At 39.5% G+C, this 121,896-nt stretch overlaps 2 protein-coding genes across 3 annotated transcripts; one reads left to right on the forward strand and one right to left on the reverse strand.

Moving 5' to 3' along the window:
• Positions 1 to 1,047: 1,047 nt before the first annotated feature.
• Positions 1,048 to 71,863, reverse strand: LOC126467941 (coiled-coil domain-containing protein 149). 2 transcript variants are annotated; one of them, XM_050096507.1, is made up of 12 exons: positions 71,789 to 71,843; positions 71,356 to 71,612; positions 69,141 to 69,299; positions 59,816 to 59,980; positions 52,134 to 52,250; positions 51,326 to 51,498; positions 48,417 to 48,489; positions 47,529 to 47,613; positions 45,116 to 45,260; positions 35,013 to 35,191; positions 29,473 to 29,604; positions 1,048 to 1,351 (listed from the first exon to the last, which is right to left on the reverse strand). In XM_050096507.1, exons 2-12 carry the CDS (start codon positions 71,410 to 71,412, stop codon positions 1,236 to 1,238), a joined length of 1,401 nt encoding a protein of 466 aa, XP_049952464.1. In that variant the 5' UTR covers positions 71,413 to 71,612; positions 71,789 to 71,843; the 3' UTR covers positions 1,048 to 1,235. The 2 variants fall into 2 exon arrangements, with proteins under 2 accessions (XP_049952464.1, XP_049952465.1); XM_050096508.1 differs by lacking the exons at positions 1,048 to 1,351; positions 29,473 to 29,604; positions 35,013 to 35,191 and adding an exon at positions 36,022 to 37,369 and having other exon boundaries at positions 71,789 to 71,863.
• Positions 71,864 to 73,136: 1,273 nt separating this feature from the next.
• LOC126467968 (transmembrane protein 192) lies at positions 73,137 to 107,424 on the forward strand. The gene is made up of 7 exons (XM_050096509.1): positions 73,137 to 73,289; positions 73,361 to 73,498; positions 73,577 to 73,693; positions 86,206 to 86,320; positions 87,364 to 87,525; positions 93,920 to 94,031; positions 101,477 to 107,424. The coding sequence occupies exons 1-7, from the start codon at positions 73,251 to 73,253 to the stop codon at positions 101,607 to 101,609; spliced, it is 816 nt and encodes a 271-aa protein (XP_049952466.1). The 5' UTR covers positions 73,137 to 73,250; the 3' UTR covers positions 101,610 to 107,424.
• Positions 107,425 to 121,896: the final 14,472 nt, after the last annotated feature.

Raw genomic sequence — 121,896 nt, forward strand, 5'->3', positions numbered from 1 at the left:
AGAATCTAGAGAAGGAACTACAGTGCAGTCTTTCTCTGTGAAACAGCTTTGGAAAAAGACATTTAATATTTCGGCCTTTAGTCTGTCATCCTCTGTTTCAGTACCATTTTGGTCACAGAGTGTCTGGCTTTAGGCAGGAAGAATCATATCTTGTATAGTCTGAGGACCTACAAGTTTGTGACCATAGATATGAAGTAAAAGAAATTTATTCTGAATTTTGGGAAGATGTGGTTCATCAGAAAAGGAAAATGAATACAGGATACTAGTGCGACTTACTCTTGTGTACTGTTCCAGTGTATAATATGCACCAGATCAGATTAAAGAAAGACATCAAAGCATTTCAAAGATGGCCTGCTACAGTTGTTACCAGCAGGGTCAAATAACACGTCTTACGGAGGTACTTCAGGAGCTCAAATGGGAATCCCTGGAAGGAAGGTGACACTCTTTTCAAGAAATTATTGAGAAAATTTGGAGAGCCAGCATTTGAAACTGACTGCACAATGATTCTACAGCTGGCAACGCACATTTCATTTAAGGGTCATGAAGATAAGATATAAGAAATCAGGGGTCACACGGAGGCATATAGACAGTCATTTTCCTTAACTCTATTTGCAAGTGGAACAGGAAAGGAAATGACTAGTAGTGACAAAGTGTACCCTTCACTGCACACCATGCATTGGCTTGTGGAGTATGTTGATTAAGATGTAGAATGTCAGGGCCAGGTTTGCTTGCTCCCTTCACTCCCCCATCAGAAATCTGCCAATTTACAATTAATACCCTGTGGTTCTGCAAATACACACATATAAAAGTAAAATGTGACACACCACCTAGCTTTTGGAACTAAGTGTTCCTACATTAGGACTGCAAAATTGTACTGACCCAAAGAAAGCCTCTCTAGTTACAGATAGTTATGCCCCATCCTCAACCTATACAATATCTGCAGCACCATGTTACAGCAAGAGGATAATGTAGCCAGCTAGGGCATTGGAGACACATGAGTGTATAAAATTCTGACAACATAAATTTAAAACATTACACCTGATTGCAAAAGAAAAACATTTATTGTACATACATAAATATTAACATTTATATAATATATGATTAAATACAATACATATAAACAAAAAAGGGAATCACAGCTGTTTCAGCAGATGCTGGCTTTAGGCAGGAAGAATCATATCTTGTATAGCTTATGGGAATCCATATACAACTGGCAGGTGCAAACTGAAAGAAAGTTATGCACTAGTTTTTGACTGTTGTCTAATGTCTTCAAGAGCTTTCTGTACCAGCAGCTGGAGCTGTGGAGGCAGGCAGTCTTCCAAAGATCCTGAGGTATTTTCATCCATCGAACCTGAGGAAAAACATTACTATGGATAATTATCATTGTATTGTTAAGACCAAGTACAAATGAATGATCCAAAGCAATACACAAATCAACGGTTTTCAGATAATGGTGCAGCAACTGATCAATGTTCTTACATATCATCATTTGGCTTAGTTGACTGTACAGTGTCGGTTAGACCGTCAGTGAGAGAGCACTTCGATTTCCTGCTGCTAATAAGGCGAGTACACCGTTCGCTTGTTACACATTTTTACGAGCTTCAAACAGGTACAACTTATTTTCAGTTATCTGGGTAGTTACTATTTTATTTTTGTAATTTCTTGCGTGTTTGAGTGCCTACTAGACACAACCTTTTATTTTAATAACAGTGTAGTGTACAGTATCGCCGTTGCTATCGACCCTCGTATCGTACAGGCTTTTGTTTGTTTGGTTAGAACAGCTCAGTGTCGGTTAGACCGTCAGTGAGAGAGCACTTCGATTTCCTGCTGCTAATAAGGCGAGTACACCGTTCGCTTGTAGGGTAAACATAGTCATGTGTAGGGACTGTGGTTGTTGTGAGCGGACGCAAGGAGAATTGGCCACTCTTCGGGGGCAGGTGGAGGCTTTGTCTGTTAGGCTCATCGAGCTCGAGGCGCAGGCGTCGGCTCGTAGTGGCGTTGGGGCAACTGTGGTGAGACCTATGCCTACTTCGGTGGCCTTGGAATCGCATGGAACCCCTGATGTCGCTGCGTCTTCCGGCAGTGAGCATCTTACCGGTCAGCCATCACTCCAGGGTGAATGGCGGACAGTGGTGGGCTCGCGCGTGCCTGGCCGAAAGGCGAAGGTGGGATCTGGCCGCGTGGCAGCTGCCTTACCCCTTTCCAACAGGTACGGGGTGCTTCCTAGTGGTGATGACATCGTTTCCGAGCCACCACAGGATGCCTCGCCTGTTGGGCCAGTGGCCGATTCTCCGGCAAGGTCCTGACAGTCACAGAGGGCGGGCCTATTAGTTATAGGGAGCTCCAACGTTAGGCGGGTTATGGAGCCCCTTAGGAAAATAGCGGGTAGGTCGGGGAAGAATGCCAGTGTGCACTCGGTGTGCTTGCCGGGGGGTCTCGTCCGTAATGTGGAGGAGGCCCTTCCGGCAGCTATTGAACGCACTGGGTGTGACCGGCTGCAGATAGTAGCACATGTCGGAACGAATGACGCCTGCCGCTTGGGTTCTGAGGCCATCCTTGGTTCCTTCCGGCGGCTGGCTGATTTGGTGAAGACAACCAGCATCGCACGCGGAGTGCAAGCTGAGCTTAATATCTGCAGCATAGTGCCCAGAGTCGATCGCGGTCCTCTGGTTTGGAGCCGTGTGGAGGGTCTAAACCAGAGGCTCAGACGACTCTGCGACTATAAAGGTTGCAAATTCATCGACCTCCGTTATTGGGTGGAGAACTGTAGGGCCCCCCTAGACAGGTCAGGCGTGCACTACACACCGGAAGCAGCTACTAGGGTAGCAGAGTACGTGTGGCGTGCACACGGGGGTTTTTTAGGTTAGAGGGACCCCCCCTTGGGCGAAACGATAAAATACCTGACGGCTTACCAGATAGGACATTATCATCGTTGATAAAGAACGTCCGTCCTCAGAGACCAAAAACAGGAAAAGTCAACGTAATATTGGTAAACTGCAGGAGTATCCAGGGCAAGGTTCCTGAATTAGTATCTCTTATTGAAGGAAATAGTGCGCATATAGTATTAGGAACGGAAAGTTGGTTAAAACCGGAAGTGAACAGTAACGAAATCCTAGACACAGAATGGAATATATACCGCAAGGATAGGATAAACGCCAATGGTGGAGGAGTATTTATAGCAGTAAAGAATTCAATAATATCCAGTGAAGTTATTAGCGAATGCGAATGTGAAATAATCTGGGTTAAGTTAAGTATCAAAGGTGGGTCAGATATTATAGTCGGATGCTTCTATAGACCACCTGCATCAGCAACCGTAGTAGTTGAGCGCCTCAGAGAGAACCTGCAGAACGTCGTGAAGAAGTTTCGTGATCATACTATTGTAATAGGGGGAGACTTCAATCTACCAGGTATAGAATGGGATAGTCACACAATCAGAACTGGAGCCAGGGACAGAGACTCTTGTGACATTATCCTGACTGCCTTGTCCGAGAATTACTTCGAGCAGATAGTTAGAGAACCAACTCGTGAAGCTAACGTTTTAGACCTCATAGCAACAAATAGACCGGAACTTTTCGACTCCGTGAATGTAGAAGAGGGTATCAGTGATCATAAGTCAGTGGTTGCATCAATGACTACAAGTGTAATAAGAAATGCCAAGAAAGGAAGGAAAATATATTTGCTTACCAAGAGTGATAGGGCACAAATCGCAGAATATCTGAGTGACCACCATCAAACGTTCATCTCTGAGGAAGAGGATGTGGAACAAAAATGGAAAAAATTCAGAAACATCGTCCAGTACGCCTTAGATAAGTTCATACCGACTAAGGTCCAAAGCGAGGGGAAAGATCCACCGTGGTATAACAATCATGTACGAAAGGTACTACGGAAACAAAGAAAGCTTCATCATAGGTTTAAGAGTAGTCGAATCATAGCTAATAAGGAAAAGCTGAACGAAGCGAAAAAGAGCGTAAAGAGAGCAATGAGAGAAGCATTCAACGAATTCGAACATAAAACATTGGCAAACAATCTAAACAAGAACCCTAAAAAGTTTTGGTCATATGTAAAATCGGTAAGCGGATCTAAATCCCCTATTCAGTCACTCGTTGACCACGATGGCACCGAAACAGAGGACGACCGAAGAAAGGCAGAAATACTGAATTCAGTGTTCCGAAACTGTTTCACTGCGGAAAATCGTAACACGGTCCCTGACTTCAGCCGTCGCACGGACGCCAAAATGGAAAATATTGAAATAAACGATATCGGAATTGAAAAACAACTGCTATCACTCAGTAGCGGAAAAGCATTCGGACCAGACGAGATACCCTTAAGATTCTACAGTGATTATGCCAAAGAACTTGCCCCCTTTCTATCAGCAATTTATCGTAGATCGCTGGAAGAACGTAAAGTACCTAGCGACTGGAAGAAAGCGCAGGTCGTTCCCATTTTCAAGAAGGGTCATAAATCAGATGCGAATAATTATAGGCCTATTTCGCTTACGTCAATCTGTTGTAGAATAATGGAACATGTTTTGTGTTCTCGTATTATGACGTTCTTAGATAATACAAATCTCCTTCATCATAACCAACATGGATTCCGCAAACAGAGATCATGAGTAACTCAGCTCGCCCTATTTGCCCAAGAAATTCACAGTGCCGTAGACACTGGCGAGCAGATTGATGCCGTATTCCTGGACTTCAGGAAGGCATTTGATACGGTTCCGCACTTACGTTTAGTGAAAAAAATACGAGCTTACGGAATATCGGACCAGGTTTGTGATTGGATTCAGGATTTCCTAGAAGAAAGAACACAACATGTCATTCTTAACGGTTCAAAATCTGCAGATGTAGAGGTAATTTCGGGAGTACCGCAGGGAAGCGTGATAGGACCTTTATTGTTTACAATATACATAAATGACTTAGTTGACAACATTGGTAGCTCCGTGAGGCTATTTGCAGATGACACGGTTGTCTACAAGAAAGTAGCAACATCAGAAGACTCGTACGTACTCCAGGAGGACCTGCAGAGGATTAATGCATGGTGCGACAGCTGGCAGCTTTCCCTAAACGTAGATAAATGTAATATAATGCGCATACATAGGGGCAGAAATCCATTCCAGTACGATTATGCCATAGGTGGTAAATCATTGGAAGCGGTAACGACCGTAAAATACTTAGGAGTTACTATCCGGAGCGATCTGAAGTGGAATGATCACATAAAACAAATAGTGGGAAAAGCAGGCACCAGGTTGAGATTCATAGGAAGAATTCTAAGAAAATGTGACTCATCGACGAAAGAAGTAGCTTACAAAATGCTTGTTCGTCCGATTCTTGAGTATTGCTCATCAGTATGGGACCCTTACCAGGTTGGATTAATAGAAGAGATAGACATGATCCAGCGAAAAGCAGCGCGATTCGTCATGGGGACATTTAGTCAGCGCGAGAGCGTTACGGAGATGCTGAACAAGCTCCAGTGGCGGACACTTCAAGAAAGGCGTTACGCAATACGGAGAGGTTTATTATCGAAATTACGAGAGAGCACATTCCGGGAAGAGATGGGCAACATATTACTACCGCCCACATATATCTCGCGTAATGATCACAACGAAAAGATCCGAGAAATTAGAGCAAATACGGAGACTTACAAGCAGTCGTTCTTCCCACGCACAATTCGTGAATGGAACAGGGAAGGGGGGATCAGATAGTGGTACAATAAGTACCCTCCGCCACACACTGTAAGGTGGCTCGCGGAGTATAGATGTAGATGTAATAAAGCATGTGTGTTCATCTACATCTACATGGATACTCTGCAAATCACATTTAAGTGCCTGGCAGAGGGTTCCATTATCTACACAATGCTGTGGACTGATCCTCAGTTTTCTTCTATAGCTGTTCCCAAAAAACAGTTACTGAACCCAGCGTTCACAGTTTGTACAGGAAATAAGACCAATCAAAATTAGAAAAATAACCAATCAAAATTTGCCTGGAAACAAATACTTGTTAGGAGATGACCCATTCTGTCCTGTGGCAACCAGTCATCTGCTGACACTAGAAATGATGCTCAATATGGCACTCAGTATGGTGTCCACTCTTCCATATAGCTCCCTCCTCATTTAATCACAAAACTGTGCAAACACACCTGGCTGCTCTCAAATTTGGTAACATACACAGTACACACACTACTGTAGAATATATCCAGTGTTGATTGGTGTGGAACACATTAATGCCTTTAAATGTCCGCACAGCCAGAAATCCAAGGGATAAAGGCAAATAATGGGAAGTTCATACTACCACACCATCTCTATCAATTCACTGTTCAGTAATTTTTGTGTTAGGTACTGTAATAAAAGATGAAGAAAGAGGGGTGGGGTGTTGTCCCACTGTGCATAAGTCACATCCATTGACTTATTGCGAGGGTAAAGTTCCCCAATAGCATGGGTAATTTATCACATAGAAACTTGAAATAAACGGCATCTGCTAATCTGGCCGGTAAAGTGTATGATCCTACAGATCTACCACCCTCAGTTCCTATCCAAACTGATACTAAAGGTTATACAATGCCTTACTTCCATCTGCCCACATGTGATTATTGCAGTAATTTATTGACCCACTTTGTGGTGGATCCTACTTCACCCATAAATAAAATGAAATCCACTGGTAGAACTGTAATTTGGCATGGCGATCCTGAGATCCGAGATCTGGTACAGCCTGTAAACGACGTGATAAAGAACTACTCATGAAGAGTTGGTCATGCAAGATTGTGATTTATGCCTTCAGCAACTCTAAATCTTTGCATACTTTCTACAATATCATCTCTACTCATTGCACCAATCATTTCTCCACATCAAGCATGCTAACTGAACAAGGCCTTGTCTTCGTTGTGATGATCTTCCATGTCCATCTCCAGATGGAGTGCGGCATTGAGGATGTCTTTTGGTGTGACTAATTGATACTGTTGCCTAAACTGTGGTACTACATGTGCTTGTACTGCTATCACAAATGCGGAGTACATATTTGGCACCACCAGTGAGACACCAAAATAACAGTGCCTATTTCACTTGCTGCTAGGGCTGCCAATGTCTGCATGCCACCAGTATGGACCTGCTCTCTCTTGCATCATTCACACTCCATGAAGATTCAACCTGCTGATTAGGGCAGTTCCGAGATGCGATTTCGCTACAACAAACTTTGCCTGTTACCATACTCAGCTTGGACTGTTAACATTAGAGTGCATGTGTAACACTAGTGCAAAGTCACTGCAGTTGTGTTTTCCCGTGTACTTGGTTGTTGTAATAAAAACTGTAGATACTGCGTAAATCATAGCCACATACCACATTTGCATAATTAGGACTCCATTTCACTGTTTAGTAGTTCACAGCCCACAGAATCATTAACGGGGACTTTTTCCTTCTATTTTTAACAAGCACTGCACAAGTATGGGACATTTTTTTCTAAAACACCCAAAACAAATATGCAAAAGTGGGCTGTCTAGATTCTATCATAAATATGATGCTTTGACATGTAGTTCAAAAAACGGTAATAACTATAATGAGGATGCATCTATTTCAGCAAACCATCAATGAATGGCAAAGGAATTTCAAAAGAAGATACAGTTAGTCACTTTCATACCTTGCACATATGATGGCAAGTATCACACTACACCCAGCAGCAAACAGTGCAACCTTAACTCTAACAACAGTCATTCTGCCACCAAAATCCCATAACAGGCATTCAAGACATTCTTAAAGCAAGAATCCTTTCTCATGACTGACAAAAATCTGCACAACTACTACTGAACCGCATACGAAATACACTCCTGGAAATGGAAAAAAGAACACATTGACACCGGTGTGTCAGACCCACCATACTTGCTCCGGACACTGCGAGAGGGCTGTACAAGCAATGATCACACGCACGGCACAGCGGACACACCAGGAACCGCGGTGTTGGCCGTCGAATGGCGCTAGCTGCGCAGCATTTGTGCACCGCCGCCGTCAGTGTCAGCCAGTTTGCCGTGGCATACGGAGCTCCATCGCAGTCTTTAACACTGATACCATGCCGCGACAGCGTGGACGTGAACCGTATGTGCAGTTGACGGACTTTGAACGAGGGCGTATAGTGGGCATGCGGGAGGCCGGGTGGACGTACCGCCGAATTGCTCAACACGTGGGGCGTGAGGTGTCCACAGTACATCGATGTTGTCGCCAGTGGTCGGCGGAAGGTGCACGTGCCCGTCGACCTGGGACCGGACCGCAGCGACGCACGGATGCACGCCAAGACCGTAGGATCCTACGCAGTGCCGTAGGGGACCGCACCGCCACTTCCCAGCAAATTAGGGACACTGTTGCTCCTGGGGTATCGGCGAGGACCATTCGCAACCGTCTCCATGAAGCTGGGCTACGGTCCCGCACACCGTTAGGCCGTCTTCCGCTCACGCCCCAACATCGTGCAGCCCGCCTCCAGTGGTGTCGCGACAGGCGTGAATGGAGGGACGAATGGAGACGTGTCGTCTTCAGCGATGAGAGTCGCTTCTGCCTTGGTGCCAATGATGGTCGTATGTGTGTTTGGCGCCGTGCAGGTGAGCGCCACAATCAGGACTGCGTACGACCGAGGCACACAGGGCCAAAACCCGGCATCATGGTTTGGGGAGCGATCTCCTACACTGGCCGTACACCACTGGTGATCGTCGAGGGGACACTGAATAGTGCACGGTACATCCAAACCGTCATCGAACCCATCGTTCTAACATTCCTAGACCGGCAAGGGAACTTGCTGTTCCAACAGGACAATGCACGTCCGCATGTATCCCGTGCCACCCAACGTGCTCTAGAAGGTGTAAGTCAACTACCCTGGCCAGCAAGATCTCCGGATCTGACCCCATTGAGCATGTTTGGGACTGGATGAAGCGTCGTCTCATGCGGTCTGCACGTCCAGCACGAACGCTGGTCCAACTGAGGCGCCAGGTGGAAATGGCATGGCAAGCCGTTCCACAGGACTACATCCAGCATCTCTACGATCGTCTCCATGGGAGAATAGCAGCCTGCATTGCTGCGAAAGGTGGATATACACTGTACTAGTGCCGACATTGTGCATGCTCTGTTGCCTGTGTCTATGTGACTGTGGTTCTGTCAGTGTGATCATGTGATGTATCTGACCCCAGGAATGTGTCAATAAAGTTTCCCCTTCCTGGGACAATGAATACACGGTGTTCTTATTTCAATTTCCAGGAGTGTACTTCATTGTTCTGCAAGTGATTTTTAGACAGGAGTGATTATTAGACAGATTTTTAATTTCCATCCCAATTACATCCTAGGCCTAACATCTGCCATTGCCCTGCAACACCTATTGAGACTTGCACTTTCATAGTTAAAATTCTACTGCTATTTAAAATATTATTGTTGTCCCATATACTGTGCATTCTCCTTAGTCTCGAGATATGATTGTCTCTTGTCCTTCTAGTAATGCAGTCAATTCCATATAACTTTTTCTTTATCCTACTTGCAATCAATCTCTAAGAACAGGAGCAGTTAAATGTTATTTTTGGTTCTGTTGCAGGCTCAGTGATTAGTAAGCTGATCTGTTAGGTATCAATTCTATACCACATAGTGTCCTTTAAGCAGGCAGGCAGGTTAGAAAATTTAAAAAGGGAAATGGATAGGTAAAAGTTAGATATAGTGGGAATTATTGAAGTTCAGTGGCAGGAGGAACAAGACTTTTGGTCAGGTGAATACAGGGTTATAAATACAAAATCAAATAGCGGTAATGCCGGAGTAGGTTTAATAACGAATAAAAAAAATAGGAGTGCAGGTACACTACTACAAACAGCATAGTGAACGTATTATTGTGGCCAAGATAGACAAGAAGCCCACACCTACTACAGTAGTATAAGTTTATATGCCAACTAGCTTTGCAGATGACGAAGAAATTGATGAAATGTATGATGAGATAAAAGAAATTACTCAGGTAGTGAAGGGAGACGAAAATTTAATAGTCATGGGTGAATGGAATTCAATAGTAAGAAAAGGAAGAGAAGGAAACATAGTAGGTGAATATGGATTGGGGATTAGAAATGAAAGAGGAAGCTGCCTGGTAGAATTTTGCACAGAGCACAACTTAATCATAGCCAACACTTGGTTCAAGAATCATGAAAAAAGAGTGTATACATGGAAGAAGCCTGTAGATACTAGAAGGTATCAGATGGATTATATAATGGTAAGACAGAGATTTAGGAACCAGGTTTTAAATTTTAAGACATTTCCAGGGGCAGATGTGGACTCTGACCACAATCTGTTGGTTATGAACTGTAGATTAAAACTGAAGAAACTGCAAAAAGGTAGGATTTTAAGGAGATGGGACCTGGATAAACTGACTAAACCAGAGGTTGTAGAGAGTTTCATGGAGAGCATAAGGAAACAATTGACAGGAATGGGCGAAAGAAATACAGTGGAAGAAGAATGGGTAGCTTTGAGAGATAAAGTAGTGAAGCCAGCAAAGGATCAAGTAGGTAAAAAGATGAGGGCTAGTAGAAATCATTGGGTAACAGAAGAAATATTGAATTTAATTGATAAAAGGAGAAAATATAAAAATGCAGTAAATGAAGCAGGCAAAAAGGAATACAAATGTCTCAAAAATGAGATCAACAGGAAGTGCAAAATGGCTAAGCAGGGATGTCTAGAGGACAAATGTAAGAATGTAGAGGTTTATCTCACTAGGCGTAAGATAGATACTGCCTACAGGAAAATTAAAGAGACCTTTGGAGAAAAGAGAACCACTTGTATGAATATCAAGAGCTCAGTTGGAAACCCAATTCTTACCAAAGAAGGGAAAGCAGAAAGGTGGAAGGAGTATATAGAGGGTCTATACAAGGGCGATGTACTTGAGGACAATATTATGGAAATGGAAGAGGATGTAGATGAAGATGAAATGGGAGACACGATACTGCGTGAAGAGTTTGACAGAGCACTGAAAGATCCAAGTTGAAACAAGGCCCCGGGAGTAGACAACATTCCATTAGAACTACTGACAGCCTTGGGAGAGTCAGCTCAACAAAACTCTACCATTTGGTGAGAAAGATGCACAAGACAGGTGAAATACCCTCAGACTTCAAGAAGAACGTAATAATTCTAAACCCAAAGAAAGCAGGTATTGACAGATGTGAAAATTACCAAACAATCAGTTTAATAAGTCACAGACGCAAAATACTAACGCGAATTCTTTATAGACGAATGTAAAAACTGGTAGAAGCCGACCTCGGGGAAGATCAATATGGATTCCGTAGAAATATTGGAACATGTGAGGCTACTACTTATCTTAGAAAATAGATTGAGGAAAGGCAAACATACGTTTCTAGCATTTGTAGACTTAGAGAAAGCTTTTGACAATGTTGACTGGAATACTCTATTTCAAATTCTAAAGGTGGCAGGGGTAACATACAGGGAGCGAAAGGCTATTTACAATTTGTACAGAAACCAGATGGCAGTCATAAGAGTCAAGGGACATGAAAGGGAAGCAGTGGTTGGGAAGGGAGTGAGACAGGGTTGTAGCCTCTCCCCAAAGTTATTTAATCTGCATATTGGGCAAGCAGTAAAGGAAACAAAATAAAAATTCAGAGTAGGTATTAAAATCCATGGAGAAGAAATAGAAACTTTGAGGTTCGCCGATGATATTGTAATTCTGTCAGAGACAGCAAATGACTTGGAAGAGCAGTTGAACGGAATGGGCAGTGTCTTGAAAGGAGGATATAAGATGAACATCAACAAAAGCAAAACAAGGATAATGGAATGTAGTCGAATTAAGTCTGGTGATGCTGAGGGAATTAGATTAGGAAATGAGACACTTAAAGCAGCAAAGGAGTTTTGCTATTTGGGAAGCAAAATAACTGACGATGGTCGAAGTAGAGAGGATATAAAATGTAGACTGGCAATGGCAAGGATAGTGTTTCTGAAGAAGAGAAATTTGTTAACATCGAGTATAGATTTAAGTGTCAGGAAGTCATTTCTGAAAGTATTTGTATGGAGTGTAGCCATGTATGGAAGTGGGCAATTGATGATAAATAGTTTGGACAAGAAGAGAATAGAAGCTTTCGAAATGTGGTGCTACAGAAAATGCTGTAGATTAGATGGGTACATCACATATCTAATGAGGAGGTATTGAATAGAATTGGGGAGAAGAAGAGTTTGTGGCACAATTTGACTAGAAGAAGGGATCGGTTGGAAGGACATGTTTTGAGTCATCAAGGGATCACCAATTTAGTATTGGAGGGCAGCGTGGAGGCTAAAAATCGTAGATGGAGACCAAGAGATGAATACACTAAGCAGATTCAGAAGGATTTAGGTTGCAGTAGGTACTGGGAGGTGAAGAAGCTTGCACAGGATAGAGTAGCATGGAGAGCTGCATCTAACCGGTCTCAGGACTGAAGATGATAACAACAACAACAACAGTGTCCTGTACTTCAATTAAAATAATTCTGATGTTTTATCAGCTTGACTGGTAGGGACAAGTCACCAATCAATTATAGTCTTTCTTGAGTGCTGTCTATTCAATGTGTTGCTCATTTTGGAGGTTTGCTGATTGCATTCCTGAAATACTGACCCTTTTCACAACCACCACCACCATTTAACCACAAAGTTATTTTATTAAATCTAGATACACAGTGTATCAGAAATATTTTTACAAGTTATAGGGGCAGACTCCTCACACTAAAAATATGAAATAAGTCCAAAAACGGGTTTGATTCTGATATCCACACTATACTCTGTTTAAAATTACTTTAGGACTGATAGCCAAGAAGACAGTAATGGAGTAAGGCTCATGCAGAAGCCATAGTGCGCATTCATTCAATCCCATAAGATCTACAGTTGCAGTAACCACCCACAGTTGCCACGTCTTCACCGTTTCCACAACACTTGGTTCTTTCACTATGCTTGACAGCCAGCTTGCTGTCTTATGACATCATTCATTGCACTCTGATTTTATTTTGTTTTCGTTTCCTACAGTTTTGAGGTTAAATACATTAGATAACTGTTGTGTCTAGACAAGACAGCCTAGACACAATGAGAGGAAGCCGAAAGGCACGCGCTAAGCTAAAGCTGGATGGCGTGAGGTTTGAAACAGGATACGTAATGAATGCTATAAAGAAAAGTACGTAGCTGCTGGAATACTTAACTTTAATCCATCCTTGTGGTACATCTGGAGATTGTGGCGATACAAGTGAGACTCTGTAGATACAAGCTATGTAAGGCTAATGGCGCCTTGCTAGGTCATAGCCATGGACTTAGCTGAAGGCTATTCTAACTATCTGCTCGGCAAAGGAGCGAGGCTTCGTCAGTGTAGTCGCTAGCTATGTCGTCCGTACAACTGGGGCGAGTGCTAGTCCGTATCTCGAGACCTGCCTTGTGGTGGCACTCGGTCTGCGATCACACAGTGGCGACACGCAGGTCCGACATGTACTAATGGACCGCGGCCGATTTAAAGCTACCACCTAGCAAGTGTGGTGTCTGGCGGTGACACCACAATAACGAAACACACACACACACACACACAGCCATAGGATGCAAGTGAAAGAACTTCATGCACCCAGACCCGATCTAATGATCAATCAAGAACAAAAATAGTGCAAATCCAGGCAAGGACACAAACGCAGTTTTAATAGAGCAATGTACGATGCAGCTGAGTGGTTGCGTGGTTGTTAAGTGAAAAATGCATTTTTCTGTTTCACCTGTCTTCGTACAAATAGTACTGATAGTGCCTGGACTGAAACTGGTATCACCGACTTAAAGAATTTTTACGCAAAGTTGAAAAAACACAATTCCAGCGAAAAACATTTAACTTCGAGCTTTGGAGGTAAACTACAATAAACGCCTTAAATTTAGAACTGAAAACACCAAAAATATTAAGCAGCCGAAAAGTTAACATTCATTGCATTAAAGATCTCTCCGAAACGCGCCTTTTCATATGATTTGCTGCAAAGTGTCAGAAAATGTAATGATGACATATAAAAACACTAACCAAAGATTTTAACTCAAAGTTAGCTTCTAATGATATTTAATACATGATTATAGAAGACACAGTACGTAAAATTATGGGTAGAGAGTGATCTGCCCACCCCCCTCCCCCTGAATTCTTAGTTGTTTATGTCAGACTAATCTGTAGCGTAACCAGAGGTCTATATTGGCTCCGATTGATAAATGCCGCAGCCTTCCCCAGTATAGAAACCACGAGCCGCGCCTGCTCTGGAGGGAAAAATAATGTTGGGGCAGCCAGTGGCACATAAAAAATTATTACTATCAAGTCAGATTAGACACTTTTCAAGTTAAAACTAAAATCTGTTTACCTTTGCTGAGATAATTCAGCACTGATGATAAGTTTGATGATTTTGGTTAGTACAACACACACACTGCACTTTGTGTATCTCATCAAACAAGTAATAGAAAATGTAAGTGATTTATTATAGTGGCATTCAGTGATCATCATTTGGCACCTGTAAGCTCAACAACAGTGGAATTTAAGGTTCTCAGAAAACCATCATTTTAACCAGCAATGATCATACTGGCTGCCAGGGTGTATCAGATCCCAGCTCCTTTAAAAAGTGGTATCTGGTAAGTAACATATAACTATTTACAGATCTGCACAACCTGGATTTTCACTACAAACATTTCTGTGACTGTAAGCTGCTGGCCAAGAGAAGCTACCACTGGGGATGATGCCAATTTTAAAGGCAGATCTGTAAATTGAATACTGATGGTGATGGGTACGTTGATGAGAAGTGGGTTAATTCTGACAGAATCCAGAAGCAGGACTGAGCAGACACCACAACTAGAACAACAATGACAATGCTTTCCAGCATGGGAGTTGGACTTCTTGTTCCGCATACAGTCATCTCGCACAATTTTCTTCCAAACTGTCTCCTGCCTTTTAAATCAAATAACAGGGGTTTATCACAAAGAAATGAATCATACGAGGTCTGTTCAAAAAAACTCCAGAACATTCGTAATTTCGTGCCAAAGGTGTGTTGGAGATAAATGTGATTGGCATCCCTGCACATGCCTATGTTTAATGTGTAACTGTTGTATGTTTGTTAGTTATTGTTCAGTGCTGCATTGAGTAGAACACTGGTGTCACACAGTTTGAGAACTTTGAGATGGCAGAGTTAGAGGAACAATGTGTCTGCCTAAAATTTTGCATGAAAATCAAGAAGACCTTAACAGAGACACATCAAATGATGCAGGAAGCCTACGGTCATAGGTGTTTAAGCAGTAATCAAGGTTACAAATGGTTCACATGGTTCAAAAATGGCCTGATGGAAGTTAAAGGTGACCCTCATTCAAGATGCCCTTCGATGTCTACAGACGCTGCATGTGTCAGGAATGTCAACGAAATTGTGCATGCCAGTCAAAGACTGATTGTCCAAGAAACTGCAGAAGAATGTAACATTTCAATTGGATTATGCCATGAAATCCAGACACAGCATCTTGGAATGCATCGGGTCGCTGCCAAGTTCGTCCCACGACTCATGAGTCAAGACCGAAAAGACCTTCACCTCCCAATCTGTGATAAGCTTTTGAATTGCTCAAAAGAGAGCGAGATGTTCCTTAATAGAATCATAACTGCTGATGAGACATGGGTCTACAGTTATGATGTTGAGACCAAAGTTCAGTCTTCACAATGGGTCAAGAAAGGTTCTCAAAGACAAAAAAAGTTTGTTAGGTCAAATGTCAAAGCCATGTTGATACTTTTCTTTGACTTTGAAAGATTAGTTCATCAAAAATTTGTAACACAGGGAAAAATTGTTAATTGACGGTACTATCACGACGTTTGTGATACCTGCAAGAAAATACACTCCTGGAAATGGAAAAAAGAACACATTGACACCGGTGTGTCAGACCCACCATACTTGCTCCGGACACTGCGAGAGGGCTGTACAAGCAATGATCACACGCACGGCACAGCGGACACACCAGGAATCGCGGTGTTGGCCGTCGAATGGCGCTAGCTGCGCAGCATTTGTGCACCGCCGCCGTCAGTGTCAGCCAGTTTGCCGTGGCATACGGAGCTCCATCGCAGTCTTTAACACTGGTAGCATGCCGCGACAGCGTGGACGTGAACCGTATGTGCAGTTGACGGACTTTGAGCGAGGGCGTATAGTGGGCATGCGGGAGGCCGGGTGGACGTACCGCCGAATTGTTCAACACGTGGGGCGTGAGGTCTCCACAGTACATCGATGTTGTCGCCAGTGGTCGGCGGAAGGTGCACGTGCCCGTCGACCTGGGACCGGACCGCAGCGATGCACGGATGCACGCCAAGACCGTAGGATCCTACGCAGTGCCGTAGGGGACCGCACCGCCACTTCCCAGCAAATTAGGGACACTGTTGCTCCTGGGGTATCGGCGAGGACCATTCGCAACCGTCTCCATGAAGCTGGGCTACGGTCCCGCACACCGTTAGGCCGTCTTCCGCTCACGCCCCAAAATCGTGCAGCCCGCCTCCAGTGGTGTCGCGACAGGCGTGAATGGAGGGACGAATGGAGACGTGTCGTCTTCAGCGATGAGAGTCGCTTCTGCCTTGGTGCCAATGATGGTCGTATGTGTGTTTGGCGCCGTGCAGGTGAGCGCCACAATCAGGACTGCGTACGACCGAGGCACACAGGGCCAAAACCCGGCATCATGGTTTGGGGAGCGATCTCCTACACTGGCCGTACACCACTGGTGATCGTCGAGGGGACACTGAATAGTGCACGGTACATCCAAACCGTCATCGAACCCATCGTTCTACCATTCCTAGACCGGCAAGGGAACTTGCTGTTCCAACAGGACAATGCACGTCCGCATGTATCCCGTGCCACCCAACGTGCTCTAGAAGGTGTAAGTCAACTACCCTGGCCAGCAAGATCTCCGGATCTGTCCCCCATTGAGCATGTTTGGGACTGGATGAAGCGTCGTCTCACGCGGTCTGCACGTCCAGCACGAACGCTGGTCCAACTGAGGCGCCAGGTGGAAATGGCATGGCAAGCCGTTCCACAGGACTACATCCAGCATCTCCACGATCGTCTCCATGGGAGAATAGCAGCCTGCATTGCTGCGAAAGGTGGATATACACTGTACTAGTGCCGACATTGTGCATGCTCTGTTGCCTGTGTCTATGTGCCTGTGGTTCTGTCAGTGTGATCATGTGATGTATCTGACCCCAGGAATGTGTCAATAAAGTTTCCCCTTCCTGGGACAATGAATTCACGGTGTTCTTATTTCAATTTCCAGGAGTGTATAAGAAGGAAACAGCCTGAAATATGGCAAGACAATTCATGGCTCTTGCTTCATGATAATGCATGCAGAAATTTATCCCTATTGGTAATTGTCTATTGCACAAAAAAAGAAATCACTGTCCTGCTTCATTCTCTGTACTGTATAGACCTGCCCTCTGCAGATTTTCTTTTATTTGCATAGTTGAAAACCTTGTTGTAAGGACAAAGATTCACAACAATAGACGAGATAAAAGAAAATTCGCAGAGGACACTTCAAGCGATCCAGCAAAAGGTGTGCCAAGACTGCTTCCGGAAGTGGAAATGGCACTGGGAGTGGTGTACTAATTGTGAAGGTGAGTGAAAAGGACACCTTGCACATTAAGCAAAAGGTAAATGTAGAAAAATTTTGTGGACAAAGTTCTGGAACTGTTTGAACAGACCCCGTATGTGTACTAAGCACTTCTTAGACTTGCTAAGATGAAATATGCGAACATTAACACCACAGAATGGAGGTAGGAAACATTGAAAGTGCAAAAAAGAAAACAGGAAAAAACCACAAAGATTCACAGTACAAATCATTTTATTCGAAGGAATGAAAGTTAGAACAGTTTCACTTCATTTGTAAAGTGACACAAAAAAGTTGCAAAAGTGTGATAAGTTTAGAATTAAAAAGATATGTAAAAATGAAAATTTAAGTAAACATTTAAGTGCCATGCTTCATTTCATAGGAATCACTGACTGTGCACAGCATCACATCATTTATTTCTGAGCATTAACAAATAATACAATATTGACATCACTGACAATGAGAAATAATTTTCCCTGTATTTCAATTATAGAAAATCAACCATGGCCAATAGGTCCTATTTTTCAGCACTTAAATTGTTGGTTAATGGATCATCAGTAATATTCCTAAGATGAGAAAATCATGCAGTTTGAACACAGAAATTAAACGATATTTGGGTTTATTTCATTACACTACACAATCTGCAGTTAAATTCTCATGATTTATGCTTACATCATGTTGCATTGGTTCTTTCTGAACAACAGATGTCCATTTGTTTATTACATATGGCTTTTCCTGAATTCTTAGCTCAGTATTCTTCTTCAAGTTTCTAATCTTGCCTTTCCTTTGCTTCATAAAGCACTAGACACAAAAGATTAATGTTTGAAATAACTTAAATGAAGTAAAATGTACTGTTTCTTGCTGGTAGTAGGAAAGTGAGCAAGAAACATGTTGTAACATGATTACCACTGCAGTCAGGTATGCTTGGCACATTCAGCATTCCTCATGTCACAAACAAAGGTACTTACATACTGCTGAATCTAGTGAAGCTACTGTAAAGCACAAGGTGGCTTCTCTGGCACTTCCAACTTATCTCAACTTATTGGCCATGGTATATTTAGCATTTTACAGGAAAAAAGAAAATACCCTAATCTGGCAGTTTCAGTGTTTCCCATTTCCAGTCTTTAATTGTTATCGATAAAGCCAGCGTGGTATTGCTGTTAAGGAGAAAATAAATGCTTGTCTTCAGTATCACAATGTTGAAGAATGACATATATATATATATATATATATATATATATATATATATATATATATTATATAAATATGTCTGCTTGTGTCTGTATGTGTAGATGGATATGTGCGTGTGTGCGAGTGTATACCTGTCCTTTTTTCCCCCTAAGGTAAGTCTTTCCGCTCCCGGGATTGGAATGACTCCTTACCCTCTCCCTTAAAACCCACTTCCTTTCGTCTTCCCCTCTCCTTCCCTCTTTCCTGATGAGGCAACAGTTTGTTGCGAAAGCTTGAATTTTGTGTGTATGTTTGTGTGTCTATCGACCTGCCAGCGCTTTTGTTCGGTAAGTCACCTCATCTTTGTTTTATATATATATATATATATTTTTTTTTTTTTTTTTTTTTTTTTTTTTTTTTTTTTTTTTTAAACCAGGATTTCCAAATGCAAAACTGAAGAGCTGGCATACATAAGTCTAAAAAGATGGAGCTTATGGAATTAATATATTTTTAGGAACCATGATTCCCCAGGTGTGAAACTGAAGAGCTTGGCATACACTTATCACCTGCCACTTTATCACAGAACAGAATTGATACGGGTCAAAGTTAAAGATAACATTGGGGGAAAAAAAAAAATTCTGTCCCCAGTCAAGGCACTCACTACTGATGCTGACAGAAATACATCTCTGAAAATAAGGTTAAAGCCATAAATTACACATCACGGAAGAAAAATGGCACAATTAAGCAATTTTGAAAAATTCTGTACAGGAAATGATAACACCATTAAACTATGAAACTGGCAATGTTGGTGATAGCAACAACAGTAATGTCAGGAGAGTTTTTCCACTGACAGCACAAAGTAGGTGGACAGGCAGATTCAGCAGAGCATTTGGAGCATGTGGTTTAAATGCCTGCAGGGCAAAAGTATATTTTCACAAGGTTTGACTAATAAGAAAGTTATTCTCAGCAACTGAGTCTGAATGAGATCATATCAGGAACTCAGTTTGTACCACACACAAGAAATCGCTCTCACTGTTTTCAGTATAAATAAGGGGACCTATTTTGTATTGCCATTCTTCTTTATTCTGAATCAATATGATAAGTTTTCTCACCTCATTTAACAAGAATAACTAGGTTTTACTTCTTATTTTTTATTTTGCTACATTACGAATAAGTAGAAAGTGTGATCAAAAACCATAATAATAGGTCATTTATAAACCTAGCAAACAGCTTCTCATAATGAAACCACATGGACAATAATTTAATTACTGATGTGTAGGTGTGAAGAATAATTAATCTCATGTTGGAGATGTTTGACATAGTTCTGGTTTAGAGCAGATGAAAATACAATGTATTTGTAAGCTTTTGTTCACATCACGTATTCACACGTAAAGATGCTTCTTGCATGCCAAAAATTTTGCAGTGCCATCACAAAATGCATTTTTGTAAACTTTCAGTAATGGTAATCATATTAAAAATTGTTTGGATAAATAAAACTAAAATGAAAACATAGTGAAGCTCTTTCAGCACACACTGACGCCAGTTCCATCTTTGTATGCTGAACAGTTTCCGGGTTTGAGTGAGTTGAATGAAATGTGCGATCGTGCATGTATTTCATGCAGGACAGGGCCACTCTGCTCCTTCCCTGCATGTGCTTCTGCCAAAGTATCAACACTGAAAAATTCTGAACAGAGTATGGTCTAAAACCTGCAAACAACTTTATTTCTGCCTAGGTACTGCAACCAACATATATTTCAACCAAATTACTGTACCCAAGTCTTGGTCTACCTCTACAATTTTTATCACCACACTTCCCTCCATTACCAATTTAACTACTCCTTGATACTTCAGAATGTTCCCTATCAACTGAATCCTCCTTTAGTCAATGTTGTGCAATAAACTTTTCTCCCCGATTTGATTCAATACTTCTTCATTAGTTATCTGACCTACCCGTCTAATCTTCAGAATTTTTCTGTAAAATCACTTTTCAATAGCTTCTCTCGTCGTCTTCTTCTTGTCTCACTTTTCATTTTTCAGATCCATATGAGGGTAGTCTAGACAAACATTTTCAGAAAAAACTTCCTAATACTTAAATTTATATTTGACGTTAACAAAGTTCTCTTTTCAGAAAAGCTCTTATAACTACTGCAATACTGCATTAAATATTCTCTCCACTTCCGGTATTGTAAGTTACTGCGATCTCCATACAGTAAAACTTTTCTTCTGCTTTAGCATGTAATTTCCTAATCTACTTCCAACAGCATTATCTGATTTAATTCAACTACACTCCATTACCCTGACTTTATTTCTGTTGCTCTTAGTCTTACAATCTCTTTCCACAGCACCATCTATTCCAATCAACTGATGTTCCAAGTCCTTTGCCAATTCACACAGAATCACAAAGTCGTCTGCAAACTTCAAAGATTTTATTTATTCTGAAGTGCAATTCTTTTTCCAAACTTTTCCTTGCTTTGCCTTATTGCTTGCTCAATGCGCAGATTCAATAACATAGGGACTGGCTGCAAACCTGTTCACAACCTTCTCATTCACTGCCTCACTTTCACGTCCTTTGACTCTTACAACCGGTTTCAGTGCAAGTTGAAGATAGCCTTTCATAGTGTCTTGTAATTAACACTATGGAAAACTTTCTCTAAATCTATAAATGTGAGTTTGCCTTTTTTTCAACATATCTTCTAAGACAAATCGTAAGGTCAGTATAGGCTCAAGTGTTCCTATATTTCTCCAGAACACAAACTGATCATTCTCCAGATAGGCTTCTACCAAACATTCCATTCTTCTGACGTAATTAGTGTTATTATTTCATGATGACTTATGAAACTTATAGTTCAATGATAGTAACACCTGGCAGCAACTGCCTTCTTTGGTACTGGGATTCGGATGATCTTCTTAGTCTCAGGCTATTGCACCTGTCTCATATATCCTCCATACAAAATGGGATGATAATATCATAATTGAGTCTCCCTCTTCTGAGGGAATGTTGTCTACTCCAGGTGCCTTCTTCAGACTTAGGTGTTTCAGTGTTCTGTCAAACTGTCCTCACAGTATACATCACTCATGTCATCTTCACAAATTTTCTCTTCACTTTTCATAATAGTGCCTTCAAAGTTTGTTTTCCTTTAATAGTCCTTCCATATATTATTTCCATCTACCAGCCTTCCCTTATTTGCTTAGTTCTGGCTTGCCATCTGAGCTCTTGAGTTTCATACAGCTGTTTCTCTGTTCTCCAATGGTTTATTGAATTTTCCTATACACAACATAAATCTTTCTCACACTCATAAATATATAAACACAAGTTCTTCATTTTGTAATTACTGAAGAAAGAACATTTTACAATATCAATTTAGAAATTCACAACTCATGGTCACAATGTCCTCTGCTTGCTTCTACACATTTCCACTCATCAGATTGTGGACTGCCACATCATTTCATATATGCCTAGATGTATCAAGAAGCCACAATGATGTAGAGCAGGGCTAGAATGCCAAACTTCACGTGTGAAGCTTGTGTGGGTCACAGACAGGCCACAGGTGGGCCAAAGCCCAGCCTGTCACTCAGTTTTGCTCTGCCCTTCTTGAAAGTAGCCAAAGCGGCATGATGATTCATTTAGGGTTGCAGTGCGGCATTCTTCAGTCAGCACAACTACCCCGAGTTCAGCAGAATCGTGGTGTCAGTGCTGTTTACTCTTCGCTATTTGTTTGTGGTATGAATGTCGTTCACAGGTCCTGTGACTGTTTGCCAAAAAAAGAGGCAGTCTAGCAATCTATCAAATCCTTTAAAATGAATGGGAATAACAGAAGAAGAGATGAATACAAATTGTCATTACCTATAAGCAATGGGTACTGCATACCTGCTACAAAACAACATTATAGTACCACACAGAAAGAATTTAAAGATTTAATTGACAATAAAAGAGCAAAAAATAACAACAATTGCCAGACGGGATTCATTGTTACGTACATCAAGAAATAGTTTGTGCTAAATTTGCAGGCATAGAGCATGTGCAGAAATTGAGGATATAAATAGTAAAATTTCTGAATTTACACACATTATTCCATTGTCAGTTGCAACAATTTTCATGAAACGGAACAAAGAGTATGGAGACTTCATAAGTTACTGCAAAGTACATTGGTTAGGTCAAGGGGCATGCCTGGTATTATTTTTCAATTTAAAACTCACTATTGCTGAATTTATGAAGGAAAAAGGAGTGCAGGAATGAAAATTAGCACATATGAAATAGATTGCAGACTTCACATTTTACATGGACTTTACTGCACAGAGCCCACAAAAAGACACTGCATGGTACCTTCTTTCTGATTAGATAGGGTACATTTAACAAGAAAATCATGTTGTTAAAGTGAAACATTCTGATAAAGACAGTCCAGCTGCCTAAGCTCACACGCATTAAAGAAAATGTGAGATTTGAAGAATCCATTATGGTCTTGAACAAATTACAAGGATAGCTTTATAAAGGTTTTGGGGACACTGTCAATCTCACATCTGTCTGCAAGTTGTTTTTGAGACCTTTTGCCATTTCAGTTGAAAGTGCCTCCATGCAGGTGCAGATGTAACTGACCGACCTGCAAGGTAAATCCAGTTATGATGACAAATCTCTTTACTTTAAAACTGTACAGAACATTTACACTGCTTTCCTCAGGCAAAGTTTCCAAGTCTCCATTATGAGGTCACAAAAGTGCTACATATATCTATCAACATATTTATGTCAAAGACCTTTTTTCCAAAATGAAACTAAATAAGCTATGATTGTGAGACAACTTTGTGAAACTTAATGAAACTGTCTGTCTCTGTCCATATGCTGACAGTTTGCAGCAGATAAAAATAGTAATAAGTATTTAGTGTAGCAAAATTAATTAAATCATATTGAAAACTTGTTTTATACATCTAAAAACAAAGATGATGTGACTTACCAAACGAAAGCAATGGCAGGTTGATAGGCACACAAACATACACACAAAACTCAAGCTTTCGCAATCAACGGTTGCTTCATCAGGAAAGAGGGAAGGAGAGGGAAAGACGAAAGGATGTGGGTTTTACGGGAGAGGCTTGTGTCTGTGTATTTGCGGATGGATATGTGTGTGTGTGTGTGTGTGTGTGTGTGTGTGTGTGTGTGTGTGTGTGTGTGTGTGTGTGTGTGCGCGCGCGTGCGGGCGAGTGTATAACTGTCCTTTTTTCCCCCTAAGTTAAGTCTTTCCGCTCCCGGGATTGGAATGACTCCTTACCCTCTCCCGTAAAACCCACATCCTTTCGTCTTTCCCTCTCCTTCCCTCTTTCCTGATGAAGCAACCGTTGGTTGCGAAAGCTTGAATTTTGTGTGAATGTTTAAGTTTGTTTGTGTGTCGATCAACCTGCCAGCACTTTCGTTTGGTAAGTCACATCATCTTTGTTTTTAGATATATTTTTCCCATGTGGAATGTTTCCCTCTATTATATTCATATCATTAATTTGAAAACTTGTTTTGTTTGTCAGCTATGTTGTTGACAACTGTTAAATATAAAATCAAGTTGTATGCGACTGCATTGCCATTTAAATGTGGCACGTTCACTTTTTTCCCCTCTTCCCCCTCCTTCCACTCACACAGTGTGGCAAGGCAACTAGGGGAAATGTATGGTGAGGCCGAGCGCTTTGGCACTCGGGAGCAGGCACAAGCCGAAATCTTGGCCACCCCTGATGTAGAGCCTATGGATCTGGAAATTTCTGCTGATAAAATCAATTGTTTTAGTTCCCTACCCTACCCCTAATTAATAATACAAAGGGTCGAGATCTAGGGAATGTACAGGCCAGAGAATTGATCCAACCTTGCCTATTTGTCTGACATGATAGGAATCATCCAGAGGATCTTGAACAACATGAATGTAATTTGCAGGATACTCATCAAGAATAACCAGACACTTCCTCTTTATTTGTAGGGACATATCCCGTATAAAGTTTGGAAGAGTGTTCTTAATTGAGTCATTCTAGCAAGATGTGCTAAGTTTTAGAGCTCTCAAGTTCCACCCACGTCAAGTCATTAAGTTCTCCATGATATTTTGGCAAACAGCCTCATTGGCATCTTCGTGTGGCTCCTGATGACTACTGCTCTGTTCATGTCAATGTCCCAAATATGTTAGTGATTACCCTACCCATCACTCTGTTCCTTGTCACTATCCATGCTGCAGCCACAGTGGGTGGTGGCAGTGATGTGGTTTCAACACCTGGCAGCAGACTGTGGTCTTCAGCAACAGCATTATCACCACTGGGTGCACACCTCACCGTACACTTAACGCTTTTCTTTTTCTTGGCTCTGTGAAGGGTTTCTTGCCTAATTCAGTTGTAGGCCACTATCTTTGTTAATTAGACTGTCTTGGATCCTAATTTCAGTGGCCTCTCATCACACATTCCAAGCAGGAGGAAGACTGACTAAGTATCTTGGTTTTATTGTAATCTGTAATATGGCGACTTCTTATATTATTGTCAGCCACAGCTGATATGGTGGTCTGGCATAATTCACTGTGGTGTTTATATTCATAGCGCCTTTATTCCACAGTTTGTACAGTTTCCCAAATATGTATGTCGCAAAATTAGCAGGGGATTTGGTTGACCTCTGGTTTGAAAAATCCTAGATCATACTGTACAGAGTCTTAAGGATGGGGAAAATACACTGTGTTGCTCCAAGATTCTGTTGACTTTTCTGATGTATTGCTACAAATGTGTTGCACACTAGAAATTTATCTCTCTTTTTCTTCCTGCTGTTGCACAGCTAGAATCTGTCCAAGCGTACACTTTATCTGCTTGCTGTTATATCCATTTCTTAGTAATGTTGTCTCCAGGTGGGTCAGCTTGGTTGGAAGGCTGTTTTGGTTGCACACGGATGGTACCCTGTGAACATGTGTGAACATGTACATACAAATCAGTGTGTGCAGGCTTCCAATTAGTTTTCATTTCACCAGGACATCAAGAAACAGGACAGCACCAATCTGTTCCACCTCCATGGTTAACTGTATGTTGGGTGAAGCAAGTTGAGGTAATGGAGAAACTCACCTAAGCTGTGTCATGCATGTGGCCACACAACAAACATATCATCCAAGTAATGGAAGAAATAGGTTGGTTTTAGTTGGGCTTGCTCCAGAGCCTACTGTTACATGAACAACATGTTTGTCATTTGGCCACAGGGACAGCTTAAGTGAATTTCTCCATAGTGTCAACTCACTTCACCCCATCCAACAATTTACTGTGGAGGTGGAACAAGATGCAACACTCCCATTCCTGACATCCTGATGAAATGGAAACCAGATGGAAAGCTTGGACATGGTGTGCACAGCATGCCTACACACACTGTTATGTACTCTTGCACAGTAGAACAGTAAGTAAGGACAAGAATAAAATTTTGTTAAGAACCAATGGAGACTGCTAAGTGGAGTGCATCTGCCAGCTATGAAACGGTGTCCTAACCGAGTGCAAATATGGGGACCTAAAGCACAAACAAGCTTTCAGCACATCAGTCTATGTGAGAGGGAAGCTACGAACAACTGAATCAACACACTGACAACAGTGCAGAACAGATGAAATATGCATCCATAGCAAGATTAAATGCAGTAACTTCACTTAGAGATGTCATCAGGAAACACAATTCAGGATGCATAAATGAACGCTCTGAAACTCTGAAGTTAAACACTAGAGCAGCCAAGAGCACAGACAGATTCTGAAAATGAGAGCACAGTTAATCACCAGTGTGGGGGGCACCACATCATCGTCTACTATAAGACCTCTGCCCTCCTCAATCTCATTCTGAGCTAGGCCATTCAACCTCCATTGCAGATATCAATGGAAACCAGGATGTTCTGGTGAATCAATTAGCACCTACAAGCTGCTGCCAATTTGGAAGTCCACTGCTTAAAATCCACAACAATTCAGCTGTGGAGGGGACTTCTGATCTGCAGGTCACATTGGTGACTGAGGAGGGGAGCTGGGCCGATCCTCTTTGGATGAAGAACCAACCTACCTGTTTGCATGCTATTCAAACATAGGTGCTTGGGTGCCTATGCCGTTGCTACTGGGGCAGTACAAGTACCCTCATACCGGCTGTACGCTGGTACCATGACCTGGGCCGTCCTTCGTGTTGCTCCTGGGACTTTCCCTATACGCCAGTTTGACAACCGACAACAGGGGAATGCAGATTTCCAGAGCTGAGCCTAAGTGCAGCTTCACTCATCGAGAGCACTGAGGCTCTGGTGGACAGCCACAGCCAAGTCAGGCTGCAAAGATGCACAGCCTTCTGTCACGATGCTGCAGCACTGACCATGGGCAATGCAGGATCTGAGCTTGGAAAGTTACATGCTTTCAAACACCATGGAATCCCCAGCTGCTGCTAGGCAGCACCAGGAATAAGGTGGAATGACTGTAAAACTCTTGCCATTAGCACCCCCGCACTCTACAGGATCACTCACCCCTGCTCTCTGCTCGACCTCTTGATAACAAAAATGACCCCAGCTTGGATCATATCAGTATGAACATGCCTCCATCAGATACCACAACTCCTCATATGAAGGTGTTTTGCACACACTTTTTCACAGGTGTGATCCATCAGCGACCAAGACATCCTTACAGTTGAGTTGAAGCACCTGGAGACAACATTCCAAGGAAATGGGGATAGCAGCAAGCAGATACAGCGTGTGCTTACACAGGTTGTACCTACACAAACACAGGAAGAAAAAGAGGAGCACAAATCATTAGTGTGCATCTCACTTGTTAGCAGTAGCTGCAAAAACACAATGTTAAAAGCGTATTTTGCCAATCCCCTAACATTACTAGGATCAGTCAAGGATGATTTAAGCCTTTGCCAACCAGGGGTTTACCAAATCCCCTAACACAGCAAAGCATCATTGGGGGAACTATACAAATGGTAGAAGAAGGGCTGCTGTGAACATGTATGCCATAATGAATTATGCCAAAGCACCAAAGCAGCTCTCTAGCCAACCATAGTGTAAAAAGTGGCCATAGTACAGATTACAACAAAACCAAGATACTTAGGTAGTCTTCCTCTTCTGTGGTTGTGTTATTAAAGAGGCTGTTGAAATTAGGGTCCAAGAAGATATAATTAACAAAGGTAGTGGTCTACTAAGCCAAGAAAAAGAAAAGGATCCCTAAAAAAGTGAGGTCCACAGCTGACACTGATAGCACAACAATGGAGACCATAGTTCGCAGCCGGGCACCACCACCTGCACCACTGCCTCCACCAACAACCGCTGTTGCTGCTTGGATAGCAAGAGGAGTTGAGTGATGGAGGTGATAATGGGTAACGTATACAGGACACTAACACAGTAGTTTTCAGGAACCACCTGAAGATGATAACACAAGTGTTTCCGAAATATGATGTAGAACGTACGACATGACCTGGGCAGACACCCAAATATATTACATCAGATCACACATAAAATGTGCTGGGATCTACAAGGCAGTAGCCTACAACTGCACTCCACACGTTGAACTTCAAATGTTACTGGTGTTGAACTTGACTTGTACAGTAAGGTTTTCATCAGCCAGCAAAGATTTGTTGTAAGAATTTGTATTCTACCTCTTCCAAATTTTGCCTCATCTGTAAACAAGACTGAAGATATAAACAGTGGATTAGCAGTTGTGCTGACATGTTATTGGCAAAGAAGATTGGAGTTTGACATACTGCTTATTACAGTGTCACTTCAGACAGAGCACAAACTCAGATATGTGCCATGTTCTTTCTAAAGGCATTTGCCGTTAGTAATTTAGGGGAACCACGAAATAACTAAATCTGGATGGCAGATGTTGATTTAACTGCCTTCCACTGAAATGTGTGTCTAAACCACTGCACCATCTTGCTTGAAAATTGGCAAAAGTTATCACATGGTTGGTGATTTGTGGTTGAAATGTTAAAGAGGATACATATAATGGAGTCACCATGAGATACCATCTGTGCAGTGCTACAAGATGTATCAAATGCTATGGTGACATGAATGCAGATACTTCAATTTCTTTAACAGCCAGCAGAAAGCACTCTTCCTGGTTAATTACGTGCATGATAATTGGCCAGCCCCTAAATGCTATTTGTGATACATGCAATCAATCCTTTCTTAGCAAGGCAGCAATAAACTGCACAAATCTTTAGATGACTCCATTGTTGTTACCTGATAACACATTTTGATACACCAATGCAAACTCTTGTCCCTTACAATGTGTACTCACAAATCAAATATCCAGTTATTGTTAAGCAGAAAACTACTACTATGCATGTGAACAAGTTCAAGATCAATTAACCTAAAATGTACACCAATTTCGAATGAAAATATGTCTTCACAGTAACATAACCCCATAGGGGACACAATAAGTGCATCGTCAGATTAACTTCTAGCAATAACATTTCTTGATGATCCAAGAAAATGATTGAACTATTGGTTCACTATCTAAGAAAATTATTGAACTGTTGGTTCAGCTGCCAGATTTCCTGTCAACACACACTGAAAGCAAAACTATGAAATTTTGGATGAACGATTATATATACAAGACTGTGTTTCCTTGTTTTGGCATTAGGAAGTCACACCAAAAGATGGTAAAAGTATTTCTAATGTACACTCTACATTGTCCTGCTACAGCAATAGAACCAGAGATGCAGTTTTAAACAGTTACCTAAAATGGTAATTCTGCTTTTACATTTGCTTTCCATTACAGTAACTTACCAGTTCTGCATCCACTGCCAAACGATAGATGTCCAATAGCTGAAAGATTACACGTATCACCTGGCATCTTGCTACACTGTTCCATCTGATGACTTGGTTCCATGCTATCATCAACACATTCTTCTTGAACTTCTGGAACATTCAAATGCACTGGTGAGTTTAACAGTACTAGAATGGAGCAGTCAAAATAGGATACCTGCAAGCAATAAAATTAAATTCTTTGGAAAATAATTGATACTTTCTTTTCATGTCTCATGCAGAGATGCTCTGCACACAAAAATTCACTGAAATTCGCAGGAACAAAATCAAATTTTGTTAATATTTTCAAGAATTTATAAATTACATAAACTGTTAGCAAAGTAACGAAGCCAAAATTTGCTTTTCAATAAAAACAATGATTCTATTCACTGTCACCTAATCATTGTCAACAGGATTATGAATCTGATAGAATTTCTATTAGCTGTAATGAATAGCAGGTTGCTCTAGATCTGGGAGAAGCAAAGTAAGAAAACTATCCTGAAGTGTCCAAATACAGTATTAGTGGTGTAACTGATTGACAGTCACGTCACTTAAATATCTACCTGTAACATTCCAAAGTAATATAAAATGTAACAAATATGTAAGGTGAGTTGTAGAAAAGGTGAATGGTTGATGTCAGTTTATTGGGAGCATTCTCGAAAGTGCAGCTCATCGATAAACGAGCCCACATAAAGAACACTTGTGCAGCCCATTTTCGAGTTATGCTCGAGTGTTTGGGATCCCCATCACGTTGGATTAATGGAAGACATTGAAGCAGTTCAGATCTGTGCTGCTAGATTTGTTACCAGTAGGTCCAGTCAGCAAGTGAGGATTATGGAAATGCTCCACGAACTAAAAAGGGAATCCCTGGAGGGATGAAGATGTTCTTTTTGCAAAATAGTTGAGAAAGTTTAGAGAACCAGCACTTGCAACAGACTGCAATGATTTTACTGCCACCAACATACATTTTGTGTAAGGAAATGAAGACCAAATGAGAGACATCAGGTCTTTTACAGAAACATACAGACAGTCCTTTTTCTCTCACTCCATTTGCGAGTGGGACAGGAAAGGGAATGACTAACAGTGGTATGGGGCACCCTCTGCTATCAAACTGTGTAGTGGCTTGCGGAGAATTTGTATTGTTGTAGATGTAGATTAACTGCACAATTCATACAGCCTCCAACATGGTTTATCATATTCTTAATTTTCTACCACCATTCACCACTGCATTTATGTCTGTTGCACGTTGTATTTAAAATGAGATTCTATATAACAGAAAAAATATGATGACAACAAAACCAAACTACAGAGCAGAAATTAAAAGCACTCTAACAAAATTAGGGAGGAATTTGGTGCACAAGTCAGTTAAAAAGTAGAAATATCACACAAAGTAATAAAGCTAGTTACTGATTTCCCACAAGTGAAAAAAAAAACAGGTGTATGGAAACAAATGGAAATTATAAGATTCACACAATTTTTGGAACATGCACATAAAAATATGCCAGTACATATTGTCCCGCAAGTAGGCTCGATCACACAGATCATTAGTTTCAATAGTATTTCTAAATATTGTATCCTGAAATTATTAAGCATTATATTCATAAAAATAAATTCTAATTAGTTTTAAAAATGTTTCAATTTCATAAAGCATATCTGGAAAGCATTTGTTACAAATATTAATCACCACTGATCTGGAGCATATGAAACACATAATCTTGCTTAAATTTATTATTTTACTGCAAACATAACAATTTACTATCTCACTCCAACTTATTTCCATAGTATTTCTTACATAGTGTGGGCAAACTAAAACTGTCCGGGAAAATATCCATAATGCTGACGCAGGATTGGGCCTCGTTATTGAATAAGAGAACTGCTCATCACAGAAAATTCTGGGACCCATGATTTCTACACATCAATCAGTTGCTGTCAAGTGTCCACACTCCTGCATCTCCGACATGCTCTGCCCAAGTACTTCACTGTGTCATTATTTGAATGCAGTCTTAAGAATCAAACAGTGTGTATATGCAGACAAGACAAACAAATTCCCCGAGATTTCCCAGTTAAAAACACACTTTTTCTCGGGTGAAAATACACTCTGTCCCTGGTGAACACACATTTTTTGCTTGTTAAGTGACAATATGCTTTCCCTCACAGCTGTAAAACTTATCTTTCCTTTGAATGGTGAAGGTTTCATTCACCAGTAGAGACCTTCCCTGCACTTCAGGGAATGAAAGCCAGTAAAAATCAACACTATTTGGAAAGATCTTTGATGTGCAGTAACATTTGCACTGCATATTTTGGTATTACGAAAGTATAAACGAGAATTCCACCAGATACAGCATGGTAGCTTCCAAAGCATTGAAATCAAGATTGTGATATGCTTTTGTCAGCCAATGATAGCTGATGTCATGTGATCTCCCCAGCCAACGATAGCAGATATTCACTTGATGTAATCAGCCAACAGCAACATCGCTGCTAAGTAGCATGAACACACAAACAGGAATAGTTAAGTAATAAAAATACAGTACAGCTACAAGAAAAGCTAAGCTTTGACCTACAATATCATTCATCAAATACTTTCTGCCTTTTTTCCCCCAAGGTGGTGGGTCATAAGAGCACAGCTTAAATTGCGGCAGCTGAATATTTCTGACAAGCATGATTATAAATTTCACTGTTATGCACCGAACATTTCGTGGGTTACCTGGCTGAATACGTGTTCTGTTGGGCACTTAGACTTTTCAATAGAAAAAAGTTAATAAGTGTCAAACTGCTCAAGCACTAATTTCGCACTTTTTTTGGAGGATCATTACACTTTATGGTCATTGTTACCGCATAATTTGTAATCTATTAAACAACTAAAATAAATATGGAAAACTAACCCTGAAACTTGGTCTTCTTTAGTGCGTGTTACCCTTTGAGATAAATCAAACACAAATGTGCCAATGGCATAAAGGGTTGGTCTTCCGAGCCTGAAATTTTTCTAAGTGTCTGGTCCCCAGAGTTAAGTTTTGAATGAGAGTCTTAACACACTGTGATTTGAGAAATTCATAACACATTCTCACACACATTTCATGTTGCGTAAAAGGAAAATTACTTAAAAGTACTGCTTCTCAAGCCACTATTCACAATATTTTCCTGCAACGTGTTGGAAATGTAAACAGTTGTGACGTCATGCTCATCAAAACAAGGCCCACAACAAAGACATGTCAAATGCAATTTGTTACAAGGTATTACACAGTCTTTGACACATTTTGTTCTTGGCAGATTCTTGTGTGTGCACTGTGTTTTGTTGTTGTAAATGGCACACTTTCTTTGCAACTAAAATTTTATTTTGCTTCTATTCTCTTGTCTGTGTTTTATTGCTGCAGTATTGTTCTGCAGTAGCAGGCTGAAGTAAAATTCTTTGTTAAAGCATCAGTTCTTACCAGTCAAAATTGACAAAAAATTTAAATAAAGACAAAAATTCCCAGAATACTTAAAAATTCCCAGGTTTTTCTAAGCTTTCTCCCAGGTAAGAAAATTCCCAGGCTTTCTGTGGATTTCCCAGGTTATATATTCCCTGACCAAAGGACATGAAAGGGAAGCAGTAGTTGACACCAGAGACAATATTGTAACATACTCCTCATGTTATTCAACTGCACATAAATCAAGCAAGAAAGGATACCTAGATGAAATCTGGAAAAGAAATTAGACCTCAGGAAAGAGAAATAAAAACTATGATAAACCTTAATGACATTATAATTTTTTCAAAGATGAGAAATGACTTGCAAGATCAGCTGAATGGAATGAACAGTGCCTTAAAAAGATGTTGAGAGATGAAAACAAATAAAAGCAAAACATGAGTAATGGAGTGCAGTTGTAATAAGTTAGGGAACTATGGAGAAGAAAGATTAGGAAATGAGATGCCAAATATAATAGGCTCGTTTTGATATTTGAGGAGCATAACAACTGATGGCAACAGCAGTAAAGAGAATTCATGTGAAGACAGCAACAGAAGGAAAAGCTTTTCTGGAAAAAAATTGCAACAACAAATATAAATTTAAGTGTTCAGTAGTCTCTTTGGAAAGTATTTGTCTAGAATGTAACCTTAAATGGAAGCAAAACTTGGATGACAGAGCAGATAAATAATGAAGTGACACTAAATAACATTGGGGAGAAGAGAGATCTGTGGCACAACTTGATACAATGATAAGTTGATAGAACACATCTTTTGGTATCAAAGAATAGTTAATTTGGTAATGAGAGAGCAAAGAATTTAGAAGATGACTAAGTTTTGAATGTAGTAAATACATTCCAATATATGTAGGTAGCAGTAAATACACAGAGGGAAAAAAGAAAGATTTGCACAGAACAGATTAGCATGATGTGCTGTATTAAACTTATCTTCAGACTGAAAGCTAAACGACAACAACAACAACAACAACAACAACAACAACACTTTGTAATTATGACTAAATTCTATTAGATACCTACAAAAGATCCTGCTAATGGGATTAATGTCAATATAAAAAAAAACTATGAACTTGAAGCGGAATAAGACACTGTTAATTCTGCGCAGATGACTCCTGTTTTTGCCACTGGAGGGCAGCACCAGATGACTAAGTAAAACGATTGGCCACTGACTATCAAGAGGTCAGACTATTGAGAGAGGAGAAGAGAAAGTGGGAGTTGTTGACTTAAACTACAAGGGAATGCTGGTGAAGAATGATAACATGATCTGTTGTTTTATTCATAATTTGACTCCACATGTGGCTATTTGTTTTTATTTTTAAGGCAGTAAACTTTAAGTAAAATTAACTTCTGCACATTAAATATTTTGCTGCATGCAGCAACATCTAGTGGTAAAATTTTTGTTAATCTTTTTTGTTTCCATAACATTTCCCCCTTACTCTACAATATTCTGTTCAAATTTGATGTCATTCTGAGTGGGGTTTTGTTTTTACAGCGTTTTGAAACTGGAACTTTAATTATAGGCATCCTGTACATGCATGGTGCAATAAAGGTCATCTTGCATAATAGAATTTGACAGTCCATGGTGTTTTTTAGTTTTTCATCATTTGGTAAAGAAAAAATAAGCATTCAGAGATGGGGGGAGGGAGAGGGAGAGCAGTGCTGTATTATCATGGCCCTATTGCAAGAAGTATACTCTTGCATTTCTCTAACTCCTGAAGTGAATTACTTAGAGCGATACCCAGTCAAATGTGAAATTGAAACCACTGAGCAGCTTGGCATTTCTCATACCTAGAAAGCAGATTTCAAATGTGAAACAAACACCACGTGACAGAAAAGAAGTGAGGCCAACTGGAGATCAAAGCTTTCATTTTTGTGGTTCCAGTCCACCATCCACTTAGCTACAGATATAATGTGATAAAGAGAGCAGTAAAGTACAGCCAATTTTTTTTCTTTTTTTTTTTTTTCTAAGAGCCTGAAAGTAGTTTTAAATGTAATATAGTTTGCAAGGGAACCCAATAATTATTTTTAAGTGAAGGATTTAAAAAAAGCAAGAAACTGGGAATTACCTTTGAGACTGCTATCTCCTTCTGAACTAGAATCATTGTTGAACAGGCATTCCACTTCACGGTCTACAGTTGCACTGCTGTAGCCTTCAAGAAGTATCTGGGATGGAAATGCTGCAACCCGTCCTCCTTCTATCCTTTCTAATCGATACTCCAGTTCTTTAATGCGCCCTGCCAGAATCCTTTAAAAAATTACACAAAAGGAACACTTTGATAAAAGTTTGTTACCTTCAAATATATTTAGATAACTGAAATATAAGCTTCATCACAAAGATACTTCTAATCTACATCCACACCATCAACATTTATGTCACACACTCTCACATCACAAAACTTCAGGATAACTTGCATTTCAAAGAATGTAAGGAACTTATATCTAAAAACAAAGATGATGAGACTTACCAAACAAAAGCGCTGGCAGGTCGATAGACACACAAACAAACACAAACACACACACAAAATTCAAGCTTTCGCAACAAACAGTTGCTTCATCAGGAAAGAGGGAAGGAGAGGGAAAGACGAAAGGATGTGGGTTTTGGGTAAGGAGTCATTCCAATCCCAGGAGCGGAAAGACTTACCTTAGGGGGAAAAAAAGGACAGGTATACACTCGCACACACTTCGTCTTTCGTCTTTCCCTCTCCTTCCCTCTTTCCTGATGAAGCAACTGTTTGTTTCGAAAGCTTGAATTTTGTGTGTATGTTTGTGTTTGTTTGTGTGTCTATCGACCTGCCAGCGCTTTTGTTTGGTAAGTCTCATCATCTTCGTTTTTAGATATATTTTTCCCACGTGGAATGTTTCCCTCTGTTACATTCATATCAATGTAAGGAACTTAATTCATAAGCAAATTCATTCATAAATCCTCAACTTCTAAAGTGAACATGATGCACAGGTTCAAAAACAAAGGAAGGAAGGATGACTAAGATTTAACATCACGTCGACTATACAGTCATTAGGGACAGAGCACAAGCTCAGAATGAGGGCACCGATATAATAGTTTGGAGGGGAGGGGGCCTAGACCTGGGGGTGTGGTATATTTTTAATATTTTGGAAGATGAGTGGTGACTTGTAAGCAGAGATAAAAAAGTTACAGTTCCGGTCCTGTCAAAAAGCTGCATAATACTGGCTTTTGAATCATTTTATTGAAAGAAAAATACCTAATAAACTATATTTTTTCCTTTCCCTAAGAGATAGGGGCTGGTGGGTGACCCCCACCCCTCCCATTGTCTCCAGGTATGAGCACCCTTGGCTTGAAATGTTACAAGGATGAGGGCGGAAATTGCCTATGCCCCTCTGAATGACCCAGTGGGTGGAGCTGGAGTGATTTAGGGAAATCTTGGAAAACTTACATCAGGATAGAAAGATGTGGATTTGAACTGTCATCCTCTCGAATGCCAGTCTAGTGTGCTAACCACTGCACCACCTTGCTTGGTAGTACTGGTTCAATCAATAACAACTTCTTTTAGTGTTATGTGGTCTGATGATAATGTAGAACAGTACACCTTTTGATCCATGTTCTGAGAATGCAGCTGTAACAATTCTTCTCCATTTCTGATATTTTGGCTGCAAATGCCCTGTTGTCTTTGGAGCGAACCATAAGACATGCATGTGGCTGCAGACAATAGCAGCTAAAGAAATATCAATCAGGTTGCAGAGCTATGAACTAACTGGATGCAGTCTGCAACAGATATCATTGGTGGAGGACTCTAGTTATAGAATTAGGCCATATTGATAAGGGGATATTATCATTGCTTCTGACAGCAGACTGCTGAAAGGACTATATTCCATACTCTACTGAAATTGGAGCCGCCATTGTGATTCAGTCCTTTGATGGCTTCAACAGTTTCCTTGATGATCAAATCCTTGAAGAATGATGTGGAGGCAAGTATTCAGCAGGAAGGTTTATCATTAATATTTACAAGCATTGTTCTTGAATGGTTTGTGTCATTTGTCCAATACGTGAGAGTCCACACACACACACACACACACACACACACACACACACACACACAGGATCTTACACACACCTGAGTTATGAATCATCAGATCATAGACATAATCCCAATGGTGGCCTCAATTTAAGCAAGTATGGAACCCAGAACTTTCAGTAGTCAGTTTTCAGACCATGATACAGTGTCCCCATCAATATAGGCCAATGCTTCAGACTCAAGTTCTTACAAAATATGTTCACTGTAGAGGGAATGCAGGCAGTGCACAGCTTTGCTGTCCAAGTTGTATTTCTTCAGCTGCTACTGTCCATGGCAATATGCACATTGCTGCACTCCACAAGTTTAGAAGGCAGACAGGAAGGCTATAGTGTCCATCACACAGCTTTCTCAGAATATGGCTGGCTGTTCCAAAGCTGAAATATCAGAAGAGGAGAAGAACTAGTAACAGGTACATTCTTACAACTTCATGGATCAAGAAATACGCTGCAAAGACATGATGAAATATGCACATCATTTAATTATAAATACAAAACTAAGTCATATTATAATAATGACAGAAAAATCTGCATGCACAGATGTGAAACTACCGTTAAAAAAAGGTAAACTCTGTGATGCACAACCCATGAAGTGGAGTGCAGCTTTTAGTCCTCCACAGCAATAAGAGGGGAGGGTGGTGAGCCCACTGCCCCAGCCACCTTTAAACCTCAGGAAAGATCCCCAGTACTGATTTCGGTAGCAGGTGGTATGGACCTGAGGCCATCCTTGAGGGACTGGAATGAGGGAACATCCCTGCTCATACTCAAGATCGAGGACTTCCTGGCCCAGAGCCTAGCTCTCTACCTGCTAGACCACCATGGCCATTACAATTACAGTATTGTTGTTAAAAGACCTGAGAAGAGCAGACATCTGACCATTCAAGGTGAGCTTATGCACCACTCATATTTCATATATAAATGAGTGGTTGGTTGTCCTCAAGTTTTGTTTTTGTTGTTTCCAGCAATGTGTTCAGCTGGTGACCTCACAAAAAGGAACAGTTAAATATGCAGTTTTAAAGAGCAAATTGTTTTGTCAGTGGAAAAGCGAAAGCCATTGTCAATGCTCCTGGAGTAAAGACGATCAAGACACTGCTGAAGATGTTGCCCAGTGAGACAGGTCCATGGAGAATTACAATAGATGGCAAAATCGTCAACAAAAAGGGAGCTGGAGATGCTCGGTGGGAGACAGGCCATGATAGGGTTAATGGCGATAGCAAAAAGGACGACACTCAAGACAGAACTCTGAGGCACACCGTTTTCCTACATAAAGATGTCCAACAAAGCCGAACCCACATGCACCCTGAAAACTCGATTTTTTTAATGATGCCTGAAGCCACGGAAGCCCCACGTGTAAAGAGTATGGAGGATACCAATTCTCCAGCAGGTGTCATAGACCTTCTCCAAATCAAAAAACCACGGCCACAGTCTGGGATTTCTGCAGAAAACCATTCATGACATGGGTGGACACAGAAATGAGATGGTCAACTGCAGAATGCCACGCTCAATTTCCACACTGTGCATTTGTCAGTAAATTGAGAGACTTGAGCCATCATGCCAGCCGGGCATGAATCATACATTCCATCAACTCGCAAACGCAGCTGGTAAGAGAGATGGGGTGGTAGCTAGAAGGAAAGTTTTTATCCTTACTGGGCTTAGGTACAGGTATGGCAGTGGTTTCACGCCAGTGTCCGGGAAATGTGCCCTCTGCCCAGATGCGGTTGTACGTGTTTAAGCAGAAAGTGCTTGCCCGTAAGAGAAAGACGCTGTAACATCTGAATGGGAATGGCGTCCAGCCCTGGGGTAGACAATTAGGATGAACTGAGAGAATGGTCGAACTCCCTCATGGTAAAGATGGCTTTGTAGCACTCATGAGTCGGAGAACAGAAGGGTATCACCCAAGCTTCCTCCACTCATTTCTGATGGAGGAAGGCAGGGTGATAGTGGGAAGAGCTCGAAACTTCCACAAAATGGTGGCCCAAGGTGTTGGAGATAGCAATACAGTCCACGATAACATCGTCTGCTACTTTGAGGCTGGAAATGGGGGAATGGATCTTGGTACCGGAGAGCCATCGTAGGTTGGCCCACAAGACAGGGGAAGGGGTGGAACTGTTAAAAGAACTAGTGAATGAAATCCAGCTAGCTCATTTGCTATCCCAAATAATGTGATGACACTTTGCACACATCTGTTTATAATGAATGCAGTCTGCCATCATAGGATGATGGTTAAAAATGCGGGGAGCATGTCTCCATATGCGAATTGCATCGTGGCATGCCTCAGTTCACCAAGGGACTGGGACACAACGTGGTAAAGAGGAAGTGCAAGGAATGGAATGTTCTGCAGCAGCAAGGATAACATTGGTTAGATAGTCCACCTGGTCATCACAACTGGGGAAAATCTTGTTTTTCGAAGGTCACCGGGGAGGAGTACAGCTGTCAGTCAGCCTTAGTAAGCTGCCATTTGGGCATGCACACGGATGGGGTAGGAGTCAGCAAACAGGGAGCAGAAATGGTCGCTCGAGTAGGTGTCTGAAAGAACGAACCACTCAAGACAGTGGGCAAGCTGGGTAGTGCAAAAGGATAGGTCCAAATGGGAATAGGTGTGTGAGGAGTCGGAAAGGAAGGTGGGTGCTCCAACGTTAAGGCAGAAGAGGTTCAGTTGGTTAAGGAGGTCAGCCAAGAAGGCAGGTCCTGGAAGAACCTCAAACGTGACGATGCACATTAAAGTCACCGGGTAGCAAAAATGGGGGAGGTAGCTGCCCAATAAGCTGAAGGAAGTCTGCCCTAGTGACATCGAATGACAGAGGTACATAAATGATACACACACAGGGAAAAAAAAAAGGTGAACTGCAACAGCTTGAAGACGGAGAGCCAGGGAGAGGGGTTGACTATGAATGTCATCCCGTATGAGCACCATGAAACCCCCATGAGATGGAATGCCGACCTCAGGGGGAAGGTCAAAACAAATTGGTAAGTAATGTGAAAGTTCAAAGCGGCCGTGAGAGCGCAATTCCGTTTCCTGAAGGCAGGGGATGCCACGAAGCTAAAATCAGACGTAAATCCTCTTTGTGGGACCAAAGGCCACAAATGTTCCATTGGAGGACAGTCATGAGGAGGAAGGATGTAGGGGTGTCAACTCAGCGGCCGACAAGTGACAGCCGGTGTAGAGTTGCAACTATAGGGCACAGATGCAGAAGGATCCTGCCCCATGGGGTCCAGAAAAGCATCGGCTTGCTTGTGCAATCATTCCGTGGACTCAAACAACAAAAAACTTCGAGTTGGCGAAGGTGAAGACCATTTGCCTTCGGTGGACTTATTTGAGCCTTTCTGGTTAGAGGAAGACTCTGGTGTTGTTTGGCTGGAGGAATGTAGGAAGTCTTCACGGAAGTACTACTCCTGTCCTTTCCTGCCTATTGGTTGTGTAGCTGGTGGCTTCGCCCCTTGCGGCGAGAGTTGGACTGTTTGTTGTACAGCGGGACAGGAGGATGGCAATGCTACCTTCACACTGGGCGATTTCACAACCTCAGAGCTGAATTTGAGGTTGCATGTCTGCATGGCCCCACCCTTCATGGAGGGAGGGGTAACAAGAACAGAACTATAGGTGCCAGACAGGAGAATACAGGGTTTGCGAGTAGCCTCTAACTTGCGAGCTACTCAGTAAGGCACTTTTTCCTTTACCTGAATCTCTTGGACAGCCTACTCATCAAGATACATGGGACAATCCCAAGACGAGGCAGCATGGCCACCATTGCAGTTGATACAGCAGAGAGAAGGAGGCGGACAATCGCCCTTGTGTGCATCCCTACCACAGGTTACACATTTGGCTGGGTGTCGACAAGATGTTCTACTGTGGTTGAAACAATGACACTGGTAGCAATGCATTGGGTCGGAATGTATGGCCAGACTGTGATAATTTCGTAGCTTGATCTTTGATGGCAGCACCACTCTATCAAAGGTGAGGAAAAGAGTGCGGGTGGGCACTAAGGAGGAATCTACCTTTTTCATTACATGATGGACGCCAATGAAACCCTGATTAGAGAGGTAAGATTGGATTTCTGCCTCAGTTAGACCATCGAGCAGCCTGGTGTAAATTACACCACGGGGAGAATTCAAAGTTCTATGGGCCTCGACACAAACAGGGTAGCCATAGAGAAGCGAGGCAGCAAGCAGTTGTGCTTGAGAATCAGAAGCAGTCTCCAAAAGCAAATTGACAGTCTGTAAATGAGAGCAGGATTTCACAGGGCCAGCAATTGCATCAACACTTTTCTGAATAATAAACAGATTTACTGTGGGGAAGGACTGACCAAATTCAGTACGTGAGACCACAAGGAACCATGGTGCAGCAGGAAGGGCCTTCGAATCATTAGCCTCATTACGTTTATGTTTTGCAGACGTTGATTGGGAAGCTGATTGACTCATTGTGAGAAAATCCCCCATGATTGCCAACGTCTCTGATATGCCCTCCTTCCAACTGGGGGCTCCCTTCAAGGGGGCACTCCCGCCTTAGGTGATTATTCACATCTCAGGTCACACCTCGCGAACATCTGACAGAGGGACCAATCGGCAATTTGGGAAGGTTGCAACTCATTCAACCACCCCTCCCTGGGCCTGGTCGGTACCAAGGCATATGTGCAAAACCTACCTGTTGACCCAGGGCTGGGAAGTACACGTTACCCAGTCACCTGTTATGTGTCAGATGCATGGGCCAGCCTTCAGGAGTACACAGGGAGGAAGAAGAAAAAGAAGAACCTCAAATGCCAAAGTGGAGGAATGAGAGGAGAAAGGAAATGAAGAAAGGAAAAGGGAGCAAAGAACAAAGGTGAGACTGTTCTTACATCAGCAACAGACAATGCACAACATTCCCAATAACATCCTAACATGTTCCACAAGGGACGCGAAAAAGAATAGCAAGGGGACAGACATGTAGCAAGGATGGGAAAAAGTGCTGCAAAGGCTAGTGTCCCATGCCCTTGGTAGCCAAGCACGAACCCGCCAAAGAGTGGCGAGCCCCTGGGGGCCACTGTTATTGTCACGGTTTCCAGCAGTTTTCATAAGATGCGTGTCTGAATGCCTTCCTTATCTGAATGTAGCTGCAATTACTGATGTCTGATGCTAATGAAACTTGGCAGACATGTTTGTATGTTGTTCCAATATTCTCAAAGGGTGTGATACCTCTGGAAACACATCTTTATGTTACGGTACTTTACAAAACTGGCAGTAATATCTTGTTTCACTTCTTTTACAACGCACTGCACAAACTCTGCATGGCCGTGCTAGATATTTCCTTTTTCCACTTCTCACAAAAGTCTGAATAGTATGTTCTTTCACGTTCCCTGACAACCCCAGGTGGATCCTTACCAGGTAGTCATTTTGTAGGTCGCATTGCTTCAGTTTCCTCCACAGTTGCTGCACCAACTTGATGGTCACTTGTCTAGACTCTTTCAACTTCTTTTAGGAACATTTTATATTTTTTTTTGTATATCTGGATTTAGGTTTATGTACCCTTTGTATGTGTTAATCAAAGCACAATTTATTAGAAACTGTTATAGCCATGAGCGACAGTGAGCAGTGCATGGCAGAGAATGGAGACAAAGCCACCAGGCAAGGGAGCTGCTGGAGGTATTACTAACAATGAACAGACAGGACAGACAAACAAACAAGTAGAAGATGACAAACACTACGACCGATCAGGCCACAATACGAGACAAGCAAGCAAGAACTGAGATGATAAACATGGCGAGACAACAACAACACAGGAACACTCCAAACAATGACAGTATGTATCTCAACACACAGAATTGGAATGCAGTACAGCCGAGATGCACACGTGAACTACGGCAAGTAACAGACTGCCAGGGTAATGCTGCACAGCTACCTAAATACATGACCGCAGGACACAATTCGCCACGGACTTCACATGGTACAGAGAGTGGCACACTTGCACAGTGAGGCTCGCAGTGCAAGCACGCGCCTGAGCACAGATACTCGCAGTGGGTATCCAGGTCCATACCCTCTGGCGCACATTCAACTTCCGTGCCTTCTGACACCAGAGAAACAATACTACTTTCTTTGTCCATAGACTGATTTTCCACATTGTTCCACAATACAAAAGATATCGATCAGCTATGTACACACCTTTCATAAATTTACTGTACATCACAATACATTTTGGTTTCTGTATGATTTCCCATTGTATTTTTTTCCTGTTGCAACAATGGCTGCATCGTGAATTATTATCGTTATCGTTGTCAACTCCCTTTCATCTTTCCATACCTGCGGAAAAAGTCACCTTCTCTTCAAAATGTAGTGTCACCTTTCTTTAGAGATTTGACTTCTGTTTGTAGACACTGACGGAGACCTCTATTGATGCGAATTGCATCACAAACTCTTGTTTTCCTTTCTAGAAGTGTTTCGGCAATAGCTCTACTGTCTTGATAAACATGGTGCCACATGCCACAGTGAGGTGAAAGTACAGAGAGAAATAGAGTCTTGAAGATTTTTTCCTTCCCCACTGGACATTTCTAGACTGGAGATATATCCACTTATGCTTTTGCAAACCATGTGAACAAGCAAACAAAATCTGATAAGTTTTCCAGGATTATATGACTGGAAACAAAGCAGTCCTCCCCATGATATCATTGCTTCATCAAGAGAATGCTCCTGTTCAGGTTTATACACAGTCTGAAATTTATCTAGGAAGTATTTTAGCACAAGTTCAATTATGCAGAGAGTCTTTTTCTAGCCACTCTGTAAGGAATTGTCATTGAAATGCCATTATTTCCATATATGCGCGAATTGATTGCTGCTCATTAGCTTGTCAAATATTGGTGTCTCTGTTAGAGGATCTGTTGACCAATAATCCTTCAAATAATATTTTTTTATTTGCCCATTAAGATTATCATGCCCAGAAATTTTTCAGTTCAACAGCAGAGATATTTGTAAATTTGGGACACTTGAGAGATTCATTATAATGGTTTTTGTTTGTATTGTTTGTGATACTAGTCTGATTGTGATGACATCTGATCGAACAATTCAGCCCTACAAATAATATCACAGTGCTTATAATGCTAAGCATCTCATTGGGAAGCATTTTTAAACCTGGAATTCCTCTAAATGTTTCTAGAATAATGATCTTGTTGTTCTTCAGACAACTTCCACTGTCAGAAGCTTTGTCAGCTAAATCATTCACAATTATTTCACTTTGGTCGATTACAGCCGTGTGGTTTTCTTCTGCACTTCTACTACCACTATCAGTTACATCATCTGAATCACTCGGAACATCAGAACAATTGTCTGCAAACAGTTCAGCAAGAATCTCACTTTCTTTCAATCGTTTTCACTTCATACAACACAAGGCATCAACTACAATACTGGCTATTTCGAGGTACTGATTATTGGCAGTAAAATGAAAGATAAAAGTAAGTTAATACAGTTGTTCACTGCACTGAACACTCCAACTCATGTAAAACCTTTTGTTAAATTGAAATAGTTACTGGCATGTGCAACAGGTCTCAGAAAATGCTTGCAGAATGAAAACCATAAATTTATGTGACCCATTCATGACAGTTGGATGTGGAAAAACATAAATCTACATGAACCATAAGCAATGCATTGATAATCAGTGATATCTCCATCCCCTGCAATGCAGAAACTGCTATTCATAGAGGAAAAATGAACAGGACCTTTTTTGTAGGAAATTTAATGTAATTTAATTTTGTATTGGGAAACATTACTGCTAGAAGCTGCGCTTTTGGAGTTACTCATGGAAAACAAACAAAACAGTGATCTTTAAACACTCCCTACACCACGGTGAGGCCGTTTTTAGTATGTTGTACATTACACTCCCTGCTACCACTACACGAAAATTTGCAATTATATGGTTTTTCCCTCCATTCAACCATTTTTAGTGTTTTTCGACTGAGCTAAACAATCTAGCATCCTTCAGAAAAGGAGTAGGATAAAAAAAGCAGAAGCTAGCTTTGATAACTACACAAAGAACATTTATAATAACTTTCAGAACAATTAGTACAACAATGAGAAATGTCTATAACATGGCTTCTAATTAACAAACTTAGAAATTTTGCAAATGTTAAAAGTCTATTTCGAGAGTGACTATTTTCACTTCACCTGTTAGCTTTTTTCTGATGTGACAATGCCAGAGTCTTGTCACCCAGCGCCTCAAGAAGTGCAAGGCAGAGACTTTTCAGATCTGCCACAGTGGCTGCAGTATTTGGTAGCTGTGTAGCAGTGCCATTTTCAAGAAGTTGTTGCACTGAAAGAGAAAAGTCAGGCTTTTAATGACAGTTGGTGACTAAACCAATTTCTTCTTCTTGTCTCTTAGTTGTGGTCATAACAACAGAATACCTGTCACATTTTACAATGATGAATTTAACAATAATTAAAAATTGCATTTTTTTTAGTGAGATGCAAAAAGGAGGGTCAAAATGAAAAAAACTAATATTTATAAGACTTATAATCTGTTTGGAGCACAATGTGGAGGTAAAATATTTAAGAAATGTATTTCTATACCATTTAGCTAATATAATATCTGTGTTAAAACTGCACTGTCAAAGATGACATACTTATGTATACTATCTTTTTCAAATTTATTGACAAGAACTCTGTCTTCTGTGATGAAAATAGTTGGTTACTGTCCAATGATGGCCTTCTAAGCCGAAGGCCAGTAAATGAACACTATCAGTATCCACAGTTTCTGTTTTTCATTGATACTTGTCTGTCTAGTTTTGTGTCAAATTCTTCAGTACGCAAAAAATGACACCTAACAATTTTGTGCAACAAGATTAAGAATTTTCGGGACATAGCTGTTGAGTTTCACAATTGTGAAGTACCTGATCAACAAGGTTGTCTCTGATGAAGGCCATCTACTAGATCCCATACCATGCACGTTCTGACAACCATTGGAAAATTACCTGCGTGAATAAACTGCCATTGTCTTGCTCATACATTCCCAAAGACTGATGATTAATTCTGATCTGCCATGCTTTGGCAGTGCAAAAACGTGAACAGAGACTGTTTTGTTCAACACGATGCAGTTCTAGAACCCTGAGCCTTTTCTGTACTTGAAGGTAATTTACTGATGGCAACAACTGAATTTGAAGTTAAATTCAAAATGCAGTGAATCAACAGCAATGAGAGAACCACAAAATTAAAAGTTTTCAAGATCGTATTTTCCTAACATCCAGGCAGTTTCACACTACAAAATAAACTGAACACATTCAGTTGTTACAAAACACTGATTGACAATAAAAAATAATTCTGAGAAAGAATGTTTTCGAGATGCATTAATGAGCTATCACTAAAACTACAGGTTCAAACTGTTCTGTGTCAAATCATACAAAAGAGAGCCCCACTAACACAATTTCATACAAAATAATGATTACTTGAATGATTAGTAGAAGTATAGTAGTAATTTTCTAAACAGGGTATATTAGTTGTTTCAATATGACAGCCCATGTTAGTGACAACTACTACCTTTAGTTGCTATTGGGGCCTATCCACATCTCATCTGTCTATCCAGTGCCATCTCTAACTTCTAAACCCAAGAATACTGAACCCACTTTATGATATTTTTTATTTCTGTACTTAAGAGGATAATCATTTCTCATATAATGCACACTGTTTGTCTCTCATTTTTGTATAGAATCGATGTTCCATACTCAACAGCCTCAGCCTTGGCAGAATTATCAGACAAAATAAGTGGCAACACACCAATTTACAGAAAATGATGGGACACACTATCACTCTAAACAATGTAATACGATTATGGTATCTATTAATTTTTTATATCAACAGTTAAGTTTCAGACAGCATATTATGGGAGAAATGATCTCTTAATATGTGCAGGTAATAATAGGTACATGGATGCAGCGTATCTGGAAGACACGAAGATGAATTTAGCATCTCCACCTGATGAGGGGCACATATGGCTTGGAAGTGTGTTGTGGCCATGGAAGAACAGCATTCACAATAACAATAAGTGTTTCATAAAAATGAAACACAGCAAGTTTTTTAAGTGTCATTCTGATAGTCATTCTCTGATGTTTGGTCCATCTAAATGTATTCACATTGTACAGTCTAACGAGACAAGAGCTCTGTAAGCAATCAAGCACTTGTAATATGATTATGGTATACACATTGATGGGAGTTATCTGTGATGTGGTCAGATTTGACGAGGATTATAGCTATCTTTTGGCCTCAAGCACTGAAGACACTGCAAAGGAAAAGAAGGCCACTTAGAACAACAGAGCACGGTTATTCAGAGCAGATTAACAGGTCTGAACCTTAATTAATTCATGACACAAGTGACTTTAGAAAGTTTATTATGTGCCAATTATTGATCAGCACCACAGACAGGATACAATCTAAAAAATAACATGAAAACTCTGTTGCTTGATAAGTTTCCTTCCCTTTAGCTCTAAGGCAAGACCTGCTTGGATAATCAGTTAGCTAGTGGTAGTACGAAAGGAAAGAATATAGCACTCAAACCACATACTTATGAAACAGAAAAATCTTTAGTTACCTTGCTTATGAGACATTATCATTCCAGTGCTGCTGTTACTTCCCAGTTTCACAGCTCCCTTATTGCGTTTCTTATCCAACATGCTCTGTTAAGGTAAATAATGTCAACATTACATGTTAGCAAAGGTTAGTAGGAAAATGACTACAAGCACTAAACATTAGAAGTTATAAATTTCATGCAAACCTATGAAAACATGTTTTACTGTTCTATTTTCCAATGTTCATTGTTAGTCATACAAAAAATATAGCAAATTGATTAAGTTTCTTTTGAAACTCCAACATGAAGCTTTACTACATGAAATTTTATCAATCTGTAAAACATCTGAAAATAAAAGTGAAATATTTTTCAGCCCTAAGCACTATAAGTAGCCTGAGAATTTCTGAATGATTTACAAATTCTCATGTTTATATTTCATGTTTCTCTTTTATTCTTTCACCAAGCAGCAACAATATGGATTACATGTGACAAATTAAAAATGTATGCTAAACTGGGACTTGGAACAAAACACTCCATTTTATGGGCAGTGAGTCAACATTTACACCATATGAGCACAACCCCCACAGACTGACTCAAAGCTTAATCTCATCACAATCTTCTCCCTTTTCCTTCCAAGTTCCGCACAGGGTGTGATATAGTGCTATAAGACATCTCAACACGGTTACACTTGTTATAAGCAATCAAAAGAACTTTGTCTCATTAACCATATTGCTTGTGTACATTAACTGCGTCCCAATTTCTCCTCCCTCCCACTACCTCCCCTCTTGAACTCCCTCCCTCTCTCTCTCTCTCTCTCTCTCTCTAAATGAGAGAGAGAGAAGGGGGACCGGGGAGAAGTAACGAGAACAATATGGATAACAACAATTCCCAATAAAGCTTTGCAAGCCTTACCTTATATTTCATGACTGTCTGATTTGACAATTCTTTTTCTTCTTCACACTGTTGCAGTCGGTCTTGTAAATATCTATGGAATTGAAACAATATTTTGTAACACAATTACACAAGAAATGGAATAAATAATCAGTTACTAGAACACAAGATCATTTTTGTCTAAAGTATTACCATAAACAAATTATCTATCATCGTTTTTACCCATGTGTGTGCGCGCGCGCACACACACACACACACACACACACACACACACACACACACACACACACACACACACCCATTACTATGACAATACTCACGTACACTCAGAATAGAACAAGAGTGTGTGTGTGTGTCTGTGTGTGTGTGTGTGTGTGTGTGTGTGTGTGTGTGTGTGTGTGTGTGTGTGCATGCGCGCACGCACGTGTGTACATGCATGTGCACGTGCGGATGCACGACAGTTCCAATGACAAGCAGTCAGCCTCCATTTTTGTATGTCCGCCCATCAGTAAGAACATCATCAAAATGAATGAATTCTGGTCTTTCCCTCAATTGTCACTCAACCTTTCTTCAACAAGTACTTTCTATTATCATAAAGATTTGTACCCTTTGAAGATTCTTTTACAACTAACAATATAAAGCATTTACATTATAAATTTTAACATAAAATAAATGATCCTATTTCATTGTCTAGTTTTTTACTGACATTTGTTTAAGTGCAAATTTATGCCTTTCACTTTAGCCCACATCGACATATGCATTAACAAATGACAAGATATGGAAACTTTCACTACACTATTAGCAAAACTTTAACGTCCACATCTAACAGACAATAAACTGAAAGCAATTGATTTAGGCACTTAATACAGACCCTTTTGCTCTCACGAACACACAGCACAGCGTGGCATGGACACCACTAGAGACCAAAATCAAAGGGAGGCCTTCGTGGTCCATTATCTTGCCAAAGGCACAGATTGTTTTTGGGATGTGAAGATGAAGAAATGGATGCACAGAATCAAACAGTAGTTACTGCATCTTTCACTGGTGAGAATATAATGAGACGTATGTGTCGGTTGCCCCATTTCACCCTATGTAAACATCACCCACAAAAGAGTACTCCCACAGCCAGCAACAACAGTGTCCTGCTGGTAAACAGGATACATCACCATACACAGTTCTGGACCAACATGTACCAATGTCATCAGATCATGTACCAACATGTACCATGACTCAATAATCTAGGTGACACTTCCACACTTTTGAATGTCCAATGGCAGTGTTCCAGCATCCACTCTAATCTCTATACCCTGAGATGTGCATTGAAAAGGGTACACATCTGGAGCAGAGACTTCCATATCCTATAACAAGGAGGTAGCTCTGAATTATACAGGTACTTGAGGCACATTCTGAATAAGACGGAATTTGAGGTTTTGAAGCTACTTGGGTTTTAAGTTGGTTGAGGAGTTAAAATTAACGTGTGGCCAAAAAAAAGAATTAAACTGAATTTTTTCTGCGTGCTTGGAAGGAAAGAGCAAGAAGGATATCCAGGTGACATTTTTAATTTTAAAATACAAAAATTACAAACAATAATTCAGATTTATAAGTAATTTCCAGCGTAAAAGGATGAGTTGGTTTAAAAAAAAGATATTCTATAGAAATCGTTTGAGTCTGTGCACAAATATGCTCAAATTCTGGAAACAGAAACCTTCTTGCAGAGTTACAGAAGTTGATAAATCATAGTAATCTCACTAAAAGGCAATAAAGGGTGATTTTAATCAAGAAAGTATAGCAGAAAAAAATATTGATTGTGTAGCAGAAAACTCTGGGTACAGTACTAGAAATAATGAAGGTTATATGTTAATAGAATTTGTGTTGAACAACACGTTTGTCCTTCATCCATTCTCCCGGAAGAAAACAAATCCCATAGCAACTTGATAAGGACCTAATGAAAATAAAATTTCCTCCATTATATCAAACAATGAAGAAATTTTACAGGCTGTTATAGTTTTAAACCACTTTTGAGCCACAAATAATCACAAATCTTTAAGATGCAGAGTAAAAATACATAAAAAGCTAGAAATGAACAGACTCATTAGGCAGGAGAGAATATCTAGATTACGAGGATTTGTATTAGAATACGTAGATGCAATGATTGGAAGTTCTGATGGTGTGTAAATAATTTAAAGAGCAAGATAAAATTAAGTATGCAATTAAGCTCATTATTTTAGAAAATGAAGATTATATGAGCATACACAAAAGGGACAATTGTTATACATGCAAATGTTCAGTAAAAAAAACTCTCTCTCTCTCTCTCTCTCTCTCTCTCTCTCTCTCTCTCAGAACTTCAGCACAGTAGCTGACAAAGTCTTTTCTAAATGGTACCTTCTTTCCCCCCACCTCCATTTCAAAATTCTCTCATTGTGTGATGATTTTGTCATTACAAGACTTGCTCTCCAGCTTACACTGGCATTTATTTTCATGAAAACTATTTAGAATAATTTCTATCCCTTTTAACTGTGGAGATATAGCAGTATCTCTTGATACATCCTATAAGGTGAAATCACTCAGAATTGTTACTACAGTTCATCACCTACACACGATTAAGGTCACTACACTGGACGTCAGTTTGCACAGCATATGAAATACTGGGAACATTATGAACATTGCTTCCAATACCAAATCTATAGTCTGATACAGAATAAACTTAACACAATTTATCTCATATGAAAAATGCAGAAAACATTTCAACAGAAGGGGTTTTTTTTTTTTTTTTTTTTTTTTTTTTACACACACACACACACACACACACACAAGTTAATCTCACTTGTATTGCATGATCAAAGCACCAAGACAATTTACTATTGCTGCTACCCTTCACAATTTGAGTTTAGGGTTTATTCATGAAATTAATAAAACATAATGTGTCTCACCTATTTTCCATGACCAAAGCATCAACGTCCATAACCTTGTTACTGTCACCCTTCAAAACTACATGGAGTTCGTGGTTCAGTCGGTGAACTTTACACTTGTATGCATCTCGTTCTGTCACTAAATCCTCCTTTTCATCCAGAACAGCCTGAAGATCAAGAGCCATCTGTGTGCACTGTGGGGATTGCTAGCATTAATATCACACACTCTCAATAAAACATTACTGTTGTGTTGATTTTACACTAAACATATTCCAATGGTTTGTAACTTAACCATATCAACAAAATTCAAATGTTTACAAATTTTTGAGAAACATACTCTCCTTTTTGATTTCCTTATGGAAATAAAATGAGAGGCAAAGAGGTGGGAGAGGAGTCACTCACAATCAGATCAAGACATGTTCGTACAACGTAAAGCAACAAATATGTGCAAAATTATAGTCATAGGTGTACGGGGCAATGACAAAGAGACAGTAACAGGCCTTCTGCAGGTTGTAGTGAATGGGTGGGTAGTGTTACTGCTCAAATCCACAAAGAATGGGGGAAATAGATGATATCATCACAACACAATAGAAACTGACAGTCACGAAGTATGCTCAATGAAGGAGATAAATATTTAAGAACTTTCTAGCAAAATTCGAATTTCAGATCCTCTAAGAGGAATAAACATAGATTAGGTACAACAGCAAATAAAAGTTAGTATTTTAGCTATTTAATAATAAAAAATAGTATTGTAACCACAGAGTTTTAATTATGTTGTGTTATTAATGAGCCTGTAAAAAATAATAAGTAAAAATGAATGGATCAAAACCCTTTGATTCAGTGTCTCCAACTGCTGAACTAATTCTTCCCTCTGGTGGGAAGGAAATGCTTCATTATCTCTGACAATCGGAGCATTACGCTGCTGATTTAAGTGCTCTCTGAGTACCTAAAAAAGAACATCAATCTTATGTATTGGAGAAGACTTGGATTAATACAGAGATGAAAAAGTTCAATACTGAAATATTTATTAGGTTTTAGCACAGTGTAACTCCAAGGCTTTTCATAATAGTGTAAAATTTTTCTGTACATTGAGTATGAATATTAATCTATCTTAAAGTCTCTAGGGCTGACAGATAATCTTCTACAGTATATGCATCAAACTATCTTACTTAGAAGTCATTTCGTCATGAAACCATTGTTAAAATTTCTTGTCATATGTAGTATGGCAACACAGAATCTATTAGCTTTAGACATGTTCTGTTTGTAAATTGCCATAGTTAATGTTACAATTTATAGTCAAGCATGTACACAATTTACTTACAGCGGTACACATGCAGCCTGAAGACTTGACAATTTTATTTCTTTAGTTCAATTCTCAACCTATTTGTATTGAGTTTGCAATTTTTAATCCTCACTTGCTTTACCAACCCATGTAAGCTAATCTGACAACAGCTGACATTTACTAGAAGTCTAAGAGTTCACAAGAAATTAAAATTTGTACCAATTTAAGTCTTGGATTGGATACTCTTAGACATTATTTATACTCCCCAGAAACAACTTTCTTCATCAACATAAGCCCTTAATATTTGTACGCTAGGAGCTGTTTTGGAGTTCAGAAATACAATACAATTTAAATATTTAGTATTTCAATATTAATTAACCCCAGCAAGTTTGATGAAATGTGAAATGTATTTTGGATAACCTGTCACTTAAATTTTCCAATGAGGTATAAATTCTTAAAAAGGTAATTACTTTGTGTAATAAGTAATTTTGCAAATTATGTATTTCATCAATTTATGTTCTGCTTCTATCTTGCAGTAATTTATATAGTCATATGAACTTTGCAGTTATTACCATACTATATTGAGTACTACTGTGATTCAAATTGCTTCGCAATCTATAGTGTCTGGATTACTGCATATTTTCAAACTAAGCTACCATTATAGCTCGTCATCAAACTTTGTTATCTTTGCTAAACATAGGAATATAAGTCAACTGTTATGATATTAAGTAAGTATGAGTATCACAGATAACTGATCAAAGATTGCCATTTCAGTTACAAGTATTATTCACTGAAATAGAGCATGGAAACTCCAACTGAAGTGACTGGTGCCCAGCAACACATGATTCAATGCTCAACAACTGATTACATTACTTAGTGAATCGACCAATACCCAGCCTAAAGATTCCAAACACCTTTTTTTTTTTTTTTTTTTTTTTTTGGCGGGGGGGGGGGGGGGGGTACCTTTAGGGCACAAAACAGGTTAGGTTATAAGCACCCATAGCCCTGAGTTAAAATGGGTTGTTTTCTAGGATAAGCATTCTGTGGATCTTGAAACTAGTCGAGACATAACAACATAATCAGCATTGGTAGGCCAGTAAAGCCACGAAGCATAACGACAGTGATCCTGAAATGCTCATTAAGAGGTATGCAAAGAATGAAGGTAAAATGTACAATTACAACAACTATCCTTTTTTTAAGAGGCTGCTCAGAAAGAGTTTCTAGGACAACCAGTGTTCACAGTCAAAAATTACATCACTATGCTTGGGTGAGTAAAGCGTAGAGAACATTCCACAGCCTGTGCAGTCTCTACTTAAAACTAGGATAGTTCTGATGACAAATGTGAAGTGTAAAGGATTAAAAAATTGACACTACATTGGAAAGTGGTGCACTGTCAGTGGTTCATTACAATGAGAGCAGAATGGTATGAGGTCACCGTGTAACCGATGAGGATGTGAGGATGACAGGGGGGGGGGGAAGAACCGATATGTAACCTAGTTAAAATGATCTCCTTGCAACAGGAGGAAGTCACCTAGGCATTAGGGATAGCCAAGGTTCATGCCAGAGTGATAGATGCACAGCAACACTGAAGGTATTCAAGGAGACAGAACAGCTAAAAGCCATGGGTAGTTGAGCTGCTGTCTTGGCAGCAGCATCAACAGCCTCAATTCTCAATCCAGGAATCCAAACAAATGACACATTACTGCCAGCTTCAGTGAGCAAGTGAGGGAATTCCTGGATTCGTAGTACTAAAGAGTGGTACTTACTTGCTCATTGCACAGAGGCTCTGGAGAACCTGGCAGAATCAGAGCATACAACAGATTTAGAGAATTTGTGTTACCAGACGTAAAAGGTGATCTGGTACAAGGCAAACAACTCTGCAGTAAAAATCAAGCACTTACCTACAAGGTGATATTTAAAGATCTTTTCGCCACCAACAAAGGTGCACCCTATGCCATGGTCATCCTTAGTGCTGTTGGTGCAAATTAAGATGGTCTCCCCAAATGGCATAAGAAGCTCCAGAAAAGCCAAGCCAATGTTTCAAGATAGACTAGTGTTTGTCAGGAAGTCCAGGTTGAGTACTGACCTCTGCACAGAGCCAAGGAGATGGGAGACAGGGCAGGGGTGGGGGGAACACATTCACCTCTCACGAACATAGCAGGTAATGCGAGATAACGCTTTCGATATAGGATATGATAGCAAACTCCAAGAGGCACCACGTATCAAAATCTGCTATTCTCTTTTTGTCTGAACTGCTTGTTTTTCTTTTACTGATGTTCATTTTACAATCTCTTTTCACGACAATATCCATTCAACTGCTATTCCAAGTTCTTTGCCATCTCTGATGAATTACAATGTCATAGCCACACCACAAAGCTTCTCTTTCTTTCCCCTGAACTTTTTCCTTTTCAAATGTCTCTTTAGTTTTCTTTACTGCTTGCTCAATGTACAGATCGAAAAACATCAGGGACAGGTTACAACCCTGTGGTGTCACCGCTAGACACCACACTTGCTAGGTGGTAGCCTTTAAATCGGCCGCAGTCCGGTAGTATACGTCGGACCTGCGTGTCGCCACTATCAGTGATTGCAGACTGAGCGCCGCCACACAGCAGGTCTAGAGAGACTTCCTAGCACTCGCCCCAGTTGTACAGCCTACTTTACTAGCGATGGTTCACTGCCTACTTATGTTCTCATTTGCCGAGACGATAGTTTAGCGTAGCCTTCAGCCACGTCATTTGCTACGACCTAGCAAGGCGCCATTATCAGTTACTATTGATATTGTGAATCATGTACCGTCAAGACCGATGTTCATCATTAATGGATTAAAGTTAAGTATTCCACCAGCTACGTCTGTTTTTCTAAATTCTAATTTCCTTGTCATGTTCCAGACCTCACGCCAGCCTGCGTGAGCTAAAACGCGTGCCTTTCGGCCTCCTCTAGTAACACGGTGTTGGCTCTCCTGCCAACCACAACAAACCCTTTCCTACTTGCTTTCCAACTACTGCAAATACATTTCTCAAGTCTCCCACCAGATCATATTGTGCAAATGCCACAACATTTCATCGATACAAGTGTTCGACATCTTCAGGTGGTGGTGGTAGTTGCTATTGCCAGTGCTGCAAGACGTGACAGATCATAATCACACGGCGGCATTGAAATTTACTAGGCCGGGAGCAGGAAATACACACGCACAGGAAGACAGTCACAGTTGGAAGAAAGAGGCGCTCATAGTGCCCTCTGCCAGGAGTCACAGAAAGGCCTCCCGTGCTTTGCTCTGTGGCCAATGACTGTGCTGCCGGAAGCTCCTGTGGCCAAAAGCTGAATAAAATCTCAGCAGTTTGCTATGTTGATCATGAATTGTAAACTCTTGTTTCTCCTGTTTTAATTCAAATGAAGACAGTGCTGGATTCCAGGCAGCACTTCATTGAAAACTTGCATCCCTACTAATAAGACTGTCTGCCATATGGATATGTATGGCCTCCTTAAGAAAACAGTCACCAAAAGACGACGCTGAGGATAAAACTTCAGTCTTCTCGTAAAACATATGATGCCCCACAGCTAGGAAATGCCCGCTAACAATGATTTATCAGGTTGCCCCAGGTGTGTATGTTGATGACGTTCAACAAAACATTTTTGCACGGTTCGGCATGTCTGCCCAATATAAGATTTCCCACATTGGCATGGGATCTTACATACGCCACATTTCATAATGCTAAGATCACCTTTGATCAAAGACAACAAATTCCTCAATTTTGCTGGTGGCTGAGAAATATGGTTGATGTCTTGTTCTTTGAGGATTCTTTCTATTCTTCAAGACATGCTTCCAAAATATGGCAAGAACAGTGATGCCTCTGCATCTTCATTTACATCCCTGGTTTGAACTTGCTTCAAACAGAATTCATGGTATATGTATCAAAATAGCCATTCTGATGGAACACCGTTCTTAGATAATGTAGATCACCAGGCAGACTGTCAGTATCTGAGACAACATGTGCTCGATGTACCAAAGAGTGTAAGATTCTACCATTTTGTGCAATATGATGACAGCTTGTGGTCTGCAAATACAACACTGTGCGAGTCAGTTTGCAGTAGATACTATGTCTCAGTGAACCATCGTCTTTTCTTCTGACTATGACACCCAGGAATGGTAAGACGCTATCTTTTTTCATTTTCATGGTGAAGTGTAAGCTAAGAGAGGATCCAACAGACAAGAGTAAGAGAAAAACATCAGACCTTCTCACAAAGAGTTCCATTCCAACTAAAGTCATTAAAGGTCTGTGCCAACAGGCTGCAGACCCCCCAAGACTGTACAGCCTGCTGATGATACACAAGGATAGATCTTCTCTTCGCCCAACAGTGAGCAACAATGGCACTCTTAACTATTTCCTTGCTAAACATCTTACTTTGCTGCTGGGACCCCATGTACGCAAATGTGAGCATCACATCTGGAAATCAACGGCTTCATAGGACACTTGAAGGTGCTTAAGCTACAACCACTGGATCATGTGTAAGAAAATGACACACTTAGAGCCATCCTTATGTTGTCATTTAATGTGTAGCTACCAGGTTCAGCACTTCAGTACACCATCTTCAGGCCATAGTTGATGCTGAAGGGCTTATAATCCATACATATGATGCATCAGTGGCCAACAACTGGTTTACACTGACTACCTGTAACTACACTGACTACCTGTAACTGTGATGTCATCTCTCCAACCATCAACTGTCAACCATCAGTTGACAGTTGATGGTTGGAGAGACATCACAATTACAGGTTGTCTGCGTAAACCAGTTGTTAGTCACCAATTCATTGTATATATGGATCGTGACAACCCCTTCAGCATTAATTAAGGCTCGAAGATGGTGCACTGAAGCACCGAAACTGCTGCTACACAATAAATGACAACATAAGGACGGTGTAGCTGTTTCACTTTCTTACAATAATGAACGGCCGCAGTCCCCCAGACCTCCTGGCACAAGATGAACATACAAAAAGTTGGATCTTTTGGTTAGCTTTGATGTAGTATCTTTATTTATGAAAGTACCAAAAGTTGGATCTTTTGCTTAGCTTTGATGTAGTATCTTTATTTATGAAAGTACCTCTGCAGGACTCTGAGTTTATCAGCAGCCAGTCTGAAAAAGACATTGTGGCATTCTTTGAAGATGTGCTTAATTTATTTCTTATTCAATAACCAATATTTAGAACAAATGAGTAGTGTTGCCATGGGAAGTCCTCTGTCTCCCATGGCAGACAACTATTTTATGGAAGACTGAGGAAAAAGCACTGCAGTCGGCAAATCTCCAACCTTCCTGCTTCTGGCAGAATGTAGGCGATACATTTGTGGTGTGGCCCCATAGAATAGACACACAACCTAATTTGTCTCTGGCACCAGAACTCCGTCCATCTGAATATACAGTTCACCATGGAAGTGGAAATAGATGGTATCTTACCATTCATGGATGTCATGGTCAGAAGAAAAGACGATGGCATATTGGGACACAGTGTCTACTGCAAACCAACTCACACTGAGTTATATTTGTAAGCCACAAGCCATCACCATTCTACACGATGCGGTACTGTCTTACACTCTTTGGCACACTGAGCACATGTCGTCTCAGATACTGACAGTCTGCCTGGTGAGCTACAACATCCCAGAGTGGTGTTCCACTTCAATGGCTCTTGGGATATACATGCCATGCATTCCGTTCTAAGCAATTTCAAAGCTGGGATGTCAATGAAGATGTGGAGGCATCCATTGCAATGCTGTTCCTGCCATACTTTGGTGGCATGTTTTCAAGAACAGAAAGAATCCTCAAGAGACATGACACTAAGTGTGTTGTTTGGCAACCAGCAGAATTTAAGGATTTGTTGTGTTTGGTCAAAGACGATCTTGACCTTTGGAAACATGGCATATATATGTTCCCATGCCAATTTGGGAAACCATATATTGGGCAAACATGCAGAACCATGCAAAAACATTGTGTCGAACACCATCATCATATATGGCTGGGGCAACCTGATAAATCAGTGGTAACAGAGCATTGCCTGGACATGGGGCACTGCACATTTTCAAAAAGACTTAAGTTTTATCCTCAGTGTCATCTTCTGTGACTATGCTCTTATGGGGGCCATACATATCTGTATGGGGGGGGAGGGGGGGGGGAGACAATTTTATCAACTGCGATGCAGGTTTTCAGTTAAATGCCACCTAGGATCCAGCATTGGCTACCATTAAAATAAACAGGAGACACACAAATTTCCAATTCACAGTTTGACACAGCACTTCTGCTGGGATTTAATTTAGCTATTAATCACAGGCGCGTCCAGCTGCAGAGTCATTGCCCACAGTGCATGTGCAGAAGGCCTTTCTGCAGTTCCTGGCAGGGGACACTATGAGCAATGCTTTCCTCTACTGCAAGCCTCTTCTTGTGCACGTGTATTGCCTGCTCCTGGCCTGATAAATTTTGACACCGCCACACAATTAGCATCGATCATATCTTGCAGTACTGACAACAATTACCACCACATAAAGATGTTGAATAGTTGTACGGATGAAAAACTGTGGTATCTGCACAATATGATCCGGTGGCCAACCTGAGAAGTGTGTTTGCAACAGATCCATCATGAGAGCCTGAAAAGTCACTTCGCAATTACTGTTTCCCTTTCATTTTCTCATGACTCAAAACTGCTGTCTCGTTTATGTGCATGTTGTAGATAAACTTTCACTCCCTGTATTTTATCCTTTACCTTCAGCATAGTAAATACTATGCAAGTGTGGAACAATTCTGTAACGTAGGGGCAACAAAGCAGACAATTGTCATATTGCTAAAGTCACCAAACCCTACAGTTTCAGAACAATGACTTTTGTAATGGCTACTGTCTCTATCATTTTGCTTCTGTTGACTATTCTGACATAGCTCAGCTCTCTCTCTCTCTCTCTCTCTCTCTCTCTCTCTCTCTCTCTCTCTCTCTCTCTTTCCCTCCTTGCATAATACCTTCATTTCTTTTTCCAGCAACTTTTTTCTCTAATCACAAGATCTTTGTGCTGCTTTATTTATTTCTCTAATCCTCTTTGTTCTCATTCAGTATTTTTTGACAGCTGCATCACTGTGCCCATTATATTTAACCTTATCACTATAGCATATCACAAACATTTTATGTACACAGTTGTTAAAAATGCCTAAAAATCCACATCACAATACCAGCTTTAAAATATGATGATACATACCTTTATATCACCTTGAGCATCTCTAAGTTTTTGTTTCAGATCTTCTGCTTCCATTTTGAGTGCTTTATTTTGTTCTTTGGTCTCCCCTAGTACCTGTAGTATGCTTGGAGCATTAGCACCATATGAATCAATTCCATCATAATATAAAGACAGCTTACTCAAACCCTAAAATAAAACAAATTTCTGATCAAACTTACATAGCATTAACATCTACTTGATGCATAATACAAGAACAAAGTATGAAACAAAAACTAAAAGCAAAATCTTAATCAGCAAAGTGAAGAAACCAGAGGCAGAAATGGCAGTATATTATACTTCAAAAGACAACAAATCTATATCTACTGGATGAAAAATTGTCACTGACACAAGTAAAAAAGGGCATTATGCAAACATTAGATAAATTAGATGGGGGACATTGTTCACTCTGTAGACTTATAGTGAGGAGTTCCTTGAGGAGTATATATATATATATATATATATAAAGCCACACACACACACACACACACACACACACACACACACCCCACACCATGTGTAAAATATGTTACCCCGTTACTAAAATAAGCTCAAAATTAAACAATAATCAATTAAGGCATAAATAAAACTTACCAGGCAGATGAGAAATGATAGCAGTTATAATCAGAGTCTTTCATCTTTCAGGCGAAAGGAACCCTGACTCTTTCAGAATTAAGTGTGAAAATCACTTTAAAGCCAAATTAATGGAAGGCATAATAGCACAGAAAAAGTGAGATATCAACCATTACTGCAAATTGCCAATAAGATATGAGCATCTGAAGTGGTATTCTACAACTCAAAAGTAGAGAAACAACACAGAGAAAATAAAAAGTAGAAAGGTTATGGGTTAAGTTTCCATCAATGATGCGGTAATTAAAAACAGAGCACAAGTTCAGATTAGAAAAATGGAAACAGCTATGTCCTTTTCGAAGGAACCATCTTGGCATTATTTTTAAGTTGTTTAGGGAGATTTAGGATGGCCCAATCAAAATTTGAACAGTCATTCTCCAGTAGAGTTGATGCTGTTCAGCACTGCACCACCTCATTTGGTAAACAGAAAATAGAATATTAGATGGAGCTAGAATAGCTTACCATAATATTTTAGGGCAGAAGGCCGCAATGTTTTCGCTTAAGTGGAAATTTTGAGAATAAGGCTTTAAGCGGCTGAAGGCCCACAGTTGATTTTCCAAAAATTCAAAAATACCTTATCCTTTAAGTTTTCAATGAGGGAACGCACACTAAGTGAAAAATCAATGCAACGACAATAACTAAATTTAAAAATAAGGTTTTAAGTGACTGAAGGCCCACAATTGATTTACATAAAACAAAGTTAAAATTTTTTATAAAGCATTGTCTATAATACCAACATACCATTAAACACCCACGAAAAGGACAGTATAGACAACGGCACTTAGAAGCCTCCAGGGGGTTGGTGGGGGTGGTGGAGGGGGGTTGGCCTGCACTCAAAACATTAACGTTCACTTAGGTGAGACAGGTGGTGGGCCCAACTGCACTTGATCCATCTGTAACCCAACCAAGAGACGGTCACGGTACAAACGACCAAACAACTTGCTAGCCACCAATCGGTACATAAAAATTCAAAAACCAAACTGTTATGGATGTGATTATCCACAATGAAATATGTATTAAGCTGTCAAAACTACACACCATACTGGACAGCACCAACAAGTGAGGAAAGGACACTGCCTGAAATTACATTAGTGGCCAGGGCAGGTACTCGGAACACTAACGGCCACAAGGCAGAAAATTCCACTGGTGCACTTGAATTGTAGTGAACCAATATAGTTAATTCCACTGCACGGCAGCTTGATTTCACCACTACAAACACTCGGTGTTGCTCACTGGAAAAGTTCCCCAACAGCGAACCACTGAAACAAACGACACAACATGAACACACGTGGCTTGGGTACTTCACACACCACTCAACTTTGACATCATGGGTCGGTCAGCCATGAAGCTCGCAGCAATCGGACAGCTCCAGACACGCTCCAACACTGCGCAGGGACCGCCAGCGGACCCAGCCGACTGCACCACATGGAGATATCCTCCCTGGTCCGCACCAACCGACCGACTCCCCTCATAATGCGAACAACATCTAAAATAGTCGTCAGTGGAAATAACGCCAACTACACACACAATCGGACCAACACTTCCATGAAGACCAGAACGATACCCAACAGTAACTAAGCACGCATTAAGACAAATCAGGAGATGATGCGAGTGCACACACACACACGACCCACTAATGACTGGCGAGCCAAAACGCATTGTCCGGTAGGACGACCGACCGACGATCCACCAAGACCATGGCCCATCTCAAGTGATGAGTGGCGGCAATAGTCGGGCGAGCCATGTTGACTTGACGCCGACCTCATAGCTCCAACCTAACTGCACTAGTACCGCATTGCAAATCCCCGACTGGCAGGTCCGGACTGTGCTCCAGAGGCATTCCAACTGACTGGCAGCCCGAACTCACGACCCAAACTGGCTTACGACAGACAATGACTGGGAAGTAATAGCAGTCGAGCAAAGATACTACGGGAGGGGATATATTGATACGTGGTGCTAGCACCACTCACAGTCACGCAAAGCAGCAAATCAGTGAAACCAGTAATTTAAATTAATGTAGTGAGGTGGAAGTACATTAAAAACAGGGTGTAAAATACGTGATGGCGAGAACATGAGCCACGCACAGCTCAGTCACATTTGGTAAAAGAGCACTATGGTATCAGCAGTTTTTCTATTGCGTGCTGCTACTGTTAACAGTTCCCGTAACTGGTGATGGGAAGTAAACACAATGAATCTTTAATCGGATATGTGTAGCCAATCAAATTGCTTGTTCATACATTCCTATGCTTCGCAAATGAAGTTAGCTGGTATTTTGTTTTGGCTACAGCAATTTAGGCTATGCTGATCTGGCCTTCTAATGTTAGCCAGTGTGGCCTTCCTGTGACAGTACTGCAAATGGCTCAAAACAAGGGGAAATTAATGCACTTATTTTTTCCAAGGGCATGCAGCTGTTCTGTCAGAGATGCCAAAAGACTTGGAGGAGCAGATGAACAGAATGGGCAATGTTTTGAAAAGAGGTTATAAGATTAGTATCAATAAAATTAAAACAAGGGTAATGGAATGCGGTTTAACTGAATCGGATGATGCTGTTGAATTAGATTAGCATATGAGACACTAAGAGTAGTGGATTAGTTCTGCTATTTGGGTAGCAAGTTGACTGATGATGGCCGAATTAGAGAGGAAATAAAATAAAGATTGGCTGTAGCAACCAAACATTTCTCAAAAAGAGGAACCTGTTAACACTGAATACAAAATTAAGTGTTGGGTTTCTGAACATATTTGTTTGGAGTGTAGCCTCACACAGAAGTGAAACGTAGATGATAAGCATTTGTGACCAGAAAAGAATAGAAGCTTCTGAAATATGATTCTATAGTAGAATGCTGAAGACTTCATGGGTAGATCATGTAACAAATGAGGAGGTACTGAAATGAATTGGGGAGAAAAGAAATTCATGGCACAACCTGACTAAAAGAAGGGAAATTTTGATAGGACAAATTCTGAGGCGCCAAGGATTTGTGAGTTTGGTATTGGATGGAAATAACGGGGTACAAACTGTTGAGGGAAACCATGGGCTGATACAGTAAACATGTTCAAATAGATGTAAGTTGCAGTAGTTATTCAGAGATGAAGAGGCTTGGACAAGGTAGGTCAGCATTGAGGGGTGCATCAAAACAGTCTTTCGACTGAAGACCACAACAGTAAATTACACCGTAACAACCAACTCAGCAATTGTGATGTTGTTGTTGTTGTTGTTGTTGTTGTTGTTGTTGTGGTCTTCAGTCCCGAGACTGGTTTGATGCAGCTCTCCATGCTACTCTATCCTGTGCAAGCTTCTTCATCTCCCAGTACCTACTGCAACCTACATCCTTCTGAATCTGCTTAGTGTATTCATCTCTTGGTCTCCATCTACGATTTTTACCCTCCACACTGCCCTCTAATACTAAATTGGTGATCCCTTGATGCCTCAGAACATGTCCTACCAACCGATCCCTTCTTCTCGTCAAGTTGTGCCACAAACTTCTCTTCTCCCCAATCCTATTCAATACTTTCTCATTAGTTATGTGATCTACCCATCTAATCTTCAGCATTCTTCTGTAGCACCACATTTCGAAAGCTTCTATTCTCTTCTTGTCCAAACTATTAACCGCCCATGTTTCACTTCCATACATGGCTACACTCCATACAAATACTTTCAGAAATGACTTCCTGACACTTAAATCTATACTCGATGTTAACAAATTTCTCTTCTTCAGAAACGCTTTCCTTGCCATTGCCAGTCTACATTTTATATCCTCTCTACTTCGACCATCATCAGTTATTTTGCTCCCCAAATAGCAAAACTAATTTACTACTTTAAGTGTCTCATTTCCTAATCTAATACCCTCAACATCACCCGACTTAATTCGACTACATTCCATTATCCTTGTTTTGCTTTTGTTGATGTTCATCTTATATCCTCCCTTCAAGACACCATCCATTCCGTTCAATTGCTCTTCCAAGTCCTTTGCTGTCTCTGACAGAATTACAATGTCATCGGCGAACCTCAAAGTTTTTATTTCTTCTCCATGAATTTTAATACCCACTCCGAATTTTTCTTTTGTTTCCTTTACTGCTTGCTCAATATACAGATTGAACAACATCGGGGAGAGGCTACAACCCTGTCTCACTCCCTTCCCAACCACTGCTTCCCTTTCATGTCCCTCGACTCTTATAACTGCCATCTGGTTTCTGTACAAATTGTAAATAGCCTTTCGCTCCCTGTATTTTACCCCTGCCACCTTTAGAATTTGAAAGAGAGTATTCCGGTCAACATTGTCAAAAGCTTTCTCTAAGTCTACAAATGCTAGAAATGTAGATTTGCCTTTCCTTAATCTTTCTTCTAAGATAAGTTGTAAGGTCAGTATTGCCTCACGTGTTCCAGTATTTCTACGGAATCCAAACTGATCTTCCCCGAGGTCGGCTTCTACTAGTTTTTCCATTCGTCTGTAAAGAATTCGTGTTAGTATTTTGCAGCTGTGGCTTATTAAACTGATTGTTCGGTAATTTTCACATCTGTCAACACCTGCTTTCTTTGGGATTGGAATTATTATATTCTTCTTGAAGTCTGAGGGTATATCGCCTGTTTCATACATCTTGCTCACTAGATGGTAGAGTTTTGTCAGGACTGGCTCTCCCAAGGCCGTCAGTAGTTCCAATGGAATGTTGTCTACTCCCGGGGCCTTGTTTCGACTCAGGTCTTTCAGCGCTCTGTCAAACTCTTCACGCAGTATCATATCTCCCATTTCATCTTCATCTACATCCTCTTCCATTTCCATAATATTGTCCTCAAGTACATCGCCCCTGTATAGACCCTCTATATACTCCTTCCACCTTTCTGCTTTCCCCTCTTTGCTTAGAACTGGGTTTCCATCTGAGCTCTTGATGTTCATACAAGTGTTTCTCTTTTCTCCAAAGGTCTCTCTAATTTTCCTGTAGGCAGTATCTATCTTACCCCTAGTGAGATAAGCCTCTTTATCCTTACATTTGTCCTCTAGCCATCCCTGCTTAGCCATTTTGCACTTCCTGTCGATCTCATTTTTGAGACGTTTGTATTCCTTTTTGCCTGCTTCATTTACTGCATTTTTATATTTTCTCCTTTCATCAATTAAATTCAATATTTCTTCTGTTACCCAAGGATTTCTACTAGCCCTCGTCTTTTTACCTACTTGATCCTCTGCTGCCTTCACTACTTCATCCCTCAAAGATACCCATTCTTCTTCTACTGTATTTCTTTCCCCCATTTCTGTCAATTGTTCTCTTATGCTCTCCCTGAGACTCTGTACAACCTCTGGTTCTTTCAGTTTATCCAGGTCCCATCTCCTTAAATTCCCACCTTTTTGCAGTTTCTTCAGTTTTAATCTACAGGTCATAACCAATAGATTGTGGTCAGAGTCCACATCTGCCCCTGGAAATGTCTTACAATTTAAAACCTGGTTCCTAAATCTCTGTCTTACCATTATATAATATATCTGATACCTTTTAGTATCTCCAGGGTTCTTCCATGTATACAACCTTCTGTCATGATTCTTAAACCAAGTGTTAGCTATGATTAGTTATGCTCTGTGCAAAATTCTACCAGGCGGCTTCCTCTTTCATTTCTTAGCCCCAATCCATATTCACCTACTACATTTCCTTCTCTCCCTTTTCCTACACTCTAATCCCAGTCACCTATGACTATTAAATTTTCGTCTCCCTTCACTATCTGAATAATTTATTTTATTTCAGCATACATTTCTTCAATTTCTTCGTCATCTGCAGAGCTAGTTGGCATATAAACTTGTACTACTGTAGTAGCTGTGGGCTTCGTATCTATCTTGGCCACAATAATGCGTTCACTATGCTGTTTGTAGTAGCTTACCCACATTCCTATTTTCCTATTCATTATTAAACCTACTCCTGCATTACCCCTATTTGATTTTGTGTTTATAACCCTGTAGTCACCTGACCAGAAGTCTTGTTCCTCCTGCCACCGAACTTCACTAATTCCCACTATATCTAACTTTAACCTATCCATTTCCCTTTTTAAATTTTCTAACCTACCTGCCCGATTAAGGGATCTGACATTCCACGCTCCGATCCACAGAACACCAGTTTTCTTTTCCTGATAACGACATCCTCTTGAGTAGTCCCCACCCGGAGATCCGAATGGGGGACTATTTTACCTCCAGAATATTTTACCCAAGAGGACGCCATCATCATTTAATCATACAGTAAAGCTGCATGCCCTCGGGAAAAATTACAGCCATAGTTTCCCCTTGCTTTCAGCCGTTCGCAGTACCGGAACAGCAAGGCCGTTTTGGTTATTGTTACAAGGCCATATCAGTCAATCATCCAGACTGTTGCCCTTGCAACTACTGAAAAGGCTGCTGCCCCTCTTCAGGAACCACAAGTTTGTCTGGCCTCTCAACAGATAACCCTCCGTTGTGGTTTTACCTACGGTACGGCTATCTGTATCGCTGACGCACGCAAGCCTCCCCACCAACGGCAAGGTCCATGGTTCATGGGGGGGCAATTGTGATACACTATGGAAAAAACAGCCAAACATTGGCAACAACGAAGATTATGAATATCTATTAGGTCCCAACCTAACAACAACCTAAGGAATCTTGACATACTAAAAAAAATGTTATTAGATTGGGCAATTGTCACGGGCTACTCTATACTATCATCTGACTAACTATGACCAACAACAACGAATTGCCAACAGCACCATGCAACTGGTGAGTTGCAGACATCATACGTGCACCTTAGTTTTATATCTATACATCAATCAATGGAATTCATCTTATATCCAAAAGATTAAATAGCAGTTTAATTTCAGAGCAAATTATTGTACTTGCACCATTCTTCAACTTTCTTTTGGTGTTGAGGAGGAAGAAAAGAAAATATTGTATGCTGATGACATGACAATACTAAATAGTGACCAAAATATGGAACAGCTTGAGAGAAGAGCATACATATCTGCAAATGTCACAGCTCTATGGTTGTTGGAAAATGAACTGGTTATAAATCTAAAAAAGACTATGTATGCAGTGTTTACAAACAAGAAAAAGTCTGTAGACATGGATTTAGAGGTTGATGGAACATGGCTGGAAGAAGTAGAATCTGCTAGATTCTTAGGTATTCTTGTGGATAATGAACTGAAATGGAAAAAACATTAATAATGTCTGTAAAAAACTGAGCTCTGTCATATTCTTAATGATGCAGCTATCACAGTATTCAGACAAGAACCTTCTGTGTACAGTGTACTTTTTGAACCATACTTACATTATGGAGTGACTGTGTGGGGAAATTCAAACAAACAAGAGACAAAACAAGTGTTCACATTTAAAAAAAAAAAAAAAAAAAAAAAAAGAAAAAAAAGAAAAACCAATTAGGACCATTTTAAGAAGAAAGACCTCTGAAAGGTGCAGAAACTGTTTCAAGAATTTAGGTATCTTAACTTTTTCATCATTGTATATATAAAAAACAATAATGTACATCACAAAAGGTACTGAGGACTGGATTACAAATGCTAGTGTACACACCCACAATACAAGAAGGAAGAATGAAGTACGGAGCATACCCCACCGACAGGCAATGCTAGAAAAAGGACCCCAGAACTCTGGTATCAGACTACTAAGAAGTCTGATAAGATTTTTACAGTGTTGCAGAATACTTATGCGATTAAATTTGTATATATTGTTATTCATTATCAGTGATGTAAAAATGTAAACTAAAGGTGTAGAAAAATAAGTGATAATGAATGTTAATGTTAATGAATGTCCTATATTACACGTACATTTACTGTACACAATGTAATCTTACAAGATCAAATAAAATTCAATTCAATTCAATTTTTCCTCAGTAAATGAATTACATTTGTTGGCACTTACCATGTTGTGTTCATATGATCTGTTGTTAGTTCTTATGTGGTCTGAAAATACTTACACAAATTATTTAATCATCAGGTATACCAATTAAGTAATAAGTTATTGGTGTTATGCTGTGTATGGCAAATGCCCAAAAAGAAAATAAAAACATTACAAACCCCCCTTTTTTTCATTCACAGCTGATTTTCCTCTCAACTAATCTCTTCATTAACATCAACAGCTTAGTGATCCTCACTGTTCAGCTGGTTGGTTGTTTGTATATGGATACAAAACATCTACATCATGAATTGTCAAGAATTTGCAAAATGAAGACCAGTGTGATTAGATAAAACATTTAAAAATTATTTAACACAACTGAAATCAGTGACCAATGCTTTAAAAACTTTCACTTAATCACGCTGGCCCACAGTGCAGTTGTAAAAATGGCTATTTTTACATTTCTTACACAGTAGATGCCTTTTGCGACTGCTGCTGAGCTGTGAGAGTGAAAAATATCATGCAGAGTTTGGAAGAACAGTTACGAATCGACTTTGAGGGTCAAGTTCAACTGTCTCAACTGACAAGCGGTATGTCGGGTTCAAGATTTAGTATAGAGTTATGTCAAGATTTGCCACTGTTATTACCAACACTGCCACTTTATTGCAACCTGACATTTTCTTAACTGTGTTTCTCTAAATGGATTTTACATATAGGACCAGCACAAAGCAGCTTCGAGTAAGTGGTAGCCTATAGTAGAGTATGAGGGAAGAATTGCAACAAGGAAGGAAGGGAAGAAGGAAGGAAAAAAAGACAGAAAGAAAGATAGTTACCATCTCGTGAGATTTTTTCTTGAGAGCAGAATATCGATCTTGAAGCTGCTCCGCCATCAACTTAAACTGGTCTCTCTCTGTTCGGCATTGGTCTAATTCCTTGCTAAGAATTAACAATGCTTCAGCCTTACTCTGCAGCTTTCTTCTTAATGCAGAATTCTGTACAAAGAAAAAACATTTTAGCAATTTCCATAAAGCAAAGCACTTCTTGCTCAATATTTAATTTGCTAAAATTGATATCGTACAGCCTCTGTCACAATCATGTGTGTATATGCCAAGATAAACTTCCTTCAGATCTACAAGCCATTTCAGTAAATAAACATTTATATTTAATTTATCAGCGGAATTTACAAACCACTTGAAACACCAACTGACAGCAACAGCTCATTCTGTCTGATATCTTATAGAGCTATCCTTTTCTGCAAAACTGCTGGATGCTAGTATATGATAAACTGTCACAAATATCTTACATGCTCTAAATTTACAGAAACAGAATAAGATGAAACTAAGAATGAATACTGACATTGTTAACAAAATGCAATCAAACAGCAAGTCTAATACTCTTTGACCAAAGCAGTAAAATTAGTTAGGCTCAGAAATGGATGATGAGTAGACTTAGATTACAAATGTAAGAACCATAAGATGAAAAGACATTACAATAGAAATGGCACTTCAAAAGGTCAGAAAGGGATTTGAGAAAACTCAAAGAACGCCATATTGAATATAGTAGAGTTCAGTAAACTTTAAAAAAATAAAAAAAAATAAAAGAAAGGGGGGGGGGCAATAAAGAAAGAAAGAAAGAAAGAAAGAAAGAAAGAAAGAAAGAAAGAAAAACTGGTCAATTAAGTGGGGATTAATCGAAATCGTTGACACCACCTGTCAGCTTTGACCAATGATGACATTGAAGTGACTGACAAATAATTAACTGAAATACAGTATTTGTAACATACATACGACAACAATAATTGCCGTCACATTCATGACATAACATTCGTTGCCATCACCATCTCGCAACCAGCCTGTATGCTTTCAACCTAATATAGACCTTGGACTACACAACAACATGTCATCACAATTAAGACTTTGTATTAAAATTCATATTGGCTTTGCAAACCCTCAACCAAACTGTCAACTTTTGGCTTATGCTAAATCCCAGACTATGCTACACATCAGTCTGTCACCACAACCCACATAAAAAAAATTATATAGTCAAAAAGCAAATGTTATTAGTATTCTGTTCTCTTACTGTTAGCATGAATTGTTGAACTGTGTTTTATTCAACTCATGACATACATTTGCAATCCATTTGGTTTGCGTACAGGAGATATGTCAAAAATTTATTATATAGTTACAATGCCCAGTATTGATAGGGTCAGTTCACTTTTCTGTGGAGAAGAAGAGTTAAAAATCTGTTTTACATTGTAAGGGTAGCAATTGCAATAAAAAATAAATACAGCCCCTATTGATAGCACAATGACAGAAATCAAATACTTTCACAATACAAGAGAACATGGGGCTGTCACACGAAAACAAAGAAAAAAATCATAGTCATTATAATGTCATCTCTGAAACAGGAAATCACCATGCAATCAAATTTAAAACAGGAAATCAACATGCAATCAAATTTCAGTTTCCAAACAGCATCAAAAGAGGTCTTCTTCCGATGTAATGCTCGCAGGCAGATCACATTTGAAAAAACAGAGCATACTGTCACATTTTCAAGAAATTGTACGAAAAACTATTTTCTCACCCTTCCCACACAAAATGTCTATATAGCTTACACATAATACAAAGATGATTGTGATATGATTACGTATTAGACAACTCAAGTAAATTTCAATTTATAAATGGAATGCAACAGGGCCATGTGACAGTAGTGGAAAAATGTTCTCAAAAGTACATAATTATGGTAGGGATTAACTAGGTAGCTGGGACTGATGACCTTAGCAGTTAAGTCCCATCAGATTTCACACACAACTAGGTAGAGCATACGGTAAGAAAAGATGCGATTTCTACCTCTTTTGAGCATTATTTTAACTAGTGATGAAGTGTCTTAGTTGTTGTTAATGGTGCTGCAGATAAAGGATTTTACATTTAGTGACTAATTAGTCTTTAATTACAGGATTTACAACTCTAAAACGTAAGATGTATACGAATGTTTTGCACAGCTGACCGGCAACCTATATGTACCGAACTGTCAAATGATGCAACTTACCTCGGCTAAGAAATTTTCAACATATTCTTCTACGGCTACTTTCCCACCACCTTCCATTGTGTGAAAATAATGGTGTACAAAAAGGTAACACCAATATAATTACTGCCTTTAACGCTTGATAAACATACTGCCATAACAACTGCTGTCACGTCAAGTTTGTGATCACACAGTCCACAGTGTGACCAACTATCAGCGAACTTAGGAAATTATATGATTCGGTCAGCCACCAGGTCTATGTGTTTGTAACGTTGGCGAAACTGTGAAAACATAATGTTTATTTTATTATATTACTAGCTGAGCACCGGGCATTGCACGAGTATGTATTTCAGTTCTAACATAGTCATTTGCATTAACAGTCAAACTTGATCACACCAATCACTTATGGTTGCTTCAAGTCCATCCCGTACGTAATTTCTGTTGACTTGCCCTTTACCTGCACAAGATCTCACACAATGTTTTAGTGTTTCATCCCACACGCTCCATTTGAGCGGCGTGGTGGACTGTCAGCTGTACGATACTCTGCTCTTCAGCGAAGAGTATTCATAAAAACATAACAAAGATGATAGAAAAATAAAAATGAGGGCTGTTTTCATTTTAAATTAAAATATTAATGATGGACAGCTAAAAAAACGAGGAATATATACAATTTAAAAGCACAGTTGCAATGAGGTGAAATCTTTTATGAAAAACACTTGAGCACTTCACTTTTCCATGACTTCGGAATGACCCGCATTGGGTAAAAAAGTGTTCTGGTAGAGGAGTGCGTATGTTCCATAGAGGTCTGGAGGGTGTGGGTAAAGTAATAGGGGTCTGTTAGGTGGGGCAACTACGGAGATGATAGGAGGTGAAGCAGATACTCAGACGGGGGGAAGGACGGGGTGTGAGGAGCAGTAATGGTGCGTACTGTGTGGCGAGCTGGTGGTACAAGAGGAAAGGGATACGGGTGGGTGCTGAGACGAAAGGAAAGAGGAGCCCTGATGTTGAGTGGGACAGGTGGGGAAGGATTAAAATTGATAGGATGGATAAATATCGAGGCGGATCTCATTGTCTGGAAGAGGGATTGGGTTGAAGTTGCGTTGAGAGAGGATATGGAGTATGTGTAGGGATGCGTTTGTGAAGGCGCGGCAGTATACTGGGTCAGCGAGCAGAGGCGGTACAATCGGGTTATCGAAATCTACTTTACGGTAAGTTTATGGAATGCGGAGGTGTTCGATGTGAGTGAAAAGGAGGAGAGGGGGGGGGGGGGATCTCACAGAATGGAAATATAGTAGATGATAAATAATACATCATTGTGAGATGATACCTGGATGAATTTATAAAACCACTTGCCACATTTTTCTTTGTGTTTCTTATCACTGGAATTATATGCAGAGAAGGAAGCAAACAAATACTGCACAGTTTAGTTTAAATCTGGGTGGCTAGGACGACACTTGTACCGTCGTCCTGTTGAGTGATCTCACCCTGTTACATTGGCCGCAATAGCTCCTTTTGAAATCCCAATATATTGAATACAGAAGTATTAACATACTGGAACGCAAACTGTGCGCTTTTTGGCGGCCAAATGAGTAAAAGAATTATGAAGCTCCGCTGCATGAATAACGAAAATAACTGATTTTCCTATTAGCTTCTTTCTTATTATTTATAGCTATATCAATTAACAGATAATGAAAGATTAACAAAAATCCTGTTCGACAGTGTGGCAGGGATCTCAAGCAACCGACGTCTGAAGAGAATTATTTATGTTGAGCTGTTGGCTGCCTTGTAAACAAGTGAAGCGTGCAAGCACAAAGTAAACATACTTTGCATGAGTGACGAGTATTTGTAAATATTGCGGATTTCGACATTTCTGTTACGGTTTTGTTCGTCCTGTCGTTGTACTGTAATGTCAGGCAGGGATGGTTAGCCTTACCAGAAGTTTTAACACATCGACTAGCGTAAGTTTCAGTACTGCCGTTATTTCTGTTACGTAGCCCAAATGTCTAACATAAATCTATTTTTATTGTAGGGAGGAATATTTTTCAATGACAACTCAGTGTCAGAAGATGACGCTCAGCTGCTGCAGCCAGCTGCCGGTTCTAATAGGCGCGACAACTTCGCACCCCTAAACACAATTCTGCTCTCTGCGTTTCATCTGTCCGTTGCTGTATGTATATGTTCACATACATCTTTCGTTGACTGGTACTGAGGTCAGGTATCTATTGAAGTAGTAATTTTTTTTCAGGTGGGCGTGTTTTTGGTGTCAGTGGTGCTTAGTGCAGTCAATGATGCCAGCAATCGACAGTGCTTGTCATATTTCATTGTGCTATATTTGCATGCACTGTTTTGGTGTATATCATGGGTACGTACTTCTGCAAATTATAACCTTTTGTGACCATGAGAGGAAGTGCAGAAATATTTGTTTTCCCTACGCCTCCTTGTTTTATTTTAGTCTATTTCTGTTGTTGGCAAAAGAATCATTGCCTCCTACATCACTGAGATTATTTGGATACTTCCCACATGCTAATAGTTTTCCTGAACTGTGAAGATGGGAGCTTGCTGTCCAACACTCCTTGTGTCCCAAAACTCTGATGCCTTACCCTTAATTTTTACCTCTTTGTTCCCTTACTGTCCCTACGGATGGGTCCCTCTCGTCCTGGGGTCTGAGTGATCTGCCTTTCCTTTCTAATCTTCCACACTCTGTTCCTCTCTCCTCAATGAAGTAGTGACTGATAGTTCAGAAAGCTAGGATGGTCTCACAATGTTTACTTTTATATATGTTTATTTCAGTACTAAACATTTAATCTCATGAAGGTAAGTATTGGCCAGCACTTATGCCTCATATTTGTTAATTTTGTTGGTAGAATTTTCATTTGATACAGCACAAAGATTGGATGGACTTGGAAATTGGCCTGTATTCCATGTGATCTAGGAACCGATTGCAGTAGGAGATATACATTACTTCTCATGAAATTCAACATTGCATTAAAATGTATAAATGAATGATGGCGTTACATCTTATTGACAGCATGGCCACATCCCATCAAAACACATTGCAGGAAATCTGATTCCTAGGATTGAACTATAGATGAAGGGTAACAGCATATTCCATATATGATATTTCTGGGAAGCATTTGACACTGTGCCCCACTGCAGACTGTTAATGAAGGTACATGCATATAGAGTATGTTGCCAGGTATTTGATCTGACAAACTGAGTGTGCAGCAATCTGTAACTGTTTGCTGATGATGCTGTGGTGTATGGGAAAGTGTCATCATTAAGTGACTGCAAGAGGATACAAGATTACATAGTCAAAATTTCTAGTTGTGTGTTGAGTGGCAGCTTGCTGTAAATGTAGAAAATGTAAGTTAATGCAGGTGAGTAGGAAAAACAATCGTATAATGTTTGACTACACCATTAGTAGTGTGCTGCTTGACTCAGCTGTATCAGTTAAATATCAAGGCTTAACATTGCCAAGTGATATGAAATAAAATAAGCATGTATGGGTGGTAGTAAGGAAGGCGTATGATTTACTTTTGTTTATTGGGAGAATTTTAGGAAAGTGTGCATCATTTGTGAAGGAGACCACATACAGAACACTTGTGTGACCCATTCTTAAGAACTGCTCAAGTGCTTTTGATCTTCAACAGGTTAGATTAAAGGATGGCATCAATGCAATTCAGAGGTGGGCTGCTATATTTTGTGTAAGGACATGAAAATAAGATAACAGAAATTAGGGCTCATGCAGAGGCATATAGACATTCATTTTTCCACCCCTCTGTTTGCTAGTGGAACAGGAAAGGAAATGACTTGTAATTGTAGAAGGTACACTTCACCATACTCCATACAGTGGCTTGCATAGTATGTATGTAGATGTAGATTGTACTGGAAAAGAGATCTGATGTGTTGAGATGGAGTTAAGGATGGAACAGTAGCAATATAAACCTATACTGTTTCAGTAGCTCTGTGCGCACATGGTTTTTTCATTGTGTAACATCTTGTCTACAAGCCTTTGGGATCAACAATTGATTGTTTCTACCGAATGTGTGAAGTGCATGATAAATAACTCAGCCCTTGCCACCTTATCCCTGGCAACTGCAGTCACATTCCAGAGGTCATCTTGGGTTCTTAATTTCATTTTTGACTCCCCCCCCCTCCCTCTCTCCCTCCCTCCAACTGCGATCTGTGGCAAGATATGACCAGCTAAGAGCAACAGGCTGTTTTTTTTCCGTAACCTGCACATGAGCTACCACACATATGTATTTTGAAACCTGGTCTGGGAGCAGATTACTTTTTTAGTCTTTAGTTGTTCCATTCATTGAAAAATTACCATATTCTGTGAGAATCTAGCTGACCATCCATAATGAGAAACATTCCAAGTACATGGGAAAACATCAGCCACATACTGGCACAGTGTTGCACAGGTATTGTGAAGTGCCCCATGGATATTTTTGCCAACTTTCAGCCTTTCACTTCTTCCATATAACTGTTCACAGAAGAAACCCTTGATTCATAAGAAAAATTTTTGTCTGTTGGAACCAATACTCTCCTTCCTTGTAACTCAGTAACTAGTGGAACAGAATGCACCAACCCAGGGAAAGAATATTCCAATTGGAATGTGCTCCATAAAGTATTTTAATGTGATGTGCTTTTTAACTCATTTTTGCACGGCCATTATTCTAATGTGCCAGAGTTCTGTTCCCGCATGTCTACAGATTCTTCAATTCTAGGATACTGTTCTATTCATTATCATGAAGTATATGCAGGAATTCATTCACCACATTCCTGGCTTCAGTGCTGTCGCTTGTTTCACAGGACCAATCACACTGTCAGTGGTAATCTGTCAATTATGAGGCATGACATGAGTAAAGTGAGATGTTGCAAGTATCTTGCTTAGATTTGTGTGCTATCAAAGCCGACCACAAGAATGAAAGATATGCTTATGGACATAACTGACTATTTACAGCAAATACTGCCACACAAGTGAGACAGTTTCTAGGAAATACGGAAGCGTCCGATCCCGCCCGTCTGCTTTGATCCATGACGTCGCAAATATGGCTGAAATGACCATAAACCACGATTCCAATATGGCACATATAAAGTTAGTACGTACTCATGATGAGGATGAAAATACATCGAGAAACAAACACACACACTTTCCACAAAATGCCTAATGACACTAACGGGACAAGCGTGGGAAATGGGGTGTTTTTGGGTGACTGTAAACTAAATATAAACAAATTTAGACACCACTCCCATACAAAACAACACAAAACGACGAAAAGAACCATCACAAAACTCCCCAAATATCAGTAAACACAATATCATCTGGAATCGGACACTTCCCTTGACCTATATAGCTCAACAGCAGCTCCCGATCCCATACATTAGGGTCAAACACTTCCCTTGGCCTATATAGCTCAAAAACATCTCCCGATACCAATATCAACATACACAGCCACACATTGGGATCGGACACTTCCCTTGACCTGCGCACTGTTAATTTTATCCGTCATATCCATTCCTGAACAAAAACAACAACCAATTAATTTTACTGAAATTACCATACGATGTACAGCGAACAACACTAAATTACCCTTCACACAAAATTGTTAACTCACTGAAACGAATTCCACTGTAAAGCACAGCCGACACTCGAACAATTCTGGATAATGAGCAAAAGCAAACTGAGCCCATTACACCACAGAAACGAAAACCCTGAACATACCACCAGAGAGCACAACAAACCACAACACGACAACATCTACAAACATGCTACACTCGCAAACCAAACTTCGCGCCGTCATAACGCCACACACGACAACACCCTTACGTCACGGGTCAAAGCCAACACGTGGGATCGGACGCTTCTGTCGACCCCAGTTTCTATTGTGAACAATATTCTACAAGATAAACTGTACCATAATCACATTTCAGGTGAGGTTCAATGGTCCTAAAAATGTAAAGCATCCTCAGCTCTCCATTTTAGCCTTTTAGACCACATTTGCAATAATGAGACTGACAGATATAGTGCACTGATGTGCTCTGCCTCTTGTATCTTCTAACTTGTTAGACCTGGGTGTAATACAGCAGATAGTATCTGATGTAAATCATGATATTTATATCATAGGAGGAAAATATTTGAATCTTCAGAGTGAACAAGAAACTCGCAAAGTCAGATCAGTCACCACATAAGAAACTTGGTGAAATATTAAAAATTTTGAACAGTGAGGGCTCCAGATTTGGGCTACACAATGTATGGACAAAGCCTGTGCTGTAGGAGCTAAGAATATGTCAATTTGTACAGCTGTTATTCTAGTTCTTTGTCTGTTATTACCATAGAACATAGCATTATTATACAGTGGTACAATTTACTGGTGTAATACTAATTTACTTTACCTTCTTACTAACATTTATAATTTGCTTTATCACCTACCATGTTTGTCTTACTTTCACTTATTTTAGACACTTTATTATAACATTGGTATCCTTATCATATCATCATTACCATCATTATCATTTAACAGCTTCATTTTCCCTATGCTGTGTACAAGCTTTCTCCGTATATTCTGATCATGTTAAACCCTATTACTCATGGCACCATAGTGTTCTTCCTCTTGCTGCAGTGGTCATCTAACATGTTCTTGGTTTTCCTACCCACTGAGTTTCTTCTACTTTTCTCTTAAATTTACTCAATGTTGCTTTCCCTGGCATCCTTGGATCTCATAAAAGTGATCTAACATGTTGGTAGAAACATAAGCTGACTGGCCCTATTTACAGTTGCTTTCATGGTGAGATTGCCTCAACAAATTACGTTTTCAAAGTAGTCATCGCTTTCCACAATTCCCAGGGGTAACTACCTATGTTAATGTTTTCTGCATCCCCCCCCCCCCCCCCCAATTGCACCCTGTTCATCTCCCTCTCTTACAGTGACATTACTACTCCTCTGACACGACTTATTTGGAAATTGTATTTCTGGAATTCATCCATCCACCAGTCCAGTCTAAGTTGTGCAGCCACCTCTGTTTCTCCCCAGTTCACATCATCAGCAGCAAAAGCCAAGGCATTACACTGCACATGGGATTTCTTGATGTTCTTCATTGTCACCCATGAAAGTGATAAACAGCAGTAGCAGTGGAGCACTACCTGGCTGGACTCCACTTCTTGTCTAAAGCCAGGATGAAATGACTTATGCCAAATTGCATAAAGCAGTGCATTGTTCATACTAGATCTTAGTTGTTCTTGCCAAATTTTCAGGCATATTTCTGTTTCTCAGGCACTTCCAGAATTATTCTTTTTTTGTGTTGTCATATGCCTTTCTGATATCAAGGGACACTGTGATCAGCTCTTTACCTTTACCTAACATTAGTGCCACTGTTATTACTCTTTTCATTTTTCATTTTGCTTTTAATGCTATTGTGTTCAGATTATTTTTTCTCTATTTAGCAAGATTCATTTTCCTGTTGCCCCTTTCTTGTCCCACATCTGCTGCAACCCCTTTTTTCTCTTTTTCACACACCATTTTTTATCTGCTCCTTCCTAGTCAGCTTTTCCTCCATTCCTCCATTTCACCCCTTTCAAGTATCCCTCCCTCCCTTGGTGCATTCTGCAAGACATGTCATGCTCTGTCACTGTGTGTGGGCTGACCCAAAGCTGGCTATCATTTCAACCAAGAGTATCCTCAAACTGCACCCGAATGCATGGTGCTCCATGCCACATGAGCAAATCTTGGGTCCTTGCCAGCTCACTCAGTTAAGTTCTGTCACATATTTCAAGATATAGACATCAATGTAATACATTCACTGGATATTTGGCTAAAGCCAAGCATTCCTTCCAGTTCCATAAATGTAGATGGCTTTGTTTTTAAAAGACATGACAGATGTAGCAGACGAGGGGAACAATAAGTGGATACGTACACTCTGACTGATTACATACTGCAGTACACACATCCAATTGTAATGAACTCAAATAAAATATATGTTCATAGAGATCAAATCACTTAAGTGAAAGTTCTTTATCTGTGATCCCACCAAACCAAAAATAGGTGGGATGATCTTTTGAAACAGCCCTTTCAGGTCTCAAATTGTCAAGTGAGTATTATTATTGCTGATGACATTAGTATAAATTTTCTTTTTGCATGTAAATTCAAGTGCATGCTTTCATCAAGTGTAATGCTACTTCAGCTTGCTCCTACCCAGCAAATAACCAATAGTCACAGACTCATAGATAAATTTGTAATGAAATCGTCCAATTGAGTAATTCATACCAGTTAGACATCAGACCTGACATACCTGTCCAGGACATAATTTTCATAAGTCACTCAATTAACTACATACAGAGGCTTTAATGTGACTGAATGTGCAGATGAGTTGCAAGAGAGAGATTTGGAGAGGACTTGTTCCATTCCTAGGCATAAATGACAAACTTAATGGATTTATTAACAAACTTATGCGGGATGAAAGCAGAGCTCACCATCTGCAGCATCCTCAACAGGACTGACTGTGGACCTTTGGTACAGAGCCGAGTAGAGGGTCTGAATCAGAGGCTGAGAAGGTTCTGCGACCGTGTGGGCTGCAGATTCCTCGACTTGCACCATAGGGTGGTGGGGTTTCAGGTCCCGCTGGATAGGTCAGGAGTCCACTACATGCAGCAAGTGGCTACACGGGTAGCAGGGGTTGTGTGGTGTGGACTGGGTGGTTTTTTAGGTTAGATGGCCTAGGGCAAGTACAGAAAGGGCAGCAGCCTCAAAGGGTGCGGGGCAAAGTCAGGACATGCAGGGGCCAAGCAGCAATGGGTATTGTAATTGTAAACTGTCAAAACTTCATTGGTAAAGTACCGGAACTTCAAGCGCTGATAGAAAGCACCGAAGCTGAAATCGTTATAGGTACAGAAAGCTGGCTGAAGCCAGAGATAAATTCTGCCGAAATTTTTACAAAGGCACAGACGGTGTTTAGAAAGGATAGATTGCATGCAACCGGTGGTGGCATGTTTGTCGCTGTTAGTAGTAGTTTATCCTGTAGTGAAGTAGAAGTGGATAGTTCCTGTGAATTATTATGGGTGGAGGTTACACTCAACAACCGAGCTAGGTTAATAGTTGGCTCCTTTTACCGACCTCCCGACTCAGCAGCATTAGTGGCAGAACAACTGAGAGAAAATTTGGAATACATTTCACATAAATTTTCTCAGCATGTTATAGTCTTAGGTGGAGATTTCAATTTACCAGATATAGACTGGGACACTCAGATGTTTAAGATGGGTGGTAGGGACAGAGCATCGAGTGACATTATACTGAATGCACTATCCGAAAATTACCTCGAGCAATTAAACAGAGAACCGACTCGTGGAGATAACATCTTGGACCTACTGATAACAAACAGACCCGAACTTTTCGACTCTGTAAGTGCAGAACAGGGAATCAGTGATCATAAGGCCGTTGCAGCATCCCTGAATATGGAAGTTAAAAGGAATATAAAAAAAGGGAGGAAAGTTTATCTGTTTAGCAGATTTCAGACTACCTAACAGATCAAAACGAAAATTTCTGTTCCTACACTGACAATGTTGAGTGTTTATGGAAAAAGTTCAAGGCAATCGTAAAATGCATTTTAGACAGGTACGTGCCAAGTAAAACTGTGAGGGACGGGAAAAACCCACCGTGGTTCAATAACAAAGTTAGGAAACTACTGCGAAAGCAAAGAGAGCTTCACTCCAAGTGTAAATGCAGCCAAAACCTCTCGGACAAACAGAAGCTAAACGATGTCAAAGTTAGCGTAAGGAGGGTTATGCGTGAAGCGTTCAGTGAATTCGAAAGTAAAATTCTATGTACCGACTTGACAGAAAATCCTAGGAAGTTCTGGTCTTACGTTAAATCAGTAAGTGGCTCGAAACAGCATATCCAGACACTCCGGGATGATGATGGCATTGAAACAGAGGATGACACGCGTAAAGCTGAAATACTAAACACCTTTTTCCAAAGCTGTTGCACAGAGGAAGACCACACTGCAGTTCCCTCTCTAAATCCTGGCACAAACGAAAAAATGGCTGACATCGAAATAAGTATCCAAGGAATAGAAAAGCAACTGGAATCACTCAACAGAGGAAAGTCCACTGGACCTGACAAGATTCCAATTCGATTCTACACAGAGTACACGAAAGAACTTGCCCCCCTTCTAACAGCCGTGTACCGCAAGTCTCTAGAGGAACGGAAAGTTCCAAATGATTGGAAAAGAGCACAGGTAGTCCCAGTCTTCAAGAAGGGTCATCGAGCAGATGTGCAAAACTATAGACCTATATCTCTGACGTCGATCTGTTGTAGAATTTTAGAACATGTTTTTTGCTTGCGTATCATGTTGTTTTTGGAAACCCAGAAGCTACTCTGTAGGAATCAACATGGATTCCGGAAACAGCGATCGTGTGAGACCCAACTCACTTTATTTGTTCATGAGACACAGAAAATATTAGATACAGGCTCCCAGGTAGATGCTATTTTCCTTGACTTTCGGAAAGCGTTCGATACAGTTCTGCACTGTCGCCCGATAAACAAAGTAAGAGCCTATGGAATATCAGACCAGCTGTGTGGCTGGATTGAAGAGTTTATAGCAAACAGAACACAGCATGTTGTTATCAATGGAGAGACGTCTGCAGACGTTAAAGTAACCTCTGGCGTGCCACAGGGGAGTGTTATGGGACCATTGCTTATCACTATATATATAAATGACCTAGTAGATAGTGTCAGAAGTTCCATGTGGCTTTTCGCGGATGATGCTGTAGTATACAGAGAAGTTGCAGCATTAGAAAATTGTAGCGAAATGCAGGAAGATCTACAGCGGATAGGCACTTGGTGCAGGGAGTGGCAACTGACCCTTAACATAGACAAATGTAATCTATTGCGAATACATAGAAAGAAGGATCCTTTATTGTATGATTATATGATAGCGGAACAAACACTGGTAGCAGTTACTTCTGTAAAATATCTTGGAGTATGCGTGTGGAACGATTTGAAGTGGAATGATTGTTGGTAAGGCGGGTACCAGGTTGAGATTCATTGGGAGAGTCCTTAGAAAATGTAGTCCATCAACACAGGAGGTGGCTTACAAAACACTCGTTCGACCTATACTTGAGTATTGCTCATCAGTGTGGAATCCATACCAGATCGGGTTGATGGAGGAGATAGAGAAGATCCAAAGAAGAGCGGCGCGTTTCGTCACAGGGTTATTTGGTAACCGTGATAGCGTTACGGAGATGTTTAGCAAACTCAAGTGGCAGACTCTGCAAGAGACGCGCTCTGCATCGCGGTGTAGCTTGCTCGCCAGGTTTCGAGAGGGTGCGTTTCTGGATGAGGTATCGAATATATTGCTTCCCCCTACTTATACCTCCCGACGAGATTACGAATGTAAAATTAGAGAGATTCGAGCGTGCACGTAGGCTTTCAGACAGTTATTCTTCCCGCAAACCATACGCGACTGGAACTGAAAAGGGAGGTAATGACAGTGGCACGTAAAGTGCCCTCCGCCACACACCGTTGGGTGGCTTGTGGAGTATAAATGTAGACGTAGATGTACTCAACTATATGACAAGTATCTTCCCCATAAGACCATAAAAATGAGAAGGAAACCTGAACTTTGCCTAATGGTTGATGTAAAACAACTAATGAATCTCAGAAACACTGCACATTGGGACAAGCAACTCTCCATGTCAGAAAATCACGTTGCCTACAGTGAGAAGCAGAACAAAGTCAGTCAATCTGTCAGAAATGTCAAACATTAAGTAACAACAGACAGAGATCAGCTACCATGTATGATAATATGTGTGGTCTAAGTACAGCCAAAGTAAAAGCTACATCTGATCCCATTGGTTCGACCAAGGAATTAAACCGGTATTTCACTTTTCCAACAACTATCATCGAAATGCAAATAAAACAGAGAATTATTAATTATTTCATGGGAGTCATAGAACACAATAGCCCCAAAAGATTCTATCTTAAACATATTACAGGCAGTATCATAAAAAATCTGACGCACATATCAGATCAGCATCTATGGGATGTGTTAGTATTGTAGTCCTAAAGGAGTTCAGGAACACCCTGACTGGTCAGGAAAATGGGTACAAGGTAAGAGTGATGGTGGTGGGAGGAACAGATAGTTAAAAAGACAAGTAGGTCCTTTTGCAAGAGAATAGTCATGGGAGCAGAACATCTGATATGTCACCTTTTATTTAGCCTCTCTGGGGAAAGATCTTGGTGGTTGCTGTGGGTATCAGGAACAGTTTGGACCATAACCTCAACCACACAGTTGAGGATGATCTGACCCATCACAGGGAATTTTCAAAATAAAATTTATGTTGTCTTGGTTACAAATTTATACAAGAATGACCAGCTTTGATTGTCCAGGCCATCATCTTCAGATCATCAAAACCTTATTACCGTAACTAACTCAGCAAATATCATATGAAAGTAGTCTTCCTTGTATAAATTTATGATCGAGACAAAATCAATTTTATGTTTCACAAATGATTTACCAGAGAAATTGGTGGACTTTTCGAAAACTCTAATATTTTCTGATGATAGAATTATATTGATTATTGTCCCAAACACTTCTACAAAGGAGACAGCTTACAAAACACTTGTGTACCCTATCTTACAATATTGCTAAATTGTGTGGGCCTCATATCAGATAGGACTAACAGGGGGTATTGGATGTATACGAAGAAAGGCAGCATGAATGAATGGCCACAGGTTTGACTTACAGGAGAGCATCATAGAAATGGTAAAAACCTGAGCTGGCAGACACTTGAAGATGGACATCAATTATCCCCTGAGAGCCCACTTATAGAGATTCAAGAAATAGTATTAAATGAAGAATATAGAAGTGTACTTCAGCCCCCTACATAGTTCACCTGTAGAGATGGCAGAGACAAGATTAGACTAAGGGCTGCAAGTATGAAGGTTCTTAAGGAGTCATTCTTCCCACACTCCATACACATATGGAACAAAAAGAAACTCCATGCACAGTTGGAACAAACAGAAACTCTAAATGCTAAGTGTCCTCTGCCATGCACTTCACAGTGATTCTAGAGTTTGTATACCGATGTATCTTTAGACTGTACCTGGTTTGGTGTAGTAGATAGTCTGAAGGCCCCAACCTGATCAGGGTAAATAAGACGAAAATGTTACCTTGAATTCTGAGCATTCATCTATAGATGTGACCAGCAGAAGCTTTCCTTCACTTGCAGTTGTTCAGTTATATTTTGCCTTTGAATGGTGATTAGCCACTAAATATACCCTACACATAAAAGTTTAGTCAAATAAATGGATTTCTTCTTGTCTAAGACTAACTGTAACATTTTTAAGACAGATGTGAAATTCAAGCCATTTTTGTGGTGGCATTGTTTACAAATGTGCCTATCAAAGATTCTTTGTACCTAGTATCCTATTTCTTTGTAAGTGACATGGTCAAGCTATTTAAGCACCATCAATCACCACCACCTGGCACAGAAGTGCACTGTCTTACAAACACTGGTGCATCGTGCAAGAACAATACCAGATACCAATAACTGTTAGTGAATACGTATCAGTTGTTCCTGAAGCAACAGTGTTCACCAAATAAATAAAGTGATCTCAGGCAATAAGACCACTGACACAGAGCAGGAAAAGAAACTTGCTTTCTTGGTGCTCTGTGGCTTTGTGTAGGGTAAGATAAGCTGCCTACTGAAAAGACACAAATTCAAACTGACACTGACAAAATCTGGCATCTACTGAAGGTCTCAGAACACTTGGGGTCTCTCAGACGACATTCGAATGTGGCCAGTCTTGTGTCGGAACAAAGTGTAGAAAAATGCAGGTACAAACATGAGAGATTTTATCACTTGTGCTAGCTTAAGAAATCCACTTTAGTTCAACATCCTCTAGAAAATGGTCACTGGACCACATTCGATGGAACCTCTGTTGTGACTCGCACTAATGACTTCTAGGACTGTGTAGTTAAAGAAACCATCAACATAAAGATCATTGATAGAGATGGCGGCCTGCAGCTTAATGCAGCGGGGCATCCAGTGACAGCAAAGCTGAAACGGACACCTAGAATGTCGAGACAATGTATGCCCATATATGGCGACGGCGCAAGCACCAGAGATGTCACAGCTACCAGCTAGTGTATGTAAGAGCATACCAGCTGGCCATTCCACTGACAGTCTTACCACTTGACCATGGGCAAAAAGTGCTTGGTCAAAAGCTCTTGGAATTTTAACCACTTGATGCAGCTAGACACCAGATAACTCTTTTCATGTGTATGTCTGATAGTTATATTTTGCTTGGCTTTAATTTTGGAAATTGCACCACATGTGCCATCATCACTACTACGAGCTCACATACAATTCTTCTCTCAATTGTCACAGAGAAACTTATATCACATGAATAGTTGTTTCTTGGTAATTTTTCTGAGAATGGAGCATAGCGGTAAGACACTGCACTTGAATTTTGAAGGACAGAGATCAAATCAGTGTAGCCATCAAGGTGTAGGTTTTCTGTGGTTTCCCGAAATCTCTTAATGCAGACACCAGGATAGTTGCTTGTAAACAAACACATCCAGCTTCTTTCCGTATCCTTCCCCAATCCGAGATTAAGCTGCGTTTCTTATGACCTTATCATCAATAGGAAATTTGACACTAATCTTTCCTCCTTAGTGTTTAATTTTCTTAATTCTACATCACTGAGCATGGTTTGTTTGGGTGAAAAATTTGTGATGTTGTATAACTGAGTGATTATTGCTATTTCAGTGTATTCAAATGACATGCTCATAAACAATTTCATGTGCTGACACCCCAGTAATGTAAGAATCAGATGGCAATAACATTTGCATAACATTTTGCAATTTGTTCCAGATTTTGCATCACTTACTTAAAAAGAAACACGATAGCCTAAAGATCTATGGCTACCTTGATTTTTATAAGGAAACAGAAGATCAATTCAGACTTCCTCATCATGTGGTTTCTGCATGTATGTAAATCTATTGTTAGTGTATATAAATGTTTATGTGTTAAATAGTCAAAACGCATGCTGGAACAGCTGAATTTCACAAGACTAAGTTTCACTCTTAGTAACGTATTATTATAGGTCTGATATAACTAGGTCTGACTAATTGAGTCACGTTAATATCCGTAAGTGGTTAATTATTTATACTTTATCGGACAGATTATTATGATTAATTTTTACTCACACAGGAATCTTTAGCCTAAAGCTAACATCACAGTATTAATGTGTGAAAAGAGGAATTTAAACTATTAAATGCTATTGTCATAGAATAAATCTCATTTATTAACTATTTTGGCAAAATAATCAGATTTAGAAATCACAGAATCATTATTTTTTACTAAACAAAAATATTAACAGAATGACCTTTCTACCACAAATTGGGGAAAATGTCGAAACTGATGCAGATTTGCCAGAAAGGGAAATCAGTTCTACAGACACCTAGATGGAAAGGAATGTGACATACGGTTGAAAGAATATCATCTGTTGGGGGGGGGGGGGGGGGGGGGGGGACTGGCAACTGGCAACCAGAGTTTTCACTTCATGAGCATAGTAAAGGGTAACAAGAGTCACTGGAAACAGCTCAGTGCATAGTTTGAACAGCTTGCATGTGACTAACCTAAATGTTACCAGATGGTATGCAAGAAAATGGAAGCATACGAAGCCGCCTCCTTATGCATTTTTAGAAATCCACTGGATCATTTTCATTATATGAAATGTCTTCTATGTGTGAGAACAAGACATATATCTTAGGACAAATTATATACCTTAGAATAGCTACAATAGGTTATTGCAGATTTTTTTTCTTTTACATTGATTTATGACACTGTAAAAGTCTGATTAAGGGTTTTGGCTGAAAGTGATAATGTATTTTGTTGTGGAGAACTGTTATTTGTTGTGGCCATCCTGTCATCTGAGTGTATGCAAAGACATGTGAACAGATAGATAACAAAATCTTTGTAAAATTGTTGTGCCACAAGTGAGTATGATTCCATTTATCTTTTTTCTAGGGAGTGTGCTGCTGCTCGTCGTTGATTCACTGCTTCATCAACTGTATCCAGACATGGCAGCTCACTGTGAATCAGGAGGACTTGTCCGACCCATTGTATACCTCGTTATACTCTTATCACTGGAGACCATTGTACTGGTTATCTGCATTGGCAGTTACATAAGTAAGTAGAAAAATCTTATTTCCTTGCACAGTCTGTCTCTTTTTTACACCTTCAAGCCATCTAATTTAGTATGTGGTATTGATTTGATTTAATGTGGAAGATAAATCAACTGTTGCCCACATTGAAATTAATTTTATTATTCAATATGTCTCCCTGCCATTCAAGTAAAATCAACCAGTACCATTGGAGAGTAGTAGGAGTCCGTTTACTAGGTCTGTGTTAGACACAATTTCTTCAGGGATTAGTGGCTGAAATGTTTTTGTGTCCCTTTCGGGCTCCATACTCTGCATTGGAATATTAAATCTGTAGCTTCATCCCCCCATAGTCTACATTTAGGGACTTCTTTATCTGTTCCCATCATGTATAGATGTTTTTTGAGTTTTCATGGCCAGTCACTAAACTTACTATGCCACTTGTTTGACTGCATGATCCCGACAATACAGTGCTCCATATTCACTCATCAGCAGTAAGATTGGCAATAATGATACCAACATTTTAATCTCTGTTGATTCAACACTACAGACAAAAGTCCAAAATAAAATTACAGAGACTGAATAATTAGTGTAGTTATGTTTAGCATTATCATTATGTACTTCACATAGATCACTTGTTAAATATTTTGTTTACATTTTTGTGGTGCTGGATTCATACTCAGAATTAAAGACAAAACACCACCAAAATAATTGCAAGATACTTTCTTGGACAGGTGCCAGGTGCAGAGGTGGAAGAAAAATCACACACACACACACACACACACACACACACACACACACACACACACACACACAAAATAAACTAAGGGCTGGGTTACAGGAAAATTTTGTTCGACTGCAGAACGAGGCAATGTTGAAGAGAGAAATGATTTGTTCATTTATTTATGTATTTTTAATCATTTTACATGTATTCATGGCTAAAGTGCATAATTTGATGATTTATATACAAAGTTCACATATACATGGTGAACATAAAGTCCAGGAACACTTTCAATTTTTTATTGCACAAGAACCAAACATTGTACAGATATCATACATATGTCATTTTGAAGAGAAACCCTGAAAGTTTCTCTCTCTCTCTCTCTCTCTCTCTCTCTCTCTCTCTCTCTCTTTCTCTTTCTCTTTCTTTTTCTCCTTTTCTCCCTCCCACTCCCCCCCCCCCCCCCTCATGTATACCGCCACAGCATAGTTTGGTAATTTGCCAATAGTCAGCACCAATCACAAACATGGCGAGTTCAGGTGTGGAGCGAGCATTCTGTGTGTTGGAGTTCAACAAAAACAAGTGTGCTACAGCTGTTCAGTGGATGTTTAGAACCAAGTATGGTAAGAAGCCACCAACAAGGAAGGCCATTTACCACTGGCACAACAAATTCGTTACGACCGGTCGCTTGTGCCCAACAAAGAGAAGTGGACGTTGAAAACTGTACGGACCATTCTTCTTCGCCGAGAGCACTCACTGTCACTGGATATTCCTACTCAGACATGTTGCAGCAATGGCTGTTGCCTCAAATGCAATTGGACTCTCCATTCATCTTTCAGTAGGATGGGGCTTCACCCCATTTTCATTGTGCAGTTTGTGGGTACCTGAACACAGAGCTGCTGCGTCAATGGATCAGCCGTGCTACAGAACAGGACAGCTGTTTCATGAAATGGCCTCCCCGATCACAAGATCTCACTCCGTGTGACTTTTTTTTCTGCGGGGACACATTAAAGATCTGGTGTATGAACCATTTCTACCACGTGATGTAGCAAAGCTCCGGGAGAGAATACGGGAAGCGGCTGCCACAGTCAACGATGCCATGCTGGGATGGGTATGGCACGAATTCGATTACCGTATTGATGTCTGCCGGGTCACTCATGGATCACATATCAAATGTTTGTAAAAAACTTTCAGAGTTTCTCTTCAAAATGCAGTATGTATGACATTTGTACAATGTTTAATTCTTGTGCAATAAATAATTGAAAGTGTTCCCAGACATTACGTACACACTGTATTAATATTTATAGAAGTATAGCTAATTTTGAAAAACTAGAAGAGCATCTATACGTAATTGTTTTTATGCTTAATCAAACAATGGAAAAATTCAAGATGGAATAATGACAGTATGAAAAACATAGACTGCTACTCACTATAAAGCGACTCACCATTTCCACTATATGGCGAGTAGCAATCTATCTGTTTCATAATACTGTTTTTATGCTGAGATACAGTAATCTATGTGTGCTAGTCACTTACAATTTCTGTGATTCAACAATTGTTCATGGTCTGTTGCTCAAACTGTTAAAAATTGAGACTTCCTTCGACGAATATGTCCCTTTGGTTATGAGAAATGTTTTTTAATTTAGCTTTAAGTAATTCCTCATTGTGTGTGTATATGTAATCCAATAATTTCTTGTACCATATTGAGACTCCAAGTTATGGATTTTGGTAGAATGCCTCAGTTTGAAATAGCTGTGTTTTTTTCTTATGTCATAGTAATCTATTTCACAGAGGTTCGCAAAAATTTTTAAAAAACATTTTTTGGTTTTTAAATACAAAATTCTTTTATTGCATTATCAGTCTTATGTCATGGAAACGGTACCATAACTAATTTCAACTATTTCAAAAGACAACAGATAGTTGTTTATAAGGTGAACACCTGCTGTGATCCTTTTCCTACTCATGGAAGGAATAATACCTACTTAAATTTTTTCGTGAATCAAAACAGTTTATGGCGAAGGTATTATGAACAGAACAAGTGTGTTTGAGCGGTATAATGAGTGAAGTGAAGGCAAAAACATTTTCATGATGAACAGAGGAGTGGAAGGCCTTCCATTTTGATTGATGAGTTTGTGCCAAAAATAGAGGAAACTGTTCGTGAAGACAGCCGATTGACAGTAGGTGAAATTTCTGCACTGTTTCCACAACTCTACAGAACTCTATTATATGGCACACTCATAGAAACGCTGGGTTACTGGGAACTGTGTGCAAGATAGATCTGGATACAGCTGACAGAACAGCACAAGAAAAATTACTGTGGGTTAGTAGCGCCGGCGAATTACATGAGCGACTTGAAATAGAAGGTGAGGATTTTCTGAGCTCTATTGAGACTGGAGATGAAACATGGGTGGCTCATTACATGCTTGAGACAAAAAGACAGACATCACAGTGGCATCACGCCAATTCCACATCTGCTAAAAAATTCAAAACCACAATTTTGGCCAAAAAATTCATGACGTCAGTGTTTTGCGACTGAAAGGGCATCATTTCGGTCAGATTTCTGGCTCAGGGGGAGACCGTCACTGCACAAAAATATTGTGAGACCCTAAAAAAGCTGAAAAAGAGCATTTGAAACAAAGGGGGGGGGGGAGCTTTGTGTAAAAATAGTCAACAAGTAAATAACAGTATCCTGCATTTTTTTTCAAACACACTTTTTTTTAAGCATCTAGTACACTTACTTTGTGAACATGCCTCATACATGAGAAATAGAATTGATACAAAAATCACGGCCTGTGGGACACTGTGCAGTACTGCTTCAATTATGGGCTGAATATTAATTTTCTTCTGACTGCATTGATAGTTCATATTTTTCCGATTTCACGATTGTGTTGATATGCAAACATGAGGTAATTGTTATTAGATGCCATTAGTTTCTTCCAAAACAGTACATAGCTGACCAGATAAAATGTCTTTGTGAAGTCTGAAAATATATTCTCTTCATTCTTCCCTCTGTCAAAATAGAGTGCAGAAGTGCCATAAGAACCTTAGATTTGTTGTGGTGTTTTCCAAAAATATTCTGGGTTCTACTTGAAAATTGTTTCATGGGAAAAGGCATTAATCTGAGCTAGCCTCACAAACTCAAATATCTTGCCAACTCTGAGAATTAAAGCTGTTAGTCTTTAGTTCAAAATTTCCTCCTTTGCTTCCATTTTGCTTGTTGTTCTCACTGATGCATCCCTGTTGATAAGATTGTCCGCCATATGGATATTGATGGCCTCCTTAACAACACAGTCCCAGAAAGATGACGCTGGGGATAAAATTTCTGCCTTTTCATAAAGCATATGATGTCCCATGTCCAGGCAATGCTCCGCTACCACTGATTTGTCAGGTTGCCCCAGGCATGTATGACAATGGTGTTCAACATAACGTTCTTGCATGGTTCGCCATGTCTGTTCAGTATAAGATTTTCCACATTGGCATGGGATTTTATACACACAGTGTTTCCTGATGCCAAGGTCATCTGTGACCGAGCACAATAAATTCCTAAATTTTGCTGGTGGCCAAAAAACACAGTTGATGTCATGCTTTTTGAGGATTCTTTCTGTTCTCGAATACATGCCACCAAAATAGGGCAATAATGCTGTTGCAGTGGGTGCCTCCACATCTTCATTTACATCCCTGCTTCGAGTTTGCTTCGAATGGAATGCATGGCATATCTGCCTATCGGAATAGCCATTCTGTTGGAATACCATTCTCAGGTGTTGTAACTCACCAGGGAGACTGTCGGCATCTGCGTATTCTATGCACCAAAGAGTGTAGGACACTACCGTGTTGCGCAGGATGATGGCAACATGTGACCTGCAAATATAGCTTCGTATGAGTTGATTTGTGATAGACACTGTGTCCCAGTGTACCATCAGCTTTTCTGGTGACTAAGACATCCAGGAATGGTAAGATGCCATCCTTTTCCACTTCCATTGTGTACTGTAGATTGGGATGGAGTGAGTTCAGATGCCGGAGAAACACAGATAATGTCTCTATTCCATGGGGCCACACCTACAAGAGTATCATCTACATACCACCAGAAAGAAGAAGGTTTGAGACTTTGGTGGACATTAGCCTGTTGTTTTGACCAGTCAGCTGGCGCCCATGTAGTGCTATCCATCCAATCCCAGAATAATGCTGAGAGTTTTGAAAAGATCTTCAGATGCAGTGATAGCAATTTTGTGGATACCATGTGCAGTTCCCGTCTTGTATAACGTACCCTCTCTCTCACTAGGGCTACACTCGCATGCGCATGTCATTTAATTCTAACAGTGGCCGCAGATTCAATATGATGTTTAAATTTAGCAAATGTTGGGACAGTTTACTTGTCAAGGAATCTCAATAAAAATGCCATAGTGCACAGTAATCTACCTCTCTTATTACATAACTTGTCAAACTCGTGTATGCTGTTGGCCATGTCTCAGCAGCTCACAGCAGGGTGCACCAGGAGCACCACTTTCCCCCAACTACGAGCGTCTTCCTGCGCACGCGTATTTCCTGCACCCGGCATGACGTATTCCGATGCTGTAATGCAATTATCATCAGTCACACCCTGCAGCAGTGACAGCAGCAGTTACCACCACCTGATGATGTCGAGCAGTTGCATCGATGAAATATTGTGCGAGTTACATAATATGATCTGGCGGCAAACCCGAGAACCATATTTGCAGATCTAAAATTGTTAGTAGTGTTTCATACAGACAGTATTTGGAAATGCTTAATTTAGTTTCATATCTGTTTGTATCATCTTTGTCATCTACTTTTATTTTGAAATTTCCCAGTAGATTGAAACTGTGTATCGGATCGGAACTCAAATCTGGGATCATTGCCTTTCATGGAGAAGTACTCTACTGACTGAGCTCTCCAACTATGACTCATGACCCATAAGTAAAACTGTGATGGCAGCACATGAGTTGTGCTTGGATAGCTGTTAGCATAGCAATTGCTCAGAAAAACAAAGATCCCAGGCTCGAATCTTGTTTCAGCACACAGTTTTACTCTGCAAGGAAGTTTCAAATCAGTGCACACTCTGCTACAAAGTGAAAATTCATACTGGATACTTTTGTTTTGTTAACTTTCCTCAATTACTTGGTTTAACCTACTCTCAAAATACCTCAATCTCCAATCCGTCTTTGCTTGTGTCTGCTTTGTTACAAGATGAGTTTTCCTCTCTCAACATGTTATTCTTTCTTTAGAATTGCATTGCATATGGTTACTACATTGTTCATCATTACTTGTGAGACTATGACTACAGTCCCATTAATTCCCCGCTCCCCTGTTCCCCACACATATTTGTTGTCCCTCTTGTATCACAGTATCCTAGCTTACTTACTCATATTTGCTTATGCAGTTTTTTCCTAATTAGCATCCAAAACAAATCTTTGTTTCCTTAATCTTTTGCCTAGCATTCACTTTTGGATTTTTCTGCCTGGATAAGATTCAAAAGTAATGTATATAGCTGAATTATTGTTTTATCTGCTTTGCAAACTTGGAGCCAGTTTTTATTATGAAAATTAAGTAGTTATAATGGGGTTCAGAATGACCTCATATTGATTTGCTTTCTCTCTGCTTTGAAACATTGAAAAGTAAAAGCATTTATACATTCATTTGAATTATTACACATACTGTAATGGCATAATATCTCTGCACGCACTAGGAAAGGTGTACAACTTTAACAAGAAATGTCCTCTACCTGATGCGCAACGTGATGAATGGCTGTTACAAAGAGAAACAGAAGGACAACGTAGTGCTTCAGAAGTTGGTTACAGGTATGTACATGACTTTTTTTACTTAGTATTCTCTGTGTATTTATAAATTGTCCTATTCATTATCTGTCAAGTGGGCTCTTACAGAAATGTGATTCATAAAGCTTTAATGAGCTGCAGAATATTGTTCCACTCCTTTCTGACAAAAAATTCTTGTTGTCGAGAATTTTTTCTTTGCTAATTATGTTCCAGATTTTAATATCTTCCATCTAATGTCCATTTTATGAACAGGGTGTTTGTAAAAAGTAATGAGTCCAAATTTGGGGAAAGCTGTATACTGAAGATGTTGCTACAAACAATTAAAATTCTTCAAAGCAGGGCTCCTCAGCATCAACACACTTCTGACAAGTTGAAAGGTGCCCAGAAGAACTTTTACAAAATGTCCCTCAAGCAGCACATCAAAACTTTAGTCTCATGGTATTTTCCTTTAGTGGCTGCATCCAATTGGGAATAGTGTCTAGCATCTCTCAGTTCACCCTTCCCTTCAGTTTTTGCAGCACTTCCACGTGTAAAGCAGCTATGATGTTCTGTCCCTCATATACAGATTCATGATGGACCATGCCTTTCGCATCAAAGAAGACCATGACTGTGGCCTTTGAACTGCTCATTCGAGTCTTTGTTTAGTGAGAGGATGCTAGTGCATGCTATTTGGAGGTTGTATTCAGAAACCCACATTTATAGCAGTTATCACATTATCAAAAAAAATTGAAGTTTTCTTTGAAGGCGCTGTAAAAGAACTCCACAAAGAAGCACACAGTTTTGCCTTCAGTCGTGTCAATTGTTTTTGGATGAGCTTGACACAGATTTTTTTCATATGCAAATCCTGGGTAAAGATGATGTGCATAGTCATTTTATCAATTCCTTTGTGGTCTGCGATCATTTGAAGGCTTACCACTGGGCTGAGTTCAATATATTACACGCATGTTGCACATTGTCCCTGTTCCTGCTGATGGATGGTGCATTCTGTATGGAGTTCACATCCCGCACTCCCTTAATCATCTTTGAAGTACTTGTGTCATCTCAAAGCAGCAGTTTTTATAGGCTTTCACTTGTATACACTTTCTGAATCATGAACTATGTCTTTGTAGCTAATGTTTTGAGTCCCACACAGACTCTGATGGCATAGTACTTTTCAGTAGTACGTTGCATTTTTCAAGGTTTGACTCAACCTATGAATATGAGCACACGAAAATGATGATGCAAAACACAGGAAAAGTCATAAGCGAATGATAACATGTATCGAAGACTACTCCCCACCACCTCAAAATCCCTTTGTTTTTATCCCTTTTTTATTATGCCATTGTAACAGCAATAGAAATTCATTTGCTTTTACTAGTAAGCTACAATTTGAAATCTGTATCTTAAACTGTTATCAAAATTCAACATATTTACAAATGCAATGTTTGTTCCATGGCATATGCTTCTTAGGAGTAAAAAATTAAGTTACAGTTTACACCTATATGAATTTTTCTCACACACCACCACCTTTATTTTCATTTCATACAAGCATCATAGTACAGTATATTTATAGTTTTTGGGCCTCAGTATTATGCCCCTGAGTATTTGGAAGTAGTGGGATCCAAAACCCCATCCATCCGCCCAGACTTAGGTTTACTGTCATTTATCTGAATCAGTGAAGTCAAATGCCAGGATGTTTCCTTTGAAATGAGCACAGCTGATTGCCTTTTATATTGTTATCCACTATGAGTTTGTGCTCTGTCTTTAATGAGCATTTCACGAACAAGACATTAAACATTAATCTTCTGTCCTTTCAGTGACCAGTCATATTCTCATGATTCATTTCATCAGTGTGTACATTATGATAAAACTACTGTACATTAATGATTAAATCACAGTGGAAATCTTCTAAAACACAAACTGTGATTTTTCCATGACAGCAAGTTGCTGTGATCCTTGTAGTAACCCACAGACAAGTAAATACGCACTTAAGAGTCCTAACAGTTTTAATTATAACACAAATTCGATATTCCATACAAGTTCCCGAGTGCAGCCCAGGCTGAGTCCACAATACAATTCACAGTTAGTTCCTGAGAGCACAGTCCAAGTAAATACTTTGAAGTACAATAACGAAATTAAAGATAGAGCTCTTCGCTCTTGTGTTATATGTTGTTTGTTTGTGTGTTGGTGAGCCATGGTTGTGTTGATTGGCAGTGGCACACACAGGTTGCAAGACAGTGCTCTGTCCTGTGACGTTTGATAATGCCAGCTCCTGGCAGCTGGCCCTCTGTCACTTGGCACTGGCACAGGCAAGTTCAGTAGCGATGGCTCGCACTGGCAGCTCTTGCAGTTGTGGTAGCAGTGGCGCCAGTACATGACAAGTGGTAACATGGAGGGTTACCACAGTCCTTTTCCCATTGGGGGGGAGGGGGGGGGGGCAAGGAAGACATTGTGTCAGTGCTGACCAGGCATCCCACCTTCCCCTCCCCCTTCACTCCCCCACTGCACCATTTACTGTGGTGAAGAAAGTGCTGTCCATTGCCTCTCGGGTATCAAGAGGCCACCAACCAATGCACAAACAGAATCTCTCTGTTGGCAGCAACTGGAGAGTAGGGCTGGAAGTGTTTCTGACATTGACGAGTCTGCAATGGGCGAACTCCACACTGACAGCCACCAGGGCCCCCACTGCTGGAGTGGAAATCATGTGAACATCCAGTTCCTCAGAAGCAGAAGCAGGAATGTGCTGAGATGCCTTGAGCGGTCCACTCAGTGTCTCCTCTCATGGAAGAACATCTTTGCCACCAGTCCCCTCCTGCAGAGGGTTGGGAAAAAACAGCAGGTGAAGTGCTGGGAGCAAAGGGCAGCATAATGCAAAGGACCAGTCAAGAGAGGGAGGGTATACCCAAGAGGCAGAGGAGACAACGGAAAATCAGGATCCAACAAGTAGAGTGATGTGGGAGGTATGAGATGGGCTGGGCTGTGTGCATCCCCCACCCAAAGATGTAATTGATTGCGATGGCTGGCCACCAGGCTGCCTTCCATCTGTAGTATAAAGACATGCTGACTCCATTTCCCATGGACCAGTGCTGAAATACATCACTGATGACAAGCGAAGGCGCAAACCCAGACAGGGATCCCAGCGACGCAGGAGGTGCACAAGGGGTCACCAGCAGGAGGTGCAGCAAGGTGTGTGGCTGGCATCCATGCAGCAGCTCCAGCTTTAGAAACCAAGAAAGAGTGTGAGTGCCTCTTCCATTGGAGTACCCCTGATGTATTTCTTTATCTGTGTTTTAAAGGTCAGTATGAGACACTGTCTCCCCAATGGACACAGGTGCAATGGAGGTGCAGGCCCTGCTGCCCACAAGTCTTGAAATGTTTGAGAGATTAACTGCGGATTGTTAACTGTCACCAGTGTGTGGAGAAGAACTTCAATGGAAAAGATATGAGACTCCGTCATCATGGGGCAGCAGTTGATGATGTATGGGAAGCAGGAGTATGCATCCATTACAATCGATCAAAATACTTCCAAGAAGTGGCTAGCATTATCTAAGTGAACTTGTTTCCGTGGCTGCATGGGTGCCAGCCACAGCAAATAACACCACTGGAGAGTGTCTATTTGGAACACACAACTGTGTTCATTTTGTCATTCGACATCTGGCTAATAGACATAGCAGCGAGCAAGTATCTTCATGGGTGATGCTCCCCAGTGGCTGTGATGCAAGAACTGAAGGATGTCACTCTGGAGGGATGTGAGATTGATTAACAAGATCACACTGTTAATAAGAATCAGTCTGTGGATCAGCACAAAATAATTACGGACGGGGTCCTATGTCCATGCTGGAGGCCATTCTGGCCACCCTACCTGGATATGCTGCCTCGCTTGGTGAAAAAGAATCTGTGCTAATGATGTCAGCAATATGCGAGTTCTTTAAAGGAAAGCCATCCACTGCCTGCACAGCTTCCTCATCGAAATAAGAATAAAGGATTTCTTTCTGGTCAAAGCAGGGGTCAGAACCCATAGGAAACAAGAGAGGGCATCTGCGTTGAAGTGCTGAGCTATCAGGTAGAAGTGAATCTCATAACTTTAACAGCTGAGGAACAGGGCCCGTCATTGCAGCTTGTGGTCTGTCATGTCCAGTAGATACGCCAAGTGGCTAAAGAGGGTGAAGAGCAGCTCGTTATCCATGAAAAGTTGAAACTCCACAACATATATAAAAACATAAAATTTCTTGATCATATAAATAATGATGATGACCTCCTCCTCAGTTTGGAAATAATTTTGCTGTGTCACACTGAGCATCTTTAAGGTGAAACCTATCAGTTGCTCTGAACTGTTAAAACTGTGATGAAAAACAGCCCCAAGCCCAAACTGGGATGCATCCATAGCCAAGAAGACTTGTTAACCCAGCTGAAACATGGCTAAGCAAGAGGCTGGATGAAGACTGTCTTTTAGTATAGCGCATGCTTGGTCATAGGCAGCTGTTCAGATAAGTCATCACTAATGATCATGCCTTGACAAATATTGTCTCTAAAAGTGATTTGAATGACATCATGAATAAGTTTTACAAAAAAAAATATTTTGTTCCATACCTTGTTCTCTCTCTCTCGCCAAGCGAGATGGCGCAGTGGTTAGTACACTGGACTCGCATTCGGGAGGACGACGGTTCAATCCCGCGTCCAGCCATCCTGATTTAGGTTTTCTGTGATTTCCCTAAATCGCTCCAGGCAAATACCAGGATGGTTCCTTTGAAAGGGCACGGCTGACTTCTTTCACCGTCCTTCCCTAATCCGATGAGACCGATGACCTCACAGTTTGGTCTCTTCCCCCAACCCTCCCCCCCCCCCCCCCTCCGCAACCCCTGACCGTCTCTCTCTCTCTCTCTCTCTCTCTCTCTCTCTCTCTCTCTCTCTGTGTGTGTGTGTGTGTGTGTGTGTGTGTGTGTGTGTGTGTGTGTGTGTGTGTGTGTGTGTATTGGTCTTCAAAATATTGAAGAGACACTCCTTAACAGGGGAACTATTTCTACCAGACTACTTGCAGACTTGTGGCTGGAAAAGCAGCAACTATTTGAAAAGTGGTGCCTTCTCTGTGTGTTCAGTAAGTTTTATATTTACAGCCATTTTATATATGTCCAGAGTGGAGAAAATTGGCTCTATACAGGGTGATTTTCCCACTGTGTACAAACTATAAGGATTGATCAATGAGAGGATACAGAACAAGAAAGGTCTCTTGAACTGATGCCTGGAAATGCATGGTTGCCATTCTAGAGACCATGTATTCAATCATGTTGCAGAGACTGTGGTCTAATACATGCTGTACCATGCAGCCACAGTTACAGTATGCAATGGTTTCCTCCTAGAGAATGGTACTGTTCCTCATACAGCATGTCCTAGCATCCTCTCCTGCCATAATAATTGGTGGTGATGTATCTGATTCAGTTCTTTTGCTGACTCACCTTATAGTGGATGTGATACAGCATTGCGCACAACAATTCCATATTCAAATTGAGAACTTGCTGACATGGTGTTTACTTAGGGAAAGGCAAATGGCAATGGACGGCAACCAGCAAGATTGTATCAGGAGACCTGTCCCCGCCAACAACAGCCACAGCATTAAATGTTTGCAACAGTGTTTTGCTGCTTGTCTGAGACAGGGTTGCTTCAGGAAGCTGGAAATTGAGGAGGACATACCCAAAAGGAAAATGTGATTAACACTGTGGAAGGCGACCGCCATGTCAGCACCAGGCAGTTGGCCTGCCAGTACAGGGTAAGCCAGACGACCTTGTGGAACATTCTCCACAATAACTGTTACTATCCTTATCACTTACACCTTATGCAGGTCCTACTAGTGACAGACTTTCCACATTGGGAGCAGTTTTGTCATTGGTTTCTTCATCAAGTAACCATGATTCCAGGATTTGTGTCATCCATCCTATTCAGAGATAAGGCCACCTTTATGCAGAGTGATATCTTCAGTTTTAATAACAGTCATCTGTGGAATAGTATGCAGAACCCCCATGACATGATGAAGCGAATCATCAGCATCAGTGCAGCCAGAATATATAAGCCGGAACAATTAGCGACCATATTTTGAGACTGGTCTTCCTTCCATGTCGCCTAACAGGCCAGAACTATTGACATTTCTTGTGGATTATTTTGCCATCCCTGCTGGAAGATGCCCCATTGATAATTCGAAAGGTTATGTGGCCGCTACGTGATGGTGCTCCAGCCCACTTCACCATTAATGTCCGGACGCATCTCCATTGTGTCTTCCGTGGTCAGTGGATTGGACAAGGGGGCCCAGTTGCATGGCCTGCTCGTTCACCGGATCTCAACCCGTATGATTTCTGGTTATGGGACCATCTCAAAAGTATTGTGTATGTAGAGCCCATTATGCTGCCTTTGACACTTTTCAGATGCAGCCTGGCTGATGTGAACGCGTCAGATAGAACATGCTACGGTGTATACACACATGCATTGAGGAACATGGAAACTGTTTTCAACACATATTGTAACTGTGACTGCATGGTACAGCATATATTAGACCATGGTCTCTGTAACAATTTATGACTGAATGAATGGTCTCTAGCACAGAAACTGTGCATTTCCAGGCATAAGTTCATTGGACCTTTTTTTTTGTTCCATATCCTCTCATCGATCAGTTCCTAGAGTTTGTACACGGTGGAACAAATCACCCTACATACACAAATATATCATCATTGCAACCAACAGTTGCATAACATATGCTTCTTCCTACTCTCATATCAGTAGTTTGCAAAATATGGCTATAGATATATTTTTAAACATGTTCAGCATCATTCTGGTATTGATACAATATTGTAATGTGAGTGAGTGCGGACAGTGCATGAGAGAGAGCTTGAGCCATAGCATGGCATGATACTTCTTGTCCAGCCTCTTTTTTACCCTCTTTAAAGGGAAGTCTTGCAATAGGCGGCACTGACACTAACTTCATTGTGTTGAAACTGAAATTCCTGCTGGATTCTGAAAGAACACAGAAAAAAAGAATGAAAGAATGTTGAAACAGCTGTCTTTAGGGACGTATAATGTAATACATTGGACCAAATAATGTTAATGAATGAGGGAGCAGTATTTAGGCAGATATAATGAAATATACTGAACTAAATAATTCCAGTTAAGTAGGGACTCTAATTCCTTAAGTACAGGTTCTTCTGCCTTTTTTTCTGGATGGCTTGCACTTAAGCTTAGAGAATTATGTGAAGATACACTTGTGTAAAGCAAAATGGAATTCAATAAATCAAGAGATAGGTAGAACAAATAAAAGGTAAGGAGTCCAAGATGTAATTTTAATACATCCATAAGAAACTTCCTTCTTTTTTGGGGGAAGGGGAGGGTATGGGATGCATTATAGGATGGAATCTTTGTAACTAAAAGTTGTATTCAAATGATTGATGTACATTCCTTGCTTCAACATCTTCTGTATTGAAATTAATTTATATTCTTTTGACCTGCAGGATACACAGTGATCATCTGCAAGATCTTCTAGAACGCCAGGCAGATGTAATAACACATCTTCGTGAGCACAATGCTCGCTTAAGCCGCAAAGTGATGGCTCTCTCGTCACGAGCAAATACCAGTCATGATTAGTTACTCTCATTTTTTCTCCTATTTTTTAAAATGTAAAATATTAGCCTACAATTTTGTATGACTAAAGTATATTTTAGTAGAGAAATCTGTATGACTGTTTACATTGACTGACTTAAATATTTATGTCTTATGTGTTTGGTTTTAGATTTTTGTAAATACAAGAAAGAAATTTATTATCAGATATTAACTTTGGGAAATGATGATGTTCCTATTTTATAGTTAGACACTTTGAACACATCAAATGTGTAAATAATAAAGGACAGAAATTTTGTAATAATAAATATTTTGTGGTAAGAAATTTTGGATATGAAGAATTTGCCTTCATTGTTCCACTAGTGAAGAAATTATTGCAAGCTTGCAGCTGCATGGCTGCTACATTTTGTTAGGTTACATGTCAACCAAGCAGCTTCTTTATGTTTTCATATATATTTTATTAACATGTAATATAATAGCATTAATAACCAGAAGATATTTAAGTAACATAACATTTAGTGTGTTCTACACACATATCAGATCAAAACCCCATCCGCTGGAAAATATGAAACTGAGATTCTTACTGCTGAGCACTCTTTTCAAGAGACAAGTGGCTTGACATATTTATGTCAGCATTGCCCACAGATTGATTTAGTTACCTTCTATATTCAAAACAGCCCCCTAATCTGTTGACAGCAAAACATTTTGAATATTGCATAAAACTTTTTGACTTTAAAACCCCACTGAACATTTATGTCAGAACAGTCAGTAGATAGGTAATTTTATTTTCTTCTGTTCAGCCTGTTTGTGACTTAAGCATTATAGAGTAATGGGCTAGTGCATTTTATATGTTTTAACTGGATTTATGCATGGATACAATTGTGTGTGTAAGTAAGACTTCAATATTTTGTCATATGGAAAGTTTTTGTGGCCAACAAATGTGTCTTGGAAAGCAAGAAATGGTTGTTACTATTGCTTTCCAAACATTGAAAACTATCTTCAAATTAACAGGTGACACATGTTTAAATGTATGATGGGAATGTAGTTTGTTTTCTGTTTCAGCTTTAATGTCTCTTCTTTTCTTTTATTATAGTCTACCTCCTCCATTTCTGTGTTGCTTTTTACAAATCTGATAATAATGCCATCAATTTCTCACTATCTTCTCTGCATACATATTTTCTTCTTATTAGTTCTTTCCATCTACTGCTAGATTGTCTCTTGTTCCAAATTGAGTGATTTCACTTTCTAATGTTGCAAGCAGTCGATACCTGGAGTAATTTGTTAAATTGAGCCCCTTTTAGAGTAATAATCAAATCTCTTGCTCTCTTGTGAAGTCCACAGTCAAGTCTTGTTCAACATTGTCAGTAACTGTAGTGGAAAAAAACAACTGTTTCCAGCAAGGTCTTCTTGAGCTCTGTTTCACTACATCATTCATCTCATTCAGCAATCGTCCAATAAGAGATCATCTTAATTAAGTTACACCTATTTTTTATGTGAGTGTCTTATGCTATTGGTTAGGGATGTTCAAGCAAGTTTGACTTGATTGGAGTACTCACTTCATACCTGTTTGCTAACACCTGACAGTGAATGGAAAAATAGTAACTACCATGCATTATTTCTTCGCAAAAATAAAGCAATATTCTTTGATATAAATACATTTTCAAAGAAAGATAATGAGCATTTGTGAGAAAGGAATTTCTTGCATTCATTTGGTTTTGGATTACTTGCTGACTGGGAACCAGTGCTTTGTCTCAGATCAACAGTTTTATCACTACACTTGGAGTGCACAATATACAGTACCCTATGATAGTTTAATTTAAAGGATTATTGGAAGGGCCAGAATGAGAAGTAAAGGTAGACTAAAAAAGAAAGTGGCAATCAGATAATTAATACAATAAAGGGTAGGAAAGAAAAGGTGCAAACAGATAGTGTGGCTGGCCACTACTTACCTGGAAGAGGTGAAATTCTAGTACTGCCAGTAGACTCATTAGAAGTAAGTGGAATTCTGCCTCTTGAAGGTAAGTACTGCCCAGCCATAATGTCTTCTCGTAATTTCGTAGTTTTCTTGAGTTGATATCCATTTTGATATACTGCATAGAACAAAAGAAAAAGAAGAAAATGCCTTATTGATCCCCCTTAGTGTGGATTTTAAGTGACCTGTCCTCTTGTCTGATCTTACAAAGTGATTCCTCTTTTTCCCCTAAAAAAAATAATTTGTTGTTCTGGCAATTAGGGGTGCTGTTATGAGTTTTTATTACTTGTGCTTTCTTGAGGTAAGTTCTGGCCATCCTTTCTGTCTCTACATGGTTTTAAGAATACACTATGATCATGATTCATCATGCACATTGTAGTGTTGAAAGAGGGAATTGTGCTCCTGTGTTAATAATAAAGAATGCAAGTTTAGCACTGGAGCAACAACAATCACCACTAATGTAGGCTTCCATGGCTGTAGACCATTATTATGTTTGTTTTTTGTGTCCAGTATCACATTTTATAAAGTAACTGTCACAAAACACAAAATGAATAAAATTAACACTTCAGCAAGCCTCTTTAAGATTATAGCTGAAACCTTTAGATAAAGTAGTTTTAATTTAGTGACTGTTATTTTACAAAATAATGCTCCTCTGCACCACTATATTTGTGTTAATAGTCACAACATTTTAGTTCCTTGTCCGCTGCTCATCATTTCATCTATTGTGAACTGTACCCTGTTCATATATAACTTTTTTACTTCACAGACCAGGTTCTTTATAACAAAGGACATGCATACAGTGACTGACAGACACACTCTAGAAGTAGTAGTAGTCTTCAGTGCTCAGTGCCACACACTTTTGCCATATTCAGTATTTCCTCTATTATATTCATAGTAATTACACCTATATGTGTGATGATCATAGTAAATATTATAACATACATAGTGAACAAATCCAGTTTCCTACCCCATCCTTGTCCAGTTCAAGCTTATTTGCTGTCTGTAACAACTGTGTCATAAATCTTGTCTCATTCACTGTTCAGTCTCTTTGGGTGCTTCAGATCTCCTTGAGCAATTAAACATATACTCTGCATTTTTCTTAAAAGTAAGCTTGATTGCTTTTGAGCTTAGCAATTGGGTTGGTGCTTCATATTGTTGTGAATGTGAATGTAAAGATTTGTCTGTATGTTGCTCATAAACTCAGAACCAAATGGCTCATTAAGGAGTCTAGGTATGATCATATCTAAAATTGTCCCTTCTTGAGATTATTGTGATTTTCTGTGGGTGCTATCTGAAGCCATATTAATGCCATCCAGTATCTTGTAAAATTAATTTCTTCCATTTAATGTACCTGTATTGCAGAGCATATTGGAAGTCGTGTACCTTTGGGCTACTTTGTTTTAAAAACAATATTATTTCCAAGATGGACAGATTTGTAAACAAAAACTTACTGCCAAAGATCATGTTGGTGCAAAAAACAAATGCCTTAATCTTACTTAGCACACCATTACAACTGTTTCAATCTATTAAAAACTTTCTTCATGACTTTTGTAGTTCCCTAAAACTATGCATAAGCAAATGATTTTTGTGCGTTAGGTACTTATCATAGAAATCATTATGCACTATTAATTGTTGGAAGTTTATATATTTGATGTGTTAGAGATATGGAATTATCATGATGTTGATGATAATAGGAACACACAATTTTGTTAATTAATCTTTGTCATTTTTTGCTGTCATTTTTGCAATAGACAGAAGCTTCAATGAAAAGTAATATTTCTTCATTGGATATTCTTGTCAGTGCCATTACATCTTCTCAGCATTCTATTTTCTGGATCACATCCTCCCTATGAGGGGTTTAATGAGTGTAATTTGACCCAAGAAAAAGCCTGTTTCTGCCTTTTGTTGGCCACTGAATTATAATATTTTTTTCTGCCTCTGATCTTTGTATGATATTTGACTGTGTAACTGAACATCATTTTGACCTACTTTAGCCTCCATTTTAAAGAACCTGATACTTTGAAGTAAATTCAGAATTATACCATTTTCCTAATAGTGAGTAGGCACAATGTAATCAGCTGGGACAAAGTAGGAGTCCAGATGCATTTCAGTGTGTGTATGTATGTATGTTCTGTTAGCTCTGAAAAGGATTTATCATGAAGCTTAGCAACATAATCAGTTTTCCTTATGTGCCTGTTGACATCTCAACACCTCAAGTATATGGTGTTTAACCCATTCCATTATTCATATTCCACCAAGTACATGGTGATGTGCTATGAAACTGGAAGATGTGTTTCCCAGCTGGTTATCCATTTATACTTCAAAGAAAGTATATGTCACATGTAAACCAGTTAAATACTGCTGTCATAACTGGTGATCATAAATTGATTAAATTGTCTCAGATTCTGGGCATATGAAATCTTTTAACAATTATCTCGTAACAGATTTCTAGAAATGATGTGCGGAATTGACAGTTGTTGAAATCTTGTGAGTAATGGAGCTTAAAATCATACTATGTTACTGGTATATTAGATATGTTAATTATGGTGTTGTCTGCTAACTGAAGTGTGGTAGCAATGTAAAAGCAGTCAGTGTCATTTGATTTCTGTTTATTCAGCTACTTCCATCAGTTATCTTGCTCTAGTCTGTTTGTGAAACAATCTTACTGGCATAATTAATTCACATTTGTTTAATTCATGTATGCAGCCCTATAACTCAAGAAGTTTACATAAAAATTGCATGCTATTAAACTTAAATGTTCTCATTATTTTTTAATTTTATTTAATTCTCCATAATAATCTTTGTGTAATGTCTGTTGTAACCTGTTATATTTACATCAGAGTTTCATAGGACAACAATTATTTTCATTTTACAGTGTGATGCCATTTCTTGTTTAGTTCTGGGGATGTGACTTTTTTGTGATGTGCTTGTCTTTTGTAACCACTCATTTTTAAAGGACCAAATACAAAAGAGAAGTAATTTTTTTTACAAAATTTGTGTTTGGCTAGGCATACACACATTATACAACTTCCTCAAAAACTAAAATTGTGTAGATAGTTTTAAAAAATTCAATTGTAAACTGATAAAATAAAATAAAATAAGTACCGTAATCATCATTTGTTTATCTGAGCTTGTCTCTCTATTATTGTACTTTTTTGTTTAAATGTGGTCTTACAAAGAAGGACATCTATCATTATAAAAAAATTCTGTTTGTTGATTGCTTTCATAAATGTAATATCAAAGAGTTATTTACTCACAAGACAATTTGCAAAATTACTACTATTACCAATGTGTGCTTTTAAACATTAAAGTTTAAGTGAACTTTCACAGCCTTTGATAAGCTGATAAAGTTGAAAATTTATAAAAGTTATGCATCCAAAAAATTTAACATGTGGAAAAATTCCAACAAATTTAACATGTGGAAAAATGTAAACTGTTAAAACCCGTTAACTCATAAGAACAGTGTTTCTCAGCTGCAACCTTGTGTAACACTAATAATTTTCTTTGTATGTTGTAGGAATTTTGTTCTTAACTTTATTCCTCTTGGTATATCTATAAACATTAAAACTTCTATTTCTATGTTTATATGAGACTCAAATTTTGATATGTATGTTTTCTCTTGTATTTCTGATAACCCAACATAATTTCCATTTTTTGTTTTTTGTATTGTTAAGGAAACTGTCTGGTTAACATCGAGCATCAGTTTGCATTCATTATTTTGTTTATTATTGTGTAGCTCTTTCTACCTGTAAGGTTTGGCACTGGAATCTCAGTTTTCTTATAGGTGTATTTTTCTATGGCTCTTTGCAAAATGCAAATATTTTTAATTTTTGTAAATGGAATTTGTATATTAAATGCTACCTAATCATGGCTGTGACTAAAGCTGTGTTTTCCTTTTTACTTTAAATGACAAAAATAAATTAGAGAGATTAGCTTATTACCTGGTTCAATCATACATGGAATAAAAGACAATGGTATAAAAAAATTCTATTTATCCAGTCCATTGCTTACTTGATTATGAAATATGGCTCAAAATTCTCACTAATTAGTGACATATTTCATGATGTTGAGCCATCTGACTAATTGAAACTGTATACATGAATGTCATGCTTTAATTTCAGACATCCAAGCATGCCTGTACACCAAATAACTGCACTTGTCTGTCAGTGCCTTTTTCTACTGTTTCTGCCCATTACAGAGGCTGTTTCATGATGCTGCGATACTAGCATCTATAGCAGAAGAGTTCAGGTGAAGAACAAATGTTACCCTTAGTAAAGAATAAATGCTACCCTGAGTAACTTTCTAATTAGTAATGCATTCACTAAGTTTTAGTCACCTTTCAAATTAAAAGTTTTTACCAAACTGTAACTCGTAGCAGTCCTTGGCTCGCACTAACAATACTGTTTAGGTGGAATGATTTGTCTGTTTCTCACAGTTCCAGTTGACAAGTGCTTCAGTAGTTAGTGCAAGTTTCCATAAAGAATATAACTGTAAACATAGTATGTCAATATCCACTCTGTCCATTAACCCAGAGTTACTAGTCTTCCATTATAAAGGAACATCTTGTATGGAATCAAAAATTGTGGAAGATATAGTTAAAAATGAAAGTGGTTACATACCAGAGGTAATGCCAGAATAGCAGTGTAAAGGCATACTACGCATCAAGTAATTTAATTGAATAGATAAAAAATCTACTCACCAAGTGGCAGCAGAACACACACATAAAAGACTGTTGTAATTTGCAAGTCTTTCCTTCTCATCCCGTACGGTAAGTCTCCCCTGACCCGCAGTTCTGGGTGACATTCCCAAAATCTGCCCTTTTTCCTATACCTCTCCATTCCTTACCCTTCACCCTTCTTCCTTTTCCTTCAACCCTTCTGCCTGAAGAAGGAGCCACTGGCTCCGAAAACAGGCAAATTACAACAGTGTGTGGCAACATGTATGAATTAATATGTTGTCTGGGATTTGTGAATTTTGAGAAAACTTTTGAGTCATGCTTTAAGGAATCTACACCAGCAGCTGGAAACAAGGCATTGATTCACCTACGTCAGTTCACTGCAGAATATATATGTAAATAATAAAGCTTTCAAAATTTGAAATAGGAGTCAGACAGGGAGATACTATAACATAAAAATTATTCTCAGGCAACCCTAGGCTAGGTTTTCAGATACCTACATTGGGGAGAGGAAATGGGATTCAGATTCACGGAACATATCTGAACCACCTTCACTTTTCTGATAATATTGTAATTTTGAATAACTACTCCTTTTGCTAAAATGTTATTTATTTTAGTCCAGGACTGCTTTCAATTTGTATATTGTAGCCATTTTCTAGTGGATCTGAATACTGTGCTGTGATGAACAACACCAGCAACCTTTTGGCATTGCCTCACTGCAGCACAATTTTCAGATGTGCTAGAAAATAGCTTCAATATAAAAGTCAAACCCAGTCACGGACTAGAGCAAAGAACATTTTAGCAATTGGAATGGTTATTTGATAATCAGTACACAGTTCCAGAGCAACAGCACTCTCCAAATATGTAGGGACTAATAGATATTGTAATATTCATCTTTAATGCAGGTTAACTTCAAGAATTAGTGGAAGAACATAATGCAACAAGTTTGAGAGTAGGATTTGAAATTGATTATAATAAAACTAAATTAATGTGCAGCTAACACACAAAAAGAAAAATGTTGAAATAAACAAGAAAATCAGAACCAGTTGATGAGTTTATATCTTTGAAGTAGCAAAAGACAATGAGTGGATGGACAGGAAATAAAGTAAACAGAAGACTAAAGCTACAGTGCTTTATAAATTAAATAGAGATTTCAAAATAAGGCTTCTTATTTGGATGAAAAATAAAGTTTACATTCCGTGTGTTACCAGTTTTGCCTTATGACTGTGTAATTTTTATTTTTAAAGGAAAACTATTTTAAAAAATGAGGTTTGTATCTGTGCTTCAGCACACCAACATGATTGAATTAACAGATTTTTCTCAAAGGCAATTGGTATATATATTTTAAATCTAAGTCAAAAACCCTCCCAAAATCTATTAATGTTAGGCCTTTAATTCACAGTTATTGCTCTGTTCTGTAATTTTATTACTTTTTACTGTATCTACTTCTGAAACCAGTTTATTCTTTGCACGGCTAATATGCAGTTTTTTCCATGTAGCTGGTGATAATTGTAGTAAACATATTGTACAGTTCAAAGAGAAGGCTGATGGTTTTTGTGTTTAATAGGTTTTTATGTTTTTTCTGTTCCAGTTTTGGAGAATTGTCTTTCTCTAAAGGGAATGCAAATAACTTTGCATGTTCCTTTTATGCTTCTCTTTGCACAGATTCATCTGTTTCTGTTGGAACTGTCATCGCCAAGCATCTTTTCTTTTTTGTACTTCTACTTATACAGTACAATTTCTTCTTCTGATTGACTAGCTCAGTTGTCTTGATGCTCTCACTTCACCTCTCAGACAACGTGAAGTAACAGATACTGATTTCTAGAGAGTAAGCATTCATCAAGGGCTTCTGTTCAAAACTCTGGGTCTTTATAAATCTTTGATCCAATAATGCCTTACAGAACAGTGTTAAAATGCCACTCTACTTCATTATGTATTAATCATCATATGACATTTATACAGAAAGTCAAGACAATATTTCATTGAAATGTGGGGAGATTATTTTTCAGAAACAGTTGGGTTATAGATATCAAAATTTAATATTTCATTAAACTGATCTGCTCATTCATAATTTTTTTGTACAAAAATGTAATGTCAATTCCTTTCATTCAGACATAGCCTACACTTCATGGGATGTAACTGATTTTTAATTATGTGCTATGTGATTGATATAACATTCAGGTGACATGCTTGTTGGTCGTCGTATAACAAGATTTCTCTCATTCACAGAGTCTATATGTTCATTTATTATGTGGTCTTAAGATACCCATAGCAAACCATATCGTGTAAGATACTGCTTTTAACATTTAAATACAGCAAGCCATAAAACAATATAAAATGTAATGGAACCCAGTCAACAGGTAAGTAGCTTAATTCCAACTCCCTCATGTTACTTCCCCAGTATCATGCTGCTAGGGTATATCTATCAATTTGGAGAAAAGTAGTGGTGGCTATGAGTTGATATTCCATGAAAGAAAATATCTGCAGCTTGTAACGGAACTGAAATGATCGTAGGCTGCCAGTAATTTGGAATCCCGCGCATCGAAAGTGAGCGCGCTGGCGTGAGACAGCCAGGGCGCGCATCCTGATGCCATCTCTTGGCGAAACCTGGAATTAGTGCGAGCTGGGGCCAGCGAGAATTAGCAAAAAGGCATCGCCATGCTATCTATCAGCCAACGCACTAAGCTCTCAGACTTAAATGTATTCTTTTTGTTGTTAATTGTAAGTTATTACTGTATAATTTAATGTTCTTAAGTGCTTGTTGGTGAATCATTATGACTGGTATTAACTCCAGGGTAATAGATATAATTTGCTTAAAACACTAAATGATATTGATAAATTTGTGGAAGGGAAACCCCCACTCTTGGGGAGACAAGCGTCGCTCGTGGTAGCTGGAGGCACAGGGACTGAACAAAGAGGGTAGCTTGGGTAGTGTTGACGTGATCGGACCAGTGTAAGTGTGCTCACACAAAAGTGGTTGTGCAACAGTGAAGAGGTGAATATCGTCGCTGTTTGTGGAATAAAATGCGATGAATGTTTATCAAAGTCGTCTCTGTGCTACTGGGGCAGGCTGCAAGAGTTCCTGTGCCCAAATTTTATGGTGAACGTGCAGTGGCTTATACGAGTGTGATGGCCCGTAGTTCCAGCCGCCATTGAGAGTATGAGGCGTCAAGAGTTACGTTTTCCACATACCTCTCACCACCAGCACTGGCGTGTCTACCCAAAGCGAGACAGTTTATAATTGTTTAATTCTAACTTTATAGAACTGTAAAAGGAGAATACCAGTCGTGTTTTTATGCAAGTACAGAGGACAGAATAGAATACAGTTATGAGTAAAAATACGACGTATGCTGTTCATGGTAAAGTGTAGTAACCCCAACCTAGTATAGTGCAGTCAGACTGAGGCCACCATCGCCTATTTCATTGACAATTTCTTTTATTGTAGAAAACTTCAGTGTATAAGAATGTTGAAAAGAACAACGGACACACAAGAATTTGCTAGTCGCCATTTTATAGTTAACTTAAATTTTTCTGAGTAACTTTTCAAGCAACGTTTCTTAAATAATTCTATATTAACTGTTCCAAGAGTAATATCCAAAATCATTACATAAAGTTGAAAGATAGAATTTTGTTAAGCCAAGCTGTATAAATTTCCATGGTAGTAATTATCAAGTCAACACGCAAAAACTGAAAGAGTATTTGCTTTGTTGATTCATCTTGACTGATCAGTATTAGAAATATTCAAAATTAAGTTTAAATTTAACTCAAGCCGTTTCACTTTGAGACGAGCACAAAATTGATTTATTCTTTTGCTCCTTCAGAGCTGGTGACTGTAGTTATAAGTATTTTTAGGATGATTCGATGGTAAGTCTGCTGCTCTTGTCGTGCTGGAATGATTACCCACTGCTGCTAGCAGTGATGATTGGATACTTAAGCTCACTACAAAGTTAAGTGGGTCAGGTAGACATTGTTACCGTGTGAAGTGTAGGGTGCTGTAGGCCGTGGATTGAACCCATTCAATCATCACAGCTCTTTGGGTCATAGTCTGGTTAGAAGTGTGCTTTAATCCTTAGGTAAATACTGGTGAGCAACGGTTGAAAAACATGCAAGTGAAAAGCAGCACATAGTTAATGTTGCACAATGGTGAGGGTAGCAGCGGAGTAAAAGTGAACTGAGAGTGTGGCAGCTGTGCTGTATTCAAATATTAACAACTTGAAGTCAATACTACCTCTTACCATTACCGTGCTAATTAATGTTAATACACATAGCAGTAAGTGCAAAAGCGTGATAGCTACAAGTCCATATTTGTGATATACATACGGAATTAGGAAGCGGGTCATTCTGTCAGTGGAAGGGGCAAAACAACAGAGTCGGTTGAAAATATACCTGTTTTACTGACAGAGGGATTCGGCAGTTTGGTCGCAAGCTTTTATACCTTATGGATCATCAAAGAGAACTGTAATTTGGTTAATTTCACTTACTGGTTTTATCAAATATTATGTGCATTTTATTTGTACATCATCATAACCTTCATTACATACGATGTTGCTAGCATTACCTACTTGTCTCTCATAATAATTCTTTATTTGCTCAGTATAACAGCATTGAGAGATTCAATTGACAGAGAGCAAAGAGTCACTTGTCACATTCCAGTCGAATCAGACTTACCAGGACATGCAGGATACGGCTTAGGTGGACTGTCGTAGTTTCTCTATTGTAAGATAGTGACCCTAAGATAATCCTAGTCATGGGCATATAAATAGTCCCTAGCCTGAGGGCTATCCAAAACACTTGACCCTATCTTTTGAACACCCATAGAACCCGAGGTATGAGGCCCAGAAGAATCCCATTTTTACTTGCGGCATTCTGGAACATATTAGATAGTGCGTGCTGTTGCATGTGAACTAGTTATTTTGATAATGGGAGAACCACGTTAGACCTGACATGTAAATCTCATCTTGAGACAGATAAAGCCAGGCTTGATATGTTCAAAAAAACAGCATGAATTGAAGTTTTTTTTTCCGCTACTGACTCCATTCAAGATATTTTTCATCTCAGTCATAATTTTGTTTTTCTACTACATACATAATTTAGATGTTCTTAATGGGCTTAGGCCACTACAATATAAAACACCATTGCTACAGTTGAATGAATGTTTCACACTTCCTCCCACTGAAGCAAATATAGCAAATCAGTTGTTTCTTTTTGCTTTTGATGTGGTCATGGTGGGCCTTAACGAGCTTATGGAGGCACCATTAGTTCATGGGCAGATCCTTGGTAACCACTAAAAAAAATATTTTTACCTTTTTTGTACACCAAAACTGATGCTCCAATTCCAAGATGACTATCCACAGCAAATGGCTGAAATTTTTGTGATATATTTCTGAGATACCAATCTCAGATGAACTTGAAAACTTTCATGATATCTTTTTCTGTTTCCAAGTTACAGAACTTCCAAGTTACCCTATTTGTACATGTAATCACATAAAAACATAGTTCATAAAGTGAAAACATAATTTATAAAGTGAAAACATAATTTATAAAGTGAAGTAGCATGGAGAAATATTCTGTAAAGTGTCTTCGATATCATCAGAAGGGTTCAGAAAACCCCATGTTGTAGTACTGAAGCACATGTAAAATTTTTGTGCATGTGGGACCTGGTCTGAGGTGTAAAATTAGTTTTGTGGTATTTCAATTTTGCATACATAAAGAAACAAAATTAAACTGTTCCCTAATTTTTTCATATGAGTGAATAAAAAAAGGGAACCAGCAGAAAATTGCTCCTTTCAGAGCAGAAGAAAGGCAAATATGCTACTGTTTAAAAGACTCTGACTGAAAAGTGGGGTACCACTTGCCTTAGTCTTATCTTCCTCAACCCCTTTAAAAATTTTCAAAAATTTTGGCATGTGAACATATTTATGCTGAGAGAGGAGATAGTGGCAGTCGGAAAGAGACAGAAAAGTAATAAGAAGATAGTAATATTGGTCATAGTATAGAAAGAGCAGAGAAGAAAATGGCAGTGTGATAGAAAGAGAGAGGGATGAAGTGGCAGTGGAAGAAGTTGACTGTGACGGAACAGTGCTAGGAAACAGTGAAGGAGACAGTGCCAGTGAGAGAGGAATAAAGAGAAGAAGAAAGTAGAAATGGGTGAGAGCTAGTGATAATTAGAGAGAGCATTTATGACAATCACAACTAGGAAGAGACAGTTAGTGACATGGAAAGAGACAGCAATATAGGGAAGGAAAGAATGAAACAGTAGCAATAAGAGAGATACAGTGACAGTAAGAGGAGACTAGTAGTAGTAGTAGTAGTAAGGAAATGAAGGAGATTGTGGATGTGAGACAGGAGACAGTGGCAGTTAGTGAGACACAAAGAGATAATTACAGTGAGTTGAGCTGACTCAGTGAGTGAAAATGGCCAAGTGGGAGTGGATGGGTGTGAATGACTTACAATGATGGACTAGTGGGAATGAGTGGGTTACTATTAGGGGAGCTCTTGAGAGTGAGAAGTGAGCTGCATTTTGAAAAGAGAGCAAATATGTTTACATGCCAAAATTTTTGGGAAAATTTTAAAGGTGCTGGTGAAGATAGAATGAGGCAGCTGATACCCCACTTTTCAGTCAGAGTTTTTTTAAATAGGAGCATATTCGCCTGTTTGTGCTCCAATAGGAGCATTTTTCTGGTGGTTCTTACAAATACTGCCTGATGAAAATTATATTTCAGATGCACACAAATTTAGATCTGAATGTTTCTAAGCACTAGTATGAGTGATTTGCTGAGGCAGATATGTGGTTTGGAAGACTTTATTTTCACAGGCAAAAATCAAATTCAAGCTCTGAAGATAACTTAAGTACATTTCATATGCTGTACTATGCTAGAATGTGAAGCATTACAGTGTTAATTATTTACATAATCGTTTTCCACAATCCTGATATGCTGGTTACCAGCACAGACAAATATACTACAACCCAACACAAATACCTGTGCTTTTGAGAACACATATGAGGGGTAGTCATAAAATTTTAGTTATCACCACAGTAAAATAAAGTGGTGTAGTTATTTTGTCTTGGTCTACAGATACCTGGCTGCAGTCTTGGTACACACTGAAATTCTCATATACCTTACACCATAGCACACTGCTACAAGAGCCAAAACAAAACGGCACAGCCCACTGATAAAGTGGAGTTCCTTGTGATAATTTGATGTGGGTAGCAGTGGTTATATGTGCTGATTTCAACATAGATGTAAGGACTGATGACAAATTTTCTTCACACTTATAGAACCTGGTAGCCACAAATGGGCTAAATCTCAATTTTGACCAGTATACAAGAATTACAGCAACCTCTGCAACATGTATTGACAATATTGTAAGTAGTTATAATTATTATGTAAAAGAAAAGTTTCTTCTAGATTTAGGAGTATCAGACCATAAAGCGCTATTTGTATCACTACCGAAGCAAAATTCAGTCTGCACAGCAAAAAGATGTAGGAATTTCAGCCAAGAAAATGTGGAAATATTTTGCAAAAAACTAAGCCAAACCAAGTGGACAGTCAGCAAACACACTTCCACAAGTGACAATTACAATAACTTTTTAACTGAATTCTTGGGTATATTCAATGAATGCTTCCCTTTTGTACCAGTGAGGACCAGGTCCCAAGAAAGTAGATCTTGGGTAACAAAAGGCATTAGTGTGTCTAGTGCTACTAAGAGGTAACTGCATATGGAGGCAAAAGTAAATCAAAGCCCTCAAAAGCGCATACAAAAAAAAAAAAATTGACAAAATAGTTAAACTAGCAAAACGTACTGCGAATAATAACTTCATTTCAAATGCAAAAAACAAATCAAAAGCTGTTTGGTCTGTTATAAGAAGCAAAGTTGGCAGTGAGGCAGAGAGAAAGTGCCCTTCTAAAATAGTGGTAAATGGTAGAGCTGTTACAGAACCCAGTGCCATTTGTGAATCATTCAATGACTTTTTCATAAACTGTAACAAATTTGGTGACTGTTCACCACCAAAAACAAAGCCCAATATGACAGACAGCAATTGCCCATGTTTTAAGTTTTCTCATGTTTCCATCTCAGATGTCATCAAAATCATAATGTCCCTAAAAAATTCAAAATCTGTGGGGTGGGATGAGGTCCCCACTGAAATAATAAAAACAGTCCGTCAGAGTATTGCATATCCACTCTCTTTCATAATCAACCAATCTTTTAATGAGGGATGTTTCCCAGACTGATTAAAATATGCAGAAGTTCGGCCCATACATAAAAAAGGCAAACAAGATGAATTGGGCAACTATAGGCCAATCTCACTGTTACAAATTTTCTCAAAAATATTTGAAAGAGCTGCATGTGATCAGATTGAAAATCACAATTCATCTAACAGCATTATCTTAGGCAATCAATATGGTTTCAGAAAAGGCCACAGCACAATCTATGCAATAAATGAATTAGTCACAAAAGTCAGCAGATGTCTTGATAATAGAATGTGTGTGTCAGGCATCTTTTGTGACCTGTCCAAAGCCTTCGACACAGTAAATCATGACCTGCTTCTCCAAAAATTGGTATGCTATGGTTTTCAAGGCAAATCTCTTAGCTGGATGTCATCATACTTGGCAAACAGAAAACAAAGAGTACTTATTAACATCAATGGCAAGAAATTTCTCTCTGGCTGGAAACACACTCAATTAGGTGTTCCACAAGGTTCAATATTAGGGCCACTGCTTTTTCTGTATTATATTAATGATATGCCATGTCAGGTCCAGTCTGATACTAGCCTCTATGCAGATGACTCAACAGCTGTAGTCTGTTGTAAAAATGAGGTAGACCTAATTCGTCATATTGAACAAACACTTGGGGAAGTGGAGGCATGGGTCAAAAACAATAACTTGACATTAAATTTTACAAAAACAGAAATTGTTCATTTCACCACAAAACAATCTGCACAGTCTAAAAGTGAAATAAGGTGCATGGGCAAAAAATTAGAGACTGCAGACTGTGTCAAATTCCTTGGCGTATTAGTCAATAAAAACCTGTTATGGAGTCACCATGTGGACAACATACTGGGTCGACTGAATAGCATTGTATATATTATGAATATCTTGTATAGTATTACTGATTTAGCTGTAAGAAAAACTGTATATAATGCATATTTTGTTTCAGTCATTAGGTATAGTACAATTTTCTGGGGGTCTGAAAAAACAAATTTACTTAGAGCTTTTAGACTTCAAAAAAGAATCACCCAAGCGATGGTGGGAGCAAAACCAAAGCAACATTGTAAACCTTTATTTGTAAAACTAGATCTAATGAGCATTCCAAGCATATACATCTATGAAACTCTCACTTTCACAAAAAGAAAGCCACAACTTTTTGAGGGCAACTTCTTCTTGCATCAATATGATACTAGATATAGAACAAGCTACATGTTACCTACCCACCGTTTAAAATCATATGAAAAAAACCCATACTATATGGGCATGAAATTTGTAAATAAAATATGGAGAGATATGGATGACCCAAATGTAAAAGGTACCAAAAGAGACCTGGAAAATATCTGAAAGATAAATGTTACTATAGTGTAGAAGATTTCATGAATGGCAGCAATGCATTGTAATTAAAATACCTCTTTGAAGATGTTACACCATATATATTATTAGTTTATTGTCTATTTTTAGTATTATTATATATAGTGTAAAACTGACAAGTCACCTATGTCACAATCTTTGATTGTATAATGCATGTTATGTGGTAATAAAAATTGAATTGAATTGAATGTTGCAGCTGTAGTGGGCCGGTCCAGACGGCATCTTTATCTATCTTGACTGACCAACTACATCTGCTACATTTCCACTGGTAGACAAAAGAAATTATCACACAAAACTGTGCTTTGTCAATGGGCTGGGCCATTTTGTTTTGGCCCTTGTAGTAGGTTCTGTAGTACTTGGCTATGAGAATTTCAGTGTGAACGAGGACAGCAGGTAGGAACCTGCAAACAAAGAAAAAATAAATTATCTGTTGACTTTTGTCTCGGGTTCTTTGGCCAATGTTTGTCAATTGATTTTTCTGATGTGTCGCCAGCACAAGTGGCTGGCATTGTCAAAGCTTCACCCTCTGTTGCAGATGGTGGAATCCACAAGCAGCTATGGAGGGTGAAGCTTTGACAATGGCAGCCACTGTTGCTGGTGAAATGCCAGAAGAACCATCAGACAAACATCTGCTGAAGAACCTGAGACAGAAGCCAACAGGCAGTTTGTCAACAAGTGGCCATGAAAGCCTTAACAATTTTAATAAAAAAATAATTATATATTCCATGACTATCCCTCACAAAAGGATACATGAAACCATAGACCTACTTTTGGCCCTAAATAAACAACAAAGTTGAATTACAGTGGCCTGTATTTCCTACAGGGAGCATGTTCTCAGTGTTTACAGGTACAAAGGTGGATAACATTCACTGCACTTCTGTACTGAGTAATTCGACTGTCCTCACTAATGTCATTTTATGCAACTTCAACTGGGCTTCAAAAACTGTGTGTGAGATTTTCATATTCTCTCGCTCACTAGGCATGAACTTCTAGCCCTACAGAAAAAATAAACATGATATTTTTGTAGTTAAATTTTGTACTGGGGTACATTTTCACTGGATGCCATGGTTTTTGAGTTATTCAAGAAAAATATACAAAAGTGACCTTCAGATGCACTCCACCTCCACAATCATTCCTCAACAGTCAGAATTTCTAGTATGTTGTTCATGGCACTCCTTCCTACCACTGTACAAAAATTTCTGACACACAAACTAATCCAGCTATTTGACCTTGTTTGGTCTGTACTGATATCAGTATAATCAGCTATTGCCTTAACATCAATAATTCAAACATGCCTGTGAGATAATGAGAGAAAAACAACTTTTGTAAACATTCCACTATAACTAATTACGTTAACAGTTCAATCCAAAACTTAACCCTTAGAGTCACAGTAATTCAGTAATCAGAATGCCACACACATACAATGATATAATTGTTTATTTTACACTGTTAAAATTCACAAAATTGTTAAGTAAAATTTTCATAAATGTCAATTTTACAATTTTCAAGTGCTTGACTAAACCAGTCGCATAATAAGGCCAGACAGTGAAGACCAAAAAATGATCAAATGTGGAAAATAATTCATGCAATTGCAAATTTTTGTACAATGGTAAGAGGAAGTGCCATGGACAACATACTATAAATCATGACTGTTGGGGGCTGAGTGTGGGAGAGGTATGTGTTTGAAGGTCACTTTTATAAATTTTTCTTGAATAACTGAAAAACTACGGCCTCTATCAAAAATGTACCCCAGTACAAATTTCAAGTACATTAAATTGCCTACAAAGAGGTCCTGTTCATTTTTGTGTGTATGACTAGTAGGTTTTGCGTAGTGATTGAGAGAATATGCAAACCTCATATGTGGCTTTTGAAGGCCATATATAACATTGTGGGCTGCATAAAATTACATTGTAGGGGCAGCTGAATCAGCCTGTATGTACCCATTTTCCTAACCATTAAATTCTATATCAGCCTCATTAGTGACCATCCAAAGAATCAGTCACTCTGACTTCGTATATAGCAGCAGTACTCTCACCACAAGTGGTCCAAAGGTTAACAATGAGCAACAGTGAAGGAAATAAAGTAAAGTCACATCTGCCATCTCTTACCAAAAAAGAAACAATTCCTTCCTCTGGTTCTCCCTCTCATTCTTACCCATAACATTTAAATCAGATATAAAGTGGGAAGCTATTACTCTAAGCAAGAAACAGATCCAATTCCCCCACAAAATGTGACTGGGTTCAGGGATCACCTGGATGAATTAATAATTTCACTCAGTGAGATAAAGCAGACTTCAGTACACATAATGTGTTCTGAAGTTGTTATTATTGCCCTCAGGGATTGAGTTATGACGTAAGAGATGCTTGTTTTGCAAGAGGATATCTGCTTGCATAATGAGAGTTTGTCAATGAAACGTAGCAAAACAGCAGGGTTTTCCTCAGCAGTAGATATCTCTTTCTGCTCTGCCAAATAATGTGTTGTGGACAGTGACAATGAACCAGCTCTTTAGTATCCATTCCCTCTGCAGATACCTCTGCCTTGGCAAGTAATAGTGGAAAAGTATCCATCAAAATGGAAGCTTAGTGAAGTTAACTTACACTATACGTGAAATAAGTTGTGTTTCAATTGTAAGGAAGTGTCAGTGATGTGGTAAATCATACCAGCTCAGCAAAGTTAGCTTACACTATATGCGAAACTAGTTGCATTTTAACTGTAAGGAAATGTCAGATGCAGCTGTGCAGCACTGCATAAATTTAAATGAATATCACAAAAACCCTTGTGACCTCCCATAATGCAAAAGCAACAGTGTGATAGGTACTTAAGGAGAGCAAGACTTCATTGTGGAACTATTTTCTGAATTCTTTTAATCAGTCCATCTCATCTGCTAAGATATTGAAAGTAGTGTGGAGGATTTTAGGTAAGGTATATGCAGTCTCAGTCATTGCTAAACAGAAGTATAGTGTACAGTATTTCAACAGAAATTACATGAATTATAACAAAATATTTTTACAACATAATATCGAACTTCTTCTTTTGCACTTCATATATTAGATCTTTGCTTGTCATTGTGCCTATCTCTTCCTTGATCTTCTCTGGACTATAGTTTCTCACTTTGTGAGGCAATCTGGCATTGAGATGTTCAATCCATTTTCTCCCACTGTCCTCAATTTCGTTTCTTACATTACATATGTATAGCTACTCTCTTGTGTTTCTTAATCTTTCTGCACAGATTCAATCTTTCACAGCCATAAGAATTTTCATCTCACTGGCTTGGATGTTACTTTCTTGTAGTTTGTATATGACCCATGACTCACTTCAGTTGATTAATATGGGGACAGAAAGTACTTTCTGTGTCTTGTTTTTTGAACAACTGTTTATTGCCCTGTGTATATTTCCAAAATCCACCACTTTATTGTCTATTTCCTTGTCTTACTCATATCCCTGATGATTAAAATGAGTGATATTCTACTATTGTATTGTTCATCATTCTTTTTTCGTATGTGGTTCTTTCATATAAAACCTGTGTTTTTAGTTTTCTTTGTGAATATTGTTTTATTTTAGTCTTTAGCCATTTTGCTTAGAAAGTAAATTCATATTTGCAGTTTATTCACTTTCTGTGTAATTTTGACATTGTATGTGTACGGAAAATAATTCTGAAAAGTCTCTTTGACTCCTACATATAACTTGGCTGGTTTTCCTTTCATATAGAAAAAATAAATTGAATTGGCAGTTTGAAAAAGGGAACATTCTTTCACCAAACATGTGTTAGCATATAGATGCACATAGTGAGTTATAAAAATGGAATGCAAACCACTCATGTGTCAGCTCGATTGGACTTGGTAATGTTCATTAGTTTGAAGAAGTATATCCCAGTTTTGAGTTGTCCACCCTCTCCACTGTGGTTGCGCTGATGGTTGGTGCTTGTATTTGCTGTTAGTGCTTAAAAGCTCATGTTTGCAGTGCATCAGATTATTGTGTTGAATATCCAATGTGCGAGTTTAGATATTCTTCATTAAATAATTATTGATATAGTAATTATTCTAGATGTTTTAAAAGCATATTAGTTTGGTGTTTCTAGTGTAATCT

This window comes from Schistocerca serialis, chromosome 1 (assembly GCF_023864345.2).
Source record: "Schistocerca serialis cubense isolate TAMUIC-IGC-003099 chromosome 1, iqSchSeri2.2, whole genome shotgun sequence".
Taxonomy (NCBI): Eukaryota; Metazoa; Arthropoda; class Insecta; order Orthoptera; family Acrididae; genus Schistocerca; species Schistocerca serialis.

Coding starts and splice junctions, on each gene's coding strand:
- LOC126467941 (XM_050096507.1), bottom strand. CDS start 71,412: ATGGAAGGTGGTGGGAAAGTAGCCGTAGAAGAATATGTTGAAAATTTC. Junction 69,300..71,355: donor TTGAAAATTTCTTAGCCGAG/GTAAGTTGCATC, acceptor TTCTTTGTACAG/AATTCTGCATTAAGAAGAAA. Junction 48,490..51,325: donor GCTTTGGTCATGGAAAATAG/GTGAGACACATT, acceptor TCAATTCCATAG/ATATTTACAAGACCGACTGC.
- LOC126467968 (XM_050096509.1), top strand. CDS start 73,251: ATGGTTAGCCTTACCAGAAGTTTTAACACATCGACTAGC. Junction 73,499..73,576: donor CGTTTCATCTGTCCGTTGCT/GTATGTATATGT, acceptor ATTTTTTTTCAG/GTGGGCGTGTTTTTGGTGTC. Junction 73,694..86,205: donor TGTTTTGGTGTATATCATGG/GTACGTACTTCT, acceptor AATTTGTTCCAG/ATTTTGCATCACTTACTTAA.